Genomic DNA, 144179 nt, shown 5'->3' on the forward strand with positions numbered 1-144179 from the left:
TGTCCGCCTGAGTATGTTTGAGCCTTCACAGTAGTTGTCGGTCTGCAGGGCATCTGTTTGCCTCTGAGAAGGATTACGTTGCAACATTGATAGGAAGTTTAAAATGTGCGTGTCCCACCACGAGCTGAACCAGGCTCTCGTTCCCTAACAGTCCTACACTTGGTGAACTCTGTAGAAAAAATCAACAGAGGCTTTAAAAAGCATGGTTGAACTGTGGTAACGTTTCTAACATAAATGCAGAGACTTTCCTTCTTGTTGGCTTTGGTTGAACTGTCCATGTCCTGATCAAATACCTCTGTGGCCTCTGCTGAGTCCTCTTTCACAATATTTAATGTCAACTTGAGCAACCTCTCGTCTCTGCATGAAGACAGCAATTGTGTTCAGTGAGGTTCGTGAGACCAGAGTTGGGACACAGCAGCTGTGTGTGTGTGTGTGTGTGTGTGTGTACTCGACAAGCTGGTTCTGTTTGTTCTGTCGACCCAGGAGGGGTCAGGAGGGTGTCAGCTTTGTCTTCTATCTCTCTCACTGTGTGTGTGTGCGCGCATGTGTGTGTGTGTACACTAATGTAGACAGGTAGAGGATTCTCACTGTGAAAAACAGTTCTATTATTTTACCCCCCTGTGTATATTTCTTTACCATTTTGGATATCTGGACATTTTTTTCAAATGCCTAAAATAAATATTAATTTAAAGGACCAATTTTTTTAAATCGTAAATTAAATGTAAGCACTCATTAACACTTAATGACTTACAAATAGAAAAAAAAAAATGCAAATTATGTACTTCTGTCATTCCATACAGACATTGACATGACTTCCCTTTGGAAGTTTCTCATTAATATGCGGCGGTATTCTCCACGTGGTAATGTAAATATCATTCAGAGTTGTGATTCGAGGAAACAGCGCCCCCCTCGGGTAGACAGTTGTGTTTTTACTCAACCCATTGCCTACTGTATTTTTAATTGAAGCCCTTTGGTTTTTTTTTTTTTTTTTAACAATTAGATTTCAGACAATTAGTTCCAGATTGCTTACATGCATTTCACATATACTTTTAATAGCTGGATACCATATAATATACACATTTTTAATTGGCTTTGGATATAGGTTTGTTTTTTCTTCATTTATTATTATGTAGGATTCCTGTACAAAGACTATTAACCCTGCTTCTGTTGATATGAGAGAGAGAGAGAGAGAGAGCGAGAGAGAGAGAGAGAGAGAGAGAGAGAGAGAGAGAGAGAGAGAGAGAGAGAGAGAGCTTTGGAGCTCCAGATGGTGTTTAAACGCAGACAGAAGGCTACAGTGAGGACACACAGAGCGAGGGGGGATGAGGAGAGAGCCGCGGCTTCTGTGGACGCGCCAGCTCAGCTCCACTCATCACCCGAGACGTAAAGAAAAATCCAAAATTGCAACCATTCAAAGTTTAAAGCTTCACATTTTCTCGGCTTCATTCTGATTGTTTTCGTCATTGTCGGTGAGGTTCAACCTTTCGCGGACACCTTGGTGCGGCGCGTCAGAGGAACGAGACGCAGCCCGTTACGCACGGAGAAAAGCGCTTCAGCTGGAGTGCAGAGGAAACCCAGTGCTTCTTTTTTTTTATTTTATATATAGAAACAAGAAGATATATTTATTCCACGGGATGTACGGGGACTTATACCTGACTCCACGGACTGTTTCTAAAGTGTGAGCTAAAGAAGGAGCTTTTAAAGTTGCCACAGGAGGATCTAAAGACGCGCCCAGCATCTTTTATTCTCCTGTCTGTTTTCACACCAAGGGACGCATACAGAGATTTCTGGACTTTTACAACATATTAGTTTACATTTCTTGATTATTATTGTTTTTTTTTTTTATTTTGTCCAAACTAACAGTGCTGTTGAATTTCCACTGTCTGGAATGGTTTAAAAATGAGTCCGAAAGCGGATCTACCTGGACTAGGACGATTTGTGAGTATTTAACCTCACCAGACTAAACGGCTGTTTGCTTTAAAACTCAGACTGCAACACCAAAGACATAAGTTTACTGAAGAAGCCCCTAGCTTTGATTGCTCTTCCTTTTCCCCCTTGTAGCAGAGAAAAGAAATACCTCATAATTTATTAAACCTGGAAGAACAGGACCCCGTTTGAAGTCCCAAAGTTCACATCGCTCCAAACGTCACAGAAAGACGTTTAAAAAGGGGGGAAACAACAGCAACGGCTTTACTATTTTTATTTTTTTTTGTTTTTATTTTTATTTTTCAAAAATGAGGAGGATCGTGGCTATATAATAATTACAAACTGTGAAAGAAAGCATTTGGTGTGGATTATCACCACTACCTTTACCTCAGCTTGACCTCTACCTTCACAAAGTAAGTAAAGGCGCATTGCCAATTACACTGTCTTTGGTTTTCGTTGGGACACAATAGAAGACCTGGTTGAATTATATATAAGTATATTTATGTCTTGTTTATTTATTATTTGTGTATTTCTGATTTGTTTTATGAAGTTTAGGCACGTTTATTCACACAGCAAAGGAACTGAAGGAACATTTTACCCAGATGAACAGGAAGGATAGCCTACCTGTATAAATAAAGGTTACAAATAAATGAAAAGAAAAAAAAAAAAATAAAGTTAAAAGTGAGAAAGTTATCAGGAAAGCCTGTTGTTTTTATAGTCATTTTGGAAAATCTTTAAATTGCATATATTTTGGTTTCAATGCAGTTTTTCTATCTATAACTTTGTATAATGTCTATTTATTATTATTATTATTATTATTATTATTACGTCTTCGTCTCTGCTGCACATCAATGTCATGTTGAGGTTGGTGTCAACCTATTTTGGAGGAAAACAATAAGTGTGTGACATGATTATTTGGATTTGAACAGCATAAAACCTGAAAATGAGCTTTTTAACGCCAATCATTGGACTCTAGTTTTCTGTTACGGATCACTTTTACATGTCTGAGAAGATTAATGAACAACACAATTTGGTAAAAGCATTTACTGTCGTTACCATTCAAAGAATAAAGGACAGGCACAGGAAATTGATCCCAACTTTAGAATCTGAATTCATAAAGCTTGTTTTATTCTAACTTATTACATTTGAGACTCCAGCCAAAAGGTTTCGACCCTTACTTGAACAGCCTCAACAGCATTTTTCTTCACGTGAGTGCAACAGCAAAACACTTGGGCCATCTTCTCTTCAGGACCTGGCCCTCTCTAATTGGCTCTGGTAAATATCATCTGAATAATTGAACAGCTGATAATAGTCTTGAACAAAGGATGGGAGGGTGCAGAGGTGAAACCGCAGTGCAGACACCCTGCCTCACCACAGGATATAGCTCCAAAACCACCAAGCGACAACACCTTTTTTCTCCCACAGACGGGCAGAACCTTTCACCTCCTCGGGCAGATGTCATGTCCTCACTTCATTATGAAGTTATGAAGAATTGATTATGTCTAAGCCATGTAGAGTGGTTTTTTTTAGGTCTTCCACAGGTGCATGAGCTGACTTTAGATGGAGAAGGAAACACAACGAATGGGCCTAAGAATGAAAAACTGAAGATTACATGGAGTTGAGGAGTTGAAAGCGTATCAATTATTTACATTATTTGTAATGCATGTTTGTTGTCAGAAATTGGCTATTTTAAACAGTGCAAGAGTCTTTTACGTGCACGTTATCAGATATATAGTCTTTATAAGTTATACATTAGTTGTTTGCCAGCAAGATAAACAGTGATAGTCACATTTCTTTTCATATTATTATTATTATTATTATTTTTGTGACAGCATCCTTTTTATCCTGCCCAGTTAAATGAGCTGCATTGACTTGATGCTGCAGGGTCAGCCTACAGCGTACTGTATATTATGTTCTCTGGATGAGTGAGTGGGCTTTGGCGTTGTGTGTGTGTGCGTTTGTCTGTGGTAATTATTGTGATCTAAATACGAGCACAGTGCAGGTGAAACTGCCTCCTAATTAATGAGTGGAGCAGATGGCATGAGGTGGGTGGGAGCTGCGAGCACACGGCGAGCTGGTCAGGTGGTCAACACAACACAGACACCTGGGCCCTCACAAACAAGACGAGTCAAGTGGCTGACACTTGCTTATAGTATTAGAAACGTGCATAAATGTGCGCGTTTGACCCTTTCTGTGTACGCGCTGAGACGCATCTTTCAGTCATTTTTTTTTTGTCATTTAATAGTATGCGATTGTCAGAGGTGGACAAAGTAGAAAGTGGTTGAGTATAAGTACAGATACTTGTTGTCAAATCTACTCCAATACAAGCAAAAGTAGCTCAGACAAAATATTACTTGAGTGAAAGTACTAAAGTGCAATCTGTTCATGGCTCATGACCCTGCTACAGGAGCAGGTTGGAAAATGGATGGATGGAATCTGTTAACATGTTTAATATAGTACTACTGTAGTACTACTGAATACCACCATGCATGAGGTCTCATGAACTACCATAACATTTAGGTTTTTGTCAAACAAAGCCACATCAAACCAACCTAACAGAATGAACGAGGAGACGTTCAACATTACACAAATAAAGGCAAGAAGTTTGAGTTGAATAACTCAGCTGCGTTCATCAATGCAACTGCTTTATTTGCCAAAAAACAAATGTAACCAACACCTGTATTTATTTAAAAAAAAAAAAAAAAAAAAAACACCACATATTTCTGTTACTTGTAGTACCTTGTAGAGGTATATTTTCTACAAGCACCAAAAAACGAATGCAATGTTCCGTGCTTCTTTTGTTAAGCTAACCAGACTTTATATGGTATGAAGGTTGTAAAACTGGGACAACCCATATGAGGATCGACAGAAACTCTTCAGTATCAGAAATGAAACAATGCAAAAACCTGTGCTGACAGGAGAGAAAAAGTACTTATTAATGAGGGCATGAATAGAAATGTAGTGGAGTAAAAAGTACAATATTTGTCTTTCAAATGTATTGGAGTAAAAGTAAGAAACTACTCCCAAACATGTGTAAAGTGTTGAGTACAGGCAAGCAGCTCTAACAATCTTGGGTTTATTCAATCACTCCACCTGTCTGAACAATAAAAATAAACGAAAAAACTTCTGGTGTCTCGTGAGGAAAACAGGCAAACACATAGGTCGAAGATTAAATATTGTACAGAAAGCCAAATTCAGCAAGTGTTAACCTGCCTTTGGCTGGAGTTTTTTTCTTAATCTATCTATAAATACAAAGAAATTGCACACGCTATTGCACCCGCAAACACAGTATACCCGTTTATAACACGACAGAGTATGTACACCTCTTTGTACATCCAACCTTCAAACACATACTCATTTGGCCATAATTGACAACTCTACTTAAGCCCCCACTATATGAATACATACTTCCGACAGGCAGACTGTACTAGTAATGGTAAAACCGAAAAAATGTCAGTTCAGATTTGATTAAAGTGTTATTTTGTTTTCATCTATCCTTGTTTTACTCCGTCTCACCTGAAGCCTATAGCTACGGCTTACTCATGGAGAATGCTGGGTGCAGCCCATACAGTATCTATGCACTCTAAGGAGAACATGGACACTAAGTAATGACCTGCCATAAGGCAGTTTTTTAGCCTATCCGTCAAATTACCTGTTTAATACTTTATTAACACCACTTACAGCAACAGACTTAAAAGTCCACTCACAAAAAACGTGTTTATTATGTGATCTTAATGTAATCACAATCCTAGATGTCTCTAAATGTATCCAAGGAAATACAATTAAAGCAAAAAGTTCATGTTTGGGTTGTTCATGATTCATCAAAACATCAAGCCTGTACAACGCATGGTTTGGATTTTTCCATAAGCTAATATGAATATTAGACACCTCCTCATGCCAACTCATGCTCACAAACACAAATCTACTTCTTGCTGATCAGCTGGCTTTTTCACAGCCCTCGGGAGTAAAACAGTTATCGTCGTAAAAAGTAGAAAATGTCATTTAAAAGAGGAAAACAAAGTGGAAAAAAATAAGCAAATGACGCACACAATTGGCAGATGAGGTCTAGTTTTTGGTAGTGTTTGGAAGTGTTCATGTGTCTGCGTATAAGACAGTTGAGCTATGAGAGTTTCATAAAGCAGACAGTGTTGAAAATGTGTTGCTTATTGACTTTTCTTAGTTACTTTCAGTATAGGTTGCCCAGTTCTCACTGGGTTTTTACATACGTGGACAACTAAAATGCTTACTTAGGAATCATAAACCAATGGAGTTCATTACAAAGTGACACTTATGTGAGATCACAGAAAGCATGACTCAGACTAGTACTGCACTTTTGGTATTGAGTATTTATATTTATTAGCTTTCGTATATTTCGATTAATCTCCACATAAAAATGTATCACAACATATCCTCCTTTTTACATCTTTTCTCATCATTTCATGGATGATATGGTTTATTTCTAAGTGTTTAAATAGTGTAATAAAGTAATATTAGCGTGAATTGAGGTATGCCAAAATAGTTTCCCTGCTGAAGTGTTCTGGGAAAGACCAGTGTGGTTTCTGGCGTCCCCGTTTCTCATTGAGTATGTATTGGTCTGCTCTGCGATGGTCTGTTCCACATGTGTTTGACATTACTGTGACAAGACTAGCCAGTGTCTCTGGGGAGATGGAGAATGTCAGAGACCAGAGTGGAGAAAGCCAGCAGCTTCCCAACATCTAATGGAATGAGAACTACAGTGGATAGATGGCTGGCCTGCTGACGCCGCAGCGTGGGAGCAGAACAGAGGGCTTAGGCTACGTTTTAGGAATGAAAAAAAAATAGCGAAATATCTGTGTGAAGCAGCACTCACACTTTGATGTGCTATAGATGAGTGGTTCCCAAACTTTTCCCACCCCGTACCCCTTCAGATATTGAACCTGAAGCCATGTACCCTCTACTCCTGCACACTTAAAAAAAACATAATAATGTAATGTCATATACATTGTATCGCTACAGTGAAAATTGTCTCTGCATTTTACCAATCTTTTTGAGGAATAATATATAATAATAAAAAAAAGACTAATCTAAGCACACAAGAAAACATATTATTCATGGGAAGGTTGAGGTTGAGATAACGTTTGGCTGAATTTAAGAGTCAGCGTCTTAAATCATTTTTCACGCAGAGTCTTGTTCATATTTGCGCTTTTTTAATGAGATATTTTTTCTGTCACCGCTAGTGGGTAGACTTACAGAGGCCAATGTGTAATTTGTGGCAATGCATGGAGGCTCCTGACTGCAGATCTGTTTATATTCTATTTCTAATGTTGTCACAATGTTTTTAATGGCAGATTGTCAGGTATTGTGGATATCTTAAGTATAGATTTAAATAAGAAGAAAAGGATTTGGGATATTTACGCCTAGATTAGAGAAAATGTATGAATCCCCAATGGGTAAACTTATTTGCCACCAAGTTTACACATACAGTCTACAACATGATGTTTAAAGTACATACAAATAATAAATAAATAAGGCATCTAACTTGTTGCTGCTCAAATATACTTAAAAGAAAATATTAGTTGAATTGGCTCTTCAGCTAACGTTTTGTCAACATATCCAAATACATTGACACAGCGCTCCAATATTCTCAATTTTTGAAGGAACCTTGTTTTTTTTTTTTGGGAAAATGCTCAACAGTGAATACAGATTCAAACCAATTGTCCCAGCATTAATTCATTCATGAATGGTGCAGTGCTGTCAGATGTAGGAAAGACTGACGCTTCCTCCTCCTCCCTTCCTAGTCTTGTGCTGCTTAGACCTCCCATTCTGCCTCGTCACCTTTAGCTTCCTCGCGGACCTCTCGTCGTCATCTTTGGCCCCACTGTACCTTCTCACCTCCTCTGCCAAGGAAGTGCATTCAGATCAGAGACAGGCTGAGGAAACATCTGGACTATTCAACAGTAGCACCGAGCTTGCTTTTAATCAAATCAAGTGGACAGGCCGGCACTGAAAAAGGAAAGTTCATATCGCTACTCCGACTTGATATAACAAATCCCTCCCTTTCCTTTGGCCCTAACCCGAAGCTGTTATCAAAGGCGAGGAGTAAACATGCACAAAGGAACAAAGACATTGATTCTTCAGGCCTCTATGTACTCCAAAGTGCGACCCTCTAACATCTGGGGGAAGCCTGCAAAACTCGTGGAAGCAGAGATTGGGGAGGAAGAAGGCAGGTCCCATACATTTGCTTTCTCTCTCTTTTTCGAACAACATTTGTGAAATTAAAAATGTTGTTATCTCCTGGAAACAGATCCTGTGCCACACAGATGGTTCCGTCTCTTCAAATGGGAGGCTGAACCACTGCGTGCAGCTTGTGTTACCAGTCATCTGAACAGACCTTAATCTCGGCTCCAGCCTTCCTTCCTCTGCCAGCCTCTTTCTCTTTGTAGACACACAAATACATACGTGTGAGCACACACACAGCCGTGTGGACAGACAAACTGGACCCCTTTAGATTCACGTATTGGACGTGTCAGTGCTTCAGGAGTGTTTAAAGTGCAGAATGAGGGAGCTCGGGTATTTTATTCACATGTCAAAGGGCTGTGGTACGTTATCCGCTATCGCTGGTGTCCGCAGGATATCAGGATTATACTTGATGGCGTCCAGATGGTCATTTAATTTCAACTTCAGATAGAGATCATTTAGCTAGTAGCATGCTTTGACCAGCATGAGTTAACTGTGAGAAAGAAATCGTAAGCCACAGTAGAGTTTTACATACAGGCATACACATGATTCACATACATATCCATTCACTAGAATATCCACAGCCTATCATGAAACAGTTATTGGGCGTTTTATCTTTGATATTCCAAAATATTGACATTATTATGTCTAAAATCAAAATGTAATGATACACAGGTTGGAATAGTCTTTCAATCACTGTTCGAGACTGTTCCACCTTTACAGCTTTTAAAAAAGAGCTGAAAAAATGGTTAAAAGCAAATCAGTCATGTGATCATCAACAGTAGTTTTTTTCAATAAGAAGTTGCTTTGGTTGGTTGTAAGTAATGTATATATTATGTCCATGTCTGTATCTTTTATTGTCATTGAGGAGTATGGATGGAAAGTAGCTCATGGCTAAATCTGGCACATTTACACAAATTATTGTACTGGTGTTTATTAATGTGCACTGTCCTCTCCAAATAAAACAAATAAAGTAAGATATTGGCTACAATATGTTGTTATTTACAATGAAGACTAAGACTAAATAAACTGATTAAAGTGCGATACAGATTTCAGAAAACTTGTTCTTGTATTTCTTCTCAATTTCGATGAAATAGTGATTAAAGTAACTTTTATCGTATGTTATTTACAAAACCAGTCTGTTGTTATCCTAACAGACGATGTGTAATGCAATGCAGTGGCTAAAGCAATTTTTACAGCTTAATGTTTTTGAAAAAACTTTATTCTTCAAAGCTATTGAAGTAGGCCAATGGCCACGTTTACATGGGAGCTTTAATTCCTCTTTAAAGTGGAATAAAAGTTAATTCCTCTTTAACCTGACCTTGTAAACACATAATTCCTAATGCTAATTTAATTCCAAATTAAAGTTAATTCCGAATTAGGTGGCTGGTTTTTTCCGTTTTTAATTCCGAATTAGATAATTCCTCTTTCTTGTAAACACTTCACTTGCCTAATTCTGCTTTAAGTTTCGGATCGATTTATGCTTGCGCGATGACATGCGGGTGACGACATAATTCAAGATGGCGGCGGCCCGGACTCCAGCCTAGACTATTTAATAAGAGCCTTAAAAGACATGGATATAATGAAAAGAGTGGATGGACAGAGGCATAAACATGCAGACTTTCACACTGGGCTTTTTACCAGTGATTAGTTCATATCTCTCTTCCGCTCCACGGTCCAAACTGAAACCGTGTGTTATTGTCGAGCTGCTGCTTCAGAACTACAATCAAAATAAAGGTGAAAACAGTTCTCATGTGGTCGTCTGTGTTATAGCCAACAATAAAAGGTTCGTTGTGTGTTTTTCCTGATAGACGTGATACGTCACGTTCTCCCCCCTGTCCAATCAGAGCCTTCCCAACCCCCAGACCTAAAACGAAATTAATGAAAGCCGAACAAACCAGTTTTCCATGTAAACCTCGTTCGGGAATTACCATTTCCATGTAAACACGAAGCAGTACACTTTAATTCCGAATGATTTAATTCGGAATAAATCATTTGGAATTAAAAAACATCACGTAATCATGGCCATTGACATCTGAAGGGCTTGTGTTGCATTTATCGTTGAACAATACCCTTCTTTAAATCCCCACTTGTTAAAGTGCCTTTCTTTGACCATCACATGACACTTGGTCCTCCTAATTTGTCAATTAGCTCACATAATCAGAATGCTATTGGCACAGCAGTTGCTCTCTTTCTTTGTTGCGGCGTCCCATAGTCGGCCTGTGTCCCAGTGGTAGCTATTTATTTCAGTGTCGTCCAGCATTAGCAGGCTGTGGGCTAAATAGAGAAACTGTCAAACCTGTCACATGCATGCCCCCTCCTCTTCACCACACAGGTTTGTTTAGGTAGGTGTGAAACCTTTGGGGGTCCTAGGGGCTATAAGACTGCACTCCTTACCCACGTCTGTTTTTTGTCAGGATTGTTTCTTACTGTGCCAGTGGGCCAAATAAAAATCTGTGTGAGTGCTGGCAGGCTGGGGGGAGCAGTGAACATGCTATAGTTTTGTCAGCGCTGACAGCTCTATCGTGACGGAGCAGACACTTAACACTGAATGAAATGAAATACAAAACATCAAGCCGGAGAATGACTAATCTGCTGTTTGTTTTCCAGTCTTAGCTGTAAGTGACAGCTCAGTGTCAGGTTTTAACAAGGCACAAAGCAGAAGAGCGAGAGATATGGAAAAGAAAACAGACAGCCACTCCGTCTTAACGCACGCGTGCATGCAAACAGACCCCGGTCTGTGACAGGGAAACACAGGGATGCTGCATTTGTCGTGCTGTGTGTGTGCGTGTTGCCAGGGTCAAATCTAAGGCTTTTGTGTTCCATAAATCAGTGGGCATCAGCGATGACGCAAGAGCAAACAGAGCTGCTCCCTCCTGCAGCTGGCTAGAATGAGGAAGAAACAGAGGAGAGGAGCACGGAGAGGGACGCAGAGAACAGGACAGCAGCTGTCAGGCCTCTATCGCACACCTGTCACACAGGAAACGAGCACTGGCCACTGTTTCCTGGATACACCTCCTCAAACACTGCTCCTGGAAGAAATGGAGGGAAGACATCTGCTGTGAGGGAGAAACAGACGGGTAACTGATACACTCCAAGATCAATAGATAAAGGCATTTGCGAAGTATGAGGAATAAATGCCAAGAAACAGGAGTGGTAGAATTAATAGTGGATTTCTCAGGCCGCATGTCTTGCCTTTCTGATATCAGCTGCCTGCTAGATCTATCACAGTGTGCCCGTGTGTGTGTGTGTGTGTGTGTGTCTAGTTTGCACAGTTAGGAGGATGTTTGTGTTATGGTGTAGTTCTATGACAGGCGGGTCACTCTGTGGAGCCCCCAGCATAACTCTCCCACAAATACAATAAGCCCACATGACCTAAACTTAACAGTGGGACATTCCCACGCTCGGTCCTCTCAGCTGCCACACCGACCCCCCAGCCCTGCTCTCTCCTGTGAGCGACATGAACTAATCCAGATGTAGTGAAGCAGTTCACAGATGGGTGCATTACTTTCGACATAACTTGCTTGCTTATAGTTTCCTCCCCTCTTCATCAGCTCAGTCTCTGCCTTCCTGCGCGTCCGATCGGAACAGGAAGTGATGCAGCTACAGAATGGCTAATGAGATGTCCTTCCTATCTCCTTTCCTATCCACTGTTCCTGAACCCCTGGAAGTGTTTAAGTGGCAGCCATGATAAGAAGCGTTCATGTTCTCTAAAAGCTAAGGAAAGGAGTCTCAATGCTTTATTTATAACCTCCTTTAGCCTAGGAAGCACTGATGCATCCTTTACCAAAGGAGACAAGATAATGCTGACCCACAATTCCTTGCGCTGACAACATTTAAAGGGACCCGCTCATCCGAGTGTTCACAGAAACTCACCATGACATAAAACAGAGCACTGTCATTCAAGAAAAAGGGATCAGAGACACTTGTGTTTTATTCAACATATTTAATTCACTTAGGAATGCTTTGTGCGGTTGTACATTTGTATGCATAAATGTCACAATTCATAAAATCATACTTATATTGGATTAATGTTGATTTCTCAGTGGAAGGTGTGTGTGAATAACCATTCTCAATGTGACGTTGTTTTAGTTTCACTTTAGTTCCTCGTAGTCTGGTAGCCTCTTTTCCTTTCATATACATTCCAAACTTGTGATATTTGAGATTATATCAGCAGTTAGTCCATTTTCAGAAACGTGTAGTTTTTTTTCACCATGGCAGACGTCACTAACCTTCGCCGCCGTCGGATTATTACGTCACCTAGTGGAAGTGCATCTGATTGTCAAAACTACTTGATGGCTTTTTCCTAACTCCTTTAGGAAGACCTTTCCTTAAACCAGTAACGTCATCCACAGGGTTAAGGAAAAGTGGATAGGAAAGGAGATAGGAGGGACTACTCAGACGCAGCCTATGTCCTCCTGCGTGTCGGATCGAAACAGGAAGTGATATCACTTACAGCTACAGTGTGGCTGATGAGACGTTGGGAGATGTTGTCTATCCTCTCAGCCTCCACAGCAGCAGCTCTGTTGTTGCTCCTGCTGCAAGAAATCCTCCTCTTTGTTTGTCAGGCTGTCCTCAGGAGACCCTCCCTTGCCCTATTCCCTGGCTGCCCTTCGCGCTGCCTGTATGCAATTAACAGAGTAATTAAAAGCTTGATTAGCTAATCGGTGCGGGTGAGGCTGCAGGTGTTTGTAAAGAGGAGCTCATTTAAGTAGGCCCTCAAAGAGAATGCTTTCTGATTAAATCTTATGTTTGTTGTTGGGGCGGCATGGTGGTGTAGTGCCTGATAGAAGATACAGGGTTTGATTCCATGTTGGAAAGACTGAGGACCGCTTCATTCAGAAGATGAATGAATAAATTAATTCGTTGTTGTTTTAACAACTAAAGTGAGAATATTGTTTTTTTTTTTTAAGAAAACAAATGAGTAAACGTTGAACTCTTGTACTGAATGAAAAAGGAAAAAGTGGTTTTTTTTTTCCATCGTCACCAAAGAGTGATGTGTTGAGCACACTCTCATCAGACTATTTATCTCGCCATAGGAAGGACACAAAGAAGAGATGTTTGATATAAGGTTTTTGCCGATATCTGATACGCTGATATATTGTCCAACCTCCCTGCGAGCTAATTTTAGGTCACGTAATATATCTCACCATGGAAATAACAGGTTAAGGTTACTACTGTGATGCCCCTACTGGAATTGTAAATAAGAATTCTTATTCAACTTTAGTTATGCAAAAAGTCACATCACATTTGTTTTTCGTATCTGTTGTCTCATACAACTGCAAATATCGGTTTTTCAATATCCGTGGGAATACAAATACTGATGTTTACCGATATTACATTTTATGGCTAATATTAGCCAATATTACCAGTAAACTGATGATATTCTCCATCTAAACCCATAGATTAGAAAGCGCAATGTGCAACTTTACAACCTATTTTATCTGGTGGATGCACGTGACAGGAAGTCTAGGTTTATTTAACACCTAAAGCTCAGTTCTGCCTTATGTGCTACAATCCGTGTCATGAAAATAGTGGCCAAAGTTAGTTTTTCGTCACACCATGAACCTCTTTGAGTGATTTCAAAAGTGTTTATTAATCTAGAGTGTGATTCAATGCCACTTGCTTTGTTTACATGACACAAGCCTCAACTTTATCTTTTATTCTGGTGTCAGAAAAGCACTAATGTTTTAAGATAACTTAACGTGTTTTTTTTGTTGTTTTTTTTAATAATCATTGTCACTCACAGAGATGACAAAAAGTAACAAACACGGAGCTGTATATTACAGTCTACGCTTGGTATCAGGATGAATATGTCAGTGATGATACTGCACAGGGACTTGAATAAAGTCTGGTGTGTTGGTTGATGGCAGCCTGAGGCTCAGCTCTCTGCTCGCAAAAATCAAGCACACGGTTGATAGGATGGAGAAAAAGACGATGTAGTTAAGTGGGAACAAAACGAAAGTTTTCGTTGTGAGTGGAAGCTGCTTATAAATTCATCGCTCTGCTCATGTCTGTCTGCCCGCCTGTTTCCCTGTGGCTCATATCCAGATGTGCACGCACAGACACTTCAAGTGTGTGTTTCTGTCTTGTCTCCTGTTTCCTCTTTTCTCTCAGTCTCTCTCACTGCCTCCACCCCCTTTCGCTCTCTGTGGCAGCTGTGCTGGTGATGGCTGTGCGCCCATGGTGCAAGCTGGCTGTGGGGTCCCAGGTGGCCCGCATGACAGTTATTGATGTTCAGGTGTTCGGCTCTTCTCACACAGGGACCCTGGAGCTGCACACGCTCACACGAACACAACGCATATGCACACACACACACACACACACACACACACCTAAACACACAAACACACGAATGAATACAGAGAATACATGCTCACAGTCGTGTACGTGCACAATTATTCACATTAAATGTGTATCACTTTATTGTTTCTGTGGAAATGGAAACAGCAAACAGTCGAATACAACAGAGGATTCTTTGCACACAGCTGCTGGGTTTTCTGCAAAGCGGTGCACGTTTCAGGTTTTATCATGAGATGTAAACAAAAAAAAGCTTTGTGTAAGTGTATAGTGTTCAGTTTGGTCTGGCGTTTTTTGTCTGTGCGTGAATGCAGGGATTACCAGCGTTGGCACCAGGGCTAAGTACAGTTCTAACACAGTCCAGATGTGCCTGCTAGCCAGGGAGTTGTTCTTGGCGTGGTCTGCCTCAACCAAATGTCACAAATACTTTCCTTTATTTAGGAATACCTCTGGGTTAGTGGCTGAGAGAGAACATGGAGGAGTGGATGGATGTGGTTGGTGGGGGTAAGGTAAACAGCATAGCAAAGAGAGAAAGATGAAAAAAGCTAAATAAATGATTAGCAATATTGAAGGACAAGAAGGAGTGAGAAGGAAGAGGGATGACTTAGAGGGAAGGATAGGTTGAAGAAAACAAGAGCTTCAGTCTAACATCTGGATTTTATTAGCCGTCTTTAGGAAAATCTGTAAAGGAAGTTTTTTCTCTGCGAGCTCGTCGGCAGCAGTCATCATACGTCGCACATAACCACTTCACCGCCGACAAGAGGAGCTGAGCTTTCCCAAAGGAGAACAGATGGCCGCTAGAACTTCAATACAATTACATCAACAGCTTTCACAGATATGAGCACTGTGTGACAGGATCCCTGCAGCTCACAGAAACAGAAATTCAACTCCTCTAACCTCAGTAATCATGGCCCTGGATAAATTGTCTTTGATTCTCACTCCCTTCCATCCATTCTTCAGGTTTTAGTTGCTCAACTTCCCCCGTTAAACCATTTAAATAAGTGTTGCTTTCCAAAGCAAGCAATTGTCAATGACTTTCTGGTGGTAATCTGATAATAGACAGAAAGGCTTTTATCAGTGCCAATGGATGTCAGACCCCTGTCACACACACACACACACACACACACACACACACACACATGCACTTGCCTTATTGGATTTTTTTTGTTCAACGTGTTTGTTCAGCCGGCTCAGCATGTGCGTATACATCACTTAGATTCTCAAGTAACATAGGGGGAAATGTGTTTGTGTTTGCAGCATGACCATATGCATTCTGCACACTAGTGTGTGTGAGTGTGTGTGTGCTCACTGTAATGACCAACTCCCACCCTGTCATTATACAGGGCTTTAAAGCCTCTGAACATAAAATCAACTCAAGATGAAGTGGATTCTGGGATAGGTCTGCTGCAGTAACCTCTATAGTGACTTAAAAACATGTATACCTCCATACGCTAGATGCACACAAACTCCTCGCACATTAAAGACACACGTTATCACGTTTTCATTCTTACCAGTGACATTACAAACACAAAACATCCCGGGTTCACCGACATTTACAGCAAATGGCTGTGATGTTAGCATTAGCAGTGCAGGATTCAGTGATACAATCCCTAATGTTTTGATATAAAGGCCTGTTGGTGGGGGTGCAGGGGGAGGGGGGTGGGTAGCTTTAGCACTATTTGTGTGTACTCTACAGCGGCCTGATGGGGAACAGATGTGGAAAGGCAGGCGGCTGGGCAGCCAGCCAGAGCAGCTGGGAGAAATTAAAAACAACAGCATTCCTAGAGACTGGGGGAATTACAGTGGGAGGGAGGGATGGACAGACAGAGGGAGAATTTTAGGGTTATGTGGTCACTGACGAGAGTCTCAGTGGAGTACGAGAAATTGAATAGACGTTGGGGATTTTAAGGGACGGCTCCTCTGTGGTTCGCTGAAGCTAATAAGTTGCAGCTGTATTTCCAGTGCAAGCACCAAAGCATCCTCTCACACACACACACACACACACAGATACACACACACACACGCACGTTCAGATGTAAATACAATGAATGCAGACATACGGTGTGTAACATGAAACTAAAACGCATCGCCACAGCATCTTAATGCCTCTCTAATGTCTTGTCAAGGCATTTGTTTTTGTATGTGTTTGTAATAAAAGACTTTAAGGTATACTGTTGTTTCTATACGTCTGTAATGAGATCCCAGAATGACTTCACCTATTGGAAATAAACCACCGCCATGTGGAGTACGCGCAGTTGGAAAAGACGATGGGTTCTGTGCATCTCTCAGGGATTTGCTTTTCATCTAGTTTCATTATGACACGGGGGGGGAAAAGTAAAAGACGGGAGAACATTTTCAGAACTCAGACTGCAGACTCTTTCTTTGGTGAGCAATACTTTAGCATTGATTGCATCAAATACTGTTAGAAACACACACACGGGAACCCACAGCAGAAAGGAATGGGATGACCGTGTTTTGTTTTTTTAATTTCCTTGATATATTTTAGATAAAATAACTGTATTCAGGAACAGTTGTTTCCTGGTTGTACTGACCTCATGCGACACAGATATGCAGTCATTGTCTGTTTTTGGTACTTCTGTTTGGACAAATGTGTTGTCCTTCACAAACAACAATGGGCGCACAGATGGTCACAGATGGGGTTGCAGACCTGATGGACTTCCTAATGTATTAAAGTCAAATCCAGGGCCTGGTGTGTATGTGTGTGTGCCCTGTCCCTGTAGCTGGTCGGATTAAACAGCTGTCTGTAATCCCACGGTCGGAGCAGACAGGCTGGATGGTCCTCTTATCTCCCTTATCTGCCTTCTCCTTCTTTTGCATTTCTCTTTCCTCTTCAAGACAGATGTGTTATGAAAAAAAGTTCATTCAGTCAAACTGTGACCTCATCTTTGATTCTAGTAAAACTTATGGTTACATATTTGTTGTTTCTTGTAACTGTCTGGAGCTGCTGTGACATCCGGGTCACCCCATTGGGGATTAATAAAGTATATCTATCCATGGTAAATATAATCAAATAGGGGGTTGGTGAAACATATGACTGCCTCCACACTGAGCCTATCAATTAAGCTGTGGAAAGGGCTTGTTTATGTATGTAGCTTCTATAGAGGCAAACGGCTGCATCTATTTATACCAAGCAGCCTGTCTGCCTCCATCTACAACCTTGTGTGTTTATCTGGAGAGCCTCTGGCATGGGGCAAACAGCAGAGTGCCCAACGTGTTGCTGAAGATCAGTGTGTCGATGGCCATGGCGCAGCATTCTCCCCACCGTGGCACTCTTTAAATACAGACACCAGCTGTTGAACGCTTCTCCTCAAGCACCCCGAAATTAAACGACACAAAGGACCGAGGCCAACTGATGCGTAGATTATTTTCTTTTCTTAAGCATATCAGAAAAGTGCAAATTTCCACCAAGTACCAAATATCCTCTTTTCCCAGATATTGGCAGTTATCTGGATCGGTGATATTGATCATGGTACCATGATCATTCACACTTTAAAGGCTTGGAAGAAATTTAAATTCCCATTGATGTAGGTCAAAATGTATCGGAATCATAATTAAATGTGCTATCCAAATCCAATCTGGATGAAACTCAATGGGATAATTGAGAAACCAACCTGACATAACTCAAATTTCATAAAGATCGGTCAATCATGAACCGACAATTATGAATTTTTGAAACCTCGCCAATGATGAGAGGTAGGAGTTTTGAAATGAAACTGATCCAGGTTCCTCTCCAAAATGTAATGGAATCTTCCATGGTGTAAGGTCTATCTTTGGTTAGAGTATGGTCAAAATCTGTGAAGTAGTTTTAACGTAATCCTGCTAACAGACAAACAAACAAATTAATAAAATAAATGCCTGTGAAAATGTAACAATTTAAGTAAATGTGTAAAGGGTTTGTTCGCATTTGGCATTACCATAGTTTTCTGGAAGATAAGGAGAACTGATGCAGGAATATAGAATTGATACACTTGAACAGATAGTTCAATCATGTAATATGACATTATTGCATGCCAGTTGTACTCCTATATATCCTCAAAATATTTTATTTGGTTGGTCTTTTATGCTTTTAGCTCAGGTCAACATCACCCAAGTATCTGATACCAGCAGCTGCATGAACAAACAGGCTGATGCTGCAGATTCATTTAAAGGGAAGTCTGATTGGACTGATTCGATGTCAGCATACTTTTGTTTTTGCATGACTGTGTGTTTGATGAGGACAGGTTGTCAGGCCCTCAGCTCCTAAAACTAATCGTAGTAGCTCCTAAAACTCAGTTTTTGCACACCTGTGGCTGAGGCACATTCACGCTGTGTGTGTGTTTTTCCCTTCCTTTGCCCCCGTACTGTACCATGCGTCCCCTTCTGCGCTGTGGAGCTTGGCCTTGCCTTGTTTGGTCCTGGCAGGGTGTTTGACAGAGGACAGAGGAGCTGCTGGTTGTAGGACAGTGCTCTGCAGTTAGCCGGTCCACAGTGATGGACAGCAGCAGATCTAGTTGCACTTGTCACTGACTGTCAAACCGGCTGTCTGAGTGTAGGAATGAGAAGGGACAGGCGGGGAGGAGTGTGTGCGTGTGTGCTCGTGCATGTGTGTGTGTGTGTCTGGGTTGGAGGTTACAGTGTAAGGGGCACTGATTGGGAAGTCAAAGCTACATGGATTGTGTATGCGTGTGTGTGTGTGTGTGTGTGTGTGTGTGTGTGTGAAGGAGAAACGGTGGTGGGTAAAGAAGTGTGATCTCAGTGAGCAGCAGCTGAGCAAGTGAGCAGGTGTTACTGTGTCTCACAGGCCCATGAAACTCCAACAGGAACGCTTTGGTTAATTTCCACCCCCTGAATTGATTTGTTTTGTTCTTTATATGATGCTTTAGATTTAAGGAAACAATCAATGTCTCCCAGGTAAAAATGTCAGTCCTCTCCTTCCTAACCATCTGTCTCCTCATTTAAAGTCCATTTCTATTCTGCCAGAGCTCAAACAGGATGACTTTCTCTGTTTTTTTTTTAATGCAATCTGTTCCCTTTTTTTTAAGGTAGCAGAGTGCAGAAGGCTGGAACAATGCCAGATTCACCTGCGGATGTTAAAACCCAGCCAAGGTCCACCCCACCCACCATGCCTCCTCCACCCCCGGCTGTTAGCCAAGCAACCAACCGCAATTCATCCTTCACCCCCACCACCAGTAAATCAAGTAAGGCTGCCTTTGATTTCTAAGAACGCAACCAAACTCGGTCAGCTTTAACTCCTGGTCCAAACGTGTCACGTCTGTGTCTGCAGAAAGTTCTACAGGCATGTGTGAGGAAAACAATGAGACTGTAGGCTGACTGGAACAGTGACATCAGAACAGCTATGACTTATATTTTAGCCTTCATCAAATAATGTGGCCAAAACCCAAAACCTGCTTTGGGTTATGTTTCACTCGCGCTGACATGGCTATCTAGGAATAGATGAAGCAATTTGATGGTAAAATGCAATCTAGTTTTGAATCAGACTAAAGTGAGGCACCCTGTAGTCTTGAGGTTAAATTGCGTATCCCAAAGTATATTTCAATCAGAATGCCTAAAATTACAGCCATTATTCTGTGGCATTTCCCACTAAATCTTTTTTTCTTTCTAAAAAATTATGTCTCGATACTCCATTTGAATTGTATTTTGGTGAAAGTCACCAGTGATCCAACACTCTTGACAATGTTACCAGCTTTTTCACTGAGACAGCCTGAGGTAATAGCCAGTAGCCACCAACGTAAAAACGTATGCATTACATCAGAAGCTGCAGAATATGTATGTGTGTATATATACATTAGAATATGTGGCCATTTGTTGTGTTGTTACTTTATATGCTTGTGCAGAAGAAAAAGAATTCCACACGTGTTTCGTCCCTGATCCGGTGAACAAGTGTTGAAGTCACTTGTGTGTCAGGTGTGAGCCCCAAGTGGCGTGTGCGTGTGTGTGCGCGCGCGTGCGTGTGTGTGTATGTGTGTGTGCGTACATTACCTTTGTCAGTGTGACAAGTGTCCTGTATAGCACGCGTATGAGTGTAGCAGTGATGCTGCGTTGTTCACTAGCTGGTCTAGTTTAGGTTGGTACAAGAGACATCAGTCAGTGTTGCAGAGTGTCCTGCTTTCTTCCCTATATAGCAATGACTGGCCATGTTGTTTCACCTGTTGTGGCAGGCGGTCAGTGGTGTGTCTCTCTTTGCACCTCTCACTTGCTCTAAAACCAGAACATAAGCGCTGCCTGTCTAGATCCTCGGCGTTAGCCCATGTGTTCAAACACCCTCGACCTATGGATTGGAGCAACGAGCGTTCAACTGTAACAGTGATCGACTCATCTCTCTTTTGTCTTGCAGTGTAACATTTAACAGTTGAACAATATATTTAATCCTGTGAATATGTTTATATGAATATAATGTGTACGATTATGTGAATATAGAACATAGAAAATGAAGGATTGTACATGTGTGTACATGCGCACAGTATATTGTCTATGCTGTTTTATATCACCAAGCAGATTTTTATTAAAGTAAAAAAGAGACAAAATTATGATGACGATGATGATGATGATAATGATAATAGTAATAGTCATAATAATAAATATAATAATAATCATTTAAAGAATCAGATTCATTACAATCAACCAACAGGTTTAGAGGAGCCTATCAGGGCAAAGTTCACGATCATGAGCGCTCCTGTGTGTTTGTGCATTTGTTTATGCCTGCCTTGAGAAGAATATTGTGTGTGTGTGTGTGTGTGTGTGTGTGTGTGTGTAAATGCTGTGTCTATTTTGAATCTCAAAGCTGCAAATCTACTTTCAGCTGGTGGACATGTGCAGGCCCTGATTTAGCAACACACCTGCTACTGGAATAAAAGTAACACAGGCCACATGGCTATTTTTGGCCAGTCTTTTACAAGTTCTTCTTACAGTTGTGTCATAGTGTGTGAGTGAATGAGGTGCAGGGGGTACAGACAAGCGGAGACAAAAGATTAGAGACATAATATACCAATAGTGAGATTACTAAAGATATAAAAACTTAGAGAACGTTGGCGTGTGTAAACGGTTAACTGTCTACACCTCAATGGCATTGTAGTTGACTTGTCAGAACACTAATACGTAACACGTAATAAAAACTAAAAGCAGCAGCAGTTTGAAATAAAAAAATATGTGCAATATATTTAATCTATATGCAACATATCAAAAAACATACTTGCAACAGGAACATATATAAATCAACAATAGACCATCTGTGGGAAATGCGCACATTTGGACGTGTGTATGTGTGTGTCGCTATACTTTGAATTGAATTATTGGTTTTATTTCAGTGTGATTTGCTCACTCTGATTTATTACTGATGATTACTCCATGTTCAGCAGTGTTCAGATGATCGTCTGCTCAACATTTTGGTATTATTTAAACAATTACTTATAGAAAAAAATATATATATATGTTTTATTGGCTAAATAAAACAAACCCACAATTTTGAACATCTACAAATAATAAAGCTTGGCACGTGCATGTTATTAATACTAACTTTGAGTTGTTTAATCCACGCACATGCAAGCTCCTCTTCCTTTGCCAAAAGATGGTAGTCACATGAGGTTTTACATTTGAGAGTGGCGTGGGAGCTGCGTCTCAGATATGGAAAGGATGTAAACTTGGTACGCATCATCAGTAGTGTTCCTTTGAATCAGGGGGTGTTTCGGCCTTTTAAACACTAGACACCCTCATCAAAGGTGGCCAGCTACAGGGAGAGCAAGCCAGAGCTCACGTCTTATAACTGTTTCCCACTCTCTCCTATCTGCAGCTTTAGGCCACCTCGCACTCAGCCTGTGCCCTTTGATGTTTTCCTCCATAGGAAGTGTCAGCTCTTTGATATCTTCCTTAATTATTTATTAAATGTAAACAATGTTAAAGACATTATTTCCATCATTGTGCTTAAATTGTATTATTTTTTTTTTTTTAAAAAAGCCTTGTGTAATAGACTAGTCGACAAGGACTTCACACCTCATTTACCTCTTCCCTCGATCTCTTCTTCTGTAGTGCTTAATGGGAGCAGCCACTCTCCCACGTCGCTAAACGGTGCTCCGTCTACTCCAAACGGCTTCAGCAACGGGCCGGCCATGTCCTCCACAGCTTCGTTGTCTAACCAACAGCTTCCACCAGCCTGTGGTGCTCGGCAGCTGTGCAAGCTAAAGCGTTTCCTGACCACGCTGCAGCAATTCGGCAACGATATATCGCCGGAGATCGGGGAGAGAGTACGCAGCCTTGTGCTGGGACTTGTGGTTCGTATTCTTGTTAATAAACACTTTATATAGATTTTCTTTTCTTATGGTGTACAAGATTAGACAATGTGTTTTATAGCCTTTGCATTTTAATATGTTTTAGTTTCAGACTGCTGTTATTGATTTATATGTTGTCTGTTTTTGGTTGTCTTAAGCAGAACTCCACCCTCACTATTGAAGAGTTTCACTCCAAACTCCATGAGGCCACCAACTTCCCTCTGAGGCCTTTTGTTATTCCTTTCCTAAAGGTAACAGGTTCTTTACAGCCTTCAAGTACAGTGACGTTAAGTGACTTCTGCTAAAGTGGTCAAAGTTGAACATTTGACATAACAAATGTATGTTTTGTGTGTATGTAAATTAGTTTAGTTATTCCAAAAGAGGTTTTTCTAAGAATGGTCAAAAGTAAAACACACTTTAGTTGGTGTTTCTCCACCTCTCCTTAAGTGGAGCAGTGTGTTTTTAATCAAAAACAGCATTAAAAATGTCACCTTTTTTTTTTTTTTAAAGTGGAGATGAAATGAGTTTGCAGACTATTGCACCAACTTTCTTTAAGATTGTATGAGCACAAACACATTCATATGTGCATAATTTGGAGATTGTAATAAACATAGTGTGTGTGTGTGATTTTAAGTGTGTCAGACCTCCTGGCTTGTAATGATCCTTCACATCTGGGACATTGTAGCAATAGCTGAATAGCTGTCTTATGTCAACTCGACAGGTCAGAGAAAGCTGTTTGACAACACTGTTACACACACAGACACACGTGCACACACACACACTAAAAGAGTAAAACACATGCTGGAAGAATGTGTCATGGGACCTGTTTTATCTCATCCTGTCTGCCCATCTATCATTTCTTAGTTTTTTCTCTCTTGCCCTTAATCTGACGTCATTTAACTCTCGCCCAATCTATCCTTTGCTTCTGTATCATTTATTTCCTTTTGTGCCTATTTAACTCTCATTTCCACTTTTGCTTTAACTTTATTAATCTATTACCGCTCTATAACCCCTAATCAGAGATGCCTGCTTTGTGTCTCTTTCCTACTGAAGGCAAACCTGCCCCTGCTGCAGAGAGAGCTGCTCCACTGTGCCAGGTTGGCCAAGCAGACTCCAGCTCAGTATCTGGCTCAACATGAGCAGCTACTATTGGACGCCAACGCCAGCTCGCCCCTCGACTCCTCGGAGATCATGCTAGAGATGAATGAGCAGGGCAAGAGAAGGACCCCCGACAGGTAGCATCTCTTTTTCAAAGAAGTTCACACATATTGGCTGGTTCACACACAGAAAGGGATACGTGATATTTTTATTTTTTTATCAAATGAAATAGTTAGCTCCAAATTCTTTAGTGGGAGACAGACGTCTAGGGAGCATAGCTGCCAGACTGGCATTGCCAGCTATGGATGGGAGAGGGGAGTGAAAGGAAAAGAAGGTAAGAGACGAAACACAGAGAAAACTTAGGAAAGGTCTCAGACAGACAGAAAAACAGCAGAGCGATTTCTCTTTGCTTAAGAAAGTAATGAATGAAAGAAAGAAAGCTTTACCTTCCTATGTGTCTTTTCTCCAATCTCCTCTCTCTCTCGCTCTCTCTTTCTCTCTCTTGCTCTCTTTGACTGGCTGACCTATGAGCTCCTATAACAGCTGTCTATATGTCCAGATGGCAGCATGGTGATCATAACACTGAGCTCACCCTGAGCAGGGTGCTGCTGGTTTGGATAGAATAAGGAGTTGGAACCGGATGTGCAAACTCTGTAATCCATAACCCTCTGGCTCATTCACAGCCAACGAGACTCGGAGGAGAGGGTGTATGTGTGTCCTTTTGTGTAGATGCATGCGCGTGTGTGTGTGTGTGTGTGATTGTATATGTGTGTGTGTGTGTGTGGGAGTGTGGAGGGGGGCTGTTTCAGGCCTGGGTCCTGCCAGCTGTTCCTGTGATTTGATAGAACAGCTCGTGCACATCCCTGATTTTCCCAAAACTCTGAACAAGCTGTGGTGAAAATACAGAAACAGTTGAGAAAAAGAAAAACACATTATCACAGTGTTAGTGTTACATTTATTCACCTTTGATCCCCAGAATGATAGAGTGATTTCCCCCTGTATGCAGCTAAACAGATTAATATCAACACTCCCATTTAAACTCTCCAGATGGCTTGAAAACACAAGCTCACACAGACACACACTTTGATGCACACTGAAAGTACACACACACACACAAATGAGTGTCTAAACATCTGCCAAATACACAGCATTGAGCTTGTGATGCCCCTTAAGCCCGAGAGCAGGGCAGGAGGGAGAGGGAGACATAGTTGCAATCTAAACTTGGCTGCAGGATATTCAGATTAAGAGCTTGAGATGTGGGGTGTAGAGTTGGGCTGGGTTTGTTTGATACATATGGCATACAGCTGTGCAAAAGCTTTGGTTTGACACAGCCCTACTGGAGCTGAACAACATGGAGCTCTCAGCAAGAAGACAAAGACACATGCGAGAACCGTTATATGCCATATGAGAGTCGTATACACTTCAAAACAATTGTGTTCTCATCATAACCTTTTTCAACAGTTACAATTCATAATCATTTTATCATCTGTAATCAGTGAGATGAGGTATGGAGGGACATTTCCAGCTATCTATGTTTTTTTTTTTTTTTTTTTTTTTTAATTGTTGATTTGGGAACAAATTTAAAGGAGTGAAAATGTGTTGTCAATGCATTAATTTGGGATGTAACTGTCTCATATTTCATCCTTATGTTAGTCGAGGCAATAAAAAGCCACCACTTAACTGCCTGGTCAATATGGGTTATTGCAAATATTGCAAAAACTAAAAAATATTTAAGACACATTTTGTTATAGACTGCAATTACTATTCATATTCCTATACTAACAATATATATTCAGTATAGCTAATATATATTGAAGTGTTTAGGCTACTCACTGGGGTCTTTGAAAGTCATTATTTTAGTTTATACTATAACCTTATATTTAAGCTTACTGCATGAATAAAGTAGATGAATCTATAAAAAAATAATTCACTTGATTACTTATCAAAGCATAATATTTATCCAACATTGCAAATATCAGGAGGTGTAACAATTTTGTTAGTAGGCTAACTCACTTCTCACGGCAAACTTCTAATGGCTTTTTCTTCACCCTCGTCTCCTCCCATAGGACCAAAGACAGCTCAGACAGAGAGGGGTTGCACCCAGAACATTTGGCCAAGAGGCCTTGCACCATCAGCCCAAGTCAACGCTTTAGTCCGAGCTCCGTCCTCCCTTCTCACCCTCCACCTAATGGCCTCGCCACACACCCTCCTAATGGCCTGTCGCACCCACCAAACCCTCAAGTGGGACCCCAGCACTATCGCTTGGAAGACATGGCCCTGGCACACCAGTACAGAGATGCTTACAGACAGAATGAGCACCGCGATTCACGAGAAAGGCATCGGCAAACAGGTAATATAAACATCCCCAGTGATAATAATACCACAGTTTAATGACCACAAATCCATGCAGAGATGTTATAGTGTAGAATGTGTGTGTAGATGTGGAACAAAGGCCAGTTGTCAGGTTCAGTGTGATAATGACAGTGCATCTATATAAAGACAATAGGCACACATACCGATGTGGACAACTGGGGTCACCATATATGACTTAACCAAAGGGAAAGAGTTGGATTCCCCTTCTAATTGACACATGTTGACAGCAAGACAAACTTTTGGCTCTCACTTTGTATTATATATTAAAATGCACACAGCATCAAATTATTATACAGACAAAAAAATGGTAATATCTCTACATTTAATCAACAACAACAACAATAGAACCAAACCATAGACATGCATTAGGTTCATCCAGACCAGGGGTCACCAACGTGGTGCCCACGGGCCCCAGGTGGCCCTCATGGACCATGTGAGGTGACCTCAGTAGCTCTCGTCACCAATGAGGTCCATTTAAACTCTGATTACTTTACAGGATTCAAACTCACAAAGATAGATAAAATGTAGTTAGTATTTTATTACAGTTAAATAGAAAGTTTTATTATTAAATTAACCTTCTTTAAATGTTTTTTTACTGAAACATTGTGGCAGATGTTTTTAAGTATTGCAGATCTGGTGTATGGTCGGTGGTATGTTATAATATATGGGAAATATATATATTTTTAAAAATGCAAGGTGGATTTTTTGTAATAAAATTTCATGAAAATGAAACAGTTGCATAAATTAGGAGAATTAAAGTGTTTCATGTTGAAACCTCAATATTTCCTACATTTAATATGTTAAGGTTTCGTTTATTCGGACACCCTTTTTTTCGGGAAATTTTCTTTGATCTCCTGACATGTTTCGACTGTCAACTGCCAGTCGTCTTCACAGGCGTCTGTTGATCGCTTTGATGTGGAAAAACAGTTGTCTGGATAAATGAAACCTTAACATATTATTTAAAAAGTAGACAAAAAGAATTTACTGGAAGGATTTTGTACCTTTTTAAGTTATTGCTAACCTTCCTTATTATCTCACCCTCTAATTAAAGAGAGAAACTGTGAAAATGTGGTATTTCAGAAGTGCATTTCTAACGGCTAGCCCTTCAGACTATACAGTTCTAATGAAGCAGCTCACATTGCATGTGTGGGGTTACTGTCACGTGAGGACATGTAAGGGCCGTAATGTGGTCAAATTTATGATAGCAGTTAGGGCTGCTAAATTAATCGAAATTCAATTACGATTTCAATTATCACCCAACGATTCCAAAAATGACATAATCGAGAAAAATCGATTAGAGAAAAAAAAAAAATGTTTTATTCGCTAAATAAAAACAAACCAACAATTTCTTGGCACATACGTTATTAATACTAACTTTGAGTTGTCTAGTCCACGCACATGCAAGCTCCTCCCCTCCGTCCCGCCCCTCTCAAAGCCAAAGCTAGCCTGCAGGCTAACACGAGGAAAGTTGTTGTTAGTGGTCTTTAAACATGGCAGGAGAAACGCAGCAAAAATGCTTGGTAAACAAGTGGCAAGTGAAATTCTCTAGACCGAGAGCAAAGACGCATCACGTGCAACAAGTGTTTTGTTTTGTGCAAAAGTGAACATACTTGATTTTAGTTTTTCGAAGCATTTTATTTATATTTAAAGAATATATTTTATGTTTTTTTGTGCAAAATAATCGTGATTATTATTTTTTCTATAATCGGGCAGCCCTAATAGGAGTCTTGTTTGCTTTTATTGCAGCAGTCCACGGAGCTCGTCAAGAGGAAGTGATCGACCACCGGCTCACTGATAGGGAGTGGGCAGAAGAATGGAAGCACCTAGATAACGTAAGGACCCAATGGACCATGATGGCCAATTTTATTGCTGAGCCTCTTTTTTTTGTTTTGATCATATTAAAACCTTTTTTTTTTTTTTTTTAATAAATAAAAGGTGGCCACGAGACAGATTAACGACCCACAGGTCTGAGTCAGACACCTATCTGGATTCCAAACAGCCAACTCCATAAAGAGAAAACAGTCTACACACACACACACATACACACAAAAACAAGCACATACGCAGAAACAGGCCCCAGATGGAGCTCAGAACCCAGCAGAGAACAGCTCCAGCTGGGGAGAGCAGCTGAGACAAGAGCTGCAGTCAGAGAGAGAACTGGCCATGTCTGGACCGCAGCCAAATTAGAAACACTTGGCTGAAATAAATATAGCTAACTCAGAGGGGGAGGAAGGTGGCAGAGAGACAAGAGATAGAGAACAGCAAAGAATGAGAATAACGATATAGTACGAGTGTCAGTCGTCCTAAATCCCATTTAGTCAGACGTCTCTGGGTCTGGAAAATAACAACTCAGTGGGGGAAAGTGATACTCTTTACATTCAGAGAAAGGGAAGAAGAAATATGTTGAGTTGGCAGGAAGCAGAGCAGAAGGGTGGAAGAAATTGGCATGATTTTTTTTTTTTTTTTTATCAGCAGCCCAGCTGTTACGATTGTTGTTGTACTTAGACACTAAACTACTCTGATGAATGAACAATCCATGAACACATATAGTCAGCAACAGTAGTCAAAGTCAGGCATGTGTCTGACAGGTAATGCCTGATTAAGGTGAACAATTAGTTTTTCTAAAAGATCTCTTCTTTTTTTCTGGTTTTTTTTTTTTTTGTCAAGTTACATTTTTGTTTTAATTTTTAATTTTTTTTTTTTTTGGGGGGGTGGGATGTTTTGTTCTTTGAAAGTGTCAGTTTTTCAAAAAATTACACATTTTAAGAAAACATTCACTTTCCATTTTGAATTTCAGATATTATACTTCCTTTATTCCCAAAATTTTGTTTTTGCTTCACTTTTGTTTTGAACTAAATATTAATCCTTTAAATCTTTTTTTTTTGGTTAGAAAATGATTTAGAAAATTAAATTTAAAAAGTATTTACTAATTTCAATTTGTTTTGCCTTCTTTCTATTATATGTTAAGGTTTTTCAGGAAATTTTATCTCCTGATATGTTTTGACTGTCAACTGCCAGTCTTACTCTCCCAAGCCGACCACGCCCCTGTTGCCTGAGGGACACACGAAAGTCATCAAAAAAATGCTTTAATACTTTCCTTATGAGCGAACTCACAGGGATACATCAAAGTATATCACCTCTGAGTAAGACTGGCAGTTGACAGTCAAAACATGTCTTTTCCTGAAAAACCGTGTCGGAATAAACAAAATCTTAACATATAAATGTTTTACTGGTTTGTTTTTTATACATTTTATTAATTAATACAAAAAGATGTTGATATTTTACACCTGCTTTGTCTCACCTATAATTTGCAGCTCCTGAATTGCATCATGGACATGGTAGAAAAGACGCGACGCTCTTTGACGGTACTGCGCCGCTGCCAGGAGGCCGACCGGGAGGAGATGAATCATTGGATCCGCCGCTACAGTGACGTAGAGGAGATGAAAAAAGGTGGGAGCAACGGACAACACTGCCTTCCTCCTCCTCCTCCTCCTCACCACAACTCCTCCAACACAGCTAGCAGCAGCAACGATTCACTGCCCATAGGAACTTCCTCGTCTGCTGAAAGGCAGACAGGCAGACAGACAGGTAGACAAACACTCTCAGCTCACAGCGTTCACGTGAAACGCTCAAAACAAGCTGCAAATATTACAATCTACACACAAAAAGTGAGTCATCTCAACTCATTTCAGGGCCGATTCACAATATTAACCACATGCTGTGAGGCAAATTCTCATGCAACATCATGGATCTGCAGCTGATTGCATCCTTGTGTTGACAGTATCCTCTCACCTGATTAAACGCTGCATTCATCACCAATTCTTTCTAGTTCTTTCTCTGTAATAGTCGAAAGAGCTGCTTAAAGCATTTTGTGCTGAAGTTGTCACACATTTAGCTCGTGATGATAATCCTAAAATAAGGTTGAATTGGATGCATGTAGATAATGAGGTCATCTCTGAGTGTGTGTCTGTAATCATCTCTGAGTGTGCGTCTGTGTGTGTTTCAGAGATCCATCGAGACTTCTTACACAGGCCTTCCTCAGGATACCTGCCAGAGGAAATCTGGAGAAAAGCTGGTGAGCATCTCGTTCTATTTCTATTCACACCTCACACTGCTTACCAAACCACCTCACACACATACCACCATCAGACTTAAGGCCCTCACCCGAGCAACTGAGACAGACCATACAGGCTGGCCTCACAGCCAAAGGTCCTTAAGGCAAGATGAGGGGGGGGTCCACAGGCATACGCTGTGCGATTTTTGGCCACATTTGAGCCGATTTTTGACTTGTGCGTCTGTTTTTGGGATTGGGACGAGTCTCTGTTAAATCACATGCCATGCATCATGTTGTATACATGGGGTCACGAGAAGCGATTAACATCTCACCACCAGCTCCCGATCAGCAATCGTATGGTTGTAAGGAAATCAAACATGTTTGAAATCCGGGTTGCTCCTTGTAAGGGTATCTCACAGTTGAAGCAGTGCCATGAACCGGCTTACCTTGAACTCTCAATTGTACTGCCCACGTCTGTCCAACCAGCTCCTGGTCCATTACATTGCCGTCTTGTCTTTTTTAAAGCACTTTTTGCTGAGATTTGCTAGAGTTTCTCGTAACACTTCCGTGTTCTTCTTCTTCTTCTTCTTCTTCTTCTTCTTTAATGGCGACGCTTTAGAGTTCTTCTTCTTCTTCTAATTTGTACGTTGCATTTCCAGAAACAAGACCCCGACGTGTCGTGTATGAACGTACTGTGTGAGCAGTTAAATCGTGGCTGAGTGTCGGTCCGTATAGTGTGAGAACCTGCATCGTGAGCTGCGCACATTCGGGCTCTGCACTTGAGTCGCACGGTTTGAGCTGGAGCTGAGTACAATGGTTGAAAAAAAAAATCAAACAGTGTATCCCAGCGTTTAGGCTGAAAGCCCTCCATCTGTCATCACTATGAAAGGCCACTGCAGTTAAAACTGCAGTGAAAATGCAGTCAGCGGGCCTACGATGGGCCACAGCAGCGCAGCACTGGGTGGAACTGGACAGTTCTCTAGGAAACACCAATGCAACCATCTTCAGTGACTGAAGTGATAAAGTAAATATTGAAGTGATTTTGGCTTGTCTGGAAATCAAACAGTGAAGTAGTTTAGAAAGTTGCATCAAGAGCGCCTGGTTCAACTTTTGTTCCACCTCCGTCCCAGCACTTATACAGTATATTTCATTCATACTCAAATACCCTGTGGAGGAAAGATGCTGCTGCTGTTGGCCGAACACTGCGCTGCATTTTCACCTGCAGAAAAGCTCTTTTAATTGCAGTTGTTTTTCATTCAGGTACTACAAGTGTCCCGCTCTCGCCAGCACTAAAGCACCTTCAAAACAAGCAGGGTGAGTAAGATATGTAAGAGTGTTTGTGTGCATATTTGTGTCACCTATTCCTCAGCAGTCTGGTAGTAATATGATGCCTGATGGAGCTGCAGTACCTCTTCCTTTTGATTAATACTACCAGACAAGTATTCACAGGTCTAGGTCAGGTTTAGAAAACACAGATATTATACTTCTCAAACAGGCCAATTAGGTACAAAGCTCAGATTTTACGACCAAGCAAAGTTATCCGTACCTGATGTCACACAAAACACTACCCGGCATTGTATCGACCTGCATTAAATATAACACCAACCTGCATTTTAGCTGCCTAGTGAAACAGAGCAGGAGAGACTGGCAGACCTTTAAAACACGTCCTAGGAGTACAAGGACTACAGGGAAGCGCTAAGGGCGTAGTGCAGCAGTGCGGTTTGAGCCTTTAGGTTATAAATAAGCTCTAAAGTGTGATAAAAAAGACAGGAAAACCCTTTCTCTGAGACTTGTCAAATCCCTGTGGAATGAATACATGAATATTGCTACCCCACAGTTTTCCATGACCTCCTAATTGCCCCAGCATTTGCTATGCTTGTCCTTGGTAAGAATTAATTACATTTGCAAACTAATCTAAGTAATTGGTGGACTAGGTTGGATAAACAAGAAGCTTTTATTACTATAGAAAGTGTTTGGGAGACAAAGCCAGAAGGCTAAGATGGAGTGACGGGATGCAGGAGATGAAAAATGTGTATCTCTCTGTGACTTTATGTCTACAGGATTGACAGAGTGCCAACTTTTTAATTCAGAGATGTGTCTCAGTCGAGCAGAAAACTTTACATTCACGCAGCCGTGCACTGGTAAACAGCAGAGCGCGGAGACGGATCCCCTAGCTGCCTATCTTCTTACTTCTCTATCTTGTTGATCAACTGGAGTGGAGCAGCGTGGAAGTGTCATTTATGAGTTTCTTCTCAAATAAAATACTGACTGGAATAAATGGAGGGCAGTAGAGAAAAGTGCATCAGCATCACCTCCTACTTGGTTGGTTTATCCCACCTGGCAGTGTGTATCCACTTGGCACATCTGGAGGAGGCGAAGCGCTGAGTGAAATGTAATTAAATCTATAAAAGTGTTTCTGCTTTGATGAAAGACATTTCAAAGAAAGTGATATCTCGGTATCCTAACAGCACTTTAGCAAATGATTAATAAAATACATTACATACATACATTTGGCAACGCATCCTCCTGGTGAATAAGCAGAATCATTAGTGTTTATTAAGCACTTGAAGGCCGATAATCAGACAAATGTAATCAGTCCCTCCTCTTTCAAAAAAGGGACTGCAGAAAGTTTCTATTTTAAACTGCCATCTGTAAAGGACTCCTCAGACTTGCCTGTAAACACACACCCACACTGTGCACACTTGTGCTGTAAGGACAGAGCGGCTCCTATAATCCACACTTTGGGATGAATGGTAAAGCAGTCATGCAAACAGGGAGGTGTCAAGTGAATGGATGGGGTGCAGGCATTGTCAGATTACAGTATTGTTGTGTTCAGACATGTTTGAATGAGCAGTACAGTCTCACGTGGCGTCGTAAAGGAATGAATCGATTTTTTCATATTTTTCGAGCTGCTTTAAACTAACTTAAAACAAATGTATTTAAATTGGAAGCTGTTTCGCTAACTGTAAACCCTTCCCTAACCTTTATTATAATGCTTGCCTTTTCCCTAGCCTTAAAACTAGCCCACCTCTTATCATTTTGTATAGCTGAAGTTAGTGCAGTCCAGGCTTCTGTCTTTCACACAGGCAGCAGTGGATTGATTCCCGGTGTGTCTTTTTACCATCGGAAGCGTTTTCCTTTGAAGCAACATGAAAAGAATAAGGAAATTGTGTCGGCATGTACAAAACAATAGATTAATTATCGTGAGAGTTTCACATTTCCCCGTGAGATTGGGTTGGAAGAAGGACTAATGGTACCAGGGTTGAGGTAAATTACAATTTTCAATTACAATTATGTCTTCAATTACCCATGTTCAATTAAAATTCAGTTACAATTACAGTGACCAGCACTTTTTCCCATTACAAATAAATTAGAATTATATTTTATCCTCAGAAAATCTATTACAATTATGTTCTCAATTACTAAAGTGCAATTACAATTAATCACAATTACTAAGCCTGAAAAAATAACCTAATAAATTCAACTTCGTTAGCTTTCTGTTAGCATCTCTTATGATAACAGGTCCTAAATCAGCTGTAAAATACACTAAAAACAAATATCTAATTGCTGTCCTATCTATTGGTTATCTTATTAGGCTTCCTAATCAATGAAACTATTTTTGTGCTCGTCCTTAGCTAGTTTTTGCTTGCTGCGCATGCACACTTTTCACTTACCGGTGGCGAGTCTGACATAGTGGGAAAAGTGCAAATCTTCTTTTGGAAAGTAAGCTTGTATGATCGACGCCGACACCAACTGGTAAACAGAGCTGTGCACGAGGAAAACTGGGCCCGTGCACGCTCTCTCGCAGGTCGAGTGTTGCGCATGTGCATTTTTTCAAAAAGTGGAGAGGGCGTTTCTTTTCTAAACTGTGGGAAAATCCTCCTCTATACCTGAAAAGTTGGATGAATTGGCTGAGCGTCATAAAGAGTGACACCTCTCTCTCTCTCTCTGTGTGTGTGTGTGTGTTTCACAGAAGAGGCAGTGAATGAGGTGAAGCGACAGGCGATGTCAGAACTGCAGAAGGCCGTGTCAGATGCTGAGAGGAAGGCTCATGAGATGATTTCCGCTGAACGTTCTAAAATGGCGAGAGCCCTGGCTGAGGCCAAGAGGCAGGCCTCTGAGGACGCACTAACAGTCATCAACCAGCAGGAAGACTCAAGTGAAGTGAGTATTATAGACCCCCCACCCACGTCTGCCCCTTGCTCCCCCCTCCCTCAACCTTTGATTCTTCACTCACTCGTCGAGTCCCTTTTCAAGCCTCTCTTGATCCATCTACTACTCTTCAGTTTGTGCTCCTTATCTTGTGTTGCGTAATCTGTACAGCTGGCTGTTCTTGGTTTGCTGCAGCACCATCATTATTGTGGAAGCTGTCCAGTTGTCTGTGTAAATAAAAGCAGACAGACCCAGATGGTTGGAGCGGGGTGCCAGGCTGAAACTATTACAGAGCAGTTGACCACCACCTGCTGGTAACACAAACCAGTGGCCTTGAAACAAGATTTAATCCATCCATAACAACAAATCCATCTGCAGAGAGCAATGCAGGCACAAAGCTAGACTCCACAAATGAATATTCCTGGATTTATGCCACAGATTAATTAACAAAGGCTCAATTGAATTTTGATGATACCAAGGGTGCAATAACGTGCATTAGAATTTAGGACCACAGTTTGATTTCAAGTAGGATGAATGAGAAAGTTCTTGGCAAGATGACCTCTGAATAACAATTATAAATGGCAGATTCCAAAGTACTGAATGTATGTTTGAAGAGCTATGTGCAATTTTAATAATGTTGTGCTGCAGTTAACCAAATACATACAAAGATCTTATCACGGATATGTAAAGCTATGTGCAAACATACATGGCAAAACAAACTTTTCTGTTTTGGATTTTCCATTTTTCTGTTTAAATTATTTCTTTTAATTTCAGAAGAAATTAAAAGTGGACCTTTTGATCCACTTTTAAATCAGAATCAGAATCAGAAAGGATTTTTATTTGCCAAGTACAGCTTAAAAACTGTACAAGGGATTTACCTTGGTAGTTGATGTGAAGAACAAAAAAACAAAACAAAACAGACACAATAATAATAATAATAATAATAATTAATAAATATAGAGGATAAATATATACAAGTACTGCAGGTAATAAAGATGAGAAATAAGCAAGAATTAGTGACAAGGGTGATAAAAGAGACTCCATCTGAGCCTCTGTCAGTAGAACTACTCAGTGAAACTGGTTTGTGCTACAATCTTAGAAGTAATAAGACAAACACGAAACAAGCAAGCAGCAAAAGAAAACACATTAAGACAAAATATGCTATAACCAAAGAAGCGCTTCAGGTTAACAGCCAATCTGATTCAATCAAAGATTTGAAAATGAAACTGGTTGCCGATTTAATTTAAAGCTCAAACACCTTGTCCAGTAAATCAGCACTTTGAGAACAACTGCTTGTCCATTGATATTATGTTACTAATAGGTCTTTGACATTGTAGCGAGTTTGTTCATTGAATCTATGTCAGTAATAAAATACATTTCAAATTGTAATGTGAATTTATATCTGCTAATCTGATACACAAAAGAGACTTATTTCTATCAAACCGCTCTCTCACTACTGTCTCACCAGAGCTGCTGGAACTGTGGGAGGAAAGCCAGCGAAACGTGCAGCGGCTGCAACACTGCTCGCTATTGTGGCTCCTTCTGCCAACACAAAGACTGGGAGAAGCACCACCATGTGTGCGGTCAGGGCCTCCAAGGGCTGCCGGGGAGCAGCAGCGTGCCTCTAGGCACCCCGTCGTCCACCTCTTCAGCATCCTCCAGTGCACCCCCCACCCACTCTGAGAGCACCCCACCAGGACCCTTGTCACTGGTCGGCCCGAGCAGTATTCATGGCGGCGCAGGTGGCAGCTTAAGTGTTTCTGCCAGCCCCAAGGAGAGCAGTTCCAGCAGTGCCTCTCGCTCCACAACTCCAGCTACTCCGGCCCTACTGGACGCCACCTCTCGCTGATGTCTTGATCTCGTGCTCCTTTCTGACGTACTGAACTGACAAAGCGCCCATGCTCCACACAAAACCAAACAGAGGAACTGCTTCCTCGTTCATATCCTGAGCCCTGAAGAAAAATGTTCTCATTCTTGACCATAAACTGGTTTTCTGACCTCTCTCCTATACAAGTCCTCTTTCTTTTACCAAATCCATAGATACAAAGATTCCAGTGCGGGGTTCAGTGTAGTGTAACGGATGAATAGTGCAGTGTAACAGAAACATATCACGTGTGTTTGCTGAGAACAGAGCTTTTGACTGGAAGTAGTGCCCTTGGTAACATAAGCAGGACAAATACCGTCATGCAAGAGATAAGGGCTGTGGTAAGGCAGCATCGAAGGTGGGAATAACTAGCACCTCGATAGGACTTCCCTTTAATTTAGCACCAATGAAAGGAGAGTACCCAGCCCTTTGATTTACACTGACTGTCCAAAGGTGCTTTTGTACAGTGGTGACAGGCATTGACTATTTGCCCGTTACTGAAAAATGGGGAAGGGGAAGGGTCAAACTTTTGCTGCGATTTATTCCTCACAACCACAGCTTAGTATTCAAGTTTCTTTCTGGCTTTAAGGGAAAAACAAAGAAAAGTCCAAATATTCTGAATAATAGCGATGATGATGATGAAGATGGTGATAGTAGTAACAGTAATGTTATGAAAAGAAATTTGTTATAAAATGCTAACTACCTTGCTAGCGAGCCAAGAAAAACTACACCGGACTCACCTCTGCACCATTATAAACCCAAATGACTTCAAAGATTTAAAAAAAAAAAAAAAAAAACATGATCCAAATCTTGATATTACACTGCCAAAGTGAGTAAGTAAGCGATAAAGAGAAGCACTCGTCTTGTAACCAAACACAAAAGCAACATCACCTCGTCAGCAGATCAGCCAGGCTGCAGTGGAGCTGCAGAACAGGACCCAGTCAGGCTTTAAAGACTACAAACTGAATCCTGCCTCATTTTGAAGCTTCCTCCTGCAGCCTGGACAAAACGGGCTCAGACTAGCCAATAAGGACAATGCTGTGAACTGGGCCCACAGAGAGAGAGTTGATGGAGTGATGAAAACCTTGCCACAGTGTGGATTTTTATTTTCTTTCGGTGAATGACAGAGAGGACATAAAGAAAAAAGAGAGAAATCTACACTGCTGCAAAAGAGATGGACATCAAATATGGCAATGGAGTTGCCATAAAAACCTCACCCACAAGTTTGAAAACATTATCTGGGAAGACATTGCCTACTGTGGAGACAAATGGGAAGATTGTTTGTAAATGTGTTTTCCATCTCCACAAAGGAGAGGAACTTTTAGGGAATTGCTCTATCATTTACATTCACTCCTTTCTTTTCCAAAGCCTGAGAAACAGATGAAAGAGCTTTGTGAGGGGCGGCATCTTGTTCTCCTCTCTCTTTCTACCTCCCCGGACCCCCACAACTCCCATGTACACTCTTCCCAGACTATCTGACTCAAATCAGCCCCATAATCCCAACCTGCTGTGGACAAATCCACAGATTCAGTGGAAGGGACGGGCCAAACCTGCTTGTAGATATTGTTGCTCTTTTCATTTTTCAATGATGTCTATTGTTGCTGATGTCCACATGTGCTGCCCTTGTGTATATCCAGAAAGATTGGATTTTTGTTTGTTTGTTTTTGTTTGTTACCTTCCAGTTTTAAGTTTGGGTTGACAGTGAAGATAGGAGGAAGCCCCTCATTGTGCTTTGGTTGACCTGTTGTATCTAAACGAATGAGATGAAACCCCTCATGTAGAATATTTTGTATTGCTCGCATTGTAAGACAGTGAGAGGACGGAGGTGCAATATGAAGAGAATTCAGCTACTGAACGGAACCTCAGCAACTGCCCATAGGGTGTCATATAATATAGATACATATAAATATATTTAAAGCAACATCAGTAACTTAATGTGAATGTACATAGTATTTAAAGAGGTCCAAAAAATGTTTGCCAAATAACAGAAACCTTCAAACTTCAGCGTCAATGATTTTTCTCTCTTTTTTTTTTTTTTGTCTGTCTGTCAAATTGATTAACTCTTTCATTTTGATCTCACATGATTCAAACTGTTTTTTTTTTTGTTTGTTTTTTTACTTTAATCAAAGTGTCATGCGACCTGATGGAGGAAGCTTGATAACAAGGATGGTGAAGCTCCAGCAAGCTGTGGGTGACTCAGCATTGTGTGTTCATAGAAAGACCCCAAACTAGAAAGTTCCAAACGGAAAAGAAAAGCTGTGTGGATCTGTTTGAAATTGTTCAATTCCTGATACTGTCTAAGCGGAAACTTTACAGTTTGCGGTGCATATAATTGCATATCGATCCCCATATTCCCTAAAACGTTGTTGTTTTTTGCTATACCAGTGTTAAGCTCAAATCAAAACTTTCACCCTTTCTTAATTTGCATTAGTATTATTTTCACATGGCTATTGTTTTTAAAAAGAAAATCTGATTTTTTTAATTTTTTTTTTAATTCTATTTCAAACCTTTTAAGTATTTTTTTAATGGCTAAATAACAATTATTCTTCATTCTTCCCCTTTATCAATGCATTGTTTTCTTCTCTCCAAAAGTCATAAAATAAATATTTTTTTCTAAGCCCAATATTTACAGTGTGAGCATTTCACAGTGGTGGGAAAAAGTCTTTAAAACATTTTGAATTATTAGAAAAATCTTAAGAAACGTCCTTTGTTGTTGCATTTTTAAGGGTTGCTCCTTAAGAAACTAGCAAATGCTACAGTTTATTGCTAACAATAACAACAAAACTTTTAGTGAATCAGTGTTTTTTAGGATCCATTTGTTTTGTCTGAGATGCAATATGGCATATAACAGTGCAATGTGTATCCAAACGCTTTCTTCCACCTCTGTCCACTGCTCAGTCTAAGGATTACATTTTGGACCTTTGTCAACATTGGACCAAACTTTTGCGAAAACTAACAGCTTTGATTTTAATATGGAGGCAAAAAAATGTTTATTGATTATTACCTGACTGATTTTCTTTTGAGGCCATTTAAAATCTCAGCTTTAAAACGAACCAAGCTGTAAGGCATCTCTGCAACACTGTGTAGAATCCGTGTCTCATTCTTTTTTCATTATGTAACAAAAACATGAAAAACAAAAAAAAAACCACTCATTATTTGATATTTGTTTCCAAAACCAAAATAAATTAAAAACAAAAAACGAAAAGGCCTTGTTTTTCAAATTCAAGCTCTTTTGCTTCGGTACAGAAAACAAAAACGGAAAACGAACAGCTTTATTCGTTTTCTCTCCATTACCGATTTGCCAAAGTACGTGACCTGGAAGTGTACTCCTCTCATCCGACGCTAACGGCTATGCTAACGGCAGTTTCGGCATTACAGGATCGCTGCTTCCAACTGGTGCATCCAAAATGTGTCCTTTTCGCTTTAGCTGGTGTTGGGCACAGACCTTCCTCACTGAACATTTCAGAGGATTTAAAGACTCCTAGTGTTGCAGAGCTAAAGATAATCTCGGAATATGTAATGCTTCACTTCCGGGTCACGTACTTTGGCAAATCGGTAATGGAGAAAAACAATAAAGGTGTTCGTTTACCTTTTTCGTTTTCTGTACCGAAGCAAAAGAGCTTGAATTTGAAAACAAGGCGTTTTCCATTTTTTCATTTTGGTTTTGGAAACAAATATCAAATAATGAGTGTTTTTTTTTTTTTTTCGTTTTTCATGTTTTTGTTACATAATGTAAAACAAATGAACGAATGATACACGGATTGTGTAGCATCTACGTTTGTGTGTTTTTGATATTGTGTTCATGTGTAACTTAAATCTGTAATGGTCTAATTCCTCTGCTACCACAGACTCCCTAATATTTCCCACCCTGACATAAGCTACCTACTGTGACTACACAGCTAACCACTAGGAGACATTGACATGGGTTGATGGCAGATATGGAGACAGACAAGGACACAAAATGTTTATGTAAAACATATATGTAAAAGGAATTGTCACTACACAATATGTTGTGGATGCATTTCATCTGTTTCGCTCACAAACCTCCTCAGTCTATAACAAAACATATAACCAGACCTGCATATACTACAAACATAGCTCACCCTTTACATGTCATTTTCTGTCCAAAAAACCAACAAAAGCAACAAACCAAAGACTCCTTTATTGCCATGGTAGGCTCAAACATGGTGTGGATAGGCGGACCAGAAGTAAGGCCTAAAAATGATTAGAGCTCCACCTCATCAGTTAACCAATTGTCAGATATACACACCTCAGAGCCCGGGCATGAAGAGCATGCTCAATGAACCAGCTGAGCTTTGTGATGTGTATAAATCTCTTTCAAGCAATCAAAGCGCTTGTTGTCTACATGTTGTATAGAGCTCATCTAAAAAACAATAGCAGCAGCCTCCTTTGAAAATGCCTGCTAACTGCATGTCCTACAGTCACAAAGCCTGCAGAGATAAAAATGAATAAACACTAGATGAGCGGTGATAGTGTGTGGTGTGCGTGTGTATATTACAGTGTGTGGGTGTGTGTGTGGTTTTTTGTAAAAAACAAAACAAACACAAAAAAAAACAAAACACGGTAAGCAAAGAAAATTCCTTTTTTCTTTATTTCAATGACACAAAATACTTGAACCTTCAAAGCTTTAATGAAACATCCTTAGAGTTCACAGTGGCACATCCAGTCATAATGAATAACTGCAGCTTTGTGCATTGGAGAAACGCATTTTCCCACAACTTCCAAACAACACTGTAGTGACAGTTCCTTTTCACCCTGAATGCTTCTTGTGTGTCTCCTTTTCTGCAAGTAAAAACTACCAATAATACTACACCAATCTCAATAGACTACTAATAAAAAACCAAAATACAACCAAAAGTTACAACTCTCTCAACGGTGTCACTTTGGTTAAGGTTTTTTGGTTCAGTTTCATCAGAGAAGCAATTGTACTACATTGGGATTAGGATACAGAAGACTAAATGCTTGTAGAAATGATAAAGTCATTCAACAAATGGTGCAGTGCTGTCATTATATTCTCTGTCAAGATGTTATAAATGGCGAACGCGTAAGGGCTCTGCTTTTGTTTTAACCATCCAAGGGTCTCTGAACACTTTACATCTGACACTTTTTAAAAACTATGTACATTGTTAGGAGCAACACACATGTTTGGAAAATACATATTTTGACAGGTTAGCATATTGCCCTCTCCCTTTCTGATCAACAAGTTTACCGATGATGTTAGAAAGCTCATCAGATGTAATGCTAACGCGTCCTTCCTGTGAAACAGGCTCTGATATAGATCACCACTATAGAAAGTGAAGGGGGCAAAAAGCAGATTCAGCACTTGTTTTTCCATAAGCTGTGGTTCAGGATGGATTTTACATAAACTTGGAAGAGGGAAGCGTTCGATTACTGTATTGTGCAATACATTACTACAGAAAAACATGGTTCTGTAAGCAAGGATGGCGCTTTCTTTTTTTTTGTTATGCCCCCCACCCCCCGAATGGTCCTCTTGCCCTTTTTTAGAGGAAGCAAACTGTGCCAGAAGAATTTAATTCTGATTTGTATTTATTTCTGCATGCTTTCCACCCTGTTGCTACTACCGCTCTTTAACTGTTCGCTCTTTTGGATGTGTGAAGCTGTAAAACATTCTAATTCAGGTTATTGTCTGTGTTGAACAATGTAACTGTGTAATAAAAAAAAAAAAAATGAAATGAAATGACACATCTGCCTCTCCTGTTGTTTTCTTTGATTTTCTTTAAGATATGATTTTTTAAAGCAAAAAGAGAAGAAACAGAAGATAATGCATTTCTCCTTAGGCTGTGGGCCATGTGTTTCAGGCAGTAGGTTGTATTTTTGTCTCAGGGCTGTCAAAGCTTCGGTCCTAGTACTTTGATGTGTTTTATTTTTATTTTTAATAACATCATCAGTTAAAATGACTCACTAGTTGAAATGAAATATCACTATAGCAAGGTATTGTACTTGTGTTCCAGCAAGTGCTACTTTTTGGACATCTTCATAGAGGTTATAGCAAACTACTAAGGGGTGTAAATCACCAGCTTCATCACGATGCGATACGATGCCGATATGTTTGGATGGCGACACGATGTTTGCCGATATCACAAAGTCTGTCACGATATAATTTCAATTTGATTTCGTTCACAAGCCTGCGATTGATATGATGTCATAGCATATGCCCATCTCACACAATCATTTACACGTATATCAACTCCCAAAAAACAACTGAAAAATGATTTTGAACTTTTTTTAAGGTCTTTCAGTTATCAGCATTAAATAAAGCAGTGTAAACACCATTCTGTAACATTTAACAAAATGTTAGACTTTGAATTGTGTGGGTGATAAAAGGTATCTAGTAGTTTTATTTAGAATTACTACGATGCAATACGTTTTTAATATTACAAAAATATGGCTTTAAAAACTGTTGATTTCACTGTAACAAATTGTAACCAGATGGGGAAAAAGTGTCACTGGCATGTTATTATTAATAATATTATTATTACTTTAACATTGACATAATAATGATGCTGCACTGTTATATAACTAAGTACAAAAAGGTATTTTAAGGGGCATGTGATGAATTTGTGTAAAACAAAAATAACCACATGGTTTATTTGTTTTAAAACGGAATAACCAAAGAACAAAGGGTACACGGATGATAATGCTACATATATGGTTTTGATACAATTTTTTCTTCTTTAATATTAAATAAATATCTCAAGTGGACGTCCAGACACTTGTTATTCAGTAGTCCTGTTTATTTACATGAACAGACGCTGTTTGTTGTGAGGAGTTAGTATAAATCATCAACCCATTGACGGGCACTGACCGAATACTGAAAGTATCAGATCTCAGTTTGCGTGTCTGTGCACGCACGTGCGTGCTAAACCCCTAGCAAAACAACCTTCTTCAACCCATGGTTATGCCACCATTCCCACGCAGGAAATGGTGGCACGGACGGACAGACATGCTATGTGAATTTCAAAATGAAGGCATATCCTATGATGATGTTTATTGATGTTTTCATTGTGAATCGATGTAGTTGGATTGTTAATTAATTAATCAATGTATCGATGTGGATCGATGTATTGTTACGCCACTACAAACTATGTTAGTCAATAATTGGTTACGGTTCTGCAGTTGTAACCTGCCGCTATGTGGCATCAATGTTGCTCGTCTAACACATGCAGGGCCAGCAAAAGAGCCTGTAATCATGTAAGACGAACGCTCCTCCTCACATCTCACAGGGAAAGTATTATGATGTACTGGATAATTCACACAGTGATTGGTCAAAAGTAGAAGAAAGTTGCAGTAACTGAAAAAATACCGGTAACTGATTTTCTCTTCCATCATCAATGGGAGTATAAGCTGAGGGATCGAATCCTTCTAATTTAAATAATATCGTCCTTGAATCGAATCGGCAGCAGCGAATTGTGATTCGAATCGAATCGTCACACCGCTAATGAATAAATAAACAGTTAGCAATAACTTCAAACTGAAATAACAAAAATAACAACACAAAATGAAAAAAAAACCAAATAATAAAGGTGTTATCAAAGCTTTGGTTGGGACAATGGGGTATACGTCCACCAGAGGTGAAAGTAATGGATTACAAGTACTCACGTTATTGCAATTGAGTTACTTTTATGGGTACTTGTACTTTTTTGAGTATATTTCTAAATCAGTCATTTTGCTTGTACTTAAGTACGTGTAGCACCTGCACACCACTCTATATGAAGCCCTTCTTGAGAATGGAGGGGTGCTAGGATTCAGTTAAATTTGTAAAGATAGATACCACAAAAGTGTACCTCAAAAGTGTATGATCCACCAATATACACAACTAATTCACGATATATTCCTAATCAATAACGCTGAGATCCAGAGATGAAATATGTTTAAACAACTTTATATGAACTATATTTTAAGATGGCTGAATAACAGTATACAACGACACACACAATGGAATCCAACACGTGTCAAATCAACTCTAGCAATGGTGGTGGGCCCACACCACACACATACACACAGTCACGTGTAATAGTTAAACCGAACGACTTCCTCTGTCTTACTCACAACTCGATGCAATTATTGTTTCCAGTTGGTAGGTCTTTCAAAAAATTGAGTGCGGTGAAAACACAGGGCAACTGCGGTTCCCAAACACAGTAGCCGACACGTGGCTCCCCGTTAACCAGCAGTGGCCTCCTCCTCGTCCGCGGCTCTCTCACACCGGGTCCTGCACGGTAGCTCCTCGTTAGCCCGCTCGGCTAACTCCTCCGTTCGCGCCTCTCTCACACCGGGTCCTGCACGGTAGCTCCTTGTTAGCCCGCTCGGCTAACTCCTCCGTTCGCGCCTCTCTCACACCTGGTCCTACACGGTACGACCCGTCCTCCGCTCTCCACGCTGAAGTCTGTCCAACTCGTCAAAACTCCTGCAAGCCTTCACGTAGCTTCACTCCGTCTCTACGTCTGTGTTTCTCCGGTCAGCAACACACCTCGCGCACACCTCACTCTCCTTTTTTTTCCCGCGCTCGTCGCGCTGACGTCTACTTTCGCATTTTTCGATTGCATAATTCACAAGATTACGACAATCAACCATTTGAAATAAACCAGGATTAAAAGAAAGAAAAAAAAACATAATACACATTGGCTTCAATAGTATTATTTCAAATATATATTATGCACCAATAATGCAAACTGTTAAATAAAATATTATCAAAACATTTACATCACTAAATAATGACATAAAAATAATAATGACACCAACTATAATAGTAAATAAACAATTACTTACTCCAGCCCGGTGCCTGATAAACATTTAATAGATCTTGTAATTATTTTACTCACAGGCTACATACGTTTTAAAAGATGTAAAGTAATTCATTACATTTATACACCCAACCGTAAATTATTATTATTATTTTTTTTTTAAATGATCAACGGACATTGTGAAATTACAAAAAATGAAATGAACCACACAACAATCAAATGCATCACACCATAGCCAACCAACCGCATTAAACGTAATGCACAGTGTTAGGTTTGAGGTCACTTAATAAAATTAACAGGCCTAAACAATTATAATTATATTATTTTTTAATCTGAGTCAAAATGGAAAGAACTGATGTTGACAGATATGTTGACAGGTAGTCAGGGTAACTCAAAAGATGATGTTACTATGTCCTAAAATTCCTACGGTTAGACATCAAAGTCTCAAAAGCAGTGATGTCAGTACTTTCTAAAAGTCTTACGGTTAGACATCAAAGTCTAACTGTGGGACGCTGCACTAGTTACTTGGATCGTCGTAAATTTAGACCGTCGTCCAGACCACACAGTCAGTTGGTATGTAGAAACTGCTACAGCAGCCTGATAACGCTGGTAATAGGTGTTTGATGATGAGCTAGTTACTGAAAAAAAGTAACTAGTTGTCGTTACTAGTTACTTCATTCACAAAGTAACTCAGTTACTATTTTGATTACTTTCACCAAAAAGTAATGCGTTACTTGAAAAAGTAACTTTTGAGTTACTTAGAATTAAAGAATGTATTATTTATTTTGGGTCCTTTGTGTCCATACAGCTTCATATTAGTGCTGTAATAATATAATAATCCACTGTTGATCAACTGCTATAAAACAACCATAAATGATGTGCATATAACGCACAAAACAGCTGCTCCAAAATTAAAACAGTAATTTTTCAGCCTTAACACAGTAATGTAAAGTAAGCTGTGCATATTCCAGGTGCACATTCTTACGGTGGCTGGGAAGTGTCAGGTGAATGCATTTACAGAAACGAACGCAAATGCAAACCGGCCACAACGGAAGTGTTTCCGCAACGGAAGTGTTTTCGACGGACGGGGATTATTATATGATAGCCTGATATGAAAAATATAAGAGTATCCTGATCAACTTTCACTTACTTTCATACGCGTTTTGATGTCTTCTTCTTGTTCTTCTCTGTTCTGGTGGGTTAAAAACATCTGCCAGAAACGTGTCCGTCTGTAATACCGGTCCGTCAGAAACACTTCCGTTGTGGCCATTTTGCATTCGTGTTGTGACCTTTTTGCATTTGTGTTCATTTCTTTAAATACATTCACCTTGACACTTCCCAGCCACCGGGTTTCCGTAACGGAAGTTTTTCCGAAAGTAAGTGAAAGTTGATCAGGATACTCTTATATTTTTCATATCAGGCTATCATATAATACCCGTCCGTTGCGGAAACACTTCCGTTGTGGCCGGTTTGCATTCGTGTGACCTGTTTTGCATTTGTGTTCGTTTCTGTTAAATTCATTCACCAGGCTACCTTCCCAGCCACACGTCCATTCTGTGTCTGTTTAGAAAATCGTTTAAAATTGTGGCATCGACCTCAACATCAGCATTTTGCCTCAGCTACACAATGCTACAATCATGTTATGGCTGCTGTAGCAGTGACTCAGCAGCAGCGACAGACTGCATATTTAAGTTTAATCTGATGTGATGCATTTGATTGTTTTTTCTGGTTGTTACATTTGTTGTTGTTTCACAATGTCCGTTGATTATTTTAAAACAAAAAAATAACTATTTGCTCAGTGACGGTTGGGTGTAGAAATGTAACAAATGACTTTACTTCATTTAAAACGTACTTAATTACAAGTAAAATTACTGATTTAGAAATATACTAGAAAAAAAAAATACAAGTACCCATAAAAGCAACTCAATTACAGTAACGTGAGTACATGTAATCCGTTACTTTTACTGAGTAATAGTACTTCAACTTGAAATGGATATATCAGAACTCTGACGTCCACCCCCTGTGGGCACCCGGGTCGCCCTGTCTGTAGACACGCCCCTGGTCATACTTTTTCCCCGCAGCCTCACGTGCGCTCCCGTGCCAATCAGCCGTGTCGTCTTGAGTCTCGCTCACAGGTGAGGTTCATTATCCCGCTCTGCGTCGTTAGCGTCGCGTCCATTGACCATCAGGTCGTTTCCTTCCGCGGCGACCTGTCGTTTTCTGGCCTGAGTAACGAGTGCGATGTTTGGGCTGTGAGCTGTGGGCATGGCGGCGGAAAATTGTCCCCAGTTCGGCTACCTGGGCGGACAGTCCATCGGAGAGCCTTTCACCGAAGACCCGGTGAGTAGCGCTGCGCTTTGGGCGTGTGTTTGCACAAGACGGAGAGAGAGGAGCAGTGCATGTGTGTGTGGACTGTGTCTGTGTACATGTGTGTGAGGCAGTGGAGCCGTGGTTGGAATATTTTTCCTCCGACATAGACCGTTTCAGTCAACCACGTCATGTCAACGGTGTGATAAGTGAGTCTCTGTCCGTGCCTTTTTGTCTGTACCACAGCGCAGTCCGTCTGTGAGCTTCCGAGTGTTAAACCCCCAGGTTCCTTATTGTAGCTCATAGGTTGGACAGGTAGGCCATTCATCCTGCTACTCATTCAATCATTCACAAAACCAATTCTATCCCAGCATAATTCAAATGCCTTTTCAAGTGCAAGAGCTGGGCGATATAGACCAAAAGTCATATCCCGATATATTTCTCTCAAAATGGTGAGATTTTCCATTGCATTTGTTTAGCGCACCTTAAAATAAAAAATATTTAAAGCTGGGACGCTCAAATTATTTTATTTAATTAAGAAAAAAAAGGATTCTTATAAGCATCATAGTATATCGTAGGGCTGGGCGATATGGCCTTTTATAAATACCGTGATATTTTTAGGCCATGTCACGATACACGATATATATCTCGATATTTTGCATTACCCTTGAATTAACACTTTGATGCACAAAATCACACCAGTATGATGATTCTATATGTCTACATTAAAACATTCTTGATCATACTGCATTAATATATGCCAATTTTAAACTTTCATGCAAAAAAGGGGATATCACAACTAAGTCAAAGTTGACATAACTGTATTTATTAAACAGTGAGTGGCTCAAACATAAAATTGTCAACAGAAAGTGCACGTTCTGTGCAAAATTGTCACAGAGACATTTCAAAACAAGACATTAGTGCAGGATGAAACTCACATGGCATTTCAAAACACAAAATTAAAGTGCACTTTTTGTACATAATGCCACTACAATATTTTAAAAACAAATAGTGCCCTTTTGTGCATAATGCCACTAAGATATTTATAAAAAAAAAAATTCCGCGAGTTTAACGGTATGGTCATTTTCAACACCGCACAGACTACAAGCTGCGATATATCGAGTATATTCGATATATCGCCCAGCCCTAGTATATCGTAAAAGTAATCATTTCTGAAAACTGTATGTCTGCGTGCGATCTGTGCCTTATAAGTATTTTAGTTCATAAACCCCGTAAGACGATCTTGGTGATCACCCAAGGAGGGGTGAGCAGAGCCCCCGAAGGAGCCTCCTCATTGGCTGCCGTGATATAAAGTGAAGCGCGTGCATGGTGCAAACTTGTGTTTTTTTAGTCTTGGACTAACGTTGGACGCGCAAATGGCTTTTTTCCTTTTAGACAGGTAATCTAATGTTCCATTTTCCTTTATTTTGTGTGCATCCTTTTGCATGGTGACGTGTTTTACTGGTAATGCACGTTCAGCTCTCGTGCGCAATTTCGTGCACTTCCAGAGAGGAGGAGACTGGGAGGGATTATCAGAGTGGGGGGTGGGATTTATGGTTCAAATTCAGCCATGCCCCTCTGTCATGGTTCAAGAATCAAATAGTGCAGCTTTAAGATGCAAGGAGGGAACGGCTTGTATAAAAGCTCCACCCCTTCCAATAAGTGTCTCCTAATACGTAATACGTATCTATATAACAGCAATCTATCCGTACGAAAGATGACGTTGCCGGACCTTTTTTGCATAAGTGTATTGTAATGTGCCTGTGTTATCACCGTGTCAGGATGGCCAAGTGGTCTAAGTCACCTGACTCAAAGATTCTTCCTTCCGCTGCCGTGGGTTCGAATCCCACTTTTGACATACAGTATATGTTTTTTCATTTTAACATTTAACACAGCAAATTCCACATTTAAAAATACATACATGAAAAAAAAATGTAAGTATTTACTGGGTTAGGGTGAGGGCTATGATAAAACTGACGGAACTGCACATGGTGGACCTATCATGTGACCTAAACTGGCCAGTGAGGGATGCTACGTACAGAGACTGCCGGTCTATTGACACTTATTATGTACTGATAGCCACTACCTTTCAATAGTCACAATTTAAAACAAACGCTGATAAAAATAGACAAAATGCACAATGAATTATTGCTATGAGGAAAACTAAGATATAAAAGTTCACAAAATATTAATTGAAACATACCATACATACTACACATGGGTTGTAATCATGGTGGCATAGAGTAAAGTGAGAGAGGGCTTATATAATTAGGTGTGATGATGAAGGATTCATGAAAAAGCCTTTTCACATTCAAGGGAATCTTGTTCAGTTCTCTCGCTAGAGTTCAATAGTCAAGACATAAACTTGCCTTGGCTGACAACGAGTCTGACAGAGATTTAGATTATTTTTACCGTTCAAGCATTGATTCCTTGAACGATTTTTTTGTGGAAACATGGTATCGGTCTCCAAAGCAGAAATGCAGAGTTAAGCCTGGTTTAAGGTTCAGTGTCAGGACCCATGCCGGGAAAATGCCGTCAACGTGATGCGGAGGTTGGCCCTTTTACTACGCCTGGCTATGCGCTTGGCTGCTAGGGTGTTGTGGCTGTGTTACAAATAAGCATTAAAAAGCCCTTGTTTATCTTCCGGTCACAGAAAACGTTTTGTTTTTAAGCATCTTAAAATGTAATTTATTACTTACCTACTGTACCAAATCATGTGTGTTTTGTTGATATATATACTACAGAGTCCTATTTTCAACACAGGCTGTTACTTAAAACCTTCTTGTTTGAAGCAGAGGTGCTAGCCAATCAACAGCCTCTAAGACTGGATCTAAAGGCTCTCCTTACCTTCAGCTGTGTTGGAACAGGAAGCTGTGTGTATGTATATAATATAATAATGTAATTAAAGTTCATGATTAGTTTGAAGTTAAGTTATTTGTGACTTGACACTATGCAAGGGTTGGTTTGTTTGAAAATCTGAACTTTTCATTAAATAGTTTTTATTAACCCGAAATTGAGTAATTTGATGCCAACATTTAATTTAGATGATGCGCAGCTACAATATATTTTCCAGATCTGTCAACTTGAAAGTTCCCTGAATTTTTCAACCATAGTTGAAATGTTGTTTTTTTATTTGTGTTTTCAATGGATGGCTTATTTGTTGGGATATGATAAAGCTAATTAAAATCACTCCCATATTCCAGTTAATTCAAGTAAAACTTCAATTTTAGTCACCTAAATGGAGTCCTGATTTAGTGGACTAGGTCGATTTCCAGGAAGACTAAAGCAAAGGACTTGTGGACTAAATTAGGACTAAAACCACTTTTTGAGAAAAAAGTGAAATTAACTTTCAAGGTTAGCGATGTAGTGAACCTAACATGCTTTAAACTGTTAGAGAACACACTTAACAGAACAAAATTCTGTGATTAAAGTGTCTATTTACCATTTGCTAAGTCATTAAATAAACAAAGGTAAGTCACTCAGCAGTATGTAGAAATAAATAATGCAGCGTTCATTTTTAAATTTATTATCTAAAGGGCTGTTATGTACAGAATACATGGATCCATTTGCTTTCCAAATATATTTAATGTAACCTCTTTAAAATATATATATTACCATACTTAATTTCAACTGTACAGTGACATGTTTTCTTTTCAGGAGCTGTTGGCCATTAATGCCCGGGTTCAGGAGATGGAGGAAGAGTCAGAAAGGCTGAGAGAGGAAGAAGAGCGACGTGATGCAGTAGATATGCAGCATATGACCAGCAGCCCTCAACCTGGTAAGATGGTTTAATCTACTCATTGGATACTATGGAGGGAAACTCAGAGCCTGTTTGTTCCACAGGTCCGTTCTACAACATGAGCCCTGAGGAGAGGGTAGATGCAGACAATAGATCAGTCTACGTGGGAAATGTGAGAACTCATCTGTCATTTCCTCCTAAGCATTACTTTCTCCAGTCTGACCTTTTCTCTGTTGACCCAAACCCAGGTGGACTACGGCGCGACCGCAGATGAGCTGGAGATCCACTTCAATGGCTGTGGTCCTGTGAACAGAGTCACCATCCTGTGTGACCGCTTCTCTGGTCATCCCAAAGGGTGGGTTCAACTGCAGCAAAGCTTTCAGTATTGGCTAACAGAACAGTGGCCACGGTTGCATTATGTTTTTAATTCAAAATTTGTGTTCTTGTGTTTACATGAAAATAGTAATTCTGAATTGAGGTTTACGTGGAAAATTGGTTTATTTGGATTTATTCAATTCCGCTTTAGGTCTGGGTTTGGGAAGGGCTCTGATTGGACGGTGGGGCGAACGTCCACGCATCATGTCTATTAAGATAAACACACCACAAACCTTTTATTTTTGGCTACAAAATAAAAAAACCACAAAATATGAACTGTTTTCACTTCAATTTTGATCGTAGTTTTGAAGCAGCAGCTGGACAGCAACATAGTGTTTCACTTCAGTCTGCTAAGCAAGAGAAGATAGGAACTAGTCACTGGTACATTAAGCCCAGTAAAACAATAACCAGGAATAAATATTTGCTCCCTGGTAAAGATGGTAGCGCTAACAGCCGGTATAATGGTGAACTTGGTTGCGGTACGGGGGCCGCATTTACTGTCTCCGGGTTTTTAGTATCACCCGTCCGATGAAGCCTGTTCGTTTTTTTTAGGTCCGTGTGTGTAATAACTAGAGGTGTCCCGATTCGATATCAATATCGGTCCGATATCAGCCAGAAAAAGAATATCGGACTTCAGCTAAAATCACTGATTTAAGCTCTCTGATAAAATGTTCTGCTCCAGCACTTCTATCCATAGATGACTGTGGTTCACACGCCAACAAAATAACCTACTGTTGCCGACTATTCTGTGTTTGAGTAACATCACTTGATCAAACCTTTTCTAACATTCCACACTACAAAATAAGTGATAAAAGTATGTACGATATGTGCTGGTATCGGCTGATATGCACGGTTACATTATCGGTATCCTATCGGAAGTAAAAAAAAGTTGTATTGGGACATCCCTAGTAATAAGTCTGTGTGAAGGTCTGCATGTGAATGCGTCCATCCACTCTTCATTATATCCATATATCAAAATCGACCAGAATTTAACATAAAGTGGAATTGAACGTTTACAAGATAAAGGAATTATTTAATTCTAAATATATAATCGGAAATAACTTGGATTTTAAGTTTATTTGCAATCGGAATTAAGTGTTTACAAGGTCAGTTTAAAGAGGATTTAACTTTATTCTAAATTAAAGTGGAATAAAGCTCCCATGTAAACGGTGATCAAACTTCTTCCTGTCACAGGTTTGCCTACATCGAGTTCTCAGATCGAGACTCTGTGCAGAACGCTGTCAGCTTGCACGAGACTTTGTTCAGAGGAAGAGTCCTCAAGGTAAGATTCACCACACTGAGATCTCATTTACTACCAAGTCTGAACAAACCCTAATCATCCTTTAGTGTAAATTGTATCTCTAGTCCTGGATTAGAGGTGCTTCCTGTGTTGGGTTGAATTACAAACACAATGGCCTGGTTTGAATAAACGGATGCTCAACACATTTTATTTCTCTACACACAGACGAGAGCAAATCAGCTGATTAACTGTTGACATAATGTAGTACCTTTATTCGAAAACCAGTACCTTTCAGGTCACTTTGCAATGCATAGTGTAAAACCTAACCACAGTAAAAGTTTATCTAAAACAGTATAATAAAAGTAAGGCTAAAACACAGACAAAGCAGAGGTGGTCAGGTGGGAAATATGTATGTCAAGTGAAGCTCACATTTGCTAAAAAATAACATTTTGGTGTTTATCGGTAAACTACACAGGGTTATGCAGGCTATACATTTCCTTTTAAAATGAATCACTAATAAACTATCACTGATTGATTTTTGAACACTAAAGTGCCAAACACTATTCCTTCAAAATCACATGACCCTTAAATATTAAGAATGGTTAATAAGCCCAAATTCTCAATTTAATTCTGGTTATTTAACTCTCGATTCAATAACCGATATTTTTGATTGACAATTAATTTGATTTTCAATTGTTAATCTATATTTCACCACCAATATTGAATTTACCTTTTTTGTGATGTAGGTTATGCCTAAAAGGACCAACATGCCCGGTATCAGCAGCACAGACCGGGGCGGACACAGAGGAGGTCAGAACAGAGGCAGAGCTCGTGGTTTTCGTCCTCCTCGATACCAGAACAGCTCCCGTGGTCGGTTCCGGTACCAGTCGAGCAGACCACAGCATCAGACGCCCCACCCATACTACGGGGTTCCCGCAGTGGGGAAGAGACCGTGGGGACATATGGAATTCCAGGAAGAAATGCCTAAACGTTACCCGTGTCTTCTTCTCATCACTCCACCCTCAGAAGAATTGGGGGCGGAGTCAAGCGGACATCATTACCCTCAACAGCGTTAGCATGAGCCACAACATTAAAGCCAAGTTGGAGAGAATGTGGGAGAGTGAGTTTTAAACAAATGCTTTTAAGCACTTTGGGAATTAAATGTAAAGAAATGTTTGCAACAGCCCCCACCCCTCCTCCCTCCAAGTTTTTATCCAAGCAAGATGTAACAAATGCAAACAAAAGCTGAAGGCCTTTGTTGCTGTGACTGCATGGGACAATCAAGTGTGCATTGGCATCTATTTCTTTTTGGGTTTTTTTTTTTTTTTTTACAGTACATGTTTTGTTTACGTCTGCAATGTACGTGTTTCAACTTAATTTGTGAGTGAATAAATAAAAAAGTATTCTGGCGATACACATTGCAATAATCTATTTATTACAAGGATATATTAAGACCATCAGCAACATGTAAACGAAATATATTTATATATACACAACGGTGCAGTCAGTGAGAATCTCAGCCAGTTTGGACCATCATTCCAGAAACGATCCCATCAAAGGCCCTGGACAAGAACAAAGTCACTGTTAATGTGATTTAAATAATTGTAAGAGGAATGGGATGCACTTACTTGGATTGAATGGGATCACCAGGATTGTGGAATGGGTTGCACATTACATCAGTAAAAGAGTTGTGCAATTTTCTAAACATCTGAAGGGAAGAAAATGTAAATGTATAGTGCAGTGGTTTCGTTATGAACATTTATGCTTGATCTAGAATGTTCGTTGTGATGGGTACAAGAGTCACGAAACCAGGATTATAAATGATAAGACTTAACAGTGACCCTTTGTCAATATGCATGCAAAAAAAAAGTACATCAACACTGAAACATATGCTGGAAAAGTAAACTTACACTTCTAATTTCATTGTCCCGCAATGACGTATTTGAGGAGTCCACAACGATCACAAATTTAACTTTGGAGTTAGTCACATATCCATATCTGATTATAGAGTCAAGGACATCTTTACATGTCTAGAAAAATTATTTATAAACAGGAAAAATGGAACTGAAGATGCTTGTAAGCCTGAATCAGCTGAGAGTTCTGACCACTGACATACACCATCCGTTCCACATAGTACTGTATTGATGATGCTCTACAAAATGACAGGACATGAGCTTGAAATTCTTCAATTGTGCTTGACCAATTATGACCACAATCTCAAACTTTCATTTACATGTTAGCATTTTACTAATGGTGTCAGGCACTGGTTTAGTAGTTGTGGTGTAAGGAAATGTCAAAAAGAACAAGCAAACTTGTGATGTCAGCAATTATTTCACTAAGCATGACACTTCAGATTACAGCTTCCTTTAATGTGTTAAAACCATACTTCAAAAGTGTATTTGTGATAGTCGTACACATCACCTTCCACCTTAGTTTTGACAGCACTAGTCATTCAATGTGAATCCACCACAGAATAGTATTAGATACACAGAGGTAAAAGTAATAGATTACTAAAACATTACTGTTATTGAGTTTCTTTTAGGGGTACTTTTTAGAGTATATTTCTAAATCAGTAATTTTACTTGAACTTAAGTACGTTTTAAAAGAAGTAAAGTAATTTCTTACATTTCTACATCCAACCGTTACTGAGTAGATCATTATTTGTTTGTTTTAAAATAATCAACGGACATTGTGAAACTATAAAAAAAAAACAAAATGACCAGATGACAATCATATCAATCAGATTGAACGTAACGCACGGCGCCAAAACAACATTGAATGCCGGTTATAAATGAAGCTATACATACAGCCTGAGAATTATTTTGTTATTTTTTTGAATTGAATTTATTGTTATTTATTTATTTTCTTAAATAATTATACATTTTGACAAATCTTTTATTTTATACAGATGCCTTCGTAGAAAATAAATTAAGTTCCAATTGTGCAATATTTGGTCTCCTCCTTTTTAAGTTTATACATGAGATGTTTACTGTATGCAGGGAAACCGTGGCAAAATTTATTACCAAAAATAAACATGGGGGGTGAAAGCAACTAGTAACTTTTACTTTGAGTACTATTTAATTGAGCCACGTTTTACTTGTATCTGAGTATTTTATGTAGGACTTACTTGTACGATGTAAGATATATCAGTACTCTTTACACCTCTGTAGATACCTGAAGTGGGGAAAGTAGAGCCTTCATAACATGGTAGGAATAGGAAGGTATTATCTCTAGAATGTCGGTATATTGATACGGCAACCGCACGAATATCCACTGCCGGACAAAGTGTCTATTCGTACGATTGCCGTACGGACAACCCCCAGTGCTATTGGTACATTTACCAAAGTACACGTATGTAGCGTCTTAGGGTTAGGGTTAGGTTATAACCCTAATCGCAAACAATTTTAGGGTTCGATTTAGGTTTACGGTTAGGTTTAGTCTTAGTCACGTGACTTAAACTGTCCAATGGGGGCGCTGCGTATGGATAGAATGACGATGTATTGATACGGCAACCGTACGAATATCCACTGCCGGACAAAGTGTCTATTCGTACGATTGCCATACGGACAACCCCCAGTGCTATTGGTACATTTACCAAAGTACACGTATGTAGCGTCTTAGGGTTCAGGTTAGGTTATAACCCTATATCCCAACAATTTTTAGGGTTCGATTTAGGTTTACGGTTAGGTTTAGTCTTAGTCACGTGACCTAAACTGGCCAATGAGGGGCGCTGCGTACGAATAGAATGTTGGTATATTGATACTGCCAGACAAAGTATCTATTCGTATCGGTACGTTTACTGAAGTACACGTACGTAGCGGGTTAGGTTATAGCCCTATATCGCAACAATTTTTAGAGTTGGATTACGGTTAGGTTTAGTCTTATTCACGTGACCTAAACTGGCCAATGAGGGGCGCTGCGTACGGATATAATGTCGGTATATTGATACGGCAAAGGCCACTGCCTTCAGGATACACTTTATAGTCTTCTGTTGGGTAGAGCAGACCCAGGTACAGCTCCCTCTGGTCTCCCAGTGACTTCCCCACAGCTGAGATCTTCTCCTCCACCACATCCAGTGAGGTGTGCACCGTGTAGTGGAACTTCAGCTCACTCTGAGAGGCCACACTGCGGATATACAGCGGGTAGTTCTGAAAATGCAGGGAAAAATAAAAAATAAAAAGCCGTCAGACAGGAAGAAAAAAAAACCTGACACAGCTATGTTGAAGCTTCCGGGTATGTAAACCACGTGACACACACAGAAAGCTAGCGTTAGCTTAAACACGGTAATAAGGTTTAAAAAAGCAGAATAGAAACGACAAAGACCGACATTAAACAGCAATTGTTACCTCTTTTGCGATCACTGCTATACCAACCCGCCATGTTTGTGTTCCCTCTCAGAGCTGTGTGTTGCCAGATACAACCAAAGGGTTTCCGCCTTGCTCCAAAACTGAAATGGAGTGTTTTCATTATGGTGTCTTTAATCTGCAGGAACTTGGATGAGACATGAAACATTTGGAAAAATAAATAAAATAAACCAAAACAATTCCAATTGTGATTGAGAACCTTCAAAACCATGTAGTGTTTGCTCAATAAATATAAAGAAGAAAACAATTATCAGACCAAGTATAATATACATCTTTCAACAATACAATTTTCTGTCATTTTTTAGGGTAACACTTTTAAATATTAAGGCAATTCATTAAATTTTTCAATGGCAAATAGTTACAATAGATTAGAAAATATGTACCTTATATTTCAATTAGGTCAGATATTACAGTGTGCCTTTTAAAACAGGCTATCTTATGCCTCAATAGCGCAAAACTGTGTTTACGTGCCTACTTGTCAAAATGGATTGTAAAATCCGGTAACCGAACATACCTGGCAACTCAGTACATTCTTCTTCCTGTCAAATACGAAGTAGCGTTTATCACATTTGGAAAATTGTATCTACGTTTTTGCGCAGGGATTTTTATTTTATTTTATTTTATTTTTTAAATTTTAAACAAAAATATTATTCAATCTATCGTTTTACAGTTTAGCATCTATTTGACAGTATTTTATTTCATTTATTTATTATTATTTATTATTTTTTTTTACAGTAAAACAACAGTGGCATGTGTTTATTTTTTCATATGTTCGTGTAAAAATCAACATTAACAGAAAATGCCGTTTCAAGTGGGGGGGATAAAGTAATTTCAATATATTTCAATGTCTGCGTAAAAGCTGCGCCGACGCGTTGCCTGAAGACCCGCCAAACACTTCCTGATCGAGTCACCAAACATCGCTCTACTGATGGCTGCACTAACTTTTACTATTCTCTGTGCATTAGTGTGTTGTTCTCTGACAGAAAAGCAACTAAATGCCTCTTCTCCGAACATCATCATCATGCTCATGGATGATGTAAGTCATTAGTGCTGTTTATTCATTCCTAGTCTACTTTACGTTATACGCAATGTTAATTTAAACGCATCACAGCAGTTCTATGAAGTTGATGTACATACGTGAAATGTCAGTTTGTATCAGCCAAGCATCCATAATAACGGAGATTTTATGCTCTGAGGTGTAACAAATAATTAAACTGCATCTTTGTTGTCAAAGACCCGTTATTTGCTGTAATTAATTATATTCTGACTTCCCCTGTGTCTCCTGCACTCGACAATATTAGTTTTATTTATTTATTTATTTATATAATATTCGTAAATAATTTGGGTTGCTCAGTTTTACACCACATTCATGCAACAATAAATGCAGTAGCAGTAAAAGACAATGAGAAAAAAATAGAATAAGAGGTACTTACTGCACAATAAGACCCAACAGACATTAAGAAAGAAATGGGAATTTAAAAAATAAAAAAAAATAAATAAAAAAAAAACCCAGACATTTATTAAGGTACACTTTAAGTCATATTGCAATAAATAGATCCCAATGAAAGAGCTTCCATGTTGGCTTCAGTTTTTGTTTTGTTTTTTTTAATTTTTAATTTTTTTTAAAATTGACATATACGTACAAGAATAAACAAATATGGCATTTTACAAATGACAACAAAGTGAAAAAATGAAAAACTTGCCAAGAGAACCGCAACTTATCATTTGTTCAATTCACTCAAGATTAAACAGTAAACAATCATAGAAAACAAAATGAAACAATAAAATAAGACGGGAAATATCGTTTCTGCATATTTAAAAAAAATAATACTACAATAGTAAGCAAATATCAATCAAGATGTCATTCATTTAGATTATAAAGAAGAGATTAAAAACGATACATTTGATTTTAATACTCATATTGGCTTCAGTTAAGGGTGTCCTGATCCAATATTGTTATCGACCCAAAATTAGCACAAAAAAGAACGAAACGAAAAGAAACTGACAAGAGGTATCGGGTTAAATCGGCCTGCATCATAAAATATATATTGTCTTTATTTATTTGGAATTTTTTCAAGGTTTTCTATATTTTTAGACAAAATAATTTCATTTAATTGTAGAATATTCTTATGTTTAAGATTAAAAAAAAAAAAAAAAAAAAAAAAGAAGACGAAAATAAAAATCAACACATTGGTTAATAATAAATAGGCTGTTTTTGTGTGTGTAATATCAGTTGATCAAGCATTTTCTAACATTCCACTAATAAACGCTCAGGCTTTTCTTCAATACTGACCTGTGACTATTTGCTAACATGCCTTCTTCTCTTCAGATGGGTTGGGGGGATCTGGGGGTGTTGGGCCAGCCTTCAAAAGAAACCCCCAATCTGGATGCCATGGCAACGCAGGGCATGCTTCTTCCTAACTTCTACACAGCCAACCCTCTCTGCTCACCCTGTGAGTCAGAAGGACACAGTTCATTCAAAGTGTCACAATGATTTAAAGGAGATATGCATTTAATGCTAAAATGTGTTTATCTTGACTTACAAAGTAAGGATGGAAATACAAGACAGCTCTTTGTCCAAAAGTTCCCTTTTGTCAGTGCATCTCTTTCAGTTCATGCTGGTTGTAATGATGTCGACCCCTAACGAAATCCTGTGATTGGTCTTGTCTACAGCGAGGGCGGCTCTCCTAACTGGAAGGTTACCAATCCGGAATGGTTTCTACACCACTAACGCTCATGCCAGAAATGGTTTGTCTTTATTGTATCCTTAAAATAAAGCTGATTTACTGTAAAATAATGACAATCAAAGTGAACTTGCTCATGTAACAGTTCAGTATGTTCTTTTCTTCATAGCATATACTCCACAGGAGATAGTAGGAGGAATATCTAAGGATGAGATTTTGTTACCACAGATGCTGAAGAAAAAAGGCTATGCCAGCAAGATCATTGGCAAGTGGTAAGCTCTTGATTTTTTTTTTGGATTTGTTGTTTTATAATTAAAAGAAATGTTGAATTTCTCTCGATTTTAGCCGCAATAATACCTTTTTTGTAAAAAAAAAAAAAAAAAAAAAATGACAGTACGATACACAGATATGTCACTCAAAACTATATTTGCATACTTACAAACTCTACACCAGGCATGGGTAACTGGCAGCCAAAAAGATACACAAAAGAACAAAAAATACACAAAAGGGCATTAAAATTACACAAAAAGAACAACAAAATACCCAAGAGAAAACCAAAATACACATAATTACTTAAAAAACACAGTAGACGACGACAAAAATACAGCAAAGTATACAAATGGACAAATAATACACAAAAACTACTTCGAAAACACTAAACAACTAAATACACAAAATAAATCATAACACACACAAAAATAAAACTACTGAAAACACGCAAATTAACAATAAAATACAAACATTTCTCAACAACAACAGAAATGCACAAAATGACTCTAAAAACATGTAAAACAACAACTTAAAAAGCACAAAAAACCCATGGAACTTTGATCTTTCCTGTGTTTTTGCTCAAACCTTAATTTTTTTTTAAATGTTGACATGAATGTTGGTAATGTAGCCCTTAGATCAGACAATCACAGTTACAGTATGTCCCCCACTCTAAGAACAGCATTGCAATACACAATAGAAATACCTTCTTTAAGAACGTACTTTACACAGTGGCTTTTATTTATTTGAACCTTTATGTGTGTTTTGTGGAAATAAGGAAGAAAACTTGTTTTTGCATTTTATTCATTTGACGCAGCAAACACAGTCGTGATGTATTTTTGAAAGTTTGAACATTTTTAAAATTGTTCAGACACGACCGACCGTGATGAAGAGAAACCAATGATTGTCGTTTGTTTCATAGTCATTTGGGGAAGATGTTCATTATGTGATTAGGCTTGGATTTAACAATAGTGACATGATCACTCTGCTGTGCTGATTTTATAATTGCACCTTTTTTTTTTTTTTTTACCTCCCTCCCAACAGGCATCTGGGTCACAGGCCTCAGTATCTCCCTCTGGAGAATGGTTTTGAAGAATGGTTTGGAGCACCAAACTGCCACTTTGGTCCTTATGACAGCAGTAATAGACCCAACATCCCCGTCTACAACAACTCAGAGATGGTTGGCAGGTAGGATCACGAACAGCACTCACATACACATAAAAGCAGATACAAATGCAGTGGGAAAATCTATTAAAATCCCTCTCTTCATGTGAGCTGTGCTCCAAAGGATGAGTTGAGAGAGTCCCCACCCACCCCCTCCTTCCTGCTCTGTACCAGCTGTGCTTGTGTATTCCATTTTCCGACTATTTGTTTTCCTCAAAACAGCCATATGTGTATTCAGGGTCATTGCAACTGGCAGCCGGGCATGTTTTTCGCTTAGCCGTGGGTTTAATCAACGCTGCATACCTGGGTCCTGGACACATATCCACACACGCAGAAAGACACACTCGTGCACGCATACACAGAGTTCCGTGCGCGCCCTCAAGAGACGGCGAGTTGTGTTGGCTGCGCGCGAGGCCACCTGGAGGAAGTGAAGCTTAAGAAAGAGATGCCTGTCACCGCTTCTGTGCCACGCTTCAGCTGCTCCTCATAAATGTTCCCTCTGCTCAGCGTTTAATTAGACTTTCTAAAAATGCCTTTTTACCCAACGTTTCCTGCAACACACACAGTCAACAAGAGGAACACATTCCCTAGAATGTCATAATGAACAACACGGTTCCTGCTGCATTTTCCATCAGTTTTTAGAGCAGCGTTTCTCAAATGGGGGTACGTGTACCCCTAGGGGTACGCGATGGAACTACAGAGGGTACGTGAGAGAAGGAGAGAGAGTAGAAAATTAACAAATAAAGTGTCAGTCTTGGTCCCACCCCAGGCATAATTTGACCGGGTATCATAAAAACTGCATAAATAAATCTATTAAGTTGCCACTAAATCAGTGGTTTTCAACCTAGGGGTCAGGACCCCATGTGGGATCACCTGAAATTTCTGAAAAATGTAAATCGATTTTTGTTTCATTAACAACACACACTCTTTAACAACCGGATTTCTATGCTTTTACTTTGTGAAATATAAATGTAGTTCAACTAAAATGTAGTCGAAGATAAATACATATCTGAGCTCAAACACGATCAAAAACGAATTCTAGAAAACAAATGTCTTTGGGGTCATTTATATCAAAATGAGGTCACAATCCAAAAAAAGGCTGGGATCCACTGCACTACTGTTTCTTTCCACGTATTTACAAAATGAGATACTTTAAAATGTGTGTTATCACTCGGTCATTCTATCCTTACGCACAATAGTTGTTTTTCAATCGTTTTCTAAGCAAAATGTTGCAGTCTGCAAAGGGGGTACTTGGATTCAGAAATAAGAGAAAGGGGATACATGAGCCAGAAAAGTTTGAGAACCACTGGTTTAGAGCACACGTGTCAAACTCAAGGCCCGGGGGCCAAATCCGGCCCTTTAGAACATCAATTTGTCCCGCGACTACAAGCAAAATAAGTCAGAGAAGCCATGAATCACTGTGTAAATTACCACCTAATTCAGTTGTAGGTACCTCCAAATGTACACACAAATTCAATAAAACTCCACAATATTTGCAGGGCTCACATATTCCCTTATGCTTATATCACATGATGGCAGTCATTTTTAATCTCAAATTATTAAAAGAACTCTCAATTTTTCCAAAATCTTGCAATTTTTTAAATTATTCTACAAATTTTCCTCAAATTACATAAAAAATGGGTCACAAAATCAAATGAATTTAAAGTAAATATCCTACAGGGACTGATATCTGTCAGTTATTGGTGTGATATTAGTGCTGTAGATATTTAATAATTTTATAATTTATTTTGTGTGTGGAAGTACAAACTAGAGCACAATAATTATTAAATTACTAATTTTCCTACCTAAAATCATCTGTGGAGCACTTAAGATAAACTGCTCCATATTTGGCCCCTGAACTAACACCCCTGGTTTCGAGGCTGATTGTAGAATTGTATTTATTCTAGATTTTCAAAATGTGTGAGTCTCCGTGTGTTTTTATAACATGTCCATCTTTAAGTGGTGTTGCAGCTGATGAGTAAACTGGTGTCTTTCAGATACTATGAGGAGTTTGTGATTGACAGAAAGACTGGAGAGTCCAACCTGACTGAGATCTACTTGATGGTGAGATAAAAACACAACTCAGCTTTCAAAAGTTTCAAAATGACATCAAGAAAAATGTTTTTAAAACTGAAACTTCATGTATTATTTATTTTATTTTATTTATTCAGTTTATTTCCGACATGGTTGCATTCACAGAAGTTTTGTTATTTGTTATTGTTGGTTTTTTTTTGTACATTCCGAAAAAGGAGACGAGAGAAGCAGTTTGCTTATCCAAGTCCCGTCCCCTGTTTTGTACACAGAAAATTTACATCAAGGCTTGTCTCTCTGGTCAAACAGTCTTCGGTTGTTCTGAACACAATTTCATTTTTTTTTTTTGTCCTTTTTTATGTAGGATCAGTTGTGCTTTTTATCACAACTGATGTTTAAATGGTCATCCACATTGACCCATTCATACTAACACACTCAATGACAACATGCAACTAATCTTCCATTAGCAGCAACTTCTTATACAGTTTTTCATCATCCATCCATGTATCCACTCACCTAAACTAGTGATACACAATATTTGATTTTTGGCCGATATCCCGATATTTTACAACTTATTTTGCCAATGAAGGATTTCGACGCCAATATTTGTTTCCGTCACACCTTATTGCAGAGATTTCTGTAGTGGAATTAACATACAGAATTATTCTTCATACTCTTTATCATGCTAACGCAGACTTAAAGGGATCCTCCACCGGTTTTTACAAATGTCGCCAAAAACCTTTGAAATGTCCTTTTTAGAAGATCTATGCCAACAAAACTCATTATTTGCACCATATTTGTTTTATTAACTTTTAAAAATGGTACTACTTTAAAGGTTTATCAAATGTCGGTAAACAAAAGAGGTTTACATCGACTTTTTTCAACTTTTACTGATTTTTAGCGCAACCCAAAGCAGCACAAGTTGTCATTCTGACTGAAAAAGCTGCTAAATGATGCTTCACCTCCTATAGAACTCAATGGACTAAAAGGGGCGATTCGCATCATCAATGACGTCATTTCAACATGGCGGCGCACAGGGTAAAGTAGTCCAAGTTTTAAAAGTTAATAAAACAAATATGGTGCCAAAATATTGCGTTTTGTCTTCTAATAAGGACAAATCAAAGGTTTTAAACCACATTTGTAAAAACAGTGGAGGATCCCTTTAAGACAAAGGTGAAAATGATGTGACATCAGTAATCATTCCTTGTGCCAAATAATTCAATGTACGTTCTGTAAAATATATCATATTCATTCACCCATGACAATTGTTTTTAAACCAAACAATAAAATCGTTTCAGCGATATATATATCACAATATTTCACTACACGATTATCGTATCGATCCATCAAATGTCTAAATTGATTTTTTAATAATGTTTTTTTTAATGAAAAAAGAAAACAAAAAAATGTGTTAACATATACTATACATAGACCTTGTTAAACTACCTCACTCCTCAAATCATAGCTTGGAAGTTGATTGCACTTTATTTTCATGTTGGGTACTTTTATAAATGTATGTGGTTTTTTTTTAAATTTAGGAACTTAATATGAGAATCTGTTGTAGAAGCAATGAACATACCACTTGTTTTTGATAATTGGTACTTGAATTACAGTTAGTTACCATATACGTGTTCTCGCAAGTTTAAAAAAATGAAAATAAATTGTATTTCATACTATTTTGTACTTGTAAAGGTGAAATATGGAATTATTGATATTGACATACAGTATATCATATTTTTTATTATCAGGACGTGCAAATTGTGAATCGTATTGTATCGTCAGATTCATGGCAATGCACAGCCCTACTACTTACTGTATCTACTTACATTTCGTTTTTCAGTGGTAAAAACAGCATTTTTACAAGATCCAAGCATTCTGTGTTAAAGAACGATATGTGAGGAATATTGTGCCTACTGTATATATCGGTCCAATATGTCAACGCAATAGCCTTTATTCGATACTCTATTTTAAAGCCGATACCGATAGCGGGCCGATAATGTGGCAGCAACTTGTCTAATCATCCATCCATGCATCTGAATTGAACTGCAATGGTTCATGGTGCTCTGACGTTCTGTCCTGTGTGTTTAGGAGGGTCTGGACTTCATATATCGTCAAACAATGGCTCAGCGACCTTTCTTCCTCTATTGGGCCCCCGACGCTACACACGCCCCTGTTTATGCCTCTAAACACTTCTTAGGCAGGAGCCAACGAGGACGGTAGTTACATCTTTTCCTTCCAACTCTCACATATCCACCACATGAATGGGTGCTTTTCTCTATTTGTGACACAGGTACGGAGATGCAGTGATGGAGCTGGATTACAGTGTTGGGCAAATCCTCTCATGGCTGCAAACTCTGAGCATTGCAAATAATACGTTTGTCTTCTTTACCTCAGACAATGGAGCAGCCCTGATGTCAGGCATAAATGGCACGATACACATACAAGGACTCATGTCTCCTTTTGTGATTTTGTATCACTTGAACTCACTTTTTGGTGTTTTGCAACGTCATTCCTCAGGTGGAAGCAACGGGCCCTTCCTCTGTGGGAAAGAGACCACCTTCGAGGGGGGCATGAGGGAGCCAGCCATCGCCTGGTGGCCTGGACACATCAAAGAGGGCACAGTAGGAAATCTTTCATATATGTTTTGCTTTGCATATATAGGTAGTAAAATGACTCGTCATTTATGAGCGAGTCAATTTGAGCTGCTTTGTTAGAGCCTAATATGTAACAATAAAAATGTAATAAAACTCAAAATATTAAAAGTGGTCAATGATGTAACAACTTTTTCCCGTCATTGTTACATTATGGGGCAGGCAAAAAAAATGTCCCCTAATATTGCAATAATTTTATTACATCATAGAGTGAATCAATGATTAATGGATTAAAAGGCTTATTGCTTCAATATAGGGAGTGTTATTAAAGCCTTTTGGAGAACCATGACATTTTTGGTAGCTTTTATTTTCTTGTCTTCATATATATATATATATATATTTACAGTACATATATATGACAAAAGTTTATATATATAAAATAGCTCAGCGGTTTTGTTACATTATTGACCAGTTATTACATTTTGGGTTTTATGACATTTTTTTTAAATAACAATTCAGGTCTTGATACATTTTGGGTCATTGTTACATATCAGGCTCTAACATGCCTGTTGAATCAAACCACCTGCTGAAAAAGCTGCACGTAATCTAATAATTGTGCATCAAATATTCATCAGAATAGAGGAATAATTATTTACCCCATATTCTCATCTAAGGTGTTGTTTCCTTTTGTTTGATTTGTGCTTCCTTTTCCACTTTTCAGACTCTGATTTAATGACCAAACTACCTTTTAATTCTGCTCAGATTCAACTTCTGTTGTGTCATCAGACTGTGGGAAACAGACAGAGCTAAACTGTGTGTGATTTCCTTCACAAAGTGTGTGGGCTGTTGTTATCCAGTTTTCTTAAAACATTTCTGATGGAATTAATATCCCAATTCTCTCTCCTCTCCCATTCCCCAGCCCCAAAATTCCACCCCCCACCACCCCACCTCTAAGCCTGTGCATTCTGCAAATGACTTTTAATTGTATTAGGGGCAGCTGTGACACGGGGCTGTGACACATAGGGATTTTTGTGGAGGAGCGAGCGGAGGCTGCAGTCTGCAGTAAGCTTTGCCCCTGGCTCATCTCAGAGGGTTGTGCTGGGGCCTGATAGCACAGCAGAGTAGTGAGGGAGAGGGGGATTGGGAGCGTCTTAAGCGGCTAATCTGTTTGTGTGTTTGCTGAGGTTGGATTGAGCCGTAATGAGGACTTCAGTATCTGAATATGCCAGACGCGCAGGATAAAAGAATTGGGGAAGGGGGGGGGGGGATGTGGCATGAAGAGGGAGGGGTGTTGGGTGTAGGGAAGGAAGCAAAGAAAAAGTAAAGGAGAGCTAAAGACACAGTTACTGCCACCGTGCCAGGTTCCTTATTGTGTTGGCTGGCTTTGCTGCACCTGTGCCATGTTGTAATTGACCAGTGTGTGTGCGTGTATGTGTTTATGTCATTTCTCAGCTTTTATATTTGCATATTTTCATCATCAAACGGGGTTCCCGTGGATCCTTAAAAAGTCTTAAAAGGCATTAAATTCATGAATCTAAAAATAGGGCCGTAACTGTCGTTGAAATGTCTTAAATCAATGCTTCAGAACACACATACTGTAAGTATGATTTCATGATTGTAATTAGTCTCACATTTCAAAATAAATGGTAACGTTTGTTTCTTTTTCAAAATTGTATAATTTACCGTAACATCGCGCAATCATGACAGCGGAACCAACTACAAATGTGATGTGGTTACAGCGGGACTCTGAGCAGGTGCGCGTCATGCTTGTAGCAACTTTCAACAACAAAAAAAGTAAATTTAATAAAAACTAACTGACCGACGAAGATTTTTTTAATGGCTTTTCTAAATGGTTTTTATTTTTGTTGTTTTATAGATTTCTGACTATTTTTGCAGTCATCTTGTGTGTTTTTGGAGTGCTTTTGATTACTTTAGTGTGGTTTTTTTTTGTGTGTGTGTGTATTTTACTGTCATTCTGTGTATTTTTGTGTGCTTACTTTGTGGGCCGCCAGTTGCACGTCTGCACTAGACACTGGAAAACATTTACCCTAACCCTATGTAATTCATAGGGTGGTTTTTTTTAAATTTATTCCCAATTGTGTTTTCTGTGAAGTTGGTCTTAAATTTAATTTCAAATGGCAATAAAAAAGTCTTGAATTGAATTTGATTGAAGCTGTAGGAACCCTGGAGTTTACAGAATAAAGACCTCATGCTATCTTTGTTTATATGCGTCCTATTCAACAGTGTAGCCAGCTTTAGGAACATGACTCTGTCTACGGATGCTTATGGAGCCTCCGTTGAGCTGTGATGACAAAGCTACGTCGGTGAAGCTGCTGCACTCCGCAGCTTTTATCACTTGTGTCGCACTGGGAGGGAGGACAGAGCAGACACGGGGTGGCTTCCTTCTTTATCTTGTAGTCTTCTGAAATCTCTGCTCATCTGTGCATTGAAAAGGCTGCAATAAGCGGTTGGTGCAAAAGGCCTGGAGGCCAGAATCAGCCATGCAAGTCTTTGTTTGAGAGGAGTTTAAGCTGGTTTATTGTTCTGACCAAACAAAGATGCAATTTCATGGTTTTAAAATGAGCAGGCAAGTTTTCAGTGGAATGGGGAAGTGTATATTGGGGATCAGTGAGCACCCCTTCCATTGGTGCCCTTCATCTTTAGAAGCATGTAAGTGAATTAACACACATTTGCAGAGGTTGGACTGATTTAGGTCTTTTTTTAGAAGATGGAAGGAGGTGTGGAGGAATGAAGCCGCAGACTTAGCCTGAGGGAGATGGAATTATGTGATGTGTGGGTTAGATAAAGGATGATGAAAAGATTGGGAGGAGGCTGGAGGAGGATGTCAGAGCCATAGTGTTGTAGAGCATCACTACACACAAGGGCAGAGTGGCTGCAGCAGGGATCAAAGCAGGACCTCTGAGCCACACACTCAGATTTTAATCCCCATTTTATTCCTGAGTAACAAGTCGGCCCAGAATAAAAATGTCAATCACTGGAAAAAGACAGGAAAAGGAACAAATTCAAGTAAAATAAGTCATGCTATAATCCCTCTCTATTAGACCAGTTTGAGAGTTAAAGTTATTTTTTTGGCTGCTTAAGTTATTACTCGCTAAATGTCAGTGTGGTGTCCCCTTGTGTCCTTTTGTTCCATCTTCTTTAATGGTCCGTGTGTGTGTTGATGTGAGGGAGGCTTTGAAAAGGAAAAATGAAGTGAAAGACTAAATCTGTTAGTGTCTGGATTTGCAGATAGATCCCGCATTGCATCGCGAAGCCTTTTCCGGGGCTCGTTCTGTGCATACAGACAAAAAAAAAAAAAGAAAAAAAGGGGGGAATTCATTTCAGTGCTTAGGAGCGTGCGTGTGCGTCCCTATGTGTGCTGGCTGCTGATAGGAGCACAGCAGCTCATGGTGGTGCAGCTGCAGAGGCCTGATAGTGCTATCTGATTGCGAGCGTGCCGTCTTCCTCTAAGGCTCGCTCAGGAGAGAATGGAACAGAAGATCAAGGATGACAGCGAAAAAATGGCATTTTATCTGAAAATAGTTCAAAGTTTATAAATAAAATAAGGCTTTTCAGCAGGACTGGGGGAAGGAGATAAAACCCCAGCTAGCTCCAGCCTCATCCGCCTCTCTACCCGGGCCTTGTCCTCTCCCTGCTTTTTCTCTGCCACAAAGGGAAATCATTTAAAGAGAGTGTGGTAATAGGAAAAAAAGATTAAAGAGGAGACTGAAGACATGCGTTGGTGACAGGTGTGCACATAACTACTCATGCAATCATGCTGTCATGACTGTGCATTGTTAGCCTGGTTCATTCTTTCAATGAGGGGTCATCTTCAAGCTTTAAACGCACACTGAAGACTGTGGCTTCATTAAAACGCATCAGAATGTCCATCAAACCACTTTATTTGTGCCTTTCTGTGGTTTTTTCCCCCTCTTTTTATGTCCAGGTGAGCTTCCAGCTGGCCAACGTCATGGACCTGTTCACCACCAGCCTTTCTTTGGCTGGTCTCAGCCCTCCTGATGATCGAATCCTGGACGGGCTCGACCTCACACCTGTTTTCCTCAGTTACTCCCACAAACTAAAAGACAGGTGAGTTGGAACTAGGGGTGTGCATTGCCATGAATCTGACAATACAATACGATTTGCGATATATTGCAATATCAATACACAATAGACGTTTGTTTTTTTTGGTTCTTTTTTCGGACATTAAGTGTAGGAGTAGATGTTCTTTACCTTTCTTCTTAACAGTTTCGGCGATGTTTCTTGCCTTCCTCAGACACCGCTGTCTCCATATTTTCCTTGTAATAGCTCAAAAACGTTCATTTTTTCAGACATCGCGGAAACTGTCAAGAAGAAAGGTAAAGAACATCTACTCCTACACTTAATGTCTGAAAAAAAAAACAAAAAAAACCATCTACAGTAGTAAATTAAGACATGATGAACGTTTTTGAGCTATCAATACACAATGCTATGAAATACAATTTATTACATTAAACGCTGACTCACTATTCAAGCACCGATATCAAAAACAAGTGGTATGTTTATCAAACTGTCAAATTACACTTTTCAAAAAAGTTAAACTTTTGCTTCTACAACCTAATTCTGTTTCTCTTAAGTTCTAAAATTTTGGTAAATCTATTAAAGTGCCCAGTATGTTTTATGAAAATAAAGTGCAATCAACGTCCAAGCTAAAATGCATAGAGGAGTGAAGTAGTTTAAAACAGGGATTCTCAACTGGTGGGTAGGGACCCAAAAGTGGGTCGCGGACCTGTACTGGGTGGGTCGCGGACAGCTGGTCAAAAATAAATAAATACTTAATGTCTCTCATGTTGGACTCGTCTTTTATTTTGAAAGAAAACTTTGCTTGAGAAGCATGCTGTAAAAATGCATGTTGCACAGGAAAATGTATGTATTTATGTTTTTAAAAAAAAGATTAAATGTGTGTGTTGTTGAGAAGCCCTGGTTTAAAAGGTCTGATGTGGTGACTGTTTACTTGCTAAACATACTGTTTGTTCGCGCAAATAATAGTTTTTTACGTTCAAAAACATGATTAAAAAAAAAACTATTTAGAAATTTTTTGGATCGATACAATAATCTTGTGGTTTTTTGTAGTGGTTTTTTTTTTTTTTTTTAATTCACACGATGATGAAACAAAGTTTTAGCCAAACATAAATGTTCAGAGGAAAACCTACTCTGGCTCAGAGAGAACATGCAAACTCACACTCATAATTAGGCAGGCAGCTGTTCCTCTAAACCAGTGGTTCTTATATTAGTGTAATTACACCCCCAGGTTTTTGCCCACCTGCCACTAGGGGGAAATTTAAAAAAAAATGCCTTGATTATGGGCGTCACTCCTAGAAGTGTTAAGACACGCCCAGTCACAGCAGCGACGCCCCCACAGCGCTACACAATTAGCATAGAGCTGTCAATCAATGGTCACTGATCCAAAAAGACATCACTGATCTAATCTCAGCCAATAGCAAAATGACATTGCAATAGTGGCATTCAACCCATAGAGGACAGTCATTTTTCAACTAAAAAACGCTAAATTTATATAATTAGACCAAAATGTGAAGAGTAGGACTAGGATCAATAAATGACGTTACTTCATACGTAATATGTATTCAGTTTTAGGGTGTACTTACAATGTAACCAGGGTTTGATCAAAGCCCAGGGGTTTGTTGAGTCGGGGGTCAAAACTCACACAGTAAAAAATGTGTTACACAAAATACATTTCCATGATTAACTAGTTTATTGGAATATAAATGACTCATCTCATGTTTACATTTTTATCTTCTAATATCGTTTTGTTTGCCCTTTCATAGGGCTGGTGATGGTCACACTTGAGCAAAACTAATACATTTATTGATACCTAATTTTTTGCAAGAACAAAACATGTATAGTTGTTACAATTCTCCTTATTATAGCGTTAACTTTTCACAACTTATGCACATGAGGAATAAAGAGAAATTATGATCATTTTACATTTTAGCGTCAAATATATCAATTTATAAAAAATTAAAAGTCAGCCCAGGCTTTTTTGTGTGTGTGTGTGTGTGTGTGTGTGTGTGTGTGTGTGTGTGTGTGTGTGTGTGTGTGTGTGTGTGTGTGTGTGTGTGTGTGTGTGTGTGTGTGTGTGTGTGTGTGTGTGTGTGTGTGTGTGTGTGTGTGTGCGTGCGTGTGTGCGTGTGTGTGTCTGAATAAAATTTATACCAATGTTTTGAAGAAATCGTATTTTATTTTTCCAATTAACATTAGGTTAGGAACCAATGCCCTAAACCACCTGTGTCAAACTTAAGGCCTGGGGGCCTAATCCGGCCCTTTAGAGCATTAAATTTGGCCCGCTCGAGAAAATAAAAAAGATAGAAAAAACATACAAAAATTTTGTAAACTACCAACTTAATCAGTTTTAGATATGCCAGCCCCTGCAAATACAAAAATTCTATTTATATCCACAATATTTGCAGAGCTTAGTTTTCCAGTTTTTACATCATATGACGGCAGTTATTTTTTATCTCAAATTGTTGAAAGAAATGTTTTAAAAATCTGGCAAATTTTCCTCTAATTATTCCATGAAATTCCCATAAACTTCCAAAATCATGGAAATATAATTGAAGATCTTACTAGGGACTGATTTACTTACATACCAGGGCACATTAATGTTGAATTTGCTCTTTTTCCCACCTAAAATCTGTGGCCCACTTAAGCTCAAACTGGTCCATATTTGGCCCCCAAACTAAAATGAGTTTCAAACCCTTGCCCTAAACAGTGTTTGTTTATTTTTTCCCATCAGGCCAATCTTCTACTACCGTGGGAATGAGCTGATGGCTGTGAGGCTGGGTCAGTACAAGGCACACTACTGGACATGGAGCAACTCAGTGGAGGAGCTCAAACAGGTAAGACTGACTTGTTACACTTCAACACTCTCTTTTATCTGATTTGCTCTGCCACATTCTTCCTCTTTGTCTCTCTTAACCCTACGCACTCACAAACACTTTGCCTGTTGTTTGGCATTATCTTGAAAACAGCTCATCAGTACACTGCTGTGTACACCACAGTGTAATGAATATTAATGAAAAGCCCCCATATCAGCAAACCTAAATCATTCATCAACCAGTTGACATGTTTGTTTGTTTAAACTCAAGAGGAAATGTTTCTTCTATTTGCATGTGGCAAAGCTCCATCAAGTTGTGTCATTTACTTGGATTTACTTTGACTCAATGGCCACGTTTACATGGGAGCTTTAATTCCTCTTTAAAGCGGAATGAAAGTTTATTCTTCTTTAACCTGACCTTGTAAACACATAATTCCTAATGCTAACTTAATTCCGAATTAAAGTTAATTCCTCTTTCTTGTAAACATTTCACTTCCCTCATTCCGCTTTAAGTTAATTGTTGTCGTTCTGTACAAGACATAATCCAAGATGACGACGGCCCATACTCCAGCCTAGACTATTTGATGAGAGCCTTAAAAGAGTGGATGGAAGGAGGCATAAACATGTAGACTTTCACACGGACACACACGGACTTATTAAACACACACGGACCTCAGTAAACACGGTAAAAGGAACATGCTTCAACGGATGGCAGGCACTAGGACCCGGAGGCGGAGTAAGCGCGTCCCTGTACTGCATGTACAGGCTGTAATATCACCAAGTTTATCATTTTACCTGTTGTTAGAACTACTATCTTTACCAGGGAGCAAACATCTATTCCTGGTGATTGTTTTCCAGAGGTTTACTGGGTTTTTACCAGTGATTAGTTCCTATCTCCTTCCGCTCCACCGTCCAAACTGACGCCGTGTGTTATTGTCGAGCTGCTGCTTCAAAACTACAATCAAAATAAAGGTGAAAACAGTTCTCATGTGGTCGTCTGTGTTATAGCCAACAATAAAAGATTTGTTATGTGTTTCTCCTGATAGACGTGATACGTCACGTTCTCCCCCCTGTCCAATCAGAGCCTTCCCAACCCCCAGACCTAAAGCGGAATTAACGAAAGCGGAATAAACCTGTTTTCCATGTAAACCTCTTTTGGGAATGACTATTTCCATGTAAACACGAAGCAGAACACTTTAATTCCAAATTAAAAAACATCATGTAACCGTGGCCAATGTGGAATATAAAACATCAGAGAGAACAAGACACCTGACAACGAGCAATGCACAGTGCGCTCCATGGTTTCTATTCCTCTCCTCTGTCCGTATAAAATCGTGTCCTCCTGTGCCCCCTCCATGGCGATACTTTTCCTGTGATCCAGTTTGTTTTATGCCCCATCAGTTGCTTAAATTGCTCTCTCCTTCAGGGCCGCTGAATCAATAGTAGCCTCCTTTGTCATCTCATGTGAACTGAAGTGGAACTTCACAAATAATGGCGTCTGATTGCCTGTGAGTTGGCCATCGATTGGCATGTGAGGGTTTTGTGCGAGTACAAGAGAGAACGTGTGCGTTATATGTAGGATTACCTGTACGTGTGCGTGTGTGTGTGTGTGTGTTACTGATCACCTGTAGGGTTCATTCAAGATGAAGTTCATTTAAAACTACCGCTGATGGACTTACACTCTGATTTGGACTCGTTCAATTTTCAAATATAAAAGAAAAACAGCTTTGGAGTATTGTCATCTGTTTGATTTAAACATTTCTTTATTCCCCCGCGCTGTATAACTAATGATCGATCAGTGCTATAATAGAAATACCCGTTATAAGTCTCCTCTTATTGAAATTAAACCCATGCTGCCTTGTATTCTCCTCCAGCTTTAGTAACAGGCTGAAATACAATTTGCCATTCTTGGCGCTTGTTGCCAATATAAACAGGGGAGGATATGTGTGTCTGTGCAGAAGAATGAAATTACAGGTTAATAGCTGGCAGCCTCTCCTGGCTGTGTTCATGCAGCTCTGCCATGAGGAAAATGAGAAATTTCACAGGCTTAAATGGCTCTCATCAAACTCTCTTGAGGCACTGTGGTGATGTTTATATAAAGAAGTGCAGCTTGCCGTGACTGTCGGGGATTCCATCGTATTTAGATGTTGCTGCAGCTCTAATATCAGTGGTCGCTTCTTAAATGATGAATAAAAACTAAAACTTGTTGTTTTTTTGTCTTTCTAGGAATGTTTTACGCCTGTATTAGATCCATCGATCATTTTATCATAGGATAAACATATGTAATTTTGGTACTGTATACAGTACTTGGGAGTCACCAGGTGAGAATTTTGTCCTAAAGAATTGTGTAAATTTAGGAAAATAGGTTGATCTATGCATTTATGTCATTTAAACAAAGCCAAGTTTAATATCAGTGTTCCATGTAACCTCCAATCTCCTTCATTTGTATCGCTGCTGGATCATCTGTCACTGTAGTATGTAAAGCATGCTTCATTTGTGCTTCTTTCAGGGTTCATGCTATTTTTACGCTTCATTCATGCTTTGTGCTTCGTTCAGGGTTCACAATTTGTGGTTCGTTCATGCTTCATGGTTCGCTTGTGGTTCATGCTTCATTTGTGCTTCGTTAGGGTTCGTGCTTTTTTCATGCTTTGTTCATGCTCTGTGCTTTGTTTAGAGTTCGCGATTTGTTTGTGGTTCGTTTATGTTTCATGCTTTGTTTGTGCTTCGTTAGGGGTTCATGCTTTTTTCTTGCTTCGTTCATGCTTTGTGATTCGTTTGTGCTTCGTGGTTCGCGTATCGTTTGTGGTTCGTTTGGGGTTCATGCTTTGTTTGTGCTTTGTTAAGGGTTCATGCTTTTTTCATGCTTCGTTCATGCTTTGTGGTTCGTTTGTGCTTCGTGGTTCGCGTATCGTTTGGGGTTCATGCTTTGTTTGTGCTTTGTTAAGGGTTCATGCTTTTTTCATGCTTCGTTCATGCTTTGTGGTTCGTTTGTGCTTCGTGGTTCGCGTATCGTTTGGGGTTCATGCTTTGTTTGTGCTTTGTTAAGGGTTCATGCTTTTTTCATGCTTCGTTCATGCTTTGTGGTTCGTTCGTGTTTTGTGGTTCATTTTTGATTCATGCTTTGTTCGGTGTTTGAACCCACTTTTAAGCCACAAATCCCGATTGAACCTCAAACCCCGAACAAGTTATTACTTTTCGTCCGTCTTACTCTAACTCGTCCCGCAGTTGTCAGTAAGTTGGTAACGTATCAAAACGTGCGGATCATTTCTGGACATTATCCCATGTTTTGGCATTTTTTTTTAATAATTTTTGGACTTTTGGTTGGGGCTAATTGTGGTAATTGTAGGGGGCTGAGTCATGGGGGGCGAAGAGAAATGCTGGCTCCTGATTGGTAGATGATGTTGGGTCCAAAGCAGACAAATAGTGTTGGGTTTCAGCTATGCGTTTTCACATGCATTTTCTTCAGGAAATCCATATATTCCAGTCCATTTCCTATCAGAATAAAGAAATTTTAAAACATTTCTTAATTCTGGGCATTATGCCTGAAGCAGTAAGACACACCCAGTCAGGAAGAGCATAGCGCTGTGCAGTGAGTGCCCATCTGTCAATCAAATGACAACAGCCCTGCTCTCCCACCATGAGCCTCCCATCACCTCACGCACACACATAAACCAGGAAGATGCACAAACAGCGATAAGAAGTACACATACTGTACGTCCGCACACACACAGAGACAGACAGGAATACACACATGATGTGTATGTACATACACACATAGATTGATGAACCCTCTGATTAGCACGTAATCTGCTCTTTATAGAAGCACAGAGTCGAAAACATTACCACTGAAGAAAGGCGTTCCACATTGGAGCTGTCAATCAATGCTCACTGAGGGCTATGATTGGAGGAAACTCTCCTGCCTCCTCTCAGCACGATGGTCCAAATAATCTGCCTCAGCCAATAGCAAAATTAAATTGTAATAGCCGGCGTTCAACCCTTAGAGGGCAGTGACTTTGACATTTTACAACTAAATACACTATATTTAGATACTTTTACTAGAATGACCAAAAAGTGTCCACTAACTGAAACTGTATGGAAACTATGGTTAAAAGAATGACCCAGTGAAAAAGTTCACCGAAAACAATTCTTGAAACTTCAGAGTTTGTAAAACAAACAATAACTTTCCTTTCTCCAAAAATCCTTTCCTGTCACTGTTGGATGCTCCTGCCCCTTATCTTGTAATGTCCAGCTCCTGTTTGAAGGCAGCAGTGCCATATCAGTGGTTTTAATGCCATTCAAGATATGGCGGTCTGGCTGAAATTTTGTGGGTTTAAGAGACGGAACATTGATAGGCACCGTCCGCCTTTCTCCCTACTCCTAAGGGATAAGGATTTTTTTTCCTATTCTTTCCTGCATTTCTACGCTGTTGACTTCAAAAGGCAGAGCTAGTGAGAATCAGAGGAAGCTCTGCAGGGTTGGGGGTATGTCTCCTCATATCGTTTCTTTCTCCTCTATATGTATTTTGAGGTCCTCCTTTGAACGATCTCAGAGGGGGGTAGCACCATTCCCGTACAGATGAATGCTTTTTTCAATATTACTTGTGCTCATCAAAGTGTGTGTGTGTGTGTGTGCGCGTGCGTGGCTGATCTCCAGGGGGTTCTGACTGAGTGTAGGACTCAATCAGGTTGCGATCACTGCCCCGGTACTGGGAAAAGAGCAGTGAAGGCCTAGAGAGATAAGGACGAGGCAGCAAAAGTCTCTTGTTTTACAAGTGACTAAAATCCCTTCTGCCTGTGCCGACATGAAAGCATGACACGCTGAAAGCCGATATGCATACAGACAATACCACAACAAGATGTGGCTATCAGTTTGGGATAGCAGGTGGTGAGAATCCAAGATCTAAACTCTGAGATTTGCACTTTTTTTTTTGTTTTTTTTAACCTCCGTAAAATAGATGTTTATTAGCAGGATTTCTCAAAAAGTTCTGAATGGGTTTAAATGAAATTTAATGAGTTTATAGACAATGTCAAAAGGAACTACGAGTTTGAAGAACAAACTTTTAGAGTTGTGTGTGTGTGTGTGTGTTAGAAACGTATTATCCAGTTACACTATTAAAGCTTCTGGCGACAATAAAAATATTAAAAATAAAAATTGTACCTGTATTTCATCCAAAAGTTACTCTCATCCACGACTGATGCCAGCATGCCCCAAAAACACTGCCAAAGTGACAATTTTGGGGTTTTCACTGATTAAAAGTTGTTGACACAACAATAGTGGATGTTGATATTTTGGTTTTTCACGGAAATACCCGAACATGGCCGAAACATGCCTAGTGAAGTCTTATCACAAGGAACGCGATAAATAAACCTGAACAAAAACTACGACAAGCAAATCACTGCCTTGAGTGATTGAGAATGAAGCAAAAAACCCTTTTTAAAGAAACTTTTCCGCTTCGGTGCTGGCTTTGCCTTCTCCTACGTGACTCTAAATCCCACAATGCAATGCGTGAAACTTTTCCGAAGTTCAAGTCACGTGACAATTTTACAACAGATCCCTTGCGAGCAGCAATTTCAACCTTTGTGGGCAAATTCGCTCTGAGGTTTATTCTCCAGGAGAATATGTAGTCCAAAATGAGTTTAATATTGTTCAGGGGACACAACCTATACGATTTACCTGTTTGTAATTAGTGAAGGTATACTGGTTTCTTACTAGAAATTATCCTTTAAAGTGATATTTTTTGCAAGTTTTTTCCCTGCAAATTTGAATTTTTTTCTTCTAAAGTTGAAATGAACATGCACATCTGATATGTTTTTTTTCTTCCCCTTTTTAATTTTTTTTATTTGTGTGTTTTGTGTAGAGAAGGAAAAACACTGAACTTTTCTGTGTAGATGAGACTTTTTTGTTGTCACAGAGTAGCCCCTAAGTTACCATAAAACAGCAAGTTTAAACAGTTTCTGTGAAATTATAAGAGCCAAACATTTATTGCCTTCTAAATAACACTAACTACAATTTGATAATGGAAAAATAAATATGGAAATCATTCTTAGGGTTTATTTTTCAAGTTTGCATTGGTTTATTTTATATATATATATATAAATCATAAATTTATGATGCAAACTGCATTAAAGAGTGCATGGTTTAACAGCAAACCTGACATATGCCCTTCACTGTGTTTTCATTTGATAACTTGCCTCTTGCCATGTGTTAAACTGATAAAGTTTCAGCCCTGTATGTCTTTATTGAAAACAAAGCAAGCAAAAAAGATGGGCAGATGGATGTGTGGGTAAATGAAAGTCTTACTGTATTATTTAATCATAGTGCAACCTTCATTTATAAACACACGGGCCCACATTTATCAACATTTCGTGAAAACGGGTGCAAATCTGAATGCACATTTGGTTGTACGTCAGGACCAACGTCTGATTTATGAAACAGTATTTGACCAATTCCAGCGTACAAATGATCGGGTTTTGATGAATGCGGCGGCTGAATTTGATAACTGACATGTCACGCCCTCAAATATCAAAGTTTCCGAGATGAAAATCAGCATCCTCACAGTTGAGGTGAAGGAAAACAAAGATGTGCTTTTCGGTAGCTGGAAAACTGGATTGTAAGGAGCTCATTTTAAACGCTCTGTAGAAGAGAATAACGGAGACAGTGAACAGCGTTTTTGTATTGGAGCGGTCTCCAGCTGAGGTTTGAATTCAATTCTCAATAACTAACAGAACTAAGTAACTTTTTCACTTTACTAAAGTAGTCGTAGTCCCTCCGAGGGTAATACACGTGTTTATTGGGTGATTGGGGGGTCTTTCATCTCCCCCTGCTGTCTCTGGCCAGAAAACCACCCTTGCAACTTTCCCTGCCTCTGGACCGGTACCAGTCTCCCAGCTCTGTTCTCGTTCTCGTGACAACGCGTACGGCTTTACGACAGCCTAATACGCACTAAAAGTGAGTTCACACCGAACTGGCTGATCACTTCACTGATCATTTACAGCGCCGCTTTTACGGTATAAATGATCAACTTACGGAGTTACTAAAGGATGAGTTCACTCAGAATGTAGGCGTATTAAGAAGGTAACCGCTTTAATTTTGTCCCGGTACATTTAGGAAGCCTACCGCTGCATGTCTCACTGTAGCAGGAGGGAGGGGCTGTTGCCTCAGGGGGTGCGGAGTGTTTACGACAGTGACATAACCAAATGGGACCTTTCGGGGAGCGCTAAGCGCAAGTTGCTTAGTTCTGCTTTAACCAATGCCTAATGATGGTTCAAATGAACATTTACTCATCCACAGCCTAAATGAGTAAATCCCTATATTTTAATCAAGACAATTCTTTACATTTTGGTCACAAAAAAGTAGATGAGTCAGGCTAGCGAGCTAGCTAGCATCACCCCATGAATTTGGTTGAATGCACGTCGTACGCTCAGATCTGAACATACGAACGTTTGATAAATGAGGACCATGGAAACCAGAAGAAGTCCTTCTAACTAGGGACTTGGTTAGCAATGTGCTCAATTATTACATATCTTCAATAAAAACACATGTATGTGTCTCTGTTCCAGGGAATTAACTTCTGTCCTGGTCAAGACGTACCTGGAGTGACTACACACACTCAGACTCAACACACACTGCAGCCGCTTGTTTTCCACCTGGGGCAGGATCCCGGAGAGAAGTTCCCCATCAGGTTGGTCACCTGAAGACACACAGAGCAAAGAGAACGGACAAATGAGAAAAGAGAGTAAGGCTTTGGAAAAGAGGACAGATAATTAGAATGTTGTTTTGCCCAAGTACAGATTGTGTTTTAGATCAAAGGGGGATTCATTGGCATGAATAGAAGGTGGCGCATTGATCCGCTCAGCTGGAGCACATCTGATTACACCCTTTTTGTCTTGATTGCAAACAGTTCCCTTTAAGATCAGTAGCTGGCCCTCAGCCCCGCTGTGTATAGTGGCACAGGTTAAAATTGCAAGATGAATCGTTCAGGTCTAAATTGAGAGCGAGTGCTATTTAATGTGGCTTTCTATGCCTCAGACATGAGAAAAAAGAGAGGGCGAGAGAGAGAGAGAGAGGAAAGGTTGAGCTAAGGTAATAAATGAAAAACAGAAGCAAACAAATGGCTGGAGATCTTTACTGTGTCCCAGTGTAACATCATGACTTTAAAAAAGGAAAGGACAAATTACACTTCATGGGCTGTGATTTAGTGTTTTATTACTGCTAAATACGTTCATTATTTCCCGGGGCTGCTGAAGTTAAAGGACGCAAAGTGTACCCACGTTTGCTGCACCAGGCCTGTGGCGTGCTGGCATAAATACCAGTTTCTATCACACTGATACACAACTGAGTACACACCAGTGATGGAGTCATTTACATTTTTCTATTACAATTATGTCCTCAATTATTAAAGTTCAATTACAACTCAATTATGGTTACGGCATTTTTTCCAATTAAAATGACAAATATTATTTTTCTTCTGAAAGTCAATTACAGTTACGTTCTCAATTACTAATATTAAAATTCAATTAATCACAATGACTGAGCCTTTTATAAATAACCCCATAGAACATAACCTTAGCTTTCTGTTAGCATCTCTTATGATAACGGGTCAGTTTTTACCCCTGTCTTAAATCAGCTGTAAAACGAAATAAAATGAAAGAAATAAATTAAATAATTTAAATTGTAAATGACAGTTTTTATCGAATGTAAATGCTACTTACAATTCTAAAGTAAATCATCTGAACTCAATTCCAATTCAGTTATAATTACAACAGCAACATGTTTTTTCAATTACAATTATAATCACGTCATAATTGTAATTAATCACCAAATACACAATTACAATTACAATTGACCCTAACCCTGGTACACACTAGGGATGTCCCGATACAACTTTTTCATTTCCGATATGATGCCGATATTGCATAATTGCGTCTCAGCCGATACCGATATTGATCCGATATCAGCATGAATCATACATACTTTTAATACTTTTTTTAATAAAAAAAATAATAATGACTTATTTTGTAGTGTGGAATGTTAGAAAAGGCTTGATCAAGTGATGTCACTCAAACAGAGAATAATAGTCAGCAACAGTAGGTATGAGAAAAACTCACCTATTTATTATTAACCAGTTGGTTACATACATTTTAACCTTCAACATAATATCTACACTATTCTATTATCGAATAATAAAATGAATAAAAAATGAATTGGAATAAAAAAATCGGAAATTTAAATATGAACCGATATCGATGTGGGATCGGACACCCCTAGTACACACATGTACAAAACAAAACAGAAGCCCAAATTCCTTTCTTCTCCTGCTCTAAATGTGCTTTCATTGTGAGTGTTGTAACTTGTATCCCTCACTGTACACAATGCTCAGCTTCTCATATATTGCTCTGGCCTCATCTCTTCCTTTCTCTCCCTGCTCGTGAAAGCAAAGATTGGATGATAAAACATTCATGTTGTTTTTCATTTGCTCAAATTTTAGCCTCAGCATTCAGTTGAAAGAATAAGAAAGAAAGAAAAAGAATGGTTTGTAAAAAAAAAAAAAAGACAACAGATCAATAATCAGTCGTGTGTGGTGCTGGGAGCTACGTGCACGTGCACATAGAAAAAAAGAGCACATCTCTGTACAAAGAGGTCAGTGAAGCTGACTCCAAGGTCACCTCTGAATGTCAAGGAGCAGCTCCGACTTCATGTTATTATCTTTTCTTCTCCAAACTTTTTGTTCCCCTCCTCCTCCTCCTCTCTCTCCACTTACTGTTATGCATGTCAGCTCACTTTCACCACTCAGCTGCCATCTCTGTGCATCCGCTGGGACTCCTCTGCCCCATCCTTGTTAAGTGTGTGTTTGTGCGCGTGTGTTTTGTCCGCGTGCTGTTAGCTTCCCCAGCTGGACTGGCTGCCTGGCCATCATTAATCTCTGTCTGCACCTAAAGAGCCACTTAAGATGATGTAGGGCCTGTCGGCACACATACCTTCACTACTGTCGCCAGCTATAATACAGCAAAGAAGACACACATTGTGCACACAGCTAAGCCGTGAAAGCTGTGTACATTACAAATGTGCAATCAAGTCCCACTGTTTAGGATGTTCTGCACTACTTTCTGTGGTATATTTCATTTATTTCACCATGTTCAACTTTAGGACATTTAGCCTGGGTCTAACTTGATAATAGATTTTAGTAAAGTCATTTTTAAAACTGATCTGTGTGTTTTTCCTCTATAGCCTAAGTTCCCAAAGTGGGGTACGGGTACCCCAGTGTGTACGCAAATTGTCATAGGGGGTATGTGAATGAAAATCAAAAACAATGGCAACATTGGAAACTACAATAGAGCAGTTGACGTTAAGGCTAGGTTAATGCGAATGCTAGGCTATTGCTAGGTTATTGTTATTGCTTGGATAATGCTAGGTTCATGCTAATGCTAGGCTAATGCTATTGCAATGTTAATGCTATTGCTAGGTTATTGCTATTGCTAGATTATTGCTATTGCTAGGTTAATGCTGATGCTATTTCTAGGTTAATGCTAATGATTTTTTAATGCTAATGCTAGGCTAATGCTATTGCTAGGCTAATGATAATGCTAGGCTAATTCTATTGCAATGTTAATGCTATTGCTAGGTTATTGCTATTGCTAGATTATTGCTATTGTTAGGTTAATGCTGATGCTATTTCTAGGTTAATGCTATTGCTAGGTTAATGATAATGCTATGATAAAGCTAATACTAGGTCAATATTAATGCTAGGATAATGTTAACGTTAGGCTAATGCTATTGCTGTGTTAATGTTAATGTGAGGCTAATGCTATTGCTAGATAATGCTAATGCCAATGATAAGCTAATGCAGTGCAATGCGGGCCAGCACCTGCATCCTCATTTGCATTTTCTTCAGGAAATGCAAATATTCTAGTTATTATTATCATTATTATTATATATTATTCCTCAACATGATAGGTAAAATTCACTGTAGGGCTACATTGTGAATAACATTACTTTATTATGTGTTTTAAGTGTGCAGGAGTAGGGGGTACATGGCTTCAGGTTAAATGTCTGAAGGGGTACGGGACTGTGAAAAGTTTTGGAGCCACTGTTCTCAAAGGGGGTACTTGGATTCAAAAATAAGAGAAAGGGGGTACTTGAGCCCCAAAAGTTTGAGAACCACTGCTCTATAGTACACGTGTCAAACTTAAGGCCCGGTTCCCAAATCTGACCATTTAGATTTGGGATTGGATCCGGATCAATATACTGATTCTGGATCAGTTTATAAAATCACTAATTCCGCATATTCAGCTCTTTAAGCTGGTTTTACAGCACCTCCTGCTGGTGACTTTGCATTTTTAAAGTGTGAATGATTATTTTACCATAATCACAATCCCAGATCCAGATAATTGTGAAGATCTGGTAAATTGGATATTTGGCACTGGTGGAGGTTTTTGCCCTCTGAGTGCTCTAGTTTAAAACGTTTTTAGCTCTAAAGCTGAATTTCAGTTTTCTGGCTTAAATGTGTTGAGTTCTTGTTACAGTTTGGGTGTACAGTGTTAACTTCACTAAGATTTAGAAGCTCAGTCAAGAATTCTGCCAACTATATATTAGATAACAAATAATCCTGTGATTAATGAGAAAAACCTTGCATTAATGCTTCAACAAAATAATTGACCTCGCATGGCATTTATTCATCTTAAATAATGAAATGATTGTTTTCTTTCATGGCATATATTTCTGTATCCAGTAAACACAAATATGTTGATTAAGTATAGAAGTTACCCTCATTTACCAAGGTACTGTAAATCTATATTACTTAAATTAATAAGAAAATGATCAAAATAGAAATTTTCCCATTGTACAATATCTAAAATATTCACCGAGCAGAACAGTGAGAAAACTCGTTAAACACACAAAATATAACGTGTAAAAAAAACAAATGTTTTTACTATAAAAAGGATGTTAATTGATCAAAGTGGTTGTTTTTATGTCTGAACACATTTGTAAAGCTTCAACGAATTCACTTTTTCAAGTTCACTCCACAAACATTTTTGCTCGTGTTCCTCAAGTTTTAACTTTGGCTTTTTTTTCCCCTTTTTTGGAAGCTCGAGTCTATTTTTTTTAATAAAGTAGTTTCTTGTTGGTTTACAACAGATGGAAATTAATGAATAAAATAAACATAGGTAGTAAAAGTAGCTAAAAAAACATACTATTTGCACCTTTTATGGCACATTTAGTAAATGATCAAGAAAACAGGCGTCAGTCGTCCATCTGTGCAGGTTGATCTACAACATGGGTCATCAACACGGTGCCCGTGGGGCACCAGGTAGCCCGGATGGACCATGTGAGGGGCCCTCAGCAGCTCTAGTCACCAATGAGCTCCATTTAAACTCTGATTTACTTTCCAGGATTCAAACTCATCTAGATAAATACATATGAGAGATGTAGTTGATACTTATTAGTTAGTACAGTGGTTCTCAGACTTGTTTGGCTCAAGTACCCCTTTTCTCTTATTTCTCAATCCAAGTACCAAGCATCCAAGGACTACAACATTTTGCTCAGTAAGTAAGTAAATAAGTAATCTTTGTTTATAAAGCGCTTTTCACAGGTAAAAACCACAAAGTGCTTTACACAAATTTCAGTATCATCCGTCTAAAGAGAACATGGAAGGGCAGTCACAAATAACATGGGAGACAAGAACGGGAGAATTGTGAGTCGCCAAGGGCATTTGAGGCGCCCCGTATTTAGATGAAAAAAGGAAAAACAACAAAAGGAGAGGTGAGGGCGAAATAACAGATTATGAACTGAATTCCCAAAAGGAGAAACAAAGTACAGAACCAAGAAAAACCTCTCAGCTACAAAAACACAGATAAAATAGCACACAGTCACGGTATATACAGGTGCTTAGAACACTTTAAAATCAACTATAGATCATAATGATGGAATGAATGAGTGATCACACACTTTTTAAAGAATCTCATTTTGTAAATAAGTGGAAATAAACAATATTTAGTGCAGTGATTCCCAACCTTTTTTTGGATCGTGACCCCATTTTGATATAAAACATTTCTGGTTACCCCAAAGACATTTTTTTCTAGAATTAGTTTTTGATCAACTAGATTCACAAAGTGAAAGTCTAGAAATACAGCTGTTTAAGATTGTGTGTTGTGTTACAAATGTTGTTAGTTTTGCAGACCTGGTGTATGGTCGGTGGTATGTTATATGTAATTTGAGATATATCAGATATATTTATAAAAATGCAAAGTCGATTTTCCATAAATACGGAAATAAAGTGTTTCATGTTGAAACCTCAACATTTCCTACCTTTTTAAGTTACTGCTAGCCTTCCTATCACCTTACCCTCGAATTAAAGTTAAAGGTCCAGTATTGTGCTATTTTTCACCCATCTTCAATTGTTCTAACAACCCCAACAACATAGTATTTGAGGTTTATTTTCCCGAACTCGCCTGTTTTCTGGAGTTTTAGCCATCTGAAAAGTCACTTTCAGAGCACTCCTAAAAACAGGCCATTTTTTGGGCCTTCGTGCGTGTGTGTTGATCACAGCAACAGCAGTAGTGAATCATTAACAGTCTTCCTTCTCCTTCTCACCTCTTCTGACCACAGGAATAATCAATTTAAGATGATAGTCCATTGTTCTGTCCTACCTCTGCGACGCATTGGGTCACAAACATGTGAGATCATCCCATAAAGGCGATACAAGGTGGTGTAACGGCTACTAAAAGTGAAACTGATTGTGAGTGCTCCTCGGTTTATCTATATACTGGATTTTATATATACATATATATATATATATATATATATATATATATATATATATATATACTGAACGCAAATCAACCTGCCTTCGCTATGTTTGTTTTACCTGTGAGGTAGCTCACAGTCTTATAGGGTAGGAGGAGTCAGGATTGTCAGTAGGAGGAGTTTCCACGTTTTGATGTCATCACGTGAGAAAAATCGAACTCGACCGTTTGGAGCTGACTTTTTGGCCCTCTGAATGAGGCTAAAGGAATGTATATCACTGTAGCAAAATCATTATAATGTGATTTTTTTTTTTATAATACTGCCCCTTTAAACTGTGAACATTTATATGTTATATTTAAGAAATGCTTTTTTAACTGGTAGCCCTTCGGACTATATAGTACCTATGAAGTAGCTCACAGTTTCAGAAAAGTTGGTGACCCCCTGCTCTACAGACTCCAACCAGGTCTGTGATTACTGTGAGACTGCATCTGACTAGTCCGAAGCCATTTCCTCCTTTGCCTCTCATCTCTGTGACCCAACACCCCGAGATTAACACATCCAGCCTTCCCACCATCTCCCTCATCTCATCTCCCCAGAGCTCCTGATCCGAAGTTGTAGCTTTAGCCCGAGCGCAGCAGGCAGCCGCGTGCAGCCTGGCCTCATCTGCTGCCTGCCACCAAGCGCTCGTGTCTCCAATCAATAGTCCTCACCAAAGTGCTCAATTTCCACCGGGGTGGAGAGAGCAGCGGAAGGGAGGGGGGAGGCAGGACAGATGTATTTGATTGTCTCTTCAATTCCCCCACCTTCTGCTACTTTGTGTGTGTGCGTGTGTGTGTGTGTGAATGTGTGTGTGTTCTTGCAATAGTGTTATGAATCAGTAATCAGAGCGGTGACACACCTGAGCAATGCCCCCCATCCCCCTCGGGTGCCATACATTATAAATCAAAAGACTCAATTTGCATAACGCCTGCTTATTATTCCAGATTTTGCCTCTGCACTTCTAAGCTAAGGGTTATAATCATGATAATGAGCTGTGCTGACTGTGGGCTTTTCATTATTTGTTTGCACAGGGGGTAAAAACAAATGGTATTAGTGTTATTTTAGAGATGCACACTGGATGATTTTCAATACATAGACAAAACACGGGAAAACTTTTTTTTTTTTAGTTTTAATGCAACTTTCCAGGCTCAAGGCCTGCTTTGCTTGCACACTTAGATGGACAAATTGAATGCTCTGATAAATCTGTCCTGCATTTCCTTCCATTAGGCCTCTTCCATCACTTATCACATAATGAATCATTACAATCAGTGGTGGGAATAGATAGGTGGGAAATGAAACATCCATTCTGCAGATAGAGATAGAGCAAAAAGCGACAGATGCGATTGTAGATTGCAAAAGCAATTTAATCTGAATGTCTGATTATTTGATTGCAGTAATCTGATTTTTTTTTTTTTTCCATGTGAGCTGAGGTCAGAAAGTTTCTCTTTTTTTTTGGTATATGAGGGGAAAAAAAAGTGTGTGATTTAAAAATAAATAAGTAAATAAAAAAGAAGAGAGACCAACCACTTAGAGTTCACAGGTTAAATTGTAAAAAGAAAATGTAAAAGAAGCAGGTGCTGCTGATGGAGGAGGCCTTTGCTGCCCTGTGGGAGATCAGGGAGGGAGGGTAGGTGGGAACCGGACAGTGCCTGGGGTTATTACTCTAATTGACACTTCACCTCACACACATGCACACGGTCCCCGGGGGCCAATCAGAGGGTTGGCTTTGCTGTGAAGAGAGGATGCAGGGCTGGCACAGGTGCTGCTGGTGAGGGTATCAGGGGTGTAATTGTACTGCTGATATTTGTCTATCCCTGTGTCACGCCACCAGCCACCAGACACCCCCTCACACACACACACGCACACACACGCACGCACAGCCCATTAACCCTACAGGTCCTATTGAGAGCAGCGTTCCTTTGAAAGCCTTCAGGGCCCCTGTGTTTTACACGCTGAATATAATAATGCACAGAGGTGCTCGGGCTCACTGGGGTCCGACTGCACTAATTGAGAGACAGGGGATGTGATAGGCCTTATATATGCATTGCCCTGCTGAGTGTGCATTCTCCATGGGTGTCCTAGTGGACAGCCTCTGCCTGTTAATGAGCGTAAATTTGTTTTTGTTCTTGAACGTTACCCCATCACACACGGTTCCACCAAATATAGAAAAAATTATATCATACAAATGATTTGTTTATTGGATTCCATTAGCTTCCACCGTGATGTTGCTAATCTTCCCGGGGTCCATCAAAAAAAGATTCTCGTACATATAAGAACAGAAAAATTAAAGACAATTAAAAATATACAGAAAAATTACATAAAAAAAGGGACATCAAGCCACATTTTCATGACATTAAAAAATACATGACCTTTACTGTACATTAAAATTGGTAAAAATATGATTTTAAAGATTTTTTAAATATGCACAAAGTTGGCGTGTCTTTCGGGTCCCTAGGCAATTTGTTCCATAAGTTAAAAGCTATAAAAAAGACAGACATTTGTAAATAGAGATTGGTGTGTTATAGACTTCCATTATTGTCTACCTTATTTTGTCTCTGTATTTTTTGTTGTTTTCTACTGTTTTTAACCTGTTTTCTGACGGTGACTTTGGGTACCTTGAAAGGCACCTTTAAATAAAATGTATTATTATTATGATTATTATTATTAATATTATAGTGTATGCATGTTCATCTCCAGACCTGCTTAAATGATGGGGAATTGCAGTGACAGATTTACTCTATCGAGCAAGTCCATGCTGACCTCTATAAGGCAGGACGATATGGATCCAAATTCATATCTCAATATTTTTCATCAAAATGGCGATATGCCATAATAAATCTTGATATTTTTAATTAACTAAAGTCTGACTGCTTACAGCTGCACAATTTGTGCCACTTTTGACATTTTCCTCCTGTAAGGGACAGCATGTGTGAGTGAGTTCTGTAGTGTGGCTTGTTAAGGAGTAGGTCTGGGTTAGGATGCACTAAAAAAATCCATTTAACTGTGCTTTTCCTGCTGTTCTGAGATGTAGCGAAAGCAGCGATTCTCAAAATGAGATTTTTAATACAAAATAAGCTATAAAATAAAAAATAAAAAACTGTTATAGGCAAGGGGCGCACTGTGGTTTAGTGGTTCGCACGTCCGCTTCACAGCATGAAGGTCCTGGGGTGGACACTTGGTCCTTTCTGTGTGGAGTTTGCGTGTTCTCCTCATGCAGCGTGGGTTTTCTCTGGGTACTCTGGCTTCCTCACAATCCAAAAACATGACTGTTAGGTTGATCGGCGTCTCTAAATTGCCATTAGGAGTAACTGTGAATGTGAGTGGTTGACTGTGTGTTGCACTGGCCAGGGTGTACCCCCACCTAACGCTCAATGATAACTGGAGATAGGCACCAGCAGACCCTCACGACCCTGAAAACAGGAGCGAGCGGGTCAGAAAATGGATGTATGGATGGATGTTATAGGCAATTTGTAATTTTATATATCACCAAAATTGAAATCGTGATATATTTCCAAGGCCTATTGAACCCAGAGTTAATAGGCCTTTAACTGAGCACCACATTCTGTTTCCTCAAACATGATTAATAAAACCAAACCAATGATTTTTTTTTTACAAGATCATCAGATATGTTCAAAACCTGTCAAATTACAGGCTGGATTCATATCAAATGATATTTTCTCCTCTGTCTGCTTCCAAAGAGCTCATATTGTTTTATACTGTAAGTGTAAAGAGACAATGGCTGTGTTTGAAATGACATATTACTGTACTACTCATACTAAGTCTAACGTCAAAATGACTCCAGTATGTAATCCGTTCACATTAGATAGTATGAAAAGATTGAGTATGCGAGAAATACCCGGATGTATACTATATCGGGACATTTTTAAGTATGCACGGTGGGAACACGACATACTCAACCGCCCCATGATGCATTGTGAGCGGAACGTAAAATCGTCCTGGGATCACTGCGAGCTAGTACTCAAACATCCCCTTTTCAAAACAAAAGCATCTCTTCTTGTCTTCCATTAGTTTTTTAACGCTTTTGTAAATAGGGCTCTTGTTTTGAAGCTAACTGGACGTTTTGTCAGTAGCACAATGGCGGGTCTCAGAAAATCTCCAAAATGTCAACATGAAATGTGTTTTTTTTTTTGTGAGTTTTATGGATCAAATGACCACATGCTTTCTCGCTTAAAATGTTTTCAGAACTTTCAAAGGTGGTGAATTAACGGAGATATTTAGCTTCAGTGTGCTTCAAGTTTTTGGTGTTGTAGGTTCCAAATGCATCTTGGGAAACTTGGAAGTATACTTCAGTGGGAACGCTCATCATCCTAATCATACTAATAGCATATAGTAGACAGTATGTACTCATTGAGTGTGTAGTGTGTAGTACACTGCCAATGTACAGTATGTGTGTCTATGTGCATTTAACACTTTTGAAGTGTACCCCAATAGAAAGCTTGTTGTTTTAATTTGCTTTGTTATTTTGGGCTGTTTTTTATATACAGGTTGAGTTGTTGGACGTGCTTGCTTGGGCTTGTATCTTCTATTGTTTTGTCCGGTTTGACGAGACTCTCCAGTTCTTTGCATTTCTTTGATTTAACCTGGGTTTATTGATACTTTTTTCTTAACTCTTATACTGTACGTCTCCTTTCAAGTCGTATAATCCTATTAGAACTCCTTTTACGTACTTGCCATTTTTTAATGACTATAACTATATTTTGAGAACTGAGCGTCTTTAATGTGTAAAGTGTAGTTACAATTCTTTTTGATCACAACACTATTTGAATCATCTGAAATGCAGTGGTGAGAAAAAGTGTTTTACTGACCGTGTGTTTGTGTCTGCAGCGTTTTGACGAAGGAATACCAGGATGTTCTGCTCAGGATCTCTCCTATTGTTGAGCACCATAAAAGGACTCTAATAGCCGGTGTGCCCCAACTCAACATGTGTGACCTGGCAGTGATGGTGAGAAGCACAGAAATATCACCAACCTTTTACTTTGACATGTTTTGAACCTCTTTTATGTCCTTGTAAAAATCTCCATGGGTTGGTTTTAAAAGGTCTCATGTCATGCTATTTTTCACCCATCTCCACATTTGTTCTAAAAACTCTAACTCTGTTTTCCAGAGTTTTAGCCTCTGAAAAATCACTTTCTGATCAACTCTACAAGTAATCTGATTTGCGGCCTACTTATGCATATTCATTTTTAAAACATAAATTAAACATGAATTTCACAGCATGCCTGTAAAAGGAAATGTTTCTTTCAAAATAAAGGACAAGTCCATCATCAGAGACATTTAGTATTTATTTATTTTTGACCAGCTGTCCGCAACCCACCCAGTGCAGGTCCGCGACCCACTTTTGGGTCCCGACCCACCAGTTGAGAATCACTGCTGTAGAAAATACATACATGGCACTGCGCGAAGGACGCTGAAATGCTCACCTTCGTGGGCGTGTCTGTTTACATGTCAATCACAGCAGAGAGCTTCCTGGGGGCGCGGCTTCTCCAGCTCAGTGCCGTGTCAAATTTGTCATCAAAGTGGGAACGCGTCATCAAATTGGAGCGAGGTGTTTGGGCTCACCCTGCCGTAAGACAGGAGCAAATCACCCTCTAACTAACGATTGAGGGAATCAATGATAAAAAACACTTTGAGCATGTGTATGAAGCCCATATAGCACTTTTATGATGTTTAAAGCACAGAAAAGTTGATTTAGCGTAACATGGGCCCTTTAAGGAAACTGACTTGTCAAAGAAACTCAAAGTTAAGCATGTTTGAAGCTCAAAAAGCTATTTTTTTTTAACTAAACAAATAGAAACTTGTCATCAATGCACTTGATGTAAAGAAAATAAAGGATTACCAGTACCTTTTGTAGGATGAGTCAAATATGAAAACAGCTCATGGCATCATAGTCACACTAGTGATCTATTTGCGTTACAACACTGCCACCTTGTGGTGTTAGAATGACCACAGCTCCCAGTTTGCCTTTAAGCCCTGATGTACAGTACATATAAGTTGTGTATAAAAAATGTGGCCGTTATTCTCATATTTTTAGACGTTTGTAAATCAAAGTACATGTTTGACCAAAGAAAGCTGAGGGAACTCTTTAAATTGCTGTGTTTTCTAATCCCTGCTGTGTTGCTTTAAGGTGCGTTAGTTAGTGACGCTGCCTCTGCAGGGATTTTGTAGTTCTCCCATATGGATTTTGCATGTTCTCCTTGAGCATGCATGTGTTTTCTTTAGGTAAAAGCAGTATAACTACCCCAGTGTTAAAAATTAGAGTTCAAAATTATTTGTTTTATGTTGTTTTGTGGAACATGGATGTGAAAACATAGATTGATGGACTTTTAAAAGCATTTCTCTGAACTCATTGTATAATAGTTTCCTTCATTTATAGTTTCATCATGTTTTGCCTTCGGTGACATCACTTTGTTTCACAGAACTGGGCCCCTGCTGGTTGTGAGAAGCTGGACAAGTGTCTGAAAGCACCCGCTTCTGATCCCTGGAAATGTGACTGGTCGCACTGAGAGAGTGAGATGCTCAAAAGTAAACCAGACTAAGACGTCAGAACATGAAAATGTGCCTTTACTCCAGAAAGACACACTAGTTTCATTTGGCTCTGAAATATTTTTATATAAATGTAGTGACATTGTCTAAAAATGAACCAAACAGTATTAGAATTTTACACACACACACATTCAGATGTTAAAATGTTAACACAAATTCTACTAAGGCAAGGCCTTATGAAAATGTATGTTAAGTAAAATTCAGGGGACGGATTTAGATATGCAAACTGCTTTTTCCGTCTCCCTTTCCGGCATGCAAAACGGTGTGATTTCTGCTCTGTATGTCAAAGTGAATTTCTGTGATTGCAACCATGTCGGAAATGAACTGAATAAATAAAAAAAATAAATAAATAAACAAAGCAAGTTGTTTTGCATATTTTTACAATCGTATTGTGTGTTGTTTTACACACACCTGTCTGCACTTTATGTATTCTTGTTGTATGATGATGATTTTTAAATGAACAAAATTGATTTCCACAATTACACCAGACTGTCTTTATGTGTGTGTGTGTGTGCGTGCGCGTGTGCGTGTGTGTGTGTGCTATAACTTGAAAAGTTATGAACGGATTTTGATTAAATTTTCAGGAAGTGTTGATAATGGGTCAATGAACAGCTGATTAAATGTTGGTGACGTTCTTGCTACCATAAGAAAATATATAGATATATATATCTCATTCATTTTCTCATCCACACTGTGGAACTCCTGTTAGAACATTGTTTTAGAACACTGATGATGTCATCAACAGTGATGTCATCAGTGTATGATCATGTACACAAACAGACACACACAGATGACCAACATACTTCCCAAAACGTGTTTTCGTCTTGGGGCAGTGTCTCCATGGAGACGTACGGATCCGATCGGCCGTTTTTGAAAGTCTGCGCTAAACGATCGCGTGTTTTTTTTTTGTTTTTTTTTGTTTTTTTTTATTGGGTTAAATTGTGCAGCTGGAGAATAATTTTGATCTGATTTGTGATTTTCTCTGTAGTTGAAAGAAAACCACTGACACATTTTTCTTTGTATTTTGTTCGTAGCAATAACAGCTTAAAGTCCCAACAAAAAACAAAAAAATGTTTGTTTGTTTGTTGTGTCCTTTCACTGAGAACCATTGGGTGCTAACATTCACTTCCTTCATAGCGAGGGAGGAAATGGCGTATATCAGGAAACGGCTTCTCTCAGAGACTGTCACTAAAGCGATGAGCTTGATAGAGATCAATGAGTTAATCTCATGCATTGATTTTTTTATGTTTATATTGTCTTTTCTCTGATATAGCATGTGCTTCATTGTGTCTGCATCAAAATAACTGCTGGTACAATGTTAGAAATATGATTAAACTCAACTCTCTCTATTCAGGATGCTTTCAGAGATATTTGCTATGATTGCTGTGGTCTGACACCTAATTGTTATCATTTTTGTAATATTTTAAAAGCAATTAGGCATTTTAAGGTATTAAGCAGATCAACACAGCAAAACAGTGAATGAGTCATGCGAGAATAAACAAAACAAGCACTGGTTATTTTAATTATCCATCATTTACAGTATTTACATCACCACAATTAGATAGAAATGAGATAATCCAGTAATACATTAGGTGCACAATTTCAAGTGTGCATAGTTTAAATAATTTGGATACGTGGTGATCCAACCCTCATTGTTAGGTTTGTAGAGCTGCAGCATCATAAAAACATCATTTTTAAACCAAAAGGTTTGCCAGTCAGTATAAATATCAACCATCAAAACAAAACAAATGGCTTAACACAATGTGTAAACTGTTGAAGAGATTGCCAAACACCATTTAAAATCAATGAAACGCCTCAGTAGTTCAGTAAGAATGGCCTCAACAGATTTTCTTTTCATTTGAAAATGTTCAATGTACAAAACTATATTTACATCCTCAAGGCCTCAACAGATACGACAATGTAATCTTCAGCAATCTGCGAATATCGTTCTATCATTGCAACTTCCAGCATGGTGGTGATCATGTGATGCATGTTGCTCTGGTCTCAGCCCATTTTCATGCTTTCAGTGTCTGAAAGTGAAAGTGAAATGTCCATGAGTTTGAGATTTCTGATTTGCATAATTATATTGGATATAGTCAATAATGAGCTAAAAATCGTACATCTATTGTATTGGGTATTGCAACAATTTCATTTCTAAATAGTTAAAGTGCTTTTAGTTTTCCTCAATAACAAGAAAAAAAAAAAAAAAAAAAAAAAAAAAAAAAAGCAAAACAATTAGAAAATAAGTAGAATAATAATAATTAAAAAAAATCTAAGTTTGATAAACTTGAAACATTAGTTCTGTGCAAAATATTGTATCCTGTTGTTTTACATGTCTTATGTTGAAGTACAATCAAAATAGTGTTAAGTTACATGTTTACAAAAAATAAAAAATAAAAAAATGGAAATATTTCAAACTTATCACAATTCTTCTTGAGAACCATTGGTCACAGTTGGGAAAACCACAAAAATAACAGCAACAGCAAATAAGAGCTGGTCCCTGCATTACATACTTAACCTATATACTTGTAAAAATAAATAAATAAATAAACACTATACTGAGTTTGTCCCAAACCAAGTCCTCTGGTCACATTATAAACCACGCCCCTTTACTTTAGGCAGATGAGTTGGACTGAACAGTTAAAACTTTCCATTTCTTTGGTTTTGTCAATTTTGTCAAACACTTGGACAAGTGATGTTTTGGATGCATGATATGTATTATTTTAAATAAGTATATACTTAGTATTGCACAGTTGTGGGAAAAATGTGTTTAAACCGCAAACTTTCACAGGAAGTAAGATTTAAAATGATCGTTTATGTTTACGGGAGGAAAAGCTCGAGCTCGTGCTCGTGACATCATAAGCGGAACGTTTCCTCCGGGCTGTGCGCGTGCAGCTGTGGGCATCACATTTCACATCTGGACAAAGCAGATGTTGCACTTTGGGGAGCGTCTCTCGCTGTCATTGTTTCCGTTTCCACCTCCGCGTGGAGCGTCTCTGCTTCTCGTAAAGCTGTCGGAGTTTGTTGTTGGGTTTTTTTTATCCACTTCTGCGCAGAATCCGCTGCGTTGTATGAGGAAAAGTTCCGGATTTTAAAGAGGTTTTTTTTTTCTTTTCTTCATCGTTTTCCAACGATGGGGGACATAGAGGCTCCCAGCCCAGAATCAGGATCAGGATCAGGCCCGAAGGCTGCAGTACTGCTCTCCATTCTACCCAGCAGAGAGTTCGCCTCTTCTCGGAGGGGAATGCTGCTCATATCTGAAGTGGTAAGAAGTCAGGGACCAGTTAGTTCATGGTTAGAGAACTAGTGACATGTGCACTTTTCTACACTTTTTTTTTTTTTGTCTCTTTTCCACTCTTTCTCTCCACTTTCTGTTTCCTCTGATCAAAGTCTGCCCTTTGTGCACATACATGTTTACAGTCACACAGTCACTTTTCCATAGCGGTCATATTTTTGAACATTTACCTCACTTTCCTCACACTTAGCTCATTTTTCTTTCATTTCAGACAGAAATTCCAGTAAAACTGCATGTTCTATATCAACTGTTCCCAAACCGGGGTACGTGTACCCCTAGAGGTACGGGAGCACATTGCAGGGGGTACACGTAAAGATTGAATGATTTAAAAACAATCGGGAAATGTTTCTAGTTCCTTTTAAGGCATTAAAAAAAGGCAACCACAAACTAACATTACCATTGCTCCATTAAATACCGCTGTATATTTTTTTAATGTATTGAAAAAGGATTATTTTATAGAAAGTGTCTATTTGTATGGTTGCCGTACGGACAACCCCCGGTGCTATTGGTACGGTTACCAAAGTACAAGTACGTAGCATATTAGGGTTAGGGTTGGGTTTAGGGTTTGGGTTAGGTTATAACCCAATATCGCAACAATTTTTAAAGCTAGGTTTAGAGTAAGGTTTAGTATTAGTCACGTGACCTAAACTGAACAATGACTGACCTTTCACGTGACCTAAACTGGCCAAATAGGGGCACTACGTACGAATAAAACATCGGTATATTGATACGACAAGCGTACAGATAGCCACTGCCTATTTTATACCGTAGAGGCCATCTTATCACATTTCCTACAATAGGAGACAATAATTATCTACATACTACAAAGGAGACCATACTGACTTACTACTGAAGTAATCACATAAAAGTTGCATTGTATATATATATATATATATATATATATATATATATACAGTATATATTTAAATCACTTTTAATTCCACTCATTGTTTTGAATTTGTAGATTAAGCTTCAGGGAACCAATGTCAGGGGTTTAGGAGAGCCCACTGTTCCACAAATTAAAAAGCATCTGGATATAGAGTGTGCTTAGGACGGGGGTACACGTGATTTGACAAAAATATGTAACAGTGGTACGTGGGACAAAAAAGATTGGGAACCACTGTTCTATATCATTGTTAAAATATAAATGTAAAGTTATGCAAAGTGGGCAGGTCAGAGCCTGTCAATCACGAGACCTACTTTATATCATTTCTAAACATTTAGCTTTAAACTTGGTGACTGATTTAAGATTTAGATTTAAAATTTAAATTTAGATTCAACATTTAGATTTAGATTTATTTTTATTTTTTTTTACCTTGTCTGCACATGCTGTCGATGGTCAACACTACACATTTATACACCAGCAGCAGAACTTTAAAGTCTATTCTGAGGCTGACTGGGAGCCAGTGTAAAGACTTTAAAGCTAATGTTGCAGTGTACCACCAAACAAGGACAATTAAAGCTGTGCGTCGCTGCAGAAGTGCAGCTTTATTATTAAATCTTTTTCTCCCTCTCTCTCTATCTATATATATGTGTGTGTGTGTGTGTGTGTGTCATCATGTGACATTCCGCCTGTTGTTGGTTTGTAGCAGTTATCCTCTACACAGGCTCATCTGTGTAATCCCACAACACTTTAAAAAAAAGTCAATTTCAACATCAACAAAAAAAAAAAAAAATTTCAACATTTTCAGCCCTGGTTTTTAACTTTCTCATTTTAAAAGTCTAAAAATCATTTTAAATGTCCAAAAGCGGGGGTGTCAAACTCATTTTTGTTCAGCCAGTTTCATCTGAAGTGGGCCACAGATTTAAGGCGCAGGGAAAACATTTATGAGCCTTATAGTTTGTACTTGTTTGTATAAATTACATACACAGTATGTAAGTGATAAATGATGGCTATTGGGTATCAGTTGAAAATTCACTTGATTCATTTGAAAATTCCTTAATTTTGTGAGCAATTTATGTGAAATTTGCAGAATTGTTTGTGAGAAATTGCAGGATTTTACAAGACTGGAGTGTTATTTCTAAACTGCAGTCATGTGGTATAGGCACAGAAACATTTCAAACCCCTAAAATTAGATTAAATGTGAAATTGGGGGTAGTGACATGTCTAAAACTGAATTATTTGGTAAATCACACAGTGATTCATGTTTTACGTTCTCCTGCGGGCCACATTGGATGCTCTGAAGGGCCGGATTTTGGCCCCTGGGCCTTTACTTTGACGTGTTTGCCTTAAGTTGTCACCAAACTCCAATGAAAAATGTTCTTCCTGCAACTCTCACTTTAATATTGTCCCAAGTGGAAGATCCCACAGGTTTGAGCTGTACGTTCTGTGCAGTCACTAACTCTGTGAAACAGCAGGAAATCTGTCCTCGCTACATAAACAGTGTGTGCAGAAGCTTATTTTTACTGAGAAGTTCGTGTCCTCAGAGTGCACTGATGTTCAGGGTGTTTCACTTCTTCTCTCTGACAGCAGAAGTCCAGTCTTTAAACTCTGTTGTGTGCAAACTAAGCTTGTGACGATAAAATGCATCACTCTATGTCACTATTTTTGGAGAAGCCTTTGTCAGCCCTGTAATCTGCTGAGAAGTCAATATTATACACAGAGTGTATTTCCCAACATGTACTTCCTTAATACTGTCTGTTGCGGCCTACAACGAGACTAATAAGGTATGTATGATCACAAAGTGAGTGAGCTCCTCCTAACGTGTTTTTATAGTGTTTGAAATATTTTCCTAATGCAAACAAGCTGTCAGAGAGGAGAGAGTGAGCGTACAGTCAGTTCAGGCTGTGGACTTCTATCAAAGCCACACATGTGCAATGGGTTTATTCTAGTGTTGTTTTGTTGTTGTTTTTTTTTTAGCTTTATTGAATTGGGATGTGAACTTTTGTGGCTTTAAAAAACAGTACACGTGTACACATGTTTGCATTCACTCTTATTTTAGCGGCTGTAACGAACCCAACGGAGTTCATACATACACAGGGAGAACATGCAAACTTAGCAAAGACAGGCAAGGTAATGCAAAACTGAAACGCAAAACTTTTAAAACGTAATTATTTTATGTGACCAAATGGATTGAGTAGTTCCAGCGAGATTCGTTGAGTCTTCTTTTTCAACGGTTTGTTAAGTTGAGGTTTTGTTTATTCAGACAAGGTTTTTCAGGAAATATTTATCTCCCGACATGTTTCGACTGTCAACTCCCAGTCTTCGTCAGAGGAGTTCTGCCGATCGGCTTTGATGGTTCCTTTGAAGTTTCACTTCGACTTCTATGTAATAGTTCAGCGAGCTTCATTTTGTCTGAAGACAATGATAAAAAATTCCTGAAAATCCTTGTCTGAATAAATGAAATCTCAACTTAACATACTGTTCAAAGAGAAGACAAAGTGAATCTCGCTGGAACTATTACATGGAAGTCAGTGAAACTTCAAAGGAATCATCAAAGGCGATCGACAGAACTCCTCTGACGAAGACTGGCAGTTGACAGTCGAAACATGTCGAGAAATAAAAACAAATCCTGAAAAACCTTGTCTGAATAAACGAAACCTCAACTTAACAAATTGATTCAGATTTTTTTAAAGTAACAAAAAAAAAAAAAAACTGGATGACTTTGTGTTAATTATGTAGAAGTATGAATTGGTTTTTGAAGAAAATGGATATTTTATGAATATTATGATCGTGTTTTAGTATTTAGTGCATTTTATTGGTCACAGACGGAGCTAGCTAGAGCTATCTCTGGGATTCTTCTCCTGTATGTTTGAGTGGAGTCAGAGACTGTTCCCCCCCTCAGGCCACTGCAGGATTACTCACTGCCACAAAGACAAGATGGCCGTAGCTGTTAGTAGATCACAAAGTCTGAACTTACTTTAATTTGTGCAGATGCGAGGCATCCTGCTCTTCTAATGGAGCTCTTCAAAGTCAGAAAGCCATGGTGCACTACACTGTAACTAAACAGCACATGGACCAGGTTTAAGTGTAGCATTAGAGTCTGTTTGGGATGCAAAGTGAATCAGTGTATTTGTGCAGAAGCGACATGAATAAACATTGACTTATAGCAGCTGTGTCTGCACACAGGAAGTGAGCCTGAAGCAGTGAAACATTACACTGAACTGAACTATCTGAGGAAATAAAACTGTTTATCATTCTGATTAAAAACTTGACTTAGCCTCTGGCCTTGTGAAGTCTATTATCTTTGTTTATTTCTCTCTCTCTCTCTCTCTCTGTTTTTGTTTTCACCTTCCCAGGCTCTGTCCTTCATTTCCTTTGTGTGCTTCGCGGCGTCCACAGCAGCAGCCTTCGTCACAGTCCCAGCGCTGGAGTTCCTGGCTGCCGTCTTCATTTTATTTGCTTATTCCACCAAGTTCAATGAGAGGTTCAAAGGCTTCCGCTGGCCTCTGATGGTGACAGCAGGCCACACATCAGTAGAAAAACGTCATATCTAGCTGTCGAATGTCTGTTTTTAAAGGTTTAAAAGTTTGATCTTTCTGTGTGTGTGTGTCTTAAAGGATTTCATGCGATGTGTTACCGCCTCCATCATTTTCTTCATCATCTCCATCATGGCTGTGTCCAGATACGTGGATGGTTCATCCAAAGCCGCTGGGGTAAACACACTTTCACACGTATAGTTTATGATCATCCTCCCAATGTGTTTGTTTCGTGTCAAATAGACCCTTTGATTGTTTGTAAACATTGTGACGTATTTTGTAGGGCGACGTAGCAACGTGGCGGCCATCTTACCTCAGACAGCTGGCCCCGCTCATTACATCGATGCCAATGGTGCATGTACTATTTAAACAACCATAACTTGTTCAATTTTCAACCAATTTTCAGGCGGCAAGCAGCAATTTCAACATGTACAAGCATCCTATGTCATACCTATGTATAATAAGGTTTGTAATAAGGCAAACCATTTGTAAATCCGTCAATATTTCATCGAGTTAAGGGTATTTTTGTTTAAGCTGATCACTCACCTTCCAACAGCTACCGTAGAGCGCATCAGAATGCCAGAACGTCAGTTGTCTGAGGTAAGATGGCCGCCGTTGCGCTACGATGGCAAATCCTGCTTGCGTCATCTAGTGTTTATATATATATCTATGCTTTAGCCAGCGGCGTTTCCTGTCCCTGGCCATTAAGGGGTCTATATTTCCAGATTTATTGTTAAACTTGTTTTTTTTTTTTTTTTTTTACAGATATTTGGGTTTATTGCCACAATCGCATTTGCTCTTGATTTTTATTTCATTTTTAATGAGCTGGCCAATTTTTTAAAGCAAGGTGGGGAACCCAATGAGGAACCATCCAGACAGCAAGGTAAATATGTCATCAATGGAACAGCAGCCTGACCTACGCTTGTCATATGAAATGTACTTTGACAACATGAGTTTCTTAAAGAGTAACTATGTAGTGGTCCATGACATGAGCCACCAAAACATCATCGACTTCCATTCAGCCAATGGCAACATTTGATTGTAATAGCAGGGTTTCAACCCATAGAGGGCAGTCATTCTTACATTTTTACAACTAAATATCCATCCATCCATATTTGGACCCGCTTCCTCCTTTTTTCAGGGTTGCGGGGAAAACAAAATGAGTAAAATTAAAATGCTTTAACTAAAATGTCAATAGTTGGACAAGAATAAATTAACGATTACAAAAGCAGATTAGGGGCAACTTTGATGGAGAAAAATATTTTTGGCAAACCAAGAATAAAATTGAAATGTTGAGATTAGAGTTAAGATTTTGAAAATAAAGTTGAAATATAATGTCGAGATGAAAGTTTCAATTTCAATTTCAAAAATGAAGTCGAAAAACAATATTGTGATAAAAGTCGAAGGCTCTTAAAGTCAAATCTGTGGAAGCTGACGAGAGCCAATTCACCATATTATAACAAACAGCAGATCGTGGCTATCTACAAAATGCTGTGTATCGATGAATGTGTTAAACGATACCTCAAACTTAGGTTTAATAACAAAGATATTATTTCTCTTTTAACTCATCAACACAGTGTTGTCATCTCTTTAAGGACTTTGAAGAGATATTGCCATAAATGTAATCTGTTCAGAAGGAAAAACCAGTGAAGTTTGGAAGAGGTGGAGCATTCAGTCTCGTCTGTGGCTATTGATGAGTTGTACGGAAACAGATTAGAGCTACTTTTGATGGAGACTGTGGTCGTATATGGGGAACTGGCCCTAGTCTGCTTCCGTAGATTTGACTTTAATAGCGAACCTTGACTTGATTTGCCCCAAATTATTTTCTCCATCAAAACTGGTCCTAATCCTCTTACATAGAGTTACATCAGGTGGTCTGTCATCATTTACAAGCTTTTACAATGACTTTAAAAGACACATTTATCACTTATTTAGTATTTACAGCAAACTGCAGATGCCATGATGAAGAATGGATGGAAGTCCAGACATGTGTCAAAGCTTATCAGCAGTGAGATGTTTATTTAGATAGATGTAAATCTCCATCTCACTTCGTTTTATGTCTGTTTTCTAGATGATTTTTCGGACTCAGACTCAGACTGAAGCTGCAGGAGCATCTCTGTCACTGCTGAGCTGAATCTCCTCTGCAAGTCCTTCCATTGTGATGCTACAGTGTTACATTAGCTCAATGCGCAATTTTTTACATGTTTTTGATAAGCAGGTGTAATGCTTGCGTCGTGCGTAGCGGCTGTAATGAAAACAACGTTGCAGAAGGTGTATTGTTACTGGTATTACTACATAGTTTGTACCTTTTCATGTGCAGGATCTTCTGCTGCATATTTGGTGATTTAGGGGAAGAAATGCCACTATTAACCTGACACTTTTGTTAAGCTGTGAATTTGTGAAGTCACATTTTATTTCGAAATAAATATGAATAAAATGAAGTAAAATGTGAGAAATAATAGCTTTGGTTTATTTGCAGAATTTTGCTATGACTAATAAACAAAATAATAATGCATGGAATTTTATATAGCGCTTCATCAGAGACACTCAAAGCACTTTACAGAATTGAGGCATTATTCTTTCACTTAGTGGTGGTAAGCTACTGTTGTAGCCACAGCTTCCCTGGGGCAGACTGACGGAGGCGAGGCTGCCATAGTGCGCCATCGGCCCCTCCAACCACCATCACTCACACACTACATTCATACTAGGCAATGTGGGTGAAGTGTCTTGCCCAAGGACACAATGACAGATACCACTGAGGCAACTGCCACCCCACTGTGGCACCTGGAATTCTCGCTGGTCTCCCATCCAACAACTAACCAGGCCCTAGCTTCCAAGATCTAACGAGATCAGGCAATGACCGGCTGGTATGGCCACCAAATGTAATAGAAATTAAGATTTAAAGCAACAAAATAATTATTCATTTTCATACATTGCTAAAAGTGTTAGCTTACTGTATTACTATCCAGCATGCACACCAATATAATGTAATGATATGAGCATGTGGCTAATCATTTTTGGGCTGGGTTTTGTTAACAGTAAAATATTTAAGGCAATGGCTATCTGTACGGTTGCCGTATCAATATACCGACATTCTATCCGCACACAGCGCCCCTCATTGGCCAGCTTAGGTCATGTGACCAAGACTATAACCTAACCCTAACCCTAAAAATCGTTGCGTTATTGGTTTATAACCTAATTCTAATCCTAAAACGCTCTGTATTTCGGTAACCGTACCAATAGACTCTTTCAATATTTAAATAATAGATTTTATTAGAGGCGTATGCTGTATCTTCTTTTGTTAAAACTGTTTTAAGAGAAACTTAGAAGATGTGTAGTTTCTTCACATTTGGATTTATATACTCTGTCAAATCCTTAGTACATGATAATCTGTTGTTTCTCTCACTGCTCAGTGGTCATAATGATGTGGCTTAAATGTAAAGTGAAAATATCCCTATTGTCGATGGTTGGCTGGTTACAACCTCCAAATAAAAAATAATTGTGATGACGGTAAATAGCTTTTTCACCACTTTTAAAATTTTTCACTTTTACTTTTTGTCACGTTGTGTGGACGTGGACACAAATGCAGAGACAGATGGAGGCAGCAGGCAGGAAGAATGTTGGTAACATCGGTCCATATTTATTCTCAAGCAAACAGAAAATCCAAAATGACACGAGGAAACCAGGGAACAGGGAACAAAACACAGCAGGACACAAGGAGGGTAACATTGAAGATGAACCAGCAACCATTGTGTGTCAAACATCACTGGGAGGTAGGGCTGGGTGATTTTGCCTAAAGAGAAGATTTTATTTTATTTTTCAATGCACTTAAAAATAACTAGAGACATCAGATATATTGTCAAAAGTTCAACTTTATTGCTGTGGTTGTCCTCAAGAGTTAAAATGCATAAATCAATCCCAAAATAAAGGTTAAATGAGGCTCTGTAACAATTTCAAGCTTTAACCAGGTTTAAGCAAAACTGCAACAGCAACTTCACAATTGTTTAAATTTTCTGATTAGGAAATAACATGTAACATTACAATAATAATAAAAAAAAAAACTCAAAGGGTAAACAAAGAGGGGGCTGGCTCACACTATATGTATGTATATATATATATATATATATATATATATATATATATATAATTAACCCAAATTGCAAAATAAAATTGTAATGTTATAATGGACTTAATCTAAATAGTGCTTTTATGACAAAGTCATTCCTTCAGACTATGTCTCTCGGCTGGCCTGGGAACGTCTCGGGGTCCCCCCGGAAGAGCTGGAGGAAGTGGCCGGGGAGAGGGAAGTCTGGGCCTCCCTACTGAGGATGCTGCCCCCGCGACCCGGAAACGGCTAAGCTGGAGAAGATGGATGGATGGATGGATGGTCATTCCAAAGCCTATTATAATATGAGCTCATTCACACATCAGAAACTTAGAGCTCAGTGTGTTGGCCGTGCACACTTCGACACAGGTATAGCCATGGAATCGAACCCACAACCTCTTGTTCAGAGTTCTGGAGATGTTTAGTTATAACATTGTTAGGATCTTATGCTCCAAAGTTTTTGAAAATAACCGCCCACAAAAATAAGGTTCCCAGAATATTTCAGAAGAACATTCTCCATAAACATTCCATTGTACTGTATATTGTTTAAAACTTTTCCTCACTCATTATAGGAATTCTACAGTTGATATGATTAGGCAATAACTCAACAATCCAAACACGTGATTCATCCACAACTGTTTCATGATGGAACACTGTCTATGTCACTGAGCTAATCAGCTGAACTAATGTCACCTGTATAGCTCCACTAACTGACTAAGCCAGTCACCTGTGTGCAAGACAGCAGCTGTTAGCGTTTAAAGGCCAGTTTCAAATGGCTTTCAAAAATGTAGTTATTCAGAAAAAAGTCCATAAGAAATACTACACATATTTCATCTGGACAGAATGGAGATGTTGGTCATTTGACTATGACAATAATAAGTGAAAACTGATGTTTAAAAAAAATGCTGTTTTTGCATTGACGTCAATTGTTTGCATGAAAGCAAAATTCTAAATGCTGAAAGACCATATCATCTACAATTAGTCCAAAATGTTTTCTTTTTTTTAATTTTAGATGAAAATTGTAATTGTATTTTGCAAGTATATGTTTACATTAGCATTTCTGGTCAAACAATTTCATGCAATGAAGGCAACATTTTTGATAAATCAAAAACCTGTGAGGATGGTTTGTGTTGGACAGTCTGAAGATGTGCTGTAGCACGTTTTGTGTCAATGGAGCAAAACTTGTGGGAGGAGTTTTTGAAAAGAACAGAGTAATTGACTTTATAATTTGCAATTGTTTTAAAGGTACCAACGTTTTTCCACTATTGGGGCGACATTTTGATGAAAGTTGAAAATCTGTAGCACATATGGTTGATTTGTTGTGATTTTTTTTCTTCATTCTATTTGCTCTCTCTGGGTGTGCACTATTTGATTCAGGTGTGCAGCTGTAGAGAGAACAGAAGCTGGTAAGACTAATAAGAAGACATGATGACAGTTTAAAGTCAGAAAACAGATTGTGCAACGCTGTGCAGTTAGTGTGAACTCAATCATTAAAACGTATTTATTATCGAATCATTTTTTCTTTTATGTTAACCTCTCCAATTTAGTTTTAAAACTCGTTTTTGTTTTTATTTTCATTTTTTTTTTCTGTCTCGAAAGTGCGGGTACTGGAACGCAGACCTGCTTGTGACGAAACAGCCTTTGCGGAAGTAAAGATGCGTACGTACAACAACACCGGGTCCTGTCATTAGAAGAGATCATGGCAACCGACAAAACCTCCAAAGAGCAGAAATACGACCGGCAGCTCCGGTAGGACTGAGCTACATCACTGCCTTCACATGTACTCACACTGTAGTTCAACAGCTGATTCATTTTTATCATCTTATGTGAGTTCCTGGAGCGTAAACGTTGCAGGAAAAAGTGGCGCTAATGTTAGCCGCCGCTAGCTTCCAGTGATAACGAGGAGAGTCGGTTAGCAGTGAAAGGGATGCTGTGATTATTTTTCTGTGTGGTGGGAACCATCACTGTGCTGACCACATTAAAGACATGACATACAAATGTGTGCTTCGTTATAGATAAAGTAGTGCACAAAATGGTGACTGAATTATTGGTAAACAAGTCTTATTTGTAGGTTTACACTCCCGTATCAGCCCTGCAGCAATGCTAAATATGAATTCCAACACTATTAAATGCATTGCACGTTGGTCTTTAAATATATGTTTTTTGATAACATACTAAACTCTATCTTCCTGATTTGCTGGTGAAGCATCGTTTTCCATAATTTATAGCAAAACAAAAACCTGCTAACTGAAAACATCATTATCCACATAGATGATGATAATGATGATTATGCATGGCGTGGAAATCATACCAAAACCTCACTCCATAACAAAACATGTTTTATTCACACCCTACGATTCACATGCAAACTCAGTGTGTTTTACACATACAAAGAAACATGTCTTCATTTACAAAAATAAATAAAAAAAATAAATACTTTAAAGGAGCATAGGGCAGGATCTAGAAATCAGACTCCATAGTAACACCACTGTGGTTAGTGTAACTGCAGCCATCAGCTAAGCCGCCGCGGGGTCGCGTATCAACTGTTTGTTTATTACCGGAGCAAAGCTGATGTTGTGGATAGAAGATGGATTCCCGACCGAACCCTGATGAGACCCAATGGGTCCGGACAGATGTAGAACTTGTGTTCGGGTTCTATCACATAGTGTCGTTTGCGCACAGCGTTCTTCTATTCCTGCTGGAGCAACCACAGCTGATGTAGCAGGTCTTCTGCTCCTCTGCTCCAGTTATTAAGGAATACACCATTGAAACATTTTTTTTCCTGCATAATAACATGGATTATCCTTATATTTAATATATGGATTATGTAAATAGATCCGATGGGTCTATTGTGTGTCCTGTTTGTGTTTGACATTAACAGTTGTTTGTTAATAAAATTGGTGTTTACCACTTAAACAAACGTAAATATGTAATTTCTTTGAAAAAAAAAAAAAAATGGATGTTTTGACTGTTAGGTCGGACTCGGACGAGAAAATGCGGCCCGATCAACTCGCCGTACATGTGACTGTTTACTGCAAGACCTATGCACATGCCTCTGCGTACATCTGTGGAACCAAACAGTAGTTTAGTCCACTGTGCTTTTCTTTTTTCAGTCTCCAAGCCGTCTTCTCATTCTTTTTTTATATCTGGTATTGGGACGCCTCTCCAAGTCGTGGAGAATGCCCACAGCATTATTTGACGTCACCATCAGCGTCATTTCACTTCACGTCCGCAGAACTGTGTGGTGAAATTGGACCCAGAACAGCACTAGAGAATGTATCACACAATCTTTTCAAGGCAATAGGTAGAAATATGTGTTGTGATCATACTCTTTGGTTTGGAGTGCTTCATCACCCATTAGCATTAAAAAAAACTTAAAATGAATGTTTATTTTTTCTCAAATCCTGCCCTATGCTCCTTTAAAGTTAGGGTATGTAATTTCTTCCAGATACACTTTTTCTGTTTTTGGTTGAAATTGTCTTTATGTCTAGACAGAAATTAAGATCTTATATGCTCTGAAAAAGGAATGAAGAAAATCTGCTATCTGTATTAGCTGAAAACCTGTAAAAACTTCGACCAATGAAAAAACATTTTTTTTTTTTTTTTTAACCAATCACATCTCCCTGCTTGTTCTCGACCCCTCGCGTGCACAAGCCCACACTCAAAGCGCGTCACCGGTGACAGAGTTTTTGGTCACGTTTTTTAACATATATAATGATAAAGTTCAGTGTTTACTTACTGCTGGATGAGACATGAGACGACAAAGTTTCTACACAATACAAGCGATGAGCTTAGGTCCGCTATTGGAGCACAGGTGCTCGTGCATGTGAGTGAGGGGCGTGGCTTTAGAGGGAGCACAGAGGGGAGGGGGTAAAGGTGGAGCCCTGGGAGGATGCTATATTCAAAATCATGCTAGCTTTTGAAAATTGCCTACCCTGGCTTTAAGTACAAACTCAAAATATTCAAGTACAAAAAAAAAAAAAATCATTTAAGTTCCAACCAGGATATTTGTGCTTAAAGTCATGTGACCATGGTAAGATTGTTGTGGCAAAAGTCACTTGACAGTTTTTAAGTATAGAAAAAAAATTCCATCAAGTACAAAAAACAATTCTACAACAACAATAATGGATTTTTTTTCAACTTTTGGCACAGTCTTACAGCTTATTACGTTGTTGTGTAGCATTTTGTTTTTTGCTACTGTATTCATTCCTCCTCTGGAGCTGCTCAACATGCTTAGGGTAACACTGCTGCATCTTTTTTTTGGCTAGCAGAACATATGCAAAAAACATTCAGTCCTAGCTAAACACACATTCACATTAGACCCTGTTGAATCTATCATGTTATTTATGGTCACATACATGCCCACGTTGTGTTGCAGATTGTGGGGTGACCATGGCCAAGACACTCTGGAGAATGCACACGTGTGTCTCATCAACGCCACTGCCACCGGGACCGAGATCCTGAAGAACCTGGTGCTTCCAGGTAACCTTAATGTTTTCACAGCTGTACCTGTTTTTTCCACTATTGATCTAATATTATCAGTGTATCTTTGTCAGGTATTGGAGCCTTCACTATAGTCGATGGACACACCGTCACTGGAGAAGATGTTGGAAACAAGTAAGGGAGAAATTAATAACATTTGTGTATTTACAGAGAGAACACAAAAGAAAAAAGTGTATATTTTCATATACAGGTTCAATGTTGTGAAGATTGTCAGTGATTTCAGTTTTTTTATAAAACAAGTAGTGGGTAGCGATACTGCATGTTTACCGAGTTATTTTCCAAATCATGACTTTTTCTCAGCTGATCTTGCAGAGTGAGTGTTGCTGTGACTCTAGAAATGTCATACTATAAGTCAAGTGCACATGTTTGATGTTAAAGTTTAGAGTAAATAACCAACCAACACATTCATAGCAGTATGTCTGCATTGTGTCTTACAGCTTTTTCCTGACGTATAACAGCATTGGAAAAGTAAGTTTATCAGATGTAGATTAAATTACATGCATTCCTTTTACTGTTGTAGCTCTTCCTGATTTATTTCATTTTATCAAACCATGTTTAAAATAATCTTTCTATATTTTTGACAAAATCAGATGAACTAGATTCATTTTTCTCTAGTTTTTACAGTGCGTGATTTAACCTGAATATTATAAACAATTTAAGCGAAATTTAGTTATAGGTTGCTATGCTAAAGCAATTTCAGAGAAACTTATTGTTCTTGTTTTTTGTTGTAAATTTGACATATATATTTATATGTGTGTGTGTGTGTGTGTGTGTGTTCAATTTCCTGTCCTGCATCTTGCATCAGTACATTTTTTATTATGTTGTATTGTTTTCTTCCAGAACCGAGCACAAGCTGCCACAGAACTGCTGCAGGAGCTAAACAGTCATGTATCTGGAAACTTTGTGGAGGAGGTTGGTAATATACTCAAAGGTCTGGTTTACTGTTGTATGTCTCATTGTTTTCACTGAGGGCTTCAAATGGACAATAGACATAGTAGTCCTGTCTGTTTGTGTCAGACTAAACCACAGACAACATATAACTGATATCACTGCGGTAGTTCTCGTAAAATCATGTTCATTACTCAGATGCATCGTGGCTATGTGGTTTCTAACATGGAACAAAGGTGATTTGCTTGCAGTATGTAAAGGAGAATTATAACCAGGGTTGTGTCAATTGCATTTTTCAGTTAAAACTACATTTTCAATTACCTATGTTCAATTAAAATTCAGTTACGATTACAGTGACCAGCATTTTTTTTTCCAATTACAAATAAATTAGTTATTTTTTATCCGCAGAAAGTCATTTACAATTAATCACAATTACTGAGCCTGAAATAAATAACCCAATAAAAGTTAACCTTCCTCTTGTGTTAGCTTCCTGTTAGCATCTCTAATGATAACAGGTCCTAAATTAGCTGTAAAATACACTATAAACAAATATCTATCATTAATTTTCTTTCCTATCTATTGGTTACCTGGTTAGGCTTCCTAATCATTGAAAATATAGGTTTTAATATTGTTGGTGTGGACATCTAAGCCTTTATTGTGTCAGTATACAACTAGATAAAAAAAATATGAAATGGTAATATGTAGGAAAGCTTGATATGAAACAGATTTGAATAATTGTTAACTAAATATGTATAAAACTGTAACATGGATCCCCATTATAATTTACATGTTTTATAGAATTTTCATGGCAATTGCAATGACAAAATCAATTATCTAAACTCAATAACAATTTATTTACGATAGCAACAGATTTTTAAAATTGCAATTATAATTATAATGCAACCCTAATTTTAACCAACTTTAAATTTCTAATAATTAAACCAAAAGTTGTTGAAGTGAGTTTTAACAGGAAACTTTCTTTCTTTTCTTTTGTGTTTGTCACTCCTGTAGAGTCCAGAGAAGCTCCTTGACAACAATCCAGACTTTTTCCACAGGTTTACCATCGTCATTGCTGTGCAGTTGCCTGAAAGGTAGGAGATGCCGTTTATCTAAACTAGATTTTTTTGGTTTTGGGGGGGGGGGATTTTTCCATCTATTATCCACTGAATGTTGCATTCCTCCACGTTCATTTAGCACCAGTTTGAGGCTTGGTTCAGTTCTTTGGAGCGCCAGCATCCCATTCCTTGTGTGTAAAACCTACGGCCTGATCGGCTACATGAGGCTAGTGGTTCAGGAGCACACAGGTCAGTTTTTTGGTTTGTGTGAGGTTTAGATACAAATATTATCAAAAAAAATAAAAGTTTACATTTGTGATCCATTAATTAGAATTGTGTGTGTGTTTATAGTGATTGAATCTCACCCAGACAGTGCCTTAGAAGACTTACGCTTAGACAAGCCTTTTGCTGAGTTTAAGAACCACCTCCAGTCTTTTGACCTTGAAAGCATGAACAAAAAGGTGTGTGTTTCATTCGTTATCTCATCTCATTGTGATACAATAGGTCAACTGGGTTTACCTGATTCCCATTCTCTGTTTAACCCCCCAGGATCACAGCCACACCCCGTGGATTATCATCATTGCTAAATACTTGGAGAAGTGGCTCAGTGAGGTGGAATAACTCTCTGTGGCCTCGATTTCCATTTTAATCTTTATGTAAGATTTTAGCTTGAGTTGCCTTTTGCTGAAGTGTTTTTCTGCTTTTTGTTTGCTGTTTTAGCACAACTATAAACCACCACAAAACTATAAGGAAAAGGAGGCCTTCAGACAGCTAATACGGGACGGTACGTGTGCATGTCTTCATGTATCGATCAATATCACAGTTATGTCTGAACTTCATATGGCAATTCTTTCTTTCTTTCTTTCTTTCTTTCTTTCTTTCTTTCTTTCAGGGATCAGGAAAAATGAGAACGGTGTGCCAGAAGATGAGGAGAACTTTGAGGAAGCCATTAAAAATGTTAATACTGCATTAAATCAAACCAAGGTGTGAATTAAAAATGGAAAAAAATCATGTCAAAGTAAAACCGTTTTAGTACATAGAGAATGTGTTTTTGTCCTGTAGATTCCCAGCGCTGTGGAAGAGCTCTTCAATAGTGAGCAGTGCAACAACATCAACTCTGAGGTTTGGACTTTTTCACATTCTGCATTGGAAACATTAATGTAGTGTTTTTGCAACCTTCCAACTGAAATGTCTAGTAATTGGTAAAGAAAGAAAAACAGTTAAAAACAAATACAATTATTTTTCAAATACACATCACACACAATACATATCAAATAACTATATATATATATATCATCAATCAATGTTTATTTATAAAAAGCACTTTTCATACAAATAAATGCAGCTCAAAGTGCTTTTACATAGTTAAAATTACACCCTACCGTACAAACCCCATCCACCACACACAGACACACGTTAAAATGAGCACAGAATAAAGACATATATATGTATGTATATATTCCAAGTAAAATGCAGTATAAAAACATCACTTGTTACTTTGTGCAGTGGACTAATCCTGGCTACTCTCACTGTTCTTGTACCATTACAAACTGTGGGGAATTTGTTATGTAATGTTCCCGTTTAGTCTTCGTCCTTCTGGGTGATGCTGCGAGCTGTGAAGGACTTTGTCCACAGTGAAGGCAACAGAGACCTTCCAGTTCGAGGAACCATCCCAGACATGATCGCAGATTCTCAGAAGTTCATCAACCTCCAAAATGTGTGAGTAGGAAGGATTGTTGTGCTTCTCACTATTCTGATTCTAGGGAGTTTTAACAAGTTAAAGGAAGTCTGATCCAGGGTTGGGGTGAATTACATTAATCATTTACAATTATGTCTTTAATTATCCATGTTCAATTACAACTCAGCCTATGGTTACCAGCATTTATTAGTGAGGATGCAGGAGGCATTTCAACTTTTCTCAAACATTTCAACTAGGAGTGTGACAATATCTCGATACGACAATATATTGCGATGTTTCGTCTAGCGATTCACTGGTGCCAAACATTGATATTTATTTTAAAAAGATTAGTGACAGCTCGGCTAATGCTATTGATAGGTGAATGCTAATGCTAGGCTGATGTTACGTTAATGCTATTGATAGGTGAATGCTAATGTTAGGCTAATGCTATTGCTAAGCGAATGCTAATGCTTTGTTGGTGCTAATGCTAGCTAATGTTAGTTCATGCTTTTTCATCTTTTGGTTACCTTGTTAGGCTTCCTAATCAATGAAAAATATTGGTATTAATATTTTTGGTGTGGGCGTCTGAGCAGTGGCGCCTCAAGACAAATTTCTCAGGGGGGGTGGCAGCTGTTCTGATGATGACTAAGGTGACCCGTTATATGGGAAATTTAATAGGCAGCAGGACAATTGCCACGTCTTGTTATTTTCTCGTCAACTTACATAGCAATACCAAATGTAATGGCTACAGGGAAAAGTTAGATCCAGGAGTGTTTAACCTGGTTCTACAAATGAAGATCAACAGAGAGAGAAACTATGAATCAGTTTACCTTCAAATTTTGATTATGGACGAATACATTTGCTTTACCAAAGGGGACTACATATAAGTTAAAATCATTAAAAGTATTTATTTAGAATTCTTTAAAGTAGTTGTTTTAATTCCATATAGTTTATATAAATCCAAATAAAGGGGTAGTGCATTCAAATTGCTCAACATTGCACAAACAATACTGTATTTATTTGCAGAAACAAACAGTAAATACAGTATATGTACAGATTGCATTTTAAAGATTTTGTGTAGCTTAACGATTTAAGTGCAAATAAAAGTGCACACATTCATCCCATGAACTATCAATACAAATATAATATCTGGCCTAGAGACTAAGAATGACAGTGTCACTTTTTTTTTTTAGCATCACAAAATGTGCTCAGATATATACTGAGGCACACTGATTTCATAATTAGCACCAAGTAGGCACACTTACACGTTTTTTAACAATTGGCTTAAAAAAACACCTTATACTATGATGGGTCTTGCAGTTTCTCCTGGATACCCCTGGAACGATGCCAGTCCATCACAGCGCCACGCACACACGCGCGCACACACTTCCTTTGAGTAGAGGCGGCGGCGTCCTCTCTTTAGTTTATCCCATGTCAGTAAAGTGGGAGATGGCGTTTCTCTGTTCTTAAGTGTTGAAAACAAGTTTTCACAGGTGTCGATGCTTCTAAGGTTAGAGCAAGGCTGTTAAAACCATCAGCATTGCCTTAAGTTCACAGTTAAATGTGCTGAGGATGTTGGCGATTGTACATTTGTCATCTTTGTGGGGAACTGGGGTGTCACTCATCTTCCTCATCAGGAATTCACGTGCTACAGTAAATTATGTTTTTGTAATTGTAATTTGACAGTTTTCAGAGAACGTTCGTGCCAATTACAATGAATTACTATTGCAATTACAATCATGTTATAATTGTAATTACTTACCAATTACGTGATTACAATTATAATTGACCCCAACCCTGGTCTGATCCAATCATCAATCTGCTTTGGTTTCTCTGTGTATATTTTTGTACAGATACAGAACAAAGGCCATGCAGGATGCTGCAGCAGTTTCTACACACGTACAGAGACTACTGCAGTCACTAGGAAAGGTATGTGATGAAGTGATGCTTTAATAGTCTTTGTGATTTTATTTCCTACCATTCATTAAAGACAAAAAACCTGAGCCATAATAAATAGGTAATAGATTACTATGGGGAAACGTGTTGAGTTTAAATGACTGAAACTCCACTTTTCAGCCACCTGACGTCATCCCGGATAATGACATCAAGCTTTTCTGTAAGTTTTCTGTTGGTTTTGTTTATTTGTGCTTTTTATAAAAGTGAGCATGTTAATATATACTGTATGTTTGATCTATCAGCTGTCACTCTGTTGCCACTGTTCTCTTTGTAATTATTTATGCCCATACTTCATTATGTTGATATTAAGGTAAGAATGCATCCTTTCTGCGAGTGGTGCGCTGCAGGTCTCTCGCTGAAGAATATGGCGTGGATTCAGTAAACAAAGACGAAATCAGTGAGTCAATGATTATTTAAATTTTTAGTCTGTGTGTATTTCTGATTTTTTTTTTTAAATATATAAATAATGGCAATATCTTTCCAGCCTCGTGCATGGACAATCCAGACAGTGAGATGGTTTTTTACCTCATACTTCGAGGTGTCGAGCGCTTCTATCAACAACACTCGCGCTATCCAGGTGCACTGAGAAACTTTCTTTCCAAAACTCTCAATATCACAGGCCTTTTCAAATGCACAAAACAGTGAGAAGCACCTCAAAAATCTCCAGTTGGATTCAGATAAACTGCCTAAAATGTAAAAAAAAAAACAGGTTGTGTATATCACACTGTTCTATCGACTATTATATTGTTTATATAAAGGACTGCATCTGTGTATTATTTTGGTATTTCTCAAATCAAATTACTGCTAAAAGCTTTTTTTTTTTCAGCAATATATTTTCTGCCCACTAGGGGGCATGCATGCTCACTTTGACTCGTTTTTCCATGTATTTGGCGTTTTCCTCCACACGGTGGCACTAACGTGTAGAGCTGTGTATTCATACGTCTGCTGCATACATTTCATTCAGATTGCCCAAATACATAACACACCACTCTCAAGTTGACGAGTTGCAGTCTAACTCTGTTAATATAGTACATGTTTATTTTATTGCTAGGTGTATATAACTACCAGGTGGAAGATGACATCAGCAAACTGAAGCTGTGTGTGAACAGCGTGATGCAGGAGTACAACCTCAACGTCAACATCAAAGACGATTACGTCCATGAGTTGTAAGCTTTGTTTACCGTTATTTACTGTTCAAGGTGTTGGTTGGAAACTCACTTTGACTGTGATTCCTAAACCCAGCTGTCGATTCGGAGCATCAGAACCACACACGGTCGCCGCATTTATAGGAGGTAAGATATGTACTAATAAAAACGAGTGAATTCTGTAGTCAGCGTTCAGCACACTCTGAAAACTGGGCCTGTCTGTTAAATTTTGACCATGTGTTTGTTCAGGATCAGCTGCTCAGGAGGCCATCAAGATCATCAGCCACCAGTTTGTTCCCTTTAACAACACGTTCATCTACAACGCCATGTTACAGACCTCTGCCACCCTGCAGCTGTGAATCCACTGGCAAATCTGGAGTTTCCAGTGGAGGGATTCAGAGAAGATGAAGCAACAAAAGATTGGTGTGCATAGAAAATAAAACGCTTTTGTCATATATGGATGTAAATAGAAACTTATTTTGCTGTAAAGCTTGGCTTTCTCAGTGTTACGTACACGAAGAGTGAGAATCGCTTCTGTGGGACTTTATTGGAACAGTTTGTTGTTTCTTTCAGCAGAACTCGCAGAAACGCAGCTGAAAATGTATGGGTGCCCAATGTAAAATCACATTTAGCTCATTTTTCTTACATTTGAGACAGAAATTCATGTAAAACAGCAGGTCCTATATCATTGTTAAAAATGTGTACACGAAAAATAAATCTAAATTAAATGTTAAATGTAAATTTATATCTCAAGGTAAATATAAATGTTAAATTAGTCACCCAAGTGTAAAACTACATTTTTTAGAAATTATGCATAGTGGGCAGTTTACATTTAGATTTAACATTTAGATTTATTTTTCATGTTTACACATTTTTAACAACTATGAAACACTGGCCGAGTTTTTACATTGAGGCTAACAAATTTGAAACGATCGCTTTGTTATTTTTCTATGAAACAGAAAAAAGTATCTCAACCTAGTACAAGCTTTGTTCAGTTACGTCTCTTCTCGTGATGTGCTAACGTGTAATAACCACCGTAGTTCTAAAAGGAAACATTGTCAACAAATGGTTTTGTCCACAACACTTTTCATCCAGTGATTCACTTTCTCGTTAGTAACTGTAATAATTTGACTATTTGTCCTAAATAAACATTTAATGATACCCACTTGAGCTCAGTTAGTGATGCTGTGGGACATTTTCACCAGCAGCAGATTTAGTCAGGTGTGTGTTTGCTGCCAGTGATATCACGCCTTCTGCAGAGCTACACAATGATACATTTCTCTAACTGCTATGGGTTGGAGTACAACTAAAACCTAATGATGCTGAATTTATCCATCATATAATCATTTTTTAAATTATTATTATTAGGTCATTCTGATCGCTAGAGGGCAGTCCTCCTTTTACTAATATGTTGTCTAAGGTTTAATTGACATTTTTGCACACTGACCAATAAGTTGCAGATTGTTAACAAAACATGTTAAATATATGTTAAAACTGCTTTGTTGTTTCTAAAATAGGGTTCTGTGCTGTGGTAAATCCCAAACCTGTCGCTCTTATTACTTTATTTTCTTGTAATCCTAGTCCCACAATTATATTGATAATTTAGTGACATTTATTTTTGCTTATTTGTAGTTTTCATGCTTTTACCCCTTAATCAGTTCTGTTTTTTTTTGTATACAACGCGTTTTCCTGTCCAGTGGAGTCTTGCCCGGGGTGTCCTGTGTCGACAACTATATATACTCAATTCCCATTTCTGGAATTTCTTTGTTCATTCCTCCTATCATGCCACACAAGCACCACAGAAAGCCACTAATGTACATCCACAGTAGGAGCACACCACTCTGGTTGCTTCCAATCATTAAATGCATCATGGGCCTTAAAGTTGCAGTATATGCACTTTTTTTGTTGTTGTTGTTGTTGTGCATCATTTGGTCAAAAATCCGTAATGGCCTTTGGGCATATTGTAATTGGAAGTGTTCTGAGTGGACAGTGAATATCTTCTCCTTCTCTTGGCTTCATATTTAGGCTTTAGAAAACCAGGAGTGTGACATTGGATTTCAGCCAATCATAGATCTTCCCTGAAGTCAATGTGCGTTCACATTCCATCGATGGTAAAAGTGCAATGTTCACATGGCAATGCAAGCGGAAAAAGTTAAAACCCAAAAGTACCAAACGTACTCGGATGGAATGGACTCATGTGATCCCTCTGACTCGTTATGTGGGGTGGATGCATGCAGTCTATCGAAATAGCTTGTAAACTAGGGGTGTGCCAAATAATAGATACAATGTATCGAGAGGTTTCATCATGAGGTACGATTCTCTGGCACCAAATATTGATTTTATATATATATATATATATATTGCAACATACGAGACATGACGCAAACAGTATATGCATGATACACAGAAATAATGCAGTACATACATAGTACAATGAGCCAATAGGTGAGGAGTGGATATTTAGTGTTATATAGACTGTTTTACTTGGCTGTCATTCATGTGAAATTGAATGACAATATTTTGTAATTCCTGTGAAATGGATTCAGTGAAGTCAAATTCAGAATTTCTTCAGTGACAGATATCGTATAGTATCGTGGATGAAATGTCCCATGATATATTGGCTATTGCAGAATCGCTGTATCGCAATAATATCGTTATCGTGGGCAAAATTATCGTGATGTATTGTATCACTAGGTACTGTACCTGGCGATACGTAGCCCTATTGTAAACCTAAGAGAAGCATATCCTGGGTAGAGAGAATGTTTGTCAGCTCTGGGATCACTGCGGCTGCTTGTGTGTGAGCTTTGTGACAGAGGAGGAACCGTGAGTTATGTGTGCTTTCATGTCTCTCAAAAAATCTCAAAACTCTCCAATTACACAAGTCCCTACATTTGTCACTAGTCTATTGTGAAAAAAGTCGCTAAGAGCTCTACAGTTGTGCGTATTCACGAGGGTACCTGTACGGGACGAAAGGTTTTCGAAACAGGGAGGGGAGGGGGGAGCATGGTTGTTTCTATAGAAGTCTCACGATTCTACATGCTGCAGCTTTAACAAGTGTTTTTTCTCTGAAAAAGTGGTGAGCTGGGCAGATATTGACTCCTGCAGACCAAGAACACCTCAGAAGAGCATAGCTGAGTGCAAACCTGTCTGTTAGTGCGTTGCCATACCAAAATACCAGCAGCAGTAGTAATAGTGATGAGGAGATAACCAGTTTTGATAACCTTGCCATTCATAAAGTGATGGTTGATTATATAATGTTCTTTCCTTTTTCTTTCACATACATACACGCACAGTCTCACTCTGTCTCTAGGATAACGGGGCTTGCCAAGAAGTACTCTGGCAGTTTTTAAAATCAAGATTAATACAGCATTGAACCCACTGCATGCTGTGCCAAGTGAAACAGCAAAACAGCCTTTTTTCCCCTCCAATTTTTATTTACTGGCCTTACACAATAACTGAAGGTTAGGTACAAACGGTCCAGAGGAATGGAAAAGCTTGGTGTGTTTGGTAAGATCCCCCCCCCCCACATCTTCATCCTGAAATAATGAATCAAACAAGTAGAGTTTCCAAATACACTTCATGTTGTCTGTGAGTTACTGGATTTTGATCCTTTAGGGAAAGCTCACATTAAAGCTCACTTCATCTTTCAAACAACCCTGATTAGCGTTGACTCAGTGTAAAACAGAACCACACATGGTCATGTTCTTAATAAAGTTAAACATTGTTTCGATGATCCTCTCTCTCTCTCTCTCTCTCTCTCTCTCAATAGCTGTGTTTCCATTACCTTTGGAAGTACGCAAAATCTAAACAGTGCAATAAAAATTGGTAATGGAAACACCCGAATTTTGAAAAAACAACCAAATATCGCAAAAAAGTTTTTACGCTTACAATAGGAGGAATTTCAAACGTTTCGATATTGAAATGTGTCGCAAAAGCGCTATGGAAACACCTTTTTTGCACATACAAGGCGTGACGTACCTGATCACATGACCACTTCACTCCGAGTAAACATTATACTTAAAAATTAGAAAGTGTCTATTTGTACGGTTGCCGTACGGACAACTTCCGGTGCTACTGGTACGTTTAGGTTTAGGGTTAAGGTTAGGTTATAACCCAATACCGCAACAATTGTTAGGGTTAGGTTTAGGGTTAGGTTTAGGGTTAGGTTTAGGGTTAGGTTTAGGGTTAGGTTTAGGGTTAGGTTTAGTCTTAGTCACACAACCTAAACTGACCAACGACTGACCTAAACTGGCTAAATAGGGGCGCTTCGTACAGACAAAATGTTGGTATATTAATACGACAACCGTACGGATAGCCATTACCTAAGAATTATAACTGCCACATTAGGCGTGGAACAACAAAGGAATACGGAGTGTTATAAGGAGGTTTGGAGCGTTCGACTTCCTGCGGGATGAGATTTCACGGGAGTTATGAAACGTCTGCCCAAAACCGCCCTACAATGATGGAAACACATTCAAAGCGCAATTCTACTTTGATGACATTGAGAAATATTGCTTTTATTTTGTTGTCATGGAAACAGTTTCTCTCTCTCTCTCTCTCTCTCTCTCTCTCTCTGTGTGTTGTTCTTTAGGTCACTTCAAGAATTTGAACATAAAATAAGAGACTAAAAGATAATGTTCTGTCTGTTTTACACACAGCTGTGTCAACATCCCATCATCCACAGCTGAACATGCCTCTCATCTCTCACACACACACACACACACACACACACACACACACACACACACACACACACACACACACACACACACACACACACACACACACACACACACACAGACAGAGCTGTCTTCATTTTGTGCCGGAGTCCTTGACAGAAACTTGTCTCTCTCTGTAACCTAATGCCCTGAGCTTGTGTGGATGGTCACAGATTACAGATAACACAGAGACAAACAGACTAAACAGTCTTTTCCTGTTTCATTCTCACCTCACACACTTTTTTCGGGCTCATTGATAAGAGAATGCAACAATGCTGTGGAGAGACTTTTGTGAAACCTCAAAGTTTCCGTTTTGCCTGTAGAAATGTATCAAATACTTTGGGAACCGGTGCAACATAAATAAAACAACAGCGGTTCAACGTCCCCTGAAGTCAGGAATCTCTTACCAACCGTGCTGAAGGGCAGCTAAGAACGATTATATGTTAGGAAAGTAGAAGAGGGAAAAGTGCCGGTTTTTTCTGAAGCGTGAGAAATGATATGAAGACGTTTGCATGAGAAATGTGACGTGTGTCACGTTTCAGCGGGCAGCAGGTTTGTGGTTTGCTAGCATGCGGTTTTCATTTTCCTCTTAAAACCAAGTGGACTTAAATGAAATACTTTAATCACATGTGAGCCCCAAAAGATGGCAAAGAGCCTCTGCTTAGTTTGCCTCATGTTAGCCACATGACTGCAGGTCATGACTAGACCATGGAGGGCGGGGCTTATAGGAAACACACATACAGTCAGTGCTGTAGTCTCCAGTCAGGAAAGCAGAGTGAAAAGTGCACAAACTGCTGAGTCGATTACACTGCATCATTTTGAGCAACACTCATGCATGTACTTTGTTTACGGTGTGTACCATGAATGTAAACATTGCGTCACATACGTATATTGTTCTCTCGAGAGCAGTATGAACAAAAATCAACTTCTATCTGAAACCGCTGCTGTTTCTTTGTAACTGGAGCAAAGAACCTATTCTTTGTCGGTAATGTTTCTTCTTCTAACAAACTTTAAGACATTAGTTTTTAAATTTTGCTTTTTTTTTTTTGCTGTTGTTGCAAAGCTCTAAATGCTAATCTGCATGTTCTCGACAAATGAAACAAAGCAATGACAGTAGTGGGATCACTAAACAGCACAGATGTACACAAACCTCACTGCATTCCACTGTAGAGCCAAATGCAACAAGCAATACATCTTCCTTAGGAGACGTAAGGAAAACATGTCCTTTAATGGTGTTAAAAACCCACTTTATTGTGTCTATAAGACAGATTTTCAGCTTTTGACAGCTCACAACTGTATTGCTATGAAGTAAATTAATCACTTTAGGGAAAAAAAAGAAATTCAACTTGTCTGTTTCTGCGTTCATTCGTTATCCTTATGTCAGCTTTCACACTCAGCTTATCTTCAAGCCACAGCAGCAGAGGCTCAACAATGGCTGTGCACGAGGGTGTGTCGGGGTAGTTAGAAGGGGAGGGGGTGGGGGTTGTTCATACAAAAATCAATCAATCGCACTGCCAACCAGGATTCTTGCTGCAAACGTCTCGCAGTAAAAGGAGCTACCAGCATGAGTCAGCATGTGGAAATGAAGGGGAAAATGCATAGCAAATGTGGCAGATTGATGGTCGTATCTTTCCCGGAGGACCGTGTGTCCTTTGGCCACGCCCCAGCACGGAATGAAAGGTTGAAATAAAACAACTTGTCATCTACAGTGTTGTGTATAGACTGAAGGCGGAGAGAAAATGGTTGAAGGCTAACATCTTCTTCTGATGTCTCGTGGTTGTTAGTTTCAATGCTTTAGCTGGCTGAGAGCCAACTGCTTTACCTCTTCGTGAGGCCCAGGCTGAATTAAAGCCAGCCTCCCTGCACAGAGTGGAGTATCCAGTGTGTTTGCTCAGACGCTGCTGGAGGCCGGCATACTTTAACCCTCTCAGGGCTCTGCTGAGGGCCTCTCCATTCTTCCCACGAACAGATGTGATTATGCCTGCAACGCCTGCCTGCGTTTGCCATCATGCTTTTTTTTTTTTTTTTGTATTCCAGTGTCCTATTAGCATATTTTTCAGTTGCTTTGGATAGAAGATACATTTCAAGTGTTTGTCCTTCACATCTCACTTATACTTATTTTTTGCCTTTTCAAATCATTATACAAACAGATTTTCTTCCTGGTTTGACAAATAGTCCCACTGAAAGAGGCCACTCATCAGATTTCAATGACAGACTGGTAGGAAGGTCACTTCAACACCTCCTAGGGTAACGCTGCCAAAGGCACCACATGCTTTCTTCTCCTGGTGTATCCTGGATACTGTGCAGATCTTCTTCTTCTGCTATTGGTCCTTGGTTCAGTTCAAGCTAATATGATTAGTAGGGTGACCGTTCCCACTCAAGTATATTTACAAGTTTCCCAAGATGCATTTTGAACCGACAACGACAAAAACTGGAAGCACACTGAGGCTAAACATCCTTTGAAAGTTTTGAAAACATTTTAAGCGAGAGAGTGACCACGTAGAATATCAACATCTGGTCATGTGATCCATAAAACTAGCTGAAAACACATTTTCGGCGACCTGCCATCGTACTACTGACTAGACTAGACTAACTTCAAAACAAAAGCCCTATTTACAAAAAACTAAAAGAAGACAAGAGGAGATACTTTTGTTTTGAAAAGTTGATGTTTGACTTCTAGCTTGAAGCCAGTCCCAGGATGATTTTACTCTCCGCTCGCAATGCATCATGGGTGTGCCCACTGTGCATACTTTTTCCCAATGTGGTTTACATCCGGGTATTTCTTGCATACTCAATCTTTGCATACTATCTAATGTGAACGCACTACATACTCTTTTTGACGTCAGACTTAGTATGAGTAGTACGTTAGTATGTGACTTTTAACACAGCCTCAGATACAGCTATGATGTCGCATGGGTGATAAACCTTTTTTTTAGTGTGCATTGTCACACCTTTTTTGATAATGGATCGACGGATGGCTTGATTTATGGGTGGATAATAATTCAAAGAGGTCATTTGGTGCTTGCAGCTCTTTGTTCAAACAAAAAAAAAGACCTTCAGAATAAAACTCCCTCATTTTTATTTTTTGTTGCAACCAACAGGAGCTGTGATTTACAATGTATCTTTGAAATCTAAGTAACATTTGGAGACACCGGCGTCTGCAAGGTGTCCTTGACTTTCGTACAGCATTCATGTTCTTTCTTGGATGTATTGTTAATGAGCTTATGTAACACAGAGGTGTTAAGGACAGCTGATGTCAAATCAGCTGAGAACAATGTATATAAACATAACCTTTAACCAACAAGTAGAACATATTTGAAGACAAATTTACCACTATCCCTGTTATAGACAGTGTCAACACAGAAAAGACATGCAAGCACATATGAACAAAGCGCGGGTGTGTCTGTGTTTCTCTCTCAGCAGAAACGTAAACAGCTCCCAGCAGTGTTAGATCATTTAAGCTCCACATGTTGACTTCAATCTCCTTCATGAAATGTCAGTGATTAAAAAAAGCTGTAAACATGGGAACTCTGATTGCCGTATCTTATTCTGTTCTGAATTTCCAGATTTGAAAGTATATGTGGGCCCTTTTGTGGATAACTACTTTTGATTTATAGTTTTTGTTATTGTTTTTTTGAAAAAGAATAATTATTTAAAAAAAATGCAATCCATTCATTAAATAAGGCCCAAGTGCCATCATCTACCATTGAAAAGATGCTCCTGCAACTTCAAAGGGGTATTCCAGAAAGGAGGTTCATCAAACAGAGTCTATCATAAACTCTGGGTCAACATAGACCGTGATGGGAAACTTTGGGTATCTGATTCCATTACAGCTGGTATGAAGTGGGTCAATCAACCCTGAGTATGTAAACCTTGGGTTAATTATATGCACGAGCGCGAAAAAACCCATCATCAATTGAGCAGAGATAACACGGGCTACCATGGCAACCAACCGGAAGAGAGTGATTTATTCACCCCGATGGGTGAAATAAGCAGGTGTTTATAGGAGAATATGAGCCTTTTATAAAGGTGTTCACACAGAACGCGACTTCGGTGACTATAGTCGCTTAAATCGCTCGTGATAAGTCGCGCTTTTTGGTCGCTTCAACACTTCATCGCTCCAGTGACGTGACAACCGGGGAATAACATGAATAGTGTCTGAGTAGCCGGGGCAGCAGCACTGCATAGAGAGGGCTGATCACTTCTTCTACGTTTACAGCACTTTTCATAGACAGCTCCACCTGTACTCACAGTTTAAATGATCAACTTACAGAGTTATTAATGGATAAGCTCACGCAAAATATAATTAGAATTTAAAAGGTGTATTAATGGATAATTCCACTTTCATTTGGCCTCAGTAAGTTGGGAAGTGTACACTGTACAGCCCTCCTGCTGCAGTGGCTATAAAGACAGTGACGGCCACTTGACTTTGCGTCATTTATATTGATTTTTAATGTTGAAAAAAAACATGACAAAAAAGATGACTCAGTTTAGTTTTGAACCCAAACCCAATGCTCCCAAGCACGCTTCCTTACCCGCTGCGCCATCATAGCTTTCAAACTATGTATAATCAACTTTACGGTTGATTACTATATATCCAGCCGTAATATCGTAAGAAATAATGTAAATGTCGAGCTTTATATGTGTATTCATTTAAATTGACATATCCCCCTTTACATTTGCCGCAGGTTTGTGTCCAGGGAACTTTACAAAAGATCAACCATGCAGAGCCTTTCCCTAAATGCTCTGCATCCACATTGTTATAAAGAAAACCACTGTTTGCAAAACAAACGTAACGCAACACAACATTTGGAACGATGTGAGCCACGTCTGTGGTGTGTGATGTTACTAATGTGTTTCAGAGAAGAGTGTCACGGTACATTAAAGTATTCCTTGAGAAGCAGTGTTCAGGTGGGCGGAGCCAGGTAGAAACCCAGGGTTTTTTAGACAAAACCTGCCAGTGACCAGGTTCAGTTCACTAAGAATGTTACCATGGTAAAGGACTCAGAGAAGAACATACCTCACTTTCAGGTATGGGATCCCTCATTTGAGTCCGAACATACGCAGAGTTTGAACATAACCACTTTCTGGAATACCCCTCTGAACTCGTCATAGTGTTTATTATTCAAAACTTGCCACTAAAACAAGATTAATAAAAATGTGTCTCTAAAAGCGTGATGGGAGTGAATATGAAAACCATGTGACTGATTTAGTTTCAGATTTCTGGCATTTAATCAGTGTGTACAGTAAAAGACAAAACACACGTCTATACAGTTACAATTGTCGAAGTGTCATTGTAACAGATGATGAGTTTAAAGGGGCCTCACATTTAACGTTTTCCAGGCCTCTTGGTAGGATTCCTGCCCTAAAGGCACTTGGTGGTCTGGTTGAAGGTGATGAGAAGTTCTTGTAGGTTTTCTCACCTCACACCTCCCAAGGAAGTGCAGCGTGTTTGGCCTTCCACTTCATCCATGTGTTTGGAACAGGACCGCAGCGGGTCAGTGTCAGTGTTTGGAGAGACGTTTGGTAAGTGGTTAGCGAAGCTGTGAGAACATGTGATCCACAGCCTTCGTTTGTTGGACTGACATCATTTACATGCTGTACGTTTCATTCCCCAAGTAACAGCTGGAATATAGAGTCCACGATAGCTTTTACAAGATATGTATGGCTAAAAATTGAACAAATATTTTAAGGCAGGGGTGTCAAACTCATTTTAGTTCAGGGGCCAAATACAGAGCAGTTTGATCTTAAGTGGGCCACAGATTTTAGTTAAATATTGTCAAAATCCATTTCGTTTTTTTCACGTAATCTTGCTAAAAGCAAACAAACGAATAAATAAACATAAGCGAAAACGTTACCTCCTTGGTAGATTTATTAACAATAAGTTGAATGCGTACAATAATGAAGAACAACCCCATTGTATATTTTTCATATAACTTTATTTATTAGAGTTATTATTCTCACCTGTGTGTGATTTACATACTTACCTTTAATGGGTTCGGCTGAACAATCTGCAGCTGCATAGATAGTTAAAAACAAGCTCGCTGATATCTTTGACTTCAGTACATTCTCTAGGTGCCATTCCTATCTCTGTCACCACACTTCAGCATTCTTCTCATTGTAGAGATCAGATGGAAACAAGGCAACTGGAATTCCATTGTGGAGTAAAATTCTGCCGTTATTTATGTGCATGTTTCATGTGTTTTTGTCAGATACAGATCTGTCTGAGTGAAGTAGAGATACAGTAGATGATCGTCTCACCTCGGCACGCCGTCGTCAGCTCCTCTGAATTGAATGGCCAGGATAGGTTTGTCCCAGTATAGGAGTCAAAGCTCAAACTAGTCTATATCTCATTTCTTTCTCATGACTGAATGCAAACAGAGACTCTTTGCTCATTTTTCAAGCATTAATGATTACCACCTGTTCAGTAAAGCCATAACAGCGAAAACACAAAGACGTAATGTGAGAACTTCATGTGAAAACCATGTGTCTTCTTTTTTTCAAGGCCGTAAACAGTTTTCCATGATGGACATTGTTTGTTATACAGTCTCCTGCGTGGATTGTAGTTTCTGCTCTGCTCTTAAAAAAACACACCGTATAACAGAGAAAGAGCTGAGTGAGGAATCTGCTCTGCAGGACAGTGTTTATGAACAGTTTCAGAGTGGATTCCTCAGATAAGTGACATGGCTTCTTCTCCTTCTTGTTTCAAAAGAATGAGCGGGTAGAACACCCCAGGCTGTGCACGCTTAACCACAGACGCTACGATCACTCACTAATAATCAGCCCTGTAAGCATTACTAGGGTTTTTCCACTCCGATGGAAACTATTCATTAGTTTCATAGTCTGTTGACTCAAATGTTAGTTTCAGTCATAATCCAGTCACCAGGACTCTATGAGTTGTGGTCTAGTCTTAGTCAACTAAGGGGATGGTTTGTACTGAGCGTGGTTTGTAGCTGCTGCGGCTGCAGCTACAATCTAGACCTTTCTCCCCTATAGCTACACGACGTCAGGCTCTCATCAGATCACTGCATTGTTCAGATTCCTGCCTGTAATTGGTCAGACAGGTCTGATTCAGCTCCATTTATTTTATCTGTTGGTGGTCAACCATTGACAGAGGTGAAAGCAACGGATTACAAGTACTCACGTTTACTGTAATTGAGTTGCTTTTATGGGTACTTGTACTTTTTTGAGTATATTTCTAAATCAGTCATTTTACTTGTGCTTAAGTACGTTTTAAACAAGTAAAGTAATTCATTACATTTTTACACCTAACCGCTACTGAGTCAATTATTATTTTTTGTGATTATGTTTCATGATCTCTTCATAAACTGCTGACCTCAGGTCAGAGCCTGGGGATTTTATTTTTTTTTATTTAAATAGAATTCATTGGTGTTTTTTTTATTTTTGAAAAGAATTGTACATTTTGACAAACCATTTTATACAGATGCTTTTGTGGAAAATATATGACAGGGGCTATCCGTACGGTTGCCGTATCAATATAACGACATTCTATCCGTACGCAGCGCTCCTATTTGGCCAGTGTAGGTCACGTGACTAAGACTAAACTTCACCCTAAACCTAACTCTAACTCTAAAAATTGTTGCGATATTGGGTTATACTCTTACCCTAACCCTAACCCTAACCCGCTATGTACTTGTACTTCGGTAACCGTACCAATAGCACCGGGGGTTGTCCATACGGCAACCGTACAAATAGACACTTTCAAAATATATTAAGTTTCAAATGTGTAAGATTGCATCTTATTTTTAAGTTTATACATGAGATGTTTACTGTATGCAAGGAAACCGTGGCAAGATTTATTACCAACAATAAACATGGGGGGGTGAAAGTAAATAGTAACTATGAGTACTATTTAAATGATTTACTTGTACTTGAGTATTTTATGTATGACTTACTTGTACTTTAATTAAGCAGGATATATCAGTACTCTTTACACCTCTGACTACGGATCCTTGTATTATCGCCACACTAACAAGCTTTAAACAACAAGAATCACTTCATATTCAACGTTTTAAAAAAACACACAAAAAAAAACAACAACCTGGGAGCATGGATTTATGTACACACACACACACGTTTAACACTTCTATATTTGAGTATACAGTAGGCGTGTACTGCTTTTTCTTTCATTTTTTTTTTTTTTTTTTGGTGATTCTTTGTTTCTGGCATGTGTCGGCAAACCAGAAGATTGTCACACCAGCCAGAGCTGACAGAAACACATAAACACAGCAGTGTGTCCAGGCAGGAGGAGGAGGAGACTGGGAGAGGAAGGGGTAACCTCAACAGAGGATTGTTACAAATATGTGGGGTCTAATCCTCTCGTTAGACAGCAGTGTGGGGGTGTGTGTGTGTGTGTGTGCTGCTGCTGCAATCACATTCAAGTGGGGAGCTGTGCTGCCATGTAGGGAGTCGGAGGCCTGGCAGAGCACAGGGGAAGATGATGTGGCTGTAAGAAGGTTATCTAACACAGGCTCACACAAACACACTCCAAATACAGCTCAAGTGGGAAATCAATCATCATGAAGAAATGTATTGATTTGTTAGTTTGTCTGTTAGCAGGATTACGTCAAAAGTTCTCAACAGATTTTTGATTTTATCCAAAGACAGACCTTACACCAGGGATGGGCAACTGTTATCACAGCGGGGCCACAAAAATGCGATTGTCTGGTATGAGGGCCACATTATCAACATTCATGTCAGTATTAAGAATAACAACCAACTTGAGCTTGTTTGTTGTCTTATGTAATTATTTCTGAGTTTTTAGTAATTTTGTGTTTTTACCTATTATTCTGGGAATTTCTACTGACATTTTGTGTATTTTACGAGTCATTATAGGTTTTTGTTATTCCTTGTGTGTTTTATTTGCATTTTGTTCATTGTCAATCTTTGCCTGTTTTGATTTTTTTCAGTATTATTGTCGTTTTGTGTCTTTTTTCTGTCATTTTGTGTAATTGTTGTTGTTCTGTGAGTTTAGGTGGTTGTTCTGTGTGTCTGATGTCCTTTTTAGTGTATTATGAGTCTTTTTTGTGTACTTTTGGAATCTTTTGTGTTTTTTTTGTTGTTGTTCATCCGGATCGGGTGTGGATTGCGCATTTTATCAAGATTTGTTTAAAAAATGGGGGTGACCTACTCTATTGTTAAATAAAGGCCATGGGAATTTCTTCCAAGCCTTTAAAGTGTGAATGATTATGGTACCATGATCAGGATCACTAATCACAATAATTGTCAATATCTGGCAAAGAGGATACTTGGCAGAGGTTTGTCCTCCTCAAACTGACCATACAACGTTTCTTAAATATTCCAGTAGCACGCATGTAAATATTTGACTATTTTGTGGTGTTTTTAATAGTTAATTGAAAAAAAAAACGAAGAACCACCACAAGACGATGAATACAAAAACGGATCAAAACACAGTACACAACATGAACAATCAAAAACCAAACAGAAAATAAAATAAAAACTAAAATAAATCAGAATTCACTGAAAACATGAATTCATTTTTTACATTTTTATATTGTGTTTTGAAAAGCATCTACAATATACAGCTGACATAACAAAATGTACAGTATGTATGTATATTAACATCAAAAATACATTAAAAGTGCTGACTATTTATGCAACGTAATATACAAAAAACATAATTTTCAAATTCTCCTTAAATAGCAGGGTTTCAACCATTTAAATACACAAACTGCCGTAAAATAGGCCGACCTGTTGTAGACGCGTTTCACGGATGCGTTAAAAGGATCCGAAAGGATCAGGCCCGTGAAAGGATTGGGCACGGGCAGTGATATATAATTATTTTTTTCATTATTGATTATTATAAGATTTTTTTGTTGACATGAAATAGATGATTCTCATTTTTGTTTTCAGCAACAACAATGACCAAAAAAACTACAAAACAATGTATCCAAGGCATAAGGGGGGTATGTTACGAAGCGAGATTACCTCTTATCGCGCTAACTTCCGGGATTAAATCAGTGTGTGCTGGACTACGAAGCTCGCTAAAGTTTTACGGAGCTAAATCACCATGGTAACTTGTGCTGAACGACTAGCCTGCCCGCGAGCAGGTTTTTTTCTGGTCAGAATCTGAGCGTGTGCTGAAGTTCCGCCTCCTGACCAATCAGACGTCTTAGAAAGCAAGCTGTCCAATAAAAGGTGTAAATCTGATCTGACAGTTGATGAGAGAGAGAATATTTTGACATTGATGCAATCCTTTCATTTACCGATGACATCCTTTAGGAAACAGAGATTTATATCTGATGGACTGATAAAGTAAAATCAATAAAATAAGTTAGCTGATAAAGTCTGCTTGCGATAAATTAATTAATTCATGTATTCTGCGGTGATGTAAAGAGCCTCAGTACTGTAGATATACAGTACATATAAATATATTCCACCTTATTATGTAGGCTGATCTGGATGAATGCAGCATCAGAGCCACAGACAAGTTAAAAAGAAGAGAAAGTGAAACTGATTCTTTGTTCTCATTAATTTAAATATTATTAACACTCATTCAGTTCCTGCATTAATTACCTTCTGCTTTTACTGCAGCAACAGTGTTGTTTTTGGTCTGAATTATGTATTTTAATTCTTCATATTTTTTAAGAATTATTCCTCATTTGTGACGTTCTACAGTTCAACCGTGTGATTAGTCAGACGCTGTAATATCCTCCTCCTTCACTAGAGGGCGCCAGTTAACCAGACTGAAATCACCACGCTTAAAAGTGCAGTCCGCGACTTTCAGATCCCTCTCTCCCCCTCCCTCCCCGCTGCTCTATTGCCCTGCCTCCAAACTTTCCAAAGTCCCTCCCTCAGAGGAGCTAACAAGCTAACGTTAGTCCGACAGCAACATCACAGTAATATAACATGCTCTGTTAAAAGCATATTACTGCAGTGTTTCTCTCTATGTGCACACAGTACACCAACCTAGCAGCAGCAACAACACAGTGTCACTAACAGCAGCCACACGGAGGCTGCTGCGCGCACACAAACAACACATGCACCACAGAGTTCTAGTGTAACAATTACAAATCAATGTAAATCAAGCAGCAGTAATTACCTTTCAAGCAGAAAAGTCACCAATTCCATCTTCTACTCCTCCAGACCTTACACTGTAAAAACAAAAAAGACGGCGCTGGCAGACAGCCTATTCAACACAATCCTGGCTCTGATTGGTTCTTTTTGCTCGGTCACGGTGCATTCTAGCAATCTGCCAAAGGCTGCAGGAGCAGCAGCGGGGACTCAATGAGTCTGTTTTTTTCACACAAACTACTAGTTTCATGTAAAGCTGTCTTTACATAGTGACAGTTTTAGTAAATATGACAAAACGTCACTTTTATAAGAGTTGCAGACTGCACCTTTAACGTAAGCGCGTTGTTATCGATCTTTGTAGGACAGCTTCTCTCTGACAGGGAATGTTTGGTTAGTTGAAGCCCGCTAACGGAGATGAATCCAGGAAATAATGATCTACATTCGTATCATAGGCCCAAGAAGAAGCTACTGAAATGGAGATACAAAATAGGTTAGTTGGAGATAAATATCCAAACCTTTACCTTTGCATTCAAATATGAATGTACTAACACAAATCTACTTTTTGAGCTATCAGGTACAATTTTTGAATGGGTTTTAGTATTGGCTAGTTTCAGTGCATCTTTTGCTTTTTTAAACTCTAACCTGACCTTTTTCCTCTAATAGGATATACAGTACACAATGGTTTTTAGTTTCAGTGTCCTTTTAGTTTCTCTCTTTCTGCTCTTTCTTGCTTTTATTAGAACCCCCCCCCCCCCCCCCCACTCCTCTAACCACCTCACCACATACAGTCAGACTTTGATGAAAAACACAGCCTCATCCCGACAGTGTTTAACATTGTTTTTGTGCCGAAGCCTCCTGCTCTAAACTGTGTCACCTTGTTTCATTGTTTTCTACACAATGAGATCAAAATCTCGCATTGCGTTACATACGGACCCTTTGCAAAAAATTCAAACTTTTTTTAGATTATAGATTCAGGGCCCACAATTTAAACGAGTTCAAGTACAGAACAGAACATTTCACCCCAAATCGTGACTGGACCTCAAGCAGCCTGGGTTCTGTTCCTCACCAGTCTTCCTCCAAACCTTTGGACTTTGATTCCAGAATAAAAGGCACACTTTACTGTCATCAGAAAAGAGGACCTTGGACCACTGGCCAACAGTCCTGTAGTTCTTCTGCTCTTTTTTTCTGCAAAAACTGAGAAGTCAATGGTGAGTTCTTCACAGTATTCTAGCTAATTTTATGAATTCCTGTTTTCATGGGTTTTATGAGCTGGAAGCCCAAATTATGTAAAAAATAAACAAATAAATACTTGAAATTGTTTAAATTGTGGGCCCTGAATATATAATCTATGAAAGTTTAACTTTTGAATGGAATTATGAAAATCAAACAACTTTTCCATGATTTTGGAAAGGGTCTGTATTTTTGGGAGATGGAGATAGAAGCTTGGACAGACACAAACGCCTGAATGCAGCAGAGCAGTTCTCGGTCCTGTCTATGGTTTACTTGGAGCATCAGCTGAGTCGGCCTTCTTGTTAAATCGTGCTATAAAAGCTGTTCCTTCCTGTCCTCTCCCTGTCAGTGTGAGTCTGGAGTGATGGGGTGCCCTGACCTGCTTTTCCTGACACTTCTCCATCAGAAATCCACAACAGTGCTGGATGTGGGTCATGTCTCAGTGCCCAATGCAGAATCACCTCGTGCTGACTCTGCTGCTCCATGGGCGAGCTGCTTTATCAGAACCCAGTGCCATCCTCTGATACACAAGGAGACGCCTCCACCCAAATATTAAAAAAAATTTTTTTTTACTATTGGTAAAGTAAATATGGGCGATATCATTGGTCCACCGACATTATCTAATAGCATAATTCCACAGATATTGAAAAACTGATACGTGATGTTGTTTGAGACTACATATTAAAAACTAATATAACACTTTTTCTATTACAAATGTTAAATAAGTATTCTTGTTTTACACCGATGATGTTTATATTTGGAATACATTCTCTGAGGCATTACATTAAAAGTAGTCTTAGCCTTTTTTCCCATGGAATAATGTGACTTAAACTGAGGTTGTGAAGAGGGTCAATATCGGCATATTGGCAAAAAGGAAATATTGAAAGTTCATAACTAAAATGTATATGGATGTATATTTCCATTATTACTATTATATGAAGTTGTAAAACCCAAATAGTTTCACCCTGTGGTTTAAAGGTTGCCCTGAATGCAAAAGGTGCAACAGTTTTTAATTAAAATGATCATTAGAAGTGCAAGTCAGTGAACAATATTGAACTTAGAGAATCTTAAAGTGCATAACATGAACCTGTCATGAAGTCATTTTTCTTTAGGGATAAAAAAATAAATAAAAAATACATAGCATTAATGGAAATACTGTATGTTAATGAGATTGTGTGCTTCCTGTTGGTTCCCACATGGGGTTGTGCACTGGCTTGCATTCTCTTGACGTGCTTTGCAGATGCAAAATGCTTGTCCATAGACGACTTTCGCTTTTGCTCGATGTAAACGTTGCATTTTGAACAAAAAAAAAGTTTACCTCCATTCTTATGAAGCAACGTTTGGTACTGTTTTGCACGGTCTTTAGCCAATATTTTTGTAAGCAAATGCAAGGTATTTCTATCGCACGACTTCATTGAATGCTTTCTCCCGGCACGGGTTGAAAACAGGATGTGACGTAGGATTTTTTTTCTTCGTAGGTTAGCAGCGCAAAGCATAAATGCTCTAGTGGGCGGCAGCAGTCGATGCGGCGTCTACGTATACATTTCTATGGGGCAAAGCCCATAGTATATCCTCCGCTTCTTCCGTAGCAACTACAAGCGCTAAAATGCCAAAAATAGCGATAAGTGGCCGCATATTTATGTTTTTTTTTAGCGAAGTTGCGGGAAAGTTGCGGGCTTTTGAAAAAATTGCATTGGCGAACTGATTTTGCGGAGTTTGCTTGATTTTGCGTTAATAGTTGCGATCGCAACATCGCGAAATCCCGGAGGGACTGTTCATCGTATCACCTTTAACCACAATCTGTTGTTGTAGGTTGGTAGGTTAGAATCTGCAGTAAATTCTTTATTTTGAAGCACTAACAATTAGCCATTATCTAATCAATGCAGTTAGGTTAAGAATTAGTTTACTGTAGACTTAAGTAACGTAATTTCCTCTTAAAGCAGAGGTCTCTAACTTGGTTTCTGGAGGCCCCATGTCCTGCATATTTTGACTTCTCCAAACTGTAGAGTTGAAAACTCAACATCACATGCAGAAAGACTCACATGTGATGTCCTTCTGTGCAGCGTGGTCAGACTGTGCTTATTCTTACTGGGTGAAACATGAGGTTAAAAGCCAATAGAACAGGCTCAGCCAGTGTCATGAGTTTTTTAATCCCATATATGGTCATATTCATTGATTCCTCTTTAACAGTAAGAGTCGCTACTAAACATTTGTTCTTTCACACAAGAACTACATCAAACAAGAAAACTAAAAAATACTCTTAGCTTATGAGAGACATGGGCAACTGGTGGCCCAGGGGCCACATGTGGCCCTCAGTCAAATTTTGTGCGGCCCCCAAACCAAATCCGCAAAAATTGTATTTCAAGAAGTTGGAAAGAATGTGAAGTCCAAAATAACACACAAAATAACTCCCAAGACACACAAATCAGCAGAAAAGTGCACAAAATACACAAAAAGTTCCCAAAATACACAAAATGACAACAAAGACAGACACAACAACCACTTAAACAAACAAAATTACATAAATAAATAACAGCATGTTACATAATAGGTCCAAAGACACACAAACTGTCAACAAAATTACACAAAATGACAGGAAAATACAGAAACTGACCCCCAAAAAACACACAAATCAACAACAAAAGCACAGCACTTGACAGAAAAATACAGAAAATTATACTAAAACACAAAAAAAAGTTTCCCCCGTATTAATGCTCTGATTGATCATTATTCTAAATGCTGATATGGATGCTGATAATGTGGCTCGCTGTGATAGTTACCCATCTCTAGCTTATGAGTTATGCCTTTTTCAGCTTATATACACAGAGGAAAGTAAAAGTGTAAATCCTCTGACTCAAATGGGCAATTAGTAATCTATTAACAGAAGTTGGCAAAACAGTTATGACATGTTATGGTTTCCAATGAACACTGTGTTACATCAGGCAGCACTTTGTCTGTGTGGTGGGTGTTAAACTGGGATCACTTCTGTTTCTCGGGAATCAGGAAGAGTCTTTGTGGTCTTGCTTTGAAGTCATTTCTTTCCTTTGTGGTCTTGCTTTCTTCCAGTCATTTCTTTCCCTCTGTGTGTAATGTGCACGTTGAGAACAAAGGACGCTGCCACGGGCCTGTGTGGAGGACATATGGCACTGCCATGGGCCTGGGGCATCATGGGGGATGGACGCAGAAGGGTGTGTTTCAGTGTGTGTGTGTGTGTGTATGTGTGTGTGCGCACTTGCATGTGTACGTGCATGTTTTCTTGCATGAACATATGTGCTTTTTTTTCTTCTCGCTTTGGATGGATCAATGACAAATTTGAAAGATCCAATGGAGTTTGTCACCGACTAAAAGGAAGTCCCAGCACTTGCCCCGTGTCACGTATTGAGTTTACCTCTGTACTGAGATTATAACCCTAACCCTAACCTAATTCGATAAATAAATAAAACGTGTCCATTCACTTTGAAAACTAAAACAGTGTAGTACGATGCGCACTCAGTACACAACACCGGTAATTTTCTATCAAAAAGGGGCGGGGCCTGACAGCAGTCCTTGGTTATAGCCTGATACAAAATGAATGATTTTAAACCTGGTAGATGATCGGTGCTAAACTATGTCAAACTGAATGAGGTGTGTGTTTGCAGTGTTTGCTGAAGGAAATTGTTCTCTATTAAACCTGCCTGCCTGATTATGAGAACAACAGCTGGAATTTTGTCTTGTACACAAAATGTGCAGACTGAGTGGACTAAAACACACAGTCATCAACGGAACAGGCTGCTATTCATATTGATGCATGGAAGGATTTATGTTTTTTTCAAGTCAGCTCTGTTTTCAGAGGACGGAGACACTGTGCTCTTGTGTTTATGCGTGTTATACATTTTAACCCTATCAACATGCTGGAATCATTGGTGGGTTCATTGAGTTGGAACTATAATGTCACTGATTGGATTAGAAATGAATCTTTAACATTCTTCCTGTCGTTTGCGTTTCATTTCTCACGGAAGGGTATTTGGGCCACAAAAGAAAAAAACATTTTTTGGAGGCTAAAAAAAAAGAAACAAAACCTAATGCGCTTTAGAAAAAAAGTCAAAAATCCATGTTGAGGTTTTTCTTCACGAAAGAAGAAAAAAAAGTCATCATGCACTTCGAAGAAAATCCTTGTCGACATTTTTTTTTTCCACGTAGAAAGCAGAGCAACGGGAAGCTGCACACTGCTGTAACTAAGTATATGAAGTTATGCAAATGCATGCTGAATTGATACGTGTTTCCAATCGTAAGTGTTATTATTTACTAAAGCTAATTCTAAAGTATAGTTTAACCAGTTTCTCAAACCGCCAGCCAGGCATTTTGTACAAGTGGTCAGCATAATGAAGAAAAAAAAAATTTACATCGATTTTTGACTTTTTATGATATATATATACTGTATATATTTTTGACCTAAAAAATCTCGACATTGATTTACGACTCTTTTTTTATTATTATTATATCCCAAAAAAAAATCTCGACTTTGATTTTCGACCTTTTCCTGAAGTGCATGAGGTTTTTTTGTCTTTTTTTGCCTCCAAATGTTTTTTCCCTTTGTGGCCCTAATACTCTTCCGTAATATCTCCCTCTTTTCAACCATTGGGCTTTAAAATCTTTCACTCTTTGACGATCGTTGACACGCCAAAACAAAAGACACAGAAGGAACACCAAACTATTCTTTTGTCCGTTTAGAAATGCAAAAATTCAGTTTACACAATACTGACTGATACATTTTTTTTCCTTATTCAATTGTTAGTCTCCCAAAATGCATTTATGGAACTTTTCTGGACAGTAAAAAAAAAAAAAGAGTGAGAAAACTTCAGGACGGTGCACAAATTTGTAAACGTCTCACGTCAGCATATTTGCCATGTTCATATAGGACTGTGAGTGCTGGCCACGTGCCTGCAGCAGGAGGTGACAGATGTTTTAAGCTGCTATTTGTGGTAGTTTAGCATCTACCTGCCACAGTACAACCAGCACAAGTCTCAGCCAGCAGCAGAGAGTGAAAGTGAGTGGAAATGAAAGAAGAACACAATGTGGATTGTGTCATTAAAACATACGCTGTTGTTTTCATTCATTTTAAATGGTCGTGTAAGTGCTGCTGTTTTACTGTTTAATGCTTGCCTCTTTGTTAATGGTGAGATGTTAAAGAATGTGGATTTTCAAGTTGTCGAACCAGTCAGTCGCTTTGTCAACCTCACTGTGATATAATCACTCTTCACTGCAACACTACAGCTCCTTCCAAGGACTTCTTCTCGTGTGTGTGTGTGTGTGTGTGTGTGTGTTATTTTTTTGTTTTAAAATGATAAATGGACAATGTGAAACTACAAATAATGACATGACCAGACAACAATTAAATGCATCATTCACATCATAGCCGACCAATCAGATTAAACGTAATGCATGGTGGCAAAAACAGTATTGAATGGAGGTTATTTCAGCCTGAGATTTTTTTAATTTTTTTTACTTTGAATTAAATTCATTGGCGTTATTTCATTTTTAAAAAGAATTATTTTATACAGATGCCTCCGTGGAGAATAAATTAAAATAAATCCAATTGTGGTAAGGTTGGTCTTTTTCTTTTTAAGTTCACACATGAGATGTTTACTGTATGCAAGGGAAACGTGGCAAGATTTATTACCAACAATAAACATGTGGGGAGTGAAACTATGTAACTCTTACTTTGAGAACTGTTTAATTGAGCTACTTTATAATTGTACTTGAGTACAATTTCAATCCAATAACAGTTCTTTTACTTGAGTATGATATATCAGTTCTCTTTAAACCTGTGATTTTCACCATCAGTTTACTATCCATTCACAAAACACATGAATTTTTTTCCACATATCTATTTTATTTATTTTTTAACGTAGAGGAGTGCCCTATTCAGACGAGCCAGTTTCTTCATGTTGTGCTTGCAACAGATTGAAATAAGGGATGGCAGGACCTGTCCTCTGCACTCATCATAGCTACATGACTCTAATCTTACTGACAGTCAGCAACGGAAAACACGACTTACATTGCACAACATGCCAAACATGATTGAGAGATTTTGCTTTAAATGCACTTGGCAAATAAAATTGCAGCATACTAAGTGTAATACTTAATTGTGTAAAGAAAAGAGTGCATCTGATGCAACGAAGACCTTCCAGTCAGTTAAGACGCTTTTCCTTTTTTCTTCAACTATTTACTGTTTTAGTAAACACAGTTTAACGTGTGATTGGTTGTGGTTGGATCTTTTTTATCAACTAATTTACTAATTTGTATCCTCGAAAGAAAATGTCCAACCCCAACACAAGTTTGTCTTATTTTCTGTTAAATAAATCTGTTTATATTTGTATTTATTATTTGTCCAACTTTCCTGAGTCAACTTGTCTGCTTGTCAGTAGACCTGTGAGGACCTCCAGTGACTAGGGGTGTCCCGATCCGATATTGATAACGGTCCGATATCAGCCAGGAAACAAATATCGCATTTTATCGGACTGCATTTAAAATCTACAATATAAATTATATTATTTTTATCCAATTGTAGAATACTGTAGATATTATGTTGAAGGTTAACATTTATGTAACCAATTGGTTAATAACAAATGGGTCCGTTTTTTTCATACCTACTGTTGCTAACATTTCTCACTACAAAATAAATACTAAAAGTATGTATGATCTGTGCTGATATTGTATCAGATCGATATCGGTATCTGCCAACACGCAAGGCTGCAATATTGATATCGTATCGGAAGTGAAATAGCTGCATCGGGACATCCCTATCAATGACATAATGGAATTTTCTTTACAGAACTACAGACCTGATCCAAATGTTTACTTTTACTCTGTACTTGAATTCAATCTAAAATACAACAACAAAAGCTAGATTTAATTATTTCTTCATTTTGAGATAAGAAAACGCAGACGCAGACTTGGAAACTAGTTGCTGCTTCAGCAAGTTGGAAAATACCTGAAATACGAAGCCCCTCTGGCCCCTCCTGGAAGCAGAAGTTTAAGTACGGTACATTTCTCTCTGTTTAACTACTACTTCCATTCCTGTTGTCATTCCATTGCTCGGACAAATGCTCTATGAGACATCCGTGAGAATGTCTGCCTGCTCGCTCCTCTTACCTTATTATTCCATCATTTTTGTCCTTGCCTCCCCTCATGCTGACTTCCAACTGCCAGGGGTCATTTCATTTCATGTATAAATAATTCACCAGGAGCCATGCAGTCACTGTACAGTGACTGCCTTAAACTGGCAGCAGCTTTGATTTAGCTGGATCTGTCACCAGAGGCCTCGTGAAGGTCAGGTCTTCCTAGTGGACCATCCTCTGCTGCAGCCTAAGTGCCACTAGAACCATTCACATAATCTCAGTCTCTGTGGATTTTAAACAAGACTAAAAAAGGGGACAGACTTTCTGTTAAAGAAATGACGTGCACTAAAAACAGCTGCATTGAACACCTGGAGGCAAGTGACTAGAGATTAGATTACAGAGAAAAATACAAGTTGCTCTTTCTAATCCAAAGCTAATAATGTGCTCACACACGCACACATACAGCACATGCATACACAGCAATGTCTCATTTTACTTATTAGAAGAAAAAAAATCCATAAATGGGAAATATATTGACTTCCAATGCATGCATCCCCAGTAGCAGCAGGACTACAGGCAGGGTTGGGGTCAATTACGTTTTTTAATTACAATCACATTTTCAATTATCCATGTTCAATTACAATTCAATTACAATTAGAGTTACTAGCATTTTTTCCAATTATGATTACATTACAATTATTTTTATCCCCAGAAAGTCAATTACAATTATGTTCTCAATTACCAAAGTTCAATTACAATTAATCACAATTACTGAGCCTTAAATAAATTACCTGATAAAAATTACCTTCCTCTTGCGTTAGCTTTCTGTTAGCATCTCTTACGATAACGTGTCCAAAATCAGCTGTAAAACACACTAAATACAAATATCTATCATTTAATTTCTTTCCTATTTATTGATTACTTCCTAATCAATTGATATTTCTTAAATGATAAAATGTGGGAAAGCTTGATATGAAACATATTTTAATAACTGTTACTACATACAGTATGTGTACAGTAGAACTGTACATAGAACTGTAACATGGTTCCCCAGTTTTGCGGTAAAGTGTAATTGACAATATCTATAGAATTTTCACGGCAATTACATTTACAAAGTCAATTTAAATTTGATTACAATTACGGCAGCAACAGATTTTTTAAATGACAATAACAATTATAAATACGACATGATTGTAATTAATTTTCAATTACGCAATTACAATTATAATCAACCCTAACTCTGGCTCACACACATCCACACAAACCTGCGCACACAGAAATGACACACAAATGTCTAATTTTCTTTATTATACAAAAGGTAGTGGCTATCCGTACGGTTGCCGTATCAATATACCTACATTCTATCCGTAGTTTCGGTCACATGACGAAGACTAAACGTAAACCTAACCCTAACCCTAAAAATTGCTGCAATATAGGGTTATAACCGAACCCTAACCCGTTATGTACGTGTACTTTGGTAAACGTACCAATAGCACTGGGGGTGGTCCATACGGCAACCGTATGAATAGACACTTTTTTATAAAAAATGCATTCAGTGCATGCATCCCCAGTAGCTGTAGGACTACAGGTATACTTAACGATAAATACTACTATTCCAACGTCAGTAAGGAAAACTAACCTGTGTCAAAACCATCTAATCCTTACTCATTTTCCTATAAATGGTTGAACAAAATTCTATGTTTCATAGGGATTGGATCAGAGGGTAGATACTGTACGACCTGTTACCAACCCTGGTGGGTATAGCAGCTTCTGAGGTAAAAGTGCTGACCACTACACCTGGGACACTGTTCAAACAGACTAAACAAAAGCAAAAGATGGCAACATAATGGAGACACAATCTGGAGGTTGTTCAGTTTGAGTAAAATGAAGGAGAGCGGTTAAATATTTAACCATAATATCCTGTAAAATAGAAAAACATTAACATGTTGATTTCCAACATGGTAGTTTGCATATTGGCCCTGTAAGATGTGTAATATTTTGTGTGACTTTCTGAAGAACGTGCACGATGGATTGCACGATTGTCGGTTTCTGTGTGTTTGCCCAACGATAATCTGGCAACCCGTGTAGCTTTGCGTAGCACCAGATGTTGCGTAGTCACACTTTAATCAAAGCATGTATACAGTTGGGTGGATTTGACAGATGTTTCAGGCAGTGATATTTGTTTGTATTGATTAACCATTGGACACCAAAAATTAAATAAATGAATGAAAAATACATAAGTAAATAAAAATACATTAATAAAACCAAGATTAGGTGTTGTACTTTTACTTTGTAAAGAGAAATACCTCCATTGTAAAAGAACCAGTTCTATCTAATAATAGGAGAAAGACTGTGGGCTCCATCTCAGCTTACCGACTGGTGCAGTTAGCTAATGCTGTGACATTGAATAGCTGCTGATACGACAGCCAACACATAAGCACACAAACACATTGACAATAGCTGCTTCTTTAGCATTCAGGGTTACGACAGTTTTTCGGAGATATGTTGAGGTTTGACACCATAGATGAACCATTATAGCAGCAGAGTGAATCACTGTTTTACTGGTGAATGTTCAGCTTGTTCTGGCCTTAACAGGCTATGGTATGCTCGCTATAGAGAAATACATATTGGCCTGGATGGGAAAACACAGGTTGTTGTATGGTTTAGTACAGGGTGTACGCAGAATATAATGTTCACATTTACACACACACACACACACACACAAAGAAATTGCTTTCCATTCTGTCTCTGCTGATGCAGCACTTTGCAGCTGGTGTGTGTGCGTGTGTGTGCTCTGAGGGGAATCACTGGTACTCTCAGCGTCCATTAGACTAACACTATAGATCAATATTGATCCTGAATACCACCTAATATGCTCCTGGCCGCCCTGATACCCTGACAGCATTAGTGCCCATGTCCAGATGGATGCGTTTAGATTGGGAGGATGAGGCAGAGAATGCATAGAAAGAGAAGAAGAAAATGTGATAAAGAGGCTAAAAAAAAATGTACAGGTCCAGTGGAGAAGAGGAGGAAAACTCCCCTTTGAGTCTTCACATTTTGTGGAATAATCTGTTTGAGGGACGGAAACAATAATTGTGTTTATAGGCACGGTAGTTTGAAACAATGTGATTATCTGCACCGTGGTATGGCCTAATCACAGAGCACGACTGTTACAGGAAATGAAGAGGAAAAAGGACGAAGCCCTTTCAATAGGGAAAACACCAGTAAGCTGATAGTCTTGGCACATAAAATGAGAAAAACTAAAAGAAGGGACAAGTGGGTTAGTTGCTCCTGTCGATATACGTCTGCTCCGACACCCTCGTGTTTGAAAAATAAATAGTGATCAGCTGTTGCTGTAATTTGGCCACCTGACTCTAATTATCTACTCAGCCAGCTGACGGAAGCTTGTGTAGGAGAGGATCGCTTCTATTACGGAGCAACGCAGAACTTTCGAAAATCACAATGGAATGCGCAATCCAGAGGAACCAACCCGACAAAACTGATTTAAATTCCATAAAGATCTGTCAATTACGAACCAAGATATGAATTTTTAAAATTTCGTATGGAATTTTTTTTACATTTCAAACAGAATCAGTATATTGATCTGGATCCACTCCAAAATTTTATGTGGTCTTTCATGGCGTACGGTCTTTCTTTGTTCAAAATCTGTTACGTACTTCTGATGTAATCCTGTTTAAAGAATATGAAAAAAACCTGCTTTCTTCTGACCTGCCATTAGTAGGGAAATTAAAAAAAATGCCTTGATTATGGGCGGAGCTCCTGGAGCAGTTAAGACACGCTCAGTCTAAACTATAAAATCTATGCTATGCTAACTAGCTACTCATTACTCAGTATGCCTCTCTATTCACTCTTCTCTCAATCCAACCTACACACCACTGATTGTAGAGCCCACAGGTGCTAGTTTTTATAAAAGGGGCGGGGCTAACAGTGCTTTTTCGTGACACTCGATGCAAAAATCAATCGTAATATCTAGGTTTCAAC

At 38.8% G+C, this 144179-nt stretch overlaps 6 protein-coding genes across 7 annotated transcripts; 5 read left to right on the forward strand and 1 right to left on the reverse strand.

Moving 5' to 3' along the window:
• The first annotated feature begins 1878 nt into the window (after nucleotides 1-1878).
• cbfa2t3 (CBFA2/RUNX1 partner transcriptional co-repressor 3) lies at nucleotides 1879-39466 on the forward strand. 2 transcript variants are annotated; one of them, XM_028442053.1, is made up of 12 exons: nucleotides 1879-2339; nucleotides 19485-19640; nucleotides 22486-22727; nucleotides 22886-22975; nucleotides 23778-23959; nucleotides 25889-26172; nucleotides 27942-28027; nucleotides 29510-29783; nucleotides 30202-30270; nucleotides 31510-31563; nucleotides 34223-34413; nucleotides 35870-39466. In XM_028442053.1, exons 2-12 carry the CDS (start codon nucleotides 19511-19513, stop codon nucleotides 36248-36250), a joined length of 1983 nt encoding a protein of 660 aa, XP_028297854.1. In that variant the 5' UTR covers nucleotides 1879-2339; nucleotides 19485-19510; the 3' UTR covers nucleotides 36251-39466. The 2 variants fall into 2 exon arrangements, with proteins under 2 accessions (XP_028297854.1, XP_028297855.1); XM_028442054.1 differs by lacking the exon at nucleotides 31510-31563.
• A 7633-nt stretch (nucleotides 39467-47099) lies between these two features.
• On the forward strand, nucleotides 47100-54090 carry pabpn1l (PABPN1 like, cytoplasmic). Its single transcript, XM_028443151.1, has 6 exons — nucleotides 47100-47388; nucleotides 51013-51133; nucleotides 51199-51266; nucleotides 51343-51449; nucleotides 52664-52751; nucleotides 53456-54090. The coding sequence occupies exons 1-6, from the start codon at nucleotides 47314-47316 to the stop codon at nucleotides 53783-53785; spliced, it is 789 nt and encodes a 262-aa protein (XP_028298952.1). The 5' UTR covers nucleotides 47100-47313; the 3' UTR covers nucleotides 53786-54090.
• A 25-nt stretch (nucleotides 54091-54115) lies between these two features.
• On the reverse strand, nucleotides 54116-57991 carry trappc2l (trafficking protein particle complex subunit 2L). Its single transcript, XM_028474030.1, has 6 exons — nucleotides 57950-57991; nucleotides 57056-57100; nucleotides 56685-56857; nucleotides 54620-54707; nucleotides 54338-54417; nucleotides 54116-54271 (listed from the first exon to the last, which is right to left on the reverse strand). The coding sequence occupies exons 1-6, from the start codon at nucleotides 57989-57991 to the stop codon at nucleotides 54226-54228; spliced, it is 474 nt and encodes a 157-aa protein (XP_028329831.1). The 3' UTR covers nucleotides 54116-54225.
• Nucleotides 57969-93388, forward strand: galns (galactosamine (N-acetyl)-6-sulfatase). The gene is made up of 14 exons (XM_028443244.1): nucleotides 57969-58109; nucleotides 59403-59526; nucleotides 59747-59821; nucleotides 59927-60029; nucleotides 61069-61212; nucleotides 63186-63252; nucleotides 65308-65435; nucleotides 65510-65646; nucleotides 65737-65840; nucleotides 69757-69899; nucleotides 72604-72706; nucleotides 80244-80365; nucleotides 91312-91429; nucleotides 92904-93388. The coding sequence occupies exons 1-14, from the start codon at nucleotides 58002-58004 to the stop codon at nucleotides 92988-92990; spliced, it is 1563 nt and encodes a 520-aa protein (XP_028299045.1). The 5' UTR covers nucleotides 57969-58001; the 3' UTR covers nucleotides 92991-93388.
• A 2462-nt stretch (nucleotides 93389-95850) lies between these two features.
• Nucleotides 95851-103257, forward strand: LOC114458777 (CKLF-like MARVEL transmembrane domain-containing protein 3). The gene is made up of 5 exons (XM_028441171.1): nucleotides 95851-96295; nucleotides 100565-100720; nucleotides 100826-100921; nucleotides 101510-101627; nucleotides 102816-103257. The coding sequence occupies exons 1-5, from the start codon at nucleotides 96164-96166 to the stop codon at nucleotides 102842-102844; spliced, it is 531 nt and encodes a 176-aa protein (XP_028296972.1). The 5' UTR covers nucleotides 95851-96163; the 3' UTR covers nucleotides 102845-103257.
• A 3230-nt stretch (nucleotides 103258-106487) lies between these two features.
• Nucleotides 106488-116529, forward strand: nae1 (nedd8 activating enzyme E1 subunit 1). The gene is made up of 20 exons (XM_028437140.1): nucleotides 106488-106598; nucleotides 109228-109331; nucleotides 109406-109466; nucleotides 109790-109820; nucleotides 110193-110264; nucleotides 111252-111331; nucleotides 111435-111544; nucleotides 111647-111756; nucleotides 111845-111907; nucleotides 112016-112079; nucleotides 112188-112279; nucleotides 112358-112417; nucleotides 112881-113014; nucleotides 114827-114902; nucleotides 115050-115089; nucleotides 115240-115326; nucleotides 115414-115506; nucleotides 115981-116095; nucleotides 116172-116221; nucleotides 116324-116529. The coding sequence occupies exons 1-20, from the start codon at nucleotides 106549-106551 to the stop codon at nucleotides 116431-116433; spliced, it is 1602 nt and encodes a 533-aa protein (XP_028292941.1). The 5' UTR covers nucleotides 106488-106548; the 3' UTR covers nucleotides 116434-116529.
• The last annotated feature ends 27650 nt before the right edge of the window (nucleotides 116530-144179 follow it).

This window comes from Gouania willdenowi, chromosome 3, assembly GCF_900634775.1.
Source record: "Gouania willdenowi chromosome 3, fGouWil2.1, whole genome shotgun sequence".
Lineage (NCBI taxonomy): Eukaryota > Metazoa > Chordata > Actinopteri > Blenniiformes > Gobiesocidae > Gouania > Gouania willdenowi.

Bases quoted from the DNA above. Each gene is read 5' to 3' on its own strand.
- nae1 (XM_028437140.1), top strand. From the start codon at position 106,549: ATGGCAACCGACAAAACCTCCAAAGAGCAGAAATACGACCGGCAGCTC. The intron at 111,757-111,844 runs GTGTGTGTTTCA...TTAACCCCCCAG, and splicing joins TTGAAAGCATGAACAAAAAG to GATCACAGCCACACCCCGTG. The intron at 111,908-112,015 runs GTGGAATAACTC...TTGCTGTTTTAG, and splicing joins TGGAGAAGTGGCTCAGTGAG to CACAACTATAAACCACCACA.
- cbfa2t3 (XM_028442053.1), top strand. From the start codon at position 19,511: ATGCCAGATTCACCTGCGGATGTTAAAACCCAGCCAAGGTCCACCCCA. The intron at 19,641-22,485 runs GTAAGGCTGCCT...CTTCTTCTGTAG, and splicing joins CCCCACCACCAGTAAATCAA to TGCTTAATGGGAGCAGCCAC. The intron at 30,271-31,509 runs GTGAGCATCTCG...TTTTTCATTCAG, and splicing joins GGAAATCTGGAGAAAAGCTG to GTACTACAAGTGTCCCGCTC.
- LOC114458777 (XM_028441171.1), top strand. From the start codon at position 96,164: ATGGGGGACATAGAGGCTCCCAGCCCAGAATCAGGATCAGGATCAGGC. The intron at 96,296-100,564 runs GTAAGAAGTCAG...TCACCTTCCCAG, and splicing joins TGCTGCTCATATCTGAAGTG to GCTCTGTCCTTCATTTCCTT. The intron at 101,628-102,815 runs GTAAATATGTCA...TCTGTTTTCTAG, and splicing joins GGAACCATCCAGACAGCAAG to ATGATTTTTCGGACTCAGAC.
- pabpn1l (XM_028443151.1), top strand. From the start codon at position 47,314: ATGGCGGCGGAAAATTGTCCCCAGTTCGGCTACCTGGGCGGACAGTCC. The intron at 51,450-52,663 runs GTGGGTTCAACT...TTCCTGTCACAG, and splicing joins TTCTCTGGTCATCCCAAAGG to GTTTGCCTACATCGAGTTCT. The intron at 52,752-53,455 runs GTAAGATTCACC...TTTGTGATGTAG, and splicing joins TCAGAGGAAGAGTCCTCAAG to GTTATGCCTAAAAGGACCAA.
- galns (XM_028443244.1), top strand. From the start codon at position 58,002: ATGGCTGCACTAACTTTTACTATTCTCTGTGCATTAGTGTGTTGTTCT. The intron at 58,110-59,402 runs GTAAGTCATTAG...TCTTCTCTTCAG, and splicing joins TCATCATGCTCATGGATGAT to ATGGGTTGGGGGGATCTGGG. The intron at 91,430-92,903 runs GTGAGAAGCACA...TTTGTTTCACAG, and splicing joins TGTGTGACCTGGCAGTGATG to AACTGGGCCCCTGCTGGTTG.
- trappc2l (XM_028474030.1), bottom strand. From the start codon at position 57,991: ATGTTTGGTGACTCGATCAGGAAGTGTTTGGCGGGTCTTCAG. The intron at 54,418-54,619 runs GTAAGTTTACTT...TCTTCCCTTCAG, and splicing joins GGGACAATGAAATTAGAAGT to ATGTTTAGAAAATTGCACAA. The intron at 54,272-54,337 runs GTAAGTGCATCC...GTTCTTGTCCAG, and splicing joins GGTGATCCCATTCAATCCAA to GGCCTTTGATGGGATCGTTT.